General features: G+C 42.7%; 3 protein-coding genes across 4 annotated transcripts; all 3 read right to left on the bottom strand.

Annotated features, from left to right (window-relative positions):
* Positions 1–16,269: 16,269 nt before the first annotated feature.
* On the bottom strand, positions 16,270–24,260 carry LOC147303060 (uncharacterized). The gene is made up of 8 exons (XM_086283282.1): positions 24,205–24,260; positions 23,554–23,689; positions 23,371–23,461; positions 22,839–23,259; positions 22,438–22,606; positions 22,125–22,342; positions 18,945–19,016; positions 16,270–17,605 (listed from the first exon to the last, which is right to left on the bottom strand). Exons 1-8 carry the CDS (start codon positions 24,233–24,235, stop codon positions 16,911–16,913), a joined length of 1,833 nt encoding a protein of 610 aa, XP_086139408.1. The 5' UTR covers positions 24,236–24,260; the 3' UTR covers positions 16,270–16,910.
* A 48,984-nt stretch (positions 24,261–73,244) lies between these two features.
* Positions 73,245–91,598, bottom strand: donson (DNA replication fork stabilization factor DONSON). The gene is made up of 12 exons (XM_086282617.1): positions 90,752–91,598; positions 90,563–90,637; positions 90,241–90,435; positions 80,602–80,780; positions 79,506–79,581; positions 79,333–79,435; positions 78,866–78,968; positions 75,099–75,236; positions 74,815–75,013; positions 74,644–74,713; positions 74,417–74,547; positions 73,245–73,953 (listed from the first exon to the last, which is right to left on the bottom strand). The coding sequence occupies exons 1-12, from the start codon at positions 91,172–91,174 to the stop codon at positions 73,813–73,815; spliced, it is 1,833 nt and encodes a 610-aa protein (XP_086138743.1). The 5' UTR covers positions 91,175–91,598; the 3' UTR covers positions 73,245–73,812.
* A 9,301-nt stretch (positions 91,599–100,899) lies between these two features.
* On the bottom strand, positions 100,900–132,296 carry runx1 (RUNX family transcription factor 1). Of its 2 annotated transcripts, none has more exons than XM_086282984.1 (8): positions 132,140–132,296; positions 127,078–127,229; positions 126,898–127,008; positions 124,694–124,850; positions 117,528–117,632; positions 111,581–111,781; positions 102,558–102,704; positions 100,900–102,479 (listed from the first exon to the last, which is right to left on the bottom strand). In XM_086282984.1, the coding sequence occupies exons 1-8, from the start codon at positions 132,225–132,227 to the stop codon at positions 101,938–101,940; spliced, it is 1,503 nt and encodes a 500-aa protein (XP_086139110.1). In that variant the 5' UTR covers positions 132,228–132,296; the 3' UTR covers positions 100,900–101,937. The 2 variants fall into 2 exon arrangements, with proteins under 2 accessions (XP_086139110.1, XP_086139112.1); XM_086282986.1 differs by lacking the exon at positions 132,140–132,296 and adding an exon at positions 128,577–128,939 and having other exon boundaries at positions 100,901–102,479.
* Positions 132,297–144,179: the final 11,883 nt, after the last annotated feature.

The following is a 144,179-nucleotide window of genomic DNA, read 5'->3' as shown; positions in this document are numbered from 1 at the left end:
ATCCCTCGGACTGCACATTCTCCACAACATTCGCCTTCACCCCCTTCACTGCTCACCTGCTCTGCTTGGTGGAGGATGTGCAGCCCGGCCCGGCCTGAAGCTCTGTTAGCTGCCTGGCCAGCAGTTTGGTCATCAACTCTGCCACCAGCTCCATTTTCACCTCAACAATTACTTCAGTCATTAGCTCAGTCTCCTGTTCAGTCACCCTCAGTTCAGTCACGCTCAGCTCAGTCGCCCTTAGTTCAGTCTCCTGTATTGCCGCTATCCAAATTTCCTGTATTGCCACTATCCAAGTCTCCTGTGTTGCCGCTAGCTCAGCCATTAGCAGGGCCTGCACCTCAGCCATTAGTTCAACTTCCTGTTCAGTCCATCGCTCAGTCGCCCCTAGCTCAGTTATGTGCTCAGTCGCCTTTAGCTCAGCCATCAGTCCACTCATTGGTTCAGCCATCATCTTCAACTACTCATCTTAAGCAGGGAACACACTTCATAGAAACATTTAATGGTTCTCAAAAGCTGGCCATGTGAGAGACAGTAACTCCCTCCAGGGCCTCCCAGAGGCTGAGTGCCAGCCACCAGCCGACTCAAGACCCCTGGAGGTTAAGACACCAGCGCCAACTACTTCACCTTCCGCCTCCGTCCTCTGCTGGGTTTGTTGGTGAACATTTTCAGCTTCCTGAGGACTGCATCCCGCTGTCGCTACCTGAGCCAAACCAATTTGCTGCTCAACTCCAGCCAGTGTAAGGAATACCAGAGGTCTCTGAGCCTACTGGTTCTGTTTTGTGCTTGCCAGAGGTCCCTGCACCAGCTGGTTCTGCTCTGTATCTGCCAGAGGTCCCTGCATCAGCTGGTTTTGCTCTGTATCTGTCAGAGGTCCCTGCAACTGCTGGTTCCTCTCTTTGTCTGCCTGAGGTCCCTGTACTTACTGGGTCTGTGTCTGTCTCCGCTGGAGGGTCGGAGGGTCCCATCCAGTCATCTGCCTCCACTGGAGAGTCCGAGGGATCACCTCAGCTGTCTTCTGCATCCGCTGGAAGGTCCCAGGAACCTTCTGTACAGCCGGCCTCCGGACCAGCTTTTCACACAGTGGGCCTCCTGAGCTGAACCTTTTTGGACTATTGTGCTCATGGCCTACGGGTCAACCCTTGAACCATCAGTGAACTGTTCTGTGAGCTCCTGCGTTTCTCGTGGACTTTCTGTTTTCACCTTTTGGGTCCTCAGTTATTCCTCTACACAGCTCACTCCGCTAGCCGTGAGAAGTTGTTGAAATACAGCAGGAGCAAAATAATCACATAGAGTGCAATGATCACAAAAAACAGCAATGAGGATTATCTACATGAACAATTTGTCCAAACATCCACGTCTGCACCTGAAAGTTATCAGTTTCTACGAATAAAATGTAAACATGATTGGATTTATTATAATGTATAAAATATCAGTGTATTATGAAGAGAAACTGCTCTTACCTACAATGTTCTTATACAGGATGTTCAGCTTGTTGGCTCTGGAGTTGACCAAAGGGTGCTTCATTGTGAGCTTTCTAGGGAGCTTGGAAGGAAAAATGCCTGGATTTCCTTATGTTGCTTGCCGATGTTTCACCTCTCTACCAAGAAGCTTCTTCAGTTCTAAGGTCAAACGTATTGCTTATTGCACTGTAGAGGCTGGTGAGAGACAGTATTTCGTTTCAGGCTGGGTAACTATGGAGTGCCAGGACTGCCATAATGAATTAATTAAATACACCATTAAATAATTAATTAAATGTGTCAATAATTAATTAGAATTGGAATTAATTAATTAAATAAATAGTTATGACACATGTAATTAATTAATTATTGACACATTTAATTAATTCTTTATTTATTTCACATTTTAATTAATTATTGACACATTTAATTAATTGTTGACACATTTAATTAATTATTTAATGTGTTGAAATCTCCCAATTCTTTGAATCTTTGGGCTGAAGGAAGGACAATACTCGGTGTATCAATGCTCAATCAACAATCATTTATTTCCATACAATTCAACAGTCAGAGCATTACAACGTCCGGACGGGAGAGATGCTACCAGAGGGTCAGGCACATGTCTCAAAATGGTGACGGGTTGCTCAGCTTTTTATAGTCTCTAGTGGCCCCCAGCTAGTCGTAAAAGCCAAAACATCACATTTTTTCTCTGTTACAGCGCCTAAGTTATGACCTCGGCAGTTGTTTCTCTGCTTGCTGTAAGGTGGGGGTGTGGAATGTGGTCTGTCTATCTCCCCTGTCTTTAGACACAGAGTCTCCTGCTTACAACCTTCTCTTCATGATTCAACAATTAAGCATGTCAAGAAAACAGTGTAACACATTCCCAGCAGATCAAGGATACAGAGTGATGCACATTTATCTAATGAACTAATATGTGAATATGTTCTGTTAACTCAAAAGTATAATGAGAACTACACTACATACAGCTCACACACTCTATATTAAAGGGTATAATGTGATCTACAGCAGTATTCTAATTCAACTACTTTGATTACATATATAAGGTAACATATAATAACAGAATAATTTAATAATTCCCCCTTTTGATCTCTGAAAGAGATCACTTACAACATGCACTCCAGGGTTGCAAGGTCCAAGTTTTCTTGATCCTGAGGCCCTCTGTCCCCCTTTAACGGGTGGACCATATGTGGGATGACCTCTGTGTTCACGCAGTTCAGATGCAAGCAAAGTTAGATTTACAACCACAACAGCAGTTACAGATGACTCTCCCATCACTCCCCAATTCTCCCACAGCTTTATTTTGGTGCTCCAGTTTTCCACTCCCATTTTAATGCCCCCTTATACCTTTCAAATGTACTTAGACTAGAACCTCTGTCTAAGGAGCTTTTAACCTTTATTTTTATTGCTGCAGCTACCAGTGTCTTCCAGTTGGGTGATTCTCAGCTTCTTTCTTCGACCTCCGGGGTTAGACCACCCTTTAGTCATTGCACAGTTCTGGGGATTATTCTGCCCCGATTTCAAACAAAGATCTGTGTATTTTGGGGTCACCGGCGTGTCCCCCTTTTTGCCAAGAGCCTCTTGAACCTCGTTGGTCTGGTGTTCCTGGTTTTCGCCAACCCCTTCATGGTTATTGCTGTGTTTGTGGGATCCATCTTCTCCAGGAGCCCAAACGTCATGACACTTGACCCCAGTTGCTGTCTCGGCAGTCCCTACATCTGTCCCTGCTGTGAAGGGTCCTCACATCTCCGGGTCCCCGTCTGGTGTCTGTTCCTTTCTCTGCAAGAGACAGAAAACCAAAACACCTCTCTCCCTAGCCTTGATAATCTAATATTGTTATCCATTGTTCTTCTAATGATTCAAATTTGGTTTAAAATATTATGTTCAGAACCTATTCTAATCATAATCTATGTGTGTGTAAAAGAAATCAAAAATTAATGAACCATTTCTAAGTCTACCACATTATAAGCTTAAGTTTTACCATAGCTAAATTATTAAACACACAAATAAAGTCATAAAATTTTCATAACACCATTGTTTGATGTTCGGACTCAACTCCCCCTTTTTGACACACTCCCATGTGTCAATTCATTGGAGCTAGACACTTAAAAGAGAAGGTTAGTGACATCATATCTGGTAACTGGTCCATCCAGAGCTGTAACATTTTGAAATGTACATACAACAAGCCAAACCACACCTTGGTCACACCAACCCTTTTCTGCCCCGAAGATGTCCAATGCCATCCTAGTCTGGACTGTCAAAAGTGGCTTTAACGCTGACTATCCTGACAATCCATTTTATAACGTTTCCTGGTCAGATTTGCCAATCTCTGCACCAGGGTTTTAAACTTTTCGCCATTTCCATTAGTTGTTATTTTTATTTAGTTTCGACTCCAGATTTTCAATTTTTACCAGTTGTAATTAGTTTTTACCAATTCTTTGCTAGTTTAGTGTAGTTTTTATTTTCTGAAAATCCTTAGTTTCAATTTAGTTTTATTTGTGTTTTGCAAAAATTAAGTGTAACAAAATCCCAGTTCCATCATATCAGTCATGCTCTTCTGGTTATCCTTGGGTGTTGAGACTAATAACTATTAACTCTTGCCGCACCGTGTGGTCCTAATTTTGGTTGGAGTGAATCGATAACCTTTTGAAGGCGATTGTTTCACACCTTTATTTAGATGTCCCAGTCCTGTTGTCTCGGGATACATCACGCTGCCTTATCTGGGGTTAGCTGTTTTCTGGGGATGCGGGTTGAGTGGGTGAGCTCTTCAAGGAGGGGGAGTGTGCTCCCCCTGATGACCCAGTATTTCATTTTTGCACACTGTAGTACACATTTTAGTTTTTGCTTGTAGCTCGCATACTCTACTTGCCACTCCTCTAATTCCTGATGTTTCTTAGAGAGGGCAACAGTACCTTTAAAATTATATCACATGTGTGGGGGTGTGGCCTTGCCAATTGTTTTGCCCACCTTTTCAAAATGGCTGGCGTGCCCACAAGCACATTTCATGGAAAAAGAAAGGTAAGCTTGATATTTACATTTAAAATGTTTTGTTAAACTCAGATTTTTATTTTATTCTTTTTGCAAGTACCCCTCCTCGGTGGCGAGAAACTGTTGGTGTGGTCAAGTGGGTACTCTAGAAACAAACGCTCAGGACAGAACAGTTATCAGTCATGTACTTCCTACAAATTTTGCATATGTTTTATTTCATATTGATCCTCTGAGTGTAATAGTACATTTTAATTTGAGTTTATCCAAACTAAACACAATATTTTCTTTATTTACTTTGCTCTTGTTCTTTTTCAGTACCACATCCTATCAAATGTCCCTGTCGATTATATTCTACATTTAATAACTTACTATTTCAAGTGAGAACCTAAATCACGTGGACCAATGTTTATTATTGCATATATCTCTATTCTGAATGTGGCAAGTCATTCATAGGTATTGTTCAATTTTGGCGATTTTCCTCTATAAAATTTAATTGACTTTTTTACAGTGGCCTGCTGTGGTTAATAGTAACATATTCCAGTCATGAGTGATATCAATAGTTATCTCCACTGTAGCATTTGGCATTCCCAATAATATAACATGATACCTTAATCAAAACACAGCTAATATAGCACAGTTTTCTTAATGCAAACATCAGTAACTCAAAATCAGCAACCACAGTGTTAAGTCTGCAGTTCATACTTCTGTGAAGCTAGAGTCTCCTCCTCCAGTCTCTCTTATCCTCCTGCTCCTGAAAAAACAAAACAAAACAAAGCGAAGCATCCACCCTTCTCTTGTCGGCTGGGTGAATTGTTTATTGGCATTTACTAATCCTAAAGTGGGTGCAGTCATTGTCTCAGTATCAAGTCAGTCAAAACTTTTAGTCGTCAGTCCATCACAGTCCATTCACATGCATACCTCCATACACATTCATACCAGATGTTGCTGATAATGGAGTCTCACGCGCAACCTATTCGAGCCTCCATCACCAGCAAGATGACGTCATCATTTTAAAGGAAAACAATTCCTTGTTGTTTTTTTGGGCCGGATTGACTCGGTGCAATCCTTTTAGACTCAGAACTTCTCAGTGTTCCCTATAAGTGAATTTCTCTCAAGCCAATTACAATCATGGAGAAGCACACTTTGCAACTGTTTTTGTAAGAATATTTCATAGCGCTTTAAATTTCAATCTTTCAGGCCTTGTTTAAAGAGCTGATTGTTAAATCATGAACTCACAAAATATCAACATATCACCACCGGTGGATCACACCTCTCAGATGTTTTTTCTCCAGTGCACTGTAACAAAAACGAAAACAGACATAACCAACAAAATACTACTAAAATAACACAAACTAGGGCCCGTTGCAGACAAGCATAAAACTATCCCTCTCTCGCTTACGAGAAAGAACACAAGCCAAAGCTCACTGATAAAATCAAGCTAGCGCTAAACAAAACCAAACAATCAACCAGAAATTCACAGGAACATTTTGCTTCCTGCCGGGACAATATTGTGTGGGAATGAGAACCTCAGGTGCCGTAACACCTTTTGTTCCTCCTTGAATTAAAACTCAATCACAGAAAATGCCGTACTCCAACCTAACCTTACACTATTAATTCATCAATTTCACTCTGTGCCACTGTTCCTCATCAGGGCTGTGTGAAGCACAGCAAAGAATTCAGTCAAGGCCTTGAGCCATAAACAGACATCACGCACAGACATTGTTTTCATAACCAAACTTTTTTAGACCTTATTCCTAAAATCTACATAAATGCCCTCTGGGTGACATATAACACATTCTAAGTAATCAATGGAAATCAATGGCTCCTCATAAAAATTATGCATTGGGATGTTTGTGTGCAGCATTTTGCATATCAGCATAAGCAAAGCATTCTTCATTGCATCAGCGTGTATGTGTGTGTGCGTGTGGATCACTCTTCATTGCACAAGCGTGTGCATGTGTATGTGTGCATCACTTCTCAGTGAATCAGCATTCCAATGTGTGTGTGTGTGTGTGTATGTGTGTGTGTCATTTCTCACTCAACGAGTGCACGTGTTTATGTGTGTATTTCACTTCATTCTAAATCTGTGTGTTTGGAGACGTGTGTGTGTGTGTGTGTGTGTGTGTGTGTGTGTTTGTTCATCACTTTCCTGTTCTGGTGTTCTGGGTAAACCACTGCCTGAAGCATGCCCTGGGGTCCTGCCCCCCCTCCTTTTCAGTTTGTTTGCGACCATTGCTGCTGCTGCTCAAAATTCAGTCCGTCCTGGTTCTGACCCCAATTGGGGCAGTCCTTTCTCCAGTGTCGATGTTCACCGCAGGTGAAACCTGCATCTTCTTCTGTGTTTTTGTCCATTCTGAGGTGCCTTCTGTCCTCAGTTACTCCTCTTGTCTCGGTCACGCCCTTTTTCGCCACCCGATCATCCGTGTTGGTCCATCACTGTCCTGCACAGTGTGAATGCAAAGTTATCAAGGTCAGCATTCTTTTGCTCGGCCTTACTTTTCATTCGGGCTTGGCGGGCGTCTCGTCACAGCTCTGTCAGCTGACGCAGTCTGGGAATTTTCCCCCGTGTAGTGAAACGGGCCTTAGGTTTAGTGCTCTCCGTCTCGGCTGCATGAGATCACATTCCTGCAGGTCTGTTGACATTCTCAGGTCGTTGTTGTGGGTCCAGCTGTTGCAGCATTTGGTCAGTGTCACGTATGGGGGAGAGCAGGAGTCCAGTCAGCCTCGGCTTTCAGGGCCGGCAAAGCAGCCTGTAATTAAATATGTATAGAAAAAACAAAAACAAAACAAAACAAAAACAAACAAAAAACAAAAAACAAAAACAAACGAACAGGAAAATGTTGTTGTGTTGGCTGTGTTATTCAGAGGGGAGACAATGGGGCCAGGCCCTGTGTCAGCCTTCTCTCCCCTTTTTTTTGTTTTTTGTCTCCCGATATAATCAACTCCTAACCCACCAAGTTGACAGGACAACACCGGTATATGTTAAAATTCTTAAGATCATATTTAAAAGCCCAAAAAAGGAACTTTCTTTCATTCAGTAATCACTTTTATTAATCAATCAACAGAAAACATGTCACAATTTGAATCTTTTAACCACTAAATTTGTTGTGTCTTGCCTGGTTGGTTAGACCAGTGTTCCTTTTTTTTTTTTTTTAGTTAAATTGTTGTCCTGCAACCCAGAGGGTTTCTTTGTCAGTAATGTATAGACTTCATCATTTAAGTATGTTAATTTTTCTTTAACCTTGCTGGAAAATCTTCACGTGTTCATGAATGTAAGCTGTTTCTTCATTGCGTGTATGTGCATTTGTATAAAAGCAGGTTAATTTTATCTTTTCTCAAACTAGGCGTTACCTTAAAAGGAGCCTTTCTCTGAGATTTCTCTGCTTGTGTGTGTTTTTGTTTCACCTTTTTGTTGTGATGCTCCGGACGCCTTCCCAACCTCCACAAGTCGGTTGGCCCCAATTTTATGTGTTAAAACTTCTCTTAATTTCTCCTCTAATTCTCTCCTCGCTGCTGCCTTTTTCACAGCTGCTGATTCGTGCTGGGTGTGGTTCCCATTACCTATAATTTTGCTTCGGCCGCTGTGCTTGTGGGGGCAGTTGGTCCAGGTCCGCAGCTTCCTGTATTAACACACTAAGAGATTTATTTTAATTTCATTTTCATCACTTTTAAACCGATAAGCAGGCAACACGCCTACCTTGACAGCGTAAACTGTACGCCAGTCTCCCAACACATTCCTCTCTCTACTCCTCCATAATTCTCCACTGCACACCTCTTACTATCTCTCCTTTTTATTTTTATTACACCACAGAGTAATACACCCAATTATGCCCGTCTATCTCTATGTGGCTCCAAATTCCCTCTTTATTTTAATTTCACACTCGTCAGGGGACAGGCACACAACAATTTCAACCACTGAAACGAGGAATTCAACCTTTTTATATTTCTTTACTAATCTAGACTCAACGTTTGTTCGCAAAATGTGTCTTGTTCTAGTCCGGAATAAATGTGAACCCGTGATTACACGGCCGTTCCAGTGTTATTTCCGTAGCTATGCGGGGGCCCTCACCTCCCCAAGTCACCACCTCGGCACCCGGACGACGCCGGTCCTGGCCACGCGTCCACGGACAGGAGGGTCGCCACTCCTAGGGCAAATGTTCCACAGGTACACTAGGCATCAACCTTTGATCCTAAAATGTGTATTTGCTCTAATGTCCTCCTAATCAAACACATCAACCGTCACTGTCACTGTGTTCACGCTTCACACTCCACACAAAAAACACACTCAGAGCGCGCCTCACTCACACTCTCACTCAGTGCGCGCTTTACCCACAAGACAGCACCCAGAGCGCGCCTCGCAGCTCCACACACACTCTCTCACCCAGAGCGCGCTTTCACACTCACACACCACACTTTTCCTCAGCGGGAATTTTACACAGAAACCTCTGAGCTCAACTATTAGATCAGAATAAATTCTAATGTATTATTGCTACAGAAGCCAGTATTAGACAAAATTAAATGTGGAAGGTAAAGTGGCTGCAACTAGTCCAACGTAGTATGTTATTAGTATCTCGGTAGAAGCAGATTACTGCAACTAGTCCAACGTAGTATGTTATTAGTATCTCGGTAGAAGCAGTTTACTGCAACTAGACCAACGTAGTATGTTATTAGTATCTCGGTAGAAGCAGTTTACTGCAACTAGACCAACGTAGTATGTTATTAGTATCTCGGTAGAAGCAGTTTATTTAACACACTGGAATTCAGCCTCAACTTATGTTGTTAGTATCTTGCGCCAAAAACCAGACACCGACAAATTTACTGTGAAAATACATGTGACTCAGCGAACAGATTAATTTGGAAAGCCCAATATGCACATTTGGTATTTATAATACAACAGGCTGTGCTTACCTTTTTATTTTGGACCGGTCCTCTGTTCACTTTGCCCCACGATCTCACCAAAGGCCAAATCTACACCTCCTCAGCACACCAAAGATCCGGGTCACACGGCACCAAGTTGTTGAAATCTCCCAATTCTTTGAATCTTTGGGCTGAAGGAAGGACAATACTCGGTGTATCAATGCTCAATCAACAATCATTTATTTCCATACAATTCAACAGTCAGAGCATTACAACGTCCGGACGGGAGAGATGCTACCAGAGGGTCAGGCACATGTCTCAAAATGGTGACGGGTTGCTCAGCTTTTTATAGTCTCTAGTGGCCCCCAGCTAGTCGTAAAAGCCAAAACATCACATTTTTTCTCTGTTACAGCGCCTAAGTTATGACCTCGGCAGTTGTTTCTCTGCTTGCTGTAAGGTGGGGGTGTGGAATGTGGTCTGTCTATCTCCCCTGTCTTTAGACACAGAGTCTCCTGCTTACAACCTTCTCTTCATGATTCAACAATTAAGCATGTCAAGAAAACAGTGTAACACATTCCCAGCAGATCAAGGATACAGAGTGATGCACATTTATCTAATGAACTAATATGTGAATATGTTCTGTTAACTCAAAAGTATAATGAGAACTACACTACATACAGCTCACACACTCTATATTAAAGGGTATAATGTGATCTACAGCAGTATTCTAATTCAACTACTTTGATTACATATATAAGGTAACATATAATAACAGAATAATTTAATAAATGATACATTTATTTATTTCATTTTGGCAGTCCTGGCGCCTGGCTCTCATCATGAAATAATTTTATCTGTCAGCCTCACCCATCAAACTCAGGGGGCGGGGTTAACGCTGATCGAGTCAAAACCATTGCTTTGGCCTGGTGGCCATTGTTTCTAGCACACAACAACCGGCATGTGGAAGCTAACAGAACTGAACTTTGAAAAACCCTGTTCGTGTGTCACCAAATACCGTTTTAATATTTTTTTAGCCGAGAATGTAGTGGTTTAATCTTCATGTGTCTGGTCGGTTTGTCATGATACAGCCTCTTTGCAAAAGTGCTTCGATGATTTCGGAGATGTCTGCCCAGTCTCACGGCAAAGCATGGGATAGACCCGCTCGCCTCGCAAGCAATCCCACCGACAAAGCGCAGGCCCCGGTACACAGCTGTAATAACCCCCGCTGACTTCTTTTACTGAGGTTATATTTATCGGTGTTTTATTTCCTGATGTTCTTATGTGTCCTACGTGTTTCAGTCGCCAATTCTGAATTATAACTAACATTAAAAACATGTTTAAGGAGGAGAGAGAGCAAATAAATCTGTTTAACATCTGATCTTTGGGTTTTTGTTCAGCAATCAGCGTGACCTGTGTATAAACGCATAAAAGAGATAACGTTGGTGTTTCCGTCATGTAGTAACTGCTGGCTTTAACTGTACAAAGGTTGTTCGATACTATGAAACACATACAGACTTCATGATGTTCGGCTAATATTTTTATTGTGAATATTAATCATGAGGGTAAACGGCCCTGTACACCACGGAGCGAGGTCAGCATATCCACGATATCCTCAGCTCCATGAGTTAACACAAAGTTTCTCAGCTGACTATCTAACTTCCAACTATTCCAGAGACGTGAAAATATACAACATAAAGAAAAGTGTAAGAGACTCAGCAGCAGATTAGAATAACAGTTATACATTTAATAAATCACCAAATGAATCCAAGAAACGAGCAAACCTGTTCGGACAGTTTGAGTTTGTGTTCCCTCAGCTGCAGACTCGCTGCTGTTTAAATGTTTGAAAAGGAAGATTAGATATAAAGCAAACGTCAAACATAGACTCAGTCTGCCTTCACATTTGATATGAGGCCAGCACGTATAGTGGCTGTGTCCTGTTTTAAGATCATACATGTAAAATTGTTGTCTGACCTGCGTCGATCCAGCCGCTCAGAGTCCGTGGTTACCATGGTTACTGCATAAGCAGCTATAATGTTAACAGCTGGCACTGAGGAAACCTACCGGCAGCATGGGTGTTTATGTTTTTCATTGCAAAAGAACTGTCTGAATGGTTAACTGAAGTTAACTTGGATAAATTATAGTTAAGGAGTATCACAGATAACCCCTACGTGAGCTGTGTGACTGTTCACCACTACACTGAAATCAGTAGGCTATTACTGAAATACACGTGCTATATCATAAACTATAATATAAATAGGGAGGTCCTATTAACATGTTTAGTTTTAAAGGACACCTTCCTGCCTTTAGTCTCATTCATGAGCAGTATTAGTTTTCTTCTAACATCCAGAAGTCTGCACGATGTGTTTCATAGTTTGTAATAAGCCTTTGACAGGTAAACATAACATGACCGAAAAAGCAAAAAAAAAAAAGAGAGAGAGAGAGTGTTGACATAAGAAGAGAAAATGCTCTCAATTATGGAGACAGGCAAATGGTTCATTTATGTTTGATGTGTGTTTATTCCTCCCTAAATATCGTCGGTGAAGTTTGCCATGCACGTCAGATTTTCCTGCGCATTTTTATACCTCTGCCAACAGAGAGAGAAAAAAATCACATTCTAACAGACAGCTGGTGCTTAGAATACAGTTGAATAACTATTAAAAAACAGATGATATAATATTTCTGTCCAGGTTGCAGACTTCATGATGAACATGCTGTTGCAAACCCTGCTCCTCTCGGTGGAAATGCGCCTTCTCTTTCCTCTTTGTATAAAAACATTTTAAAAGTCAGTTTAATCTCAAAATTCACTGTTAAATCCAAAACACACCAGATAAAGAAAAGCGAATAGTTCAGTCTAACACATCTGCCAGTGAACCATTAAACGTCTTTGAAACTATGCAGTTATGAAACGTAACTTTAACCTCAGCCAAACCGATTTGCTCAGTTGTAAATAAAACAGCGAAGTAAACGTGACCCGACAGACAGAACCTGAGTGAATGAAGTCCAGCATTTAACCACTGAGAGCTAAAACTCAGCTGAGGTTCAAAGCTGTGTGCCGGTGATTGGACATCAGCCGCTGATGAAGTGCTCTGTAAGGAAACAAGCTCCAGCAGCTCTGCGCTCGGGGAAAACACTATATTTCCTTATCTTGTGCAGAAAAATGCGCTGACATTGCGTTATATCGAGCACCGGCTGCCCAGTTAAACTGTGACTATCACCAGGTAACGTAGGCATGTTTCTTGAATTAGCAGCAGGTGTTAAACAGCTGACAGATGAGGAGGAGAATGCATGCAGGTAAACTGAGGGTCTGTTGAGCTGATCGCTGGTTTCGTGAGAAAAATGTCAGCTCGTTCGTTCTTTATGTTACATAAGCACAGAGACACAAGACCAGGCGGAAAGAGACGATCGTTCGGTGAAAATGAGAATCTGCGAATGCAACATGTGGAACACGGAGAGTGGAATATGTAAACAAACCGGTTAACGTAACCCCCTGGATGCACTCTGCATGCTGACTGTTAGCAGAGCTAGTGAAATCTCTGAAAACATCTGAGCACTTTTGCAAACATGTTCTATGTTGACAACCTGACCAGACGTACATCGCGACATTCGCGGCTTAAACACTGTTAAAAGTGTAGCTGGTGACAGAAAAACGGGGTATTTTAAAACTACACCACCACCATTGCTGCCTGTGATTTGATCTGCATTCTGGGATACCTGGCTGCCCCAAGTCTACACAAGCAATCGATTATCTAGGATCGACCTGTTTTGACTTACTTTGCACAGCAACCAATCAAATGTTAGAGAAGCTGCATGGGCAGCGTTAACCCCGCCCCCTGAGTTTGATGGGTGAGGCTGACAGATAAAATTATTTCATGATGAGAGCCAGGCACCAGGACTGCCAAAATGAAATAAAAAAATATATAATTAAATAATTAATTAAATGTGTCAATAATTAATTAAAATGTGAAATACATAAATAATTAATTAAACGTGTCAATAAGTAATTAATTAAATGTGTCATAATTAATTAATTAAATGTGTCACAACTATTTATTTATTTAATTAATTCCAATTTTAATTAATTATCCATCCATCCATCCATCCATCGTCATCCGCTTTGTCCGGGGCCGGGTCGCGGGGGCAGCAGCCTAAGCAAAGAGGCCCAGACCTCCCTCTCCCCAGCCACCTCCTCCAGCTTGTCCGGGGGAATACCAAGGCGTTCCCAGGCCAGCCGAGAGATATAATCTCTCCAGCGTGTCCTGGGTCTGCCCCGGGGCCTCCTCCCGGTGGGACATGCCTGGAACACCTCACCCAGGAGGCGCCCAGGGGGCATCCTTGTCAGATGCCCGAACCACCTCAGCTGGCTCCTTTCGATGTGGAGCAGCAGCTGCTCTACTCTGAGCCCCTCCCGGATGGCCGAACTTCTCACCCTATCTCTAAGGGAGAGGCCAGCCACCCTTCGGAGGAAGCTCATTTCTGCCGCTTGTATCCGCGATCTCGTTCTTTCGGTCACTACCCACAGCTCGTGGCCATAGGTGAGGGTAGGGACGTAGATCGACCGGTAAATTGAGAGCTTCGCTTTTACACTCAGCTCCCTCTTCACCACGACGGACCGGTGCAACGTCCGCATTACTGCAGCTGCAGCCCCAATCCGTCTGTCGATCTCCGGTTCCCTTCTCCCATCACTCGCGAACAAGACCCCGAGATACTTGAACTCCTCCACTTGGGGCAGGAACTCATCCCCGACCCGGAGTGGGCACTCCACCCTTTTCCGGCTGAGAACCATGGCCTCGGATTTGGAGGTGCTGATCCTCATTCCCGCTGCTTCACACTCGGCTGCGAACCGTTCCAGTGCGAGCTGGAGGCCTTCACCCGATGAAGCCAACAGAACCACATCATCTGCAAAAATCAGAGATGAGATTCTGAGGCCACCAAAGCGAAAGCCCTCCGCCACTTGGCTGCGCCTAGAAATCCTGTCCATAAAAATTATGAACAGAACCGGAGACAAAGGGCAGCCCTGGCGAAGCCCATCACCCACCGGGAACGAGTCCGACTTATTGCCGGCAATGCGAACCAAGCTCTTGCAACGGTTGTATAGGGATCGAATGGCCCGTAGCAATGGGCCAGACACCCCATATTCCCGCAACACCTCCCACAGGACACCCCGAGGGACACGGTCGAATGCCTTCTCCAAGTCCACAAAACACATGTAGACTGGTTGGGCAAACTCCCATGCACCCTCAAGTATCCTCGAGAGGATAAAGAGCTGGTCCAGTGTTCCGCGACCAGGACGAAAACCGCATTGTTCCTCCTGTATCCGAGGTTCGACTAACGGACGAACTCTCCTTTCCAGCACCCTGGCATAGACTTTCCCAGGGAGGCTGAGGAGTGTGATCCCCCTGTAGTTGGAACACACCCTCCGGTCCCCTTTCTTAAAGATGGGGACCACCACCCCGGTCTGCCAGTCCACAGGTACTGCCCCTGATCTCCACGCAACATTGCAGAGGCGTGTCAACCAGGACAGCCCTACAACGTCCAGAGCCTTCAGGAACTCGGGGCGGACCTCATCAACACCAGGGGCTCTGCCACCAAGGAGTTGTTTAACTGCCTCAGTGACCTCGCCCCCGGAAATTGGCGGGTCATTCCCCTCATCCCCAGACTCTGCTTCCTCCTCGGAAGACGTGTCAGTGGGATTAAGGAGGTCCTCGAAGTATTCCTTCCACCGCCTGACAATTTTCTCAGTCGACGTCAGCAGCGCTCCGCCAGCACTATACACAGTGCAGGTAGAGCACCGCTTTCCCCTCCTGAGACGTCTGACGGTTTGCCAGAATCTCTTCGAGGCAGTCCGAAAGTCTTTTTCCATGGCCTCTCCGAACTCCTCCCACACCCGAGTTTTTGCTTCAGCCACTGCCCGAGCCGCATTCCGCTTGGCCTGTCGATACCTGTCGGCTGCCTCCGGAGTCCCACAGGCTAACCAAGCCCGATAGGACTCCTTCTTCAGCCTGGTGGATCCCTTCACCTCTGGTGTCCACCATTTGGTTCGGGGATTACCACCACGGCAGGCACCCACCACCTTGCGGCCACAGCTCAATGCAGCAGCTTCGGCAATGGAGACGCTGAACATGGTCCATTCAGACTCAATGTCCCCAGTCTCCCTCGGAATGCTGTTGAAGCTCTGCCGGAGGTGTGCGTTGAAGATCTCGCGGACTGGGGCCTCTGCTAGACGTTCCCAGCACACCCTCACTACGCGTTTAGGTGCACCAGGTCTGTCCAGCGTCCTCCCCCGCCACCTGATCCAACTCACCACTAGGTGGTGATCAGTTGACAGCTCAGCCCCTCTCTTTACCCGAGTGTCCAGAACATATGGTCGCAGGTCTGCTGATACGATTACAAAATCGATCATCGACCTACGGCCTAGAGCGTCCTGGTGCCACGTGCACTTATGGACACTCTTATGTTCGAACAGGGTGTTCGTTATGGCCAAACTGTGGTTAGCACAGAAGTCCAATAACAGAGCACCGCTCGGGTTCAGATCAGGGAGGCCGTTCCTCCCAATCACGCCCCTCCAGGTCTCGCTGTCGTTACTCGCTGTCTACGATGACCTAAACTAGGATGACCTGAATTACTGAGAACCTTCACAGATTTATTTTGAACAACACTTCACATTTGCATTTCCACTAATTGGAGCACAAATAATTTTTAATATCTACAGCATCAGTTAAAACCAATAAATCTGAGAAGTCAAACGCATAAAGAATAAACAGTAAAACACACCTGCTATGATTGATGTTCTTATTCTGTTTTTTTTTTTTTTTTTGTTTGTTTTTTTTTTGGGGGGGGGGGGATCGATTTCCAAAGACACACTGCATACAGAGAAAAGTAAAAAAAAATCCCTTAATGTCTTTGAATAATTGATTAAGATTTATTTTCTATGGGTTGCATTAGGAAATGGGATGGGAAAAAAAATGAAACATTAGACATTTCTTTGCCAAAATTGGATTGAAAAAAACTGAATAATTAGTTATTTAGATAGAAGAAATTGTAATTGGGCTTACCATTAAACACATCACAATGTTGTTATTTGGAATCAGGTATAATTTGTGAGGACTTTTATTTGTGTTAATTCAGCTAATGTTATTAATAACATCTGCATAGCATGCCTGTATAAAATATGAGTTATTTGGAATTACAGCTTGGAAATGAAATCCATGACTAATGATTGTAGAACAAAGACACGTCATTTTCAAATTGAACAGAAAATTTTTTATTGATTTTATTTTTCTCCATTTGGCATTTGTTATAAACAACATATGCATATCAATATTTGTCTTTTTTTAAACAACTATTATTTTAGAAGTAAAAAAATAAAAACAATACTTAAACTTAACTAAAAAACTTGCATGATCAAAGTGAGTAAAATGTAAAGAAAAAAAAAACCCAGAGCAACTGTGTAAAATCAGTAACAAAAAAACTCACATGATCACAAAGGTCTTGAAAATTTAGTATAATTAAAAATTGCAACCAAAGAACTCTGAGATCAACAGGATCTAACATTCACATTCTCTCTCTGGACATGACCTTGTCCTTGTGTTGTCATTGTGTTTTCATTCCTTCCTCTGTTGTATCTCCTGATCTCAAATCGTTTTTTTCTTTAACTGTGGTCTCCATCTGTGGTCCCTGTTCCTTTATCTCTGTGTCCTCTGTGCTGGGTGCTTTGTCTTTATCTGTAGTCTCTGTATGTTGCCCATTTTTATCTTCAGCTATGTCAATTGTGCTCAATCCTTTGTTCTTTTCCTTATTTTTTCTTGTAATATCTCTGACTCTTTGTATGACTTTTTGTCTTTTGCTGGTATCTTTAGGTGCCTCTTTAGTCTTGTGACTTCTGAGCATCTTTGGACTTAACAGCTGTTTTGCAGTCAGGCTCTTTGGTCTTTTTCTTTCTTGCTTGTTGCCCTTTTGCCTTGTTTCTCTGCTTTCATCACACTTCGCCAAAGAGCTTTTCTTCATTAGAGACCTTTTCCTCTTTTTTGGGTGTGCCACTGGAGACTCATAGCTAGTCCCAGGGCCATCTTCTTTTACTCTAACTGTGTCTTTGTTTTCAGTTGTTCCTTCTTCCCTCAAATCGTTTTTTTCTTTAACCCTGGTCTCCATCTGTGGTCCCTGTTCCTTTATGTCTTTGTCCTCTGTGCTGAGTGCTTTGTCTTTATCTGTAGTTACTGTGTGTTGCCCATTGTCATTTGTCCTCAATCCTTTCTCTTTTTCTGTAGTCTCTCTCTGTGTTGTCATTCCTATTGAGTAACATAGAGGTTGCACAGTAAGACACAAGGGATAGGGAAGCATATCCATTATATTCAGTGTTGGGGAGTAACGGAATACATGTACCGCCGTTACGTATTTAGAATACAAAATATGAGTAACTGTATTCCGTTACAGTTACCGTTTAAAAAGGTGGTATTCAGAATACAGTTACTTTGTTGAAATAAATGGATTACACTGCGGTACTTTCCTGTTTCATTTTGTCGCGGGTCAGGACTGTTTGGGTTTTGTTTGACAGCTACGTTCTGTTGTTCCAGGCGGCAGCGTTACGGTTGCCATGGTTACAGGGCGACGCTCTCTCTCTCTCTGCGCGACTGTGTGTTTCCTGGGTGAGAGAGCGCCTTTTCGTTGTTGTTGTTGTGCTAAGCTAACAGGCAGAATGCTACAAGCATAGCTCTAAAGAATGTAGCATCATGGGCAGTGTAGTCAGTGTTGCAGGGAGAATGGACTGCCATACACGTTATGGGTCTGTGAGCGCGAGGAGGGAGAAAAAGGGGAGTGGAAAGGTACGAGTTGTCGTCGAGGAAAACGGGAGCTGGAAGCATGTAAATATAATAATAACCACTTCAGCCAAGAAGAGTGCCTGACGAGCCCAGTTGTAAGTAAGCTATTAAGACTCGACTGTACACCGTGTTTGTGTTTTCCTCCGAAAACAATAAGTTCCGTTGGAGCAGCCTTTCAACGCCTCTCTCTGTCTCTCGCAAAAAAAGTGACCCACACAACAAAGTAAAGCTATTTTTCGGCTACGAGCCGACAGGGACCCCGCCGTATTAGTCAGAGGTCCCTTTACTACGGTTCGGAGCCGCGGACCTTCAGTAATAGTAATAAATCACACAGCAATAGTACATTCACGTTGTTGTAAAAAGCATGATAATATATTAAGTAATCCAAAGTATTCAGAATACGTTACTGTCATTGAGTAACGTAACGGAATACGTTACAGAATACATTTTGGGGCATGTATTCTGTATTCTGTAACAGAATACATTTTAAAAGTAACCTTCCCAACACTGATTATATTGCTATATACTCCCCCTAATATAATCCTATATAAACATCACAAATGCTACTGTTTGTATATGTATTATATATTTGAAGAAAAATCAAAAGTCCAACAAGTGATTATAAATGAGCAGTCTGTTATAATTGAAAGCAAAAAGTTCTGTCATATATTTCTGTAAATCTGAGATTCTGAACTATATATACATACAGATTACAGCTGGTAAGTAAATATTATATAATTTCTCATTAACAGAGATATTATTGGGGTTATTAGAGTTGTCCTTATGGAGAAATGAACTACACACTTACCAAGTGCTTCAGGGATGTGTGTGGTGGCCATCTGGAGAAAATCAGTGATGTGGACAGGATCTACAAGCATTTCTAAAAGACACAGAATGTTTTTATGTTCCTGCAGCTCCAGTCATGCTCATTCATGCTGCACGCAATGATGTAAATATAAAACAGGTTGTATTTCAGACCTAATACAGATTTTTATGATATATTGAATTGAAATTGCTAATTCAAGCAACCAATGATTTATGAAGAAACATCCTGAAAAACAACAGGGGTGCACAAAAACAACAGGTTGTAGTTTAGACCTAATTTTTTTCAAAAAATTATTTTGTAAGGAAGAAGAACTGGCGACCAGAGCTCACAGTATATGAAAATGAATTGGATTGCCATTTTGAACTTAAATCTTACTTTCCAATCCAGAATACTAACCCTTTCAATTTATTTATCCTACTTCCTAAACTTTCCAAGTTTACCAAGCTTAGTACTGAATATAACACATTCATGTGAAAAATTAATTCTTCGATCTTAAATATGATCAACCTATCTCTAATAATCGGCTATGTACCACAGGCCTTCAAGCTGGCTGTAGTTAAACCTTTACTCAAAAAGCCATCTCTAGACCCAGCAGTCTTATCTAATTATAGGCCAATCTCCAACCTTCCTTTCATATCAAAAATCCTTGAAAGAGTAGTTGTCAAACAGCTAACAGATCATCTGCAGAGGACTGGTTTATTTGAAGAGTTTCAGTCAGGCTTCAGAGCTCATCACAGCACAGAAACAGCTTTAGTGAAGGTTACAAATGATCTTCTTATGGCCTCTGACAGTGGACTCATCTCTGTGCTTGTCCTGCTAGACCTTAGTGCAGCATTCGATACTGTTGACCATAATATCCTATTAGAGCAATTAGAACATGCTGTAGGTATTACAGGTACTGTGCTGCAGTGGTTTGTATTATATCTATCTAATAGACTCCAATTTGTGCATGTAAATGGAGAGTCCTCTTCACACACTGAGGTTAATTATGGAGTTCCACAGGGTTCAGTGCTAGGACCAATTCTGTTTACATTATACATGCTTCCCTTAGGCAGTATCATTAGAAGACATAGCATACATTTTCACTGCTATGCTGATGGCACCCAGCTCTATCTGTCCATGAAGCCAGATGACACACACCAATTAGTTAAACTGCAGGAATGTCTTAAAGACATAAAGACCTGGATGGCCGCTAACTTTCTGCTTCTTAATTCAGATCAAACTGAGGTTATTGTACTCGGCCCTGAAAATCTTAGAAATATGGTATCTAACCAGATTCTTACTCTGGATGGCATTACCTTGGCCTCCAGTAACGCTGTGAGGAACCTTGGAGTCATTTTTGACCAGGACATGTCCTTCAACGCACATATTAAACAAATATGTAAGACTGCTTTCTTCCATTTGCGCAACATCTCTAAAATTAGAAATATCCTGTCTCAGAGTGACGCTGAAAAACTAGTTCATGCATTTATTACTTCCAGGCTGGACTACTGTAATTCATTATTATCAGGATGTCCAAAAAACTCGCTGAAAAGCCTTCAGCTAATCCAAAATGCTGCAGCAAGAGTCCTGACAGGGACTAGAATGAGAGAGCATATTTCTCCTGTTTTGGCTTCCCTTCATTGGCTTCCTGTTAAATCCAGAATTGAATTCAAAATCCTGCTCCTCACATACAAGGTCTTAAATAATCAGGCCCCATCTTATCTTAATGACCTTGTAGTACCATATCACCCTATTAGAGCGCTTCGCTCTCGCTCTGCAGGCCTACTTGTTGTTCCTAGAGTATTTAAAAGTAGAATGGGAGGCAGAGCCTTCAGTTTTCAGGCCCCTCTTCTGTGGAACCAGCTTCCAGTTTGGATTCGGGAGACAGACACTATCTCTACTTTTAAGATTAGGCTTAAAACTTTCCTTTTTGCTAAAGCATATAGTTAGGGCTGGACCAGGTGACCCTGAATCCTCCCTTAGTTATGCTGCAATAGATGTAGGGTGCCGGGGGATTCCCATGATGCATTGAGTTTTTCCTTTCCAGTCACCTTTCTCACTCACTATGTGTTAACAGACCTCTCTGCATTGAATCAGATCTGTTATTAACCTCTGTCTCTCTTCCACAGCATGTCTTTATCCTGTCTTCCTTCTCTCACCCCATCCGGTCGCAGCAGATGGCCGCCCCTCCCTGAGCCTGGTTCTGCCGGAGGTTTCTTCCTGTTAAAAGGGAGTTTTTCCTTCCCACTGTCGCCAAAGTGCTTGATCATTGGGGGTCATATGATTGTTGGGTTTTTCTCTGTATCTATGAAGCGCCTTGAGGCGACTTTTGTTGTGATTTGGCGCTATATAAATAAAATTGAATTGAATTGAATTGAAAAAAGGAAATATCAATATCCTAAATTTTGATAGTCTCATTTCCTTGACCATTTTTGTCTTTGTGTTTTTTGACAGTATAGTTCATTTTATCAGTCGGTATCTTTAATTTGATTACTATTTTGCTTATTGTTTAGATATTTTATGTTGTTTCTTTCTGCATTTGTATGTTTAGTTATGTGTTGCCACTGGTTAGTTACTGGTCACGTTTCCTGTTTTTGGTGCCAATGTTATGTTGTTTAGTTTAACATTTACCCCCTGATTAATTTTGTTTTCTACATCTGTGGTAGATTCTCTCTGCTTTATTTTTGTCCTCCTGAACTTTGTATACGAATTAGTATCCATGGTGTGCCTCTGTTTCCTTGTGGTGACATACTGTTTTCCCATGTAGAAAGTAGATAAAAAGAAAGTAAACAGAAACTAGAAAATGAAGCCTAACAGCTCTGCATTTCCTAGTTTCTGTTTACTTTCTGTTTTGTACATTGTATACAGTGGTACTTCTGAAATATCATTGTGTTTGTCCGCTATATGATATGTTGAACTGAAATTGCTAATCCAAGCAACCAATGATTAATAAAGAAAAACCATGAACGTTATCAGGGTTCCACAAACTTTTGCATGCCACTGTGTAAATACAGCACAGAAAATATATACTTGTATACAATTTATACTTTAGATTATAACATTTTGAGTCCTCCTTCCTCACTACATCACAGTAATGACATTGTGACATTTATAAATAATGTATTTGTTACACATGCTAGGTAACGACAGTGATGAATAAGTAGTAAAGTTGGATCTTACGTGATTTTTTGATCCGGATGGCTTGCCTGTGGGTGTGTAACTCCCTTCTGCTCTTCTTCATTTCCAACTGAAGTGCAAATAAAGTCCCCTTTAAAGCCTTACGGGAGGCTCTGACCTCTGGCAGTTGTGCATCAATTAGAAATTTCAAGAACGCCCTCACATTTCCAATCCGAATCCTTTTGGTTGTCACGGCATGTTTATTCAGATAAGTTGTCCATCTAAAAAAGCCCCACAAACAAACACAAATCAGTAATCACTTTAGTATTATTGAGATCACTGGACTAATATATCACAGATATTTGTAAAAATGTACTCAGTCAGTCTTTCTCTGTTGTCCATAAATGCAAACATCATTGCAGGGACTTGATTGTGAGACATGAAATATGCCCAGGCACGGACATATTGGACCCGTTGTTTGGCGTTTTCGACGTCCTTTTTACTTGTTCCACAAATGTGTTGAAACCAAGCATTCAGGACTTTCTCTGTTTAAAATAAAGTGTAGTAACAACATAGCAATTAGAAGTGTCATGACAAACTGATGAAGTACAGAAAACATACTTCTTATTCAAGTGGTTGACAATGATATTTGGAAGATATTGCTAATTAGTAGTATCTGTTTAATTAGCGGGATGTGAGTTCCAAAATAGAACAACCAGTTCTAAAAATTCACATTACACTACACAAGAAACAATATTATTGCCAAAGAATTCATACCAAATTTAGGAAGCCGGGCTGTTGGGTCACGTTTACTTCTTTCAAATTTCTGGCGCTTTGGGGGGCTGAGAGGTTTGAAGCCAAGTTTATCCTTAGTGGATTTCAGACTTTTCAGATTCCTTTTCAGGAGTTGAAGTAACAAATCCAGTTCTTTGCACTTTTTGCAATTCTGATGTTGGACTTGAGCATCATCTGACTGATTGACAGGGGAATGGACTGAGCTGTCTTCTCTAATCTCTGCAGATTCTTCACGGGTATCACTGCTATCACTTTGCTCCTCTTGATCACTGCTTTCAGTAAGCTGCTCTATGTCCAGTGAGGTCACCATTGGAGGCTGTGGATTTGAACGTCTGAGAGCTTTGAGGGCTTTCAGATTAGCCAATCGTTTCGCTGTCCTTATTACTTTCTTCTGATCTGATTTCTGAAAGGGTATAAACAATAGAACAGCAATGTTTGAGAAAGTTAGTGAAACATGTCACATAAGAATGCATTCTAATTTAACAACAAAATGTAAGCTATACAAAACACTAACCTCAATCTCACAGTGGACATTTTCCAAGTGCTTGTCCAGTCTTATACGGTTTTTAGCTTTACATACTGGACAGTCCAGCCTGCCCCTGTAACTGCATATCACATCCAGTTTGACAAATGTAACTACAACTACCACTTTAAATTGTTGCAATGTTTTTTCATATACTGTATGACAGTGACTTACACTGTAGAGCAGTAATTTAGCAGTAAATGTAATTCTTCTTTGTTTACAACATGGTGGTATTTTTTTAAATGCTGCCCAACTGCAACATATGGAATCAAGCATATTGGGCATTCTGTCATCTGACGTGGCATTTTTCCTGTAGAGAAGAATACACATCAGAACAGGTGAATAATTTTTTGCCAACAAGTCTTCAAATTGAAGAGCATATGTCCCAATACTTGAAAAATAAGAAGAGAAATATAAGAAAACCTTGATATATATATAAAAAGCCTACCACTTTGAATTGGAATCAGGACTTTGGTGGCATTTTAATGGCAGTTTGAAGGAAGAACTCCTTTTTAACATGGACGGTTATTTAAGATTTGGAAGCATCGCAAATTTGTGTTGTTAAAGAATTTCAAGGGTCAATGTCTCTATGTGCTGATTTCTGTATGTGTACTTATTTACTGTAGGGCTATGTTCCTTTTTGATTTGACACATAATCTGTCTAGCAGGCAGATGAAGCCTAAAAACATTTTTCACTCAAAATGATACGCAGATAGTACGATTAAAATAAATTCAATGGGCGCTCACAGACAATTACATAGGTCTTAATGTGTGGTGCTACAAGGTATAAAAGTATGAACAAAATAAAAACATTTTGTTACTCACTTGTTTCTTGACTGTGACAATATGTCACCATTCACGTAGGAATTAAGAAAGGAAACCTAAAAAAAATGAAAAAACGAAATAAGAATAATGGGAAACAGGGAAATTAAAATCTTTTAAACATTAGTGATTTATATTTAATAGTTGGAATTTTACTATTTAAATGTTACAAAAGAGATTAGGGATTGGGATCTTACAGTTGGAAGGATTTTGTCATGGTCCTGGGTCATTTTGGCCCAGCGTTTTGTGTTTCCTTGAAGTTCATTTTTGTGCTTTGTGTTTATTCTGATTTTGTATTGGTTTAGGGTTGAACCTGTAGTTTGGTGTGTGTATTCAGCCCTACCTGTGTCTGTCCTTGGTGCTCTGTTCATGTCCCCGTGTTGTGTTGTAAATCAGTCTGTGTGTTCCTGCTTTACTTTGAAGGCTCATGTTCTGGATTTCCTATTCTATTTTGAAGGTCTGTGTCTGTTGTCATTGTGTTCAGCTTGTGTCCTCCGGTCCTCATGTGTATTAGGTTCAGCTGTTCTTCCCTCCTGTGTGTGATTACCTGATTACCTTGTGTGTGTATATTTAGTGGGTGTCGGTCTGTGTTCATTGTCGGCTCGTCTGCGTTCTATGGTGTTCCTGTCTCTGCGTCTCTCTGCCCCGCACCCCTTTTGTATGGTCTCAGGTTTGTCATTTAGTTCTCCCAGTTTAGGTTTCTTCAGTTGTTTTGTCATGCCTCACTGCCTGTTTCTGCCATTGTCACTTTGTAAATAAACATCACTCGTATCATCAGTCACTGCTGCATTTTGGGTCCTCCCTTTCCTCCACACCACACGGCTCATTCCGCCAGCCGTGACAGATTTAGTGAATTTTATCCCAACTTACCTCTATGTAATTCCACAATCTTCAACTGAAACACTAACAGCTCTGCATATAACCTACGGGGATCTTAGCATTCAGATCTTCCAACCCATCATGCCCTCTGCTTTTATCATGTGATCTCTTACCAATAGTGTATATCTGAACTTGGAATGGAGGATTACTCGTTTGGAACTTTAAATGTAACTTAACTAACATAATTTGCATATCTTCCTTTGGAGATGTTGTTAGTGCGAACTATCACAAGAGATACTCTTGGTGGCGCTGTCACTTGGTGTTCGCTCGCTCTGTGGTAGAGTATCACTTCCTGTTCCTGCTCAAACACAGTGGTGTTTCTGAGTAGCTTATTTGCTTAGCGATTTAATTAACAACTTTTAAATACATTCTTCTTTCATAGTATAATCTTCACGTGCTTCCTCCGAAGCACACTTTCTGTGTACTCACTACCTAATTTATAGCCAAAGTATTCACTCACTGTCTCTGTACTGTCTCGCTAGCCTAGCTTAGCTCGTAGCCGACTCATTAGCACCATGGCTACTTCACCTGTCCCTCCTGCACTTTCTTGCTCATTGTGTCAGATGTTTAGTTACTCCTCGGCCTCCTTTAGCAGTAATGATATCTGTAACAAATGTAGCATATTTGCAGCTCTGGAGGCCAGGATTACTGAATTGGAGACTCGGCTTCGCACCCTTCATTCACCCGCAGCTAGCCAGGCCCCTGTAGCTGGTGCAGCCGAAAATAGCGTAGGCCCCGCTAGCTGTTCCCCGGCAGGTCCCAAGCAGCTGGGGAATCAGGGCGGCTGGGTCACGGTGAGGAGGAAGCATAGTCCTAAACAGAAGCCCCAGGTACACCACCAACCCGTTCATGTGTCTAACCGCTTTTCCCCACTCGGCGACACACCCGCCGGGGGTCAAACTCTGGTAATTGGCGATTCTGTTCTCAGACATGTGAAGCTAGAGACACCGGCAACCATAGTCAATCGTCTTCCAGGGGCCAGAGCAGGCGACATTGAAGGAAATTTAAAACTGCTGGCTAAGGGTAAACGTAAATTCAGTAAAATCATAATTCACGTCGGCAGTAATGACACCCGGTTACGCCAATCGGAGGTCACTAAAATCAATATTGAATCGGTGTGCAACTTTGCCAAAACAATGTCGGACTCTGTAGTTTTCTCTGGTCCCCTCCCCAATCAGACCAGGAGTGACATGTTTAGCCGCATGTTCTCCTTAAATTGCTGGCTGTCTGAGTGGTGTCCCAGAAACGATGTGGGCTTCATAGATAATTGGCAAACCTTCTGGAGGAAACCTGGTCTTGTTAGGAGAGACGGCATCCATCCCACTTTGGATGGAGCAGCTCTCATTTCTAGAAATATGGACAAATTTATTAAACCCCCCAAAATATGACTATCCAGAGTTGGGACCAGGAAGCAGAGTTGCAGTCTTACACGCTTCTCTGCAGCTTCTCTCCTCCTGCTACCCCCCCAAAAACCCATCTCCATAGAGACTGTGTCAGCTTCCAAAAAGACAAAAAACAAACTAAAAACCAGCAACAAACAACTTAAACATAAACAATCACAAAGAAAGAACAATACAGTATCCACATCTGAACCAAAGAGTAAAACAGTGAAATGTGGATTATTAAATATTAGGTCTCTCTCCTCCAAGTCCCTGTTAGTACATGACTTAATAATTGATCAACAAATTGATTTACTCTGCCTTACAGAAACCTGGTTGCAGCAGGATGATTATGTTAGTTTAAATGAATCAACACCCCCGAGCCATTCTAACTACCAGAAATCTCGAAGCACAGGCCGAGGGGGCGGTGTGGCAGCAATTTTTCACATCAGCCTATTAATTAATGAAAGACCAAGACAGACTTTTAATTCATTTGAAAGCCTGATGCTTAACATTGTCCACCCCAGCTGTGAAACTCAGAAACCAGTCTTACTTGTTATCATCTATCGTCCACCTGGGCCTTACACAGAGTTTCTGTCTGATTTCTCAGACTTTATATCTAATTTAGTTCTGAGCTCAGATAAAATAATTATTGTGGGTGATTTTAACATCCATGTAGATGCTAAAAATGACAGCCTCAACATGGCATTTAATCTGTTATTAGACTCAATTGGTTTCTCTCAAAATGTAAAAGAACCCACCCACCACTTTAATCACACTCTAGATCTTGTTTTAACATATGGCATCGAACCTGAACATTTAACAGTGTTTCCTGAAAACCCTCTCCTGTCTGATCATTTCCTGATAACATTTACTTTTACAATAATTGATTACACAGCGGTGAAGAGTAGACTTTATCAAAGTAGATGTCTTTCTGAAAGCACTGTAACTAAGTTTAAGAATATAATCCACCCACTGTTATCATCTCCAATGCCCTGTACCAACACAGAGCAAAGCAGCTATCTGAACGCTACCCCAACAGAGGTCGATTATCTTGTTAATAATTTCACCTCCTCACTACGTACGACTCTGGATACTGTAGCTCCTGTGAAAACTAAGGCCTCAAATCAGAAGTACCTGACTCCGTGGTATAATTCTGAAACACGTACCCTAAAGCAGATGACTCGTAATCTGGAGAGGAAATGGCGTGTCACAAATCTAGAGGATCATCATTTAGCCTGGAGAAATAGTTTGCTGCTTTATAAGAAAGCCCTCCGCAAAGCCAGAACATCTTACTATTCATCACTGATTGAAGAAAATAAGAACAACCCTAGGTTTCTCTTCAGCACTGTAGCCAGGCTGACAAAAAGTCAGAGCTCTTTTGAGCCAACCATCCCTTTAACGTTAACTAGTAATGACTTCATGAACTTCTTCACAAATAAAATTTTTATCATTAGAGAAAAAATTACCAATAATCATCCCACAGATGTAATATTATCTACAGCTACTCTTAGTACCATTGATATTAAGTTAGACTCTTTTTCTCCAATTGATCTTTCTGAGTTAACTTCAATAATTACTTCCTCCAAACCATCAACGTGTCTTTTAGACCCCATTCCTACAAAACTGCTCAAAGAAGTCCTGCCATTAATTAATTCTTCGATCTTAAATATGATCAACCTATCTCTAATAATCGGCTATGTACCACAGGCCTTCAAGCTGGCTGTAGTTAAACCTTTACTCAAAAAGCCATCTCTAGACCCAGCAGTCTTAGCTAATTATAGGCCAATCTCCAACCTTCCTTTCATATCAAAAATCCTTGAAAGAGTAGTTGTCAAACAGCTAACAGATCATCTGCAGAGGAATGGTTTATTTGAAGAGTTTCAGTCAGGTTTCAGAGCTCAGCACAGCACAGAAACAGCTTTAGTGAAGGTTACAAATGATCTTCTTATGGCCTCTGACAGTGGACTCATCTCTGTGCTTGTCCTGCTAGACCTCAGTGCAGCGTTCGATACTGTTGATCATAATATCCTATTAGAGCGATTAGAACATGCTGTAGGTATTACAAGTACTGCGCTGCAGTGGTTTGTATCATATCTATCTAATAGACTCCAATTCGTGCATGTAAATGGAGAGTCCACTTCACACACTGAGGTTAATTATGGAGTTCCACAGGGTTCAGTGCTAGGACCAATTCTGTTTACATTATACATGCTTCCCTTAGGCAGTATCATTAGAAGACATAGCATACATTTTCACTGCTATGCAGATGACACCCAGCTCTATCTGTCCATGAAGCCAGATAACACACACCAATTAGTTAAACTGCAGGAATGTCTTAAAGACATAAAGACCTGGATGGCCGCTAACTTTCTGCTTCTTAATTCAGATAAAACTGAGGTTATTGTACTCGGCCCTGAAAATCTTAGAAATATGGTATCTAATCAGATTCTTACTCTGGATGGCATTACCTTGGCCTCCAGTAACGCGGTGAGGAACCTTGGAGTCATTTTTGACCAGGACATGTCCTTCAACGCACATATTAAACAAATATGTAAGACTGCTTTCTTCCATTTGCGCAACATCTCTAAAATTAGAAATATCCTGTCTCAGAGTGACGCTGAAAAACTAGTTCATGCATTTATTACTTCCAGGCTGGACTACTGTAATTCATTATTATCAGGATGTCCAAAAAACTCACTGAAAAGCCTTCAGCTAATCCAAAATGCTGCAGCAAGAGTCCTGACAGGGACTAGAAAGAGAGAGCATATTTCTCCTGTTTTGGCTTCCCTTCATTGGCTTCCTGTTAAATCCAGAATTGAATTCAAAATCCTGCTCCTCACATACAAGGTCTTAAATAATCAGGCCCCATCTTATCTTAATGACCTTGTAGTACCATATCACCCTATTAGAGCGCTCCGCTCTCGCTCTGCAGGCCTACTTGTTGTTCCTAGAGTATTTAAAAGTAGAATGGGAGGGAGAGCCTTCAGTTTTCAGGCCCCTCTTCTGTGGAACCAGCTTCCAGTTTGGATTCGGGAGACAGACCCTATCTCTACTTTTAAGATTAGGCTTAAAACTTTCCTTTTTTCTAAAGCATATAGTTAGGGCTGGACCAGGTGACCCTGAATCCTCCCTTTGTTATGCTGCAATAGATGTAGGGTGCCGGGGGATTCCCATGATGCATTGAGTTTTTCCTTTCCAGTCACCTTTCTCACTCACTATGTATTAATAGACCTCTCTGCATTGAATCATATCTGTTATTAACCTCTGTCTCTCTTCCACAGCATGTCTTTATCCTGTGTTCCTTCTCTCACCCCAACCGGTCGCAGCAGATGGCCGCCCCTCCCTGAGCCTGGTTCTGCCGGAGGTTTCTTCCTGTTAAAAGGGAGTTTTTCCTTCCCACTGTCGCCAAAGTGCTTGCTCATAGGGGGTCATATGATTGTTGGGTTTTTCTCTGTATCTATGAAGCGCCTTGAGGCGACTTTTGTTGTGATTTGGCGCTATATAAATAAAATTGAATTGAATTGAATTGAATTTGAATTTATTACTTATGTTATAAAACAAGTTTAAATTTTGAACCTAGAATGTCTTTTTAGCATAAATCACATTTGAAATTGGCAAAAAAACAAAAACAAAACACAATTCCCCTCTCGCCCATAAGGGCGTTTGGTCTTACTTATAATATAAGTATTTCTTATATTATAAAATGAGGTTTAAATTTGAACCTAGAATTCCTTTTTAGCATATATTGCATTTGTAATTTGGCAAAAAAAAACCACCCAAAAAACAATAATTCCCCTCTCACTCAGGGCGCTCTGTCCGTCAAGCTCAGGTCTGCTACAAGAAGCCTGGGAGCTTGAGGGCCCTGTGCAGTATTCAATTCATTTTAGGTCAATTTTATTTATATCGTGCCAAATCACGACAACGGTCACCTCAAGGTGCTTTATATTGTAAGATAGACCCTACAATAATACATACAAAAGATGATTGAGATACAAAAGTATCTTAGTGTCACAGGCTGGGTCTCTGACCCAGCGCTCTGAGTTCATGTTTGTATTTGTCTCATTTTGTTATGTGATTCGTTTTGTGTCATTTCGTCTCTGTCTTTAGTTTGGGCAGCTTTTGTTTATTGTTCCTCTGGTTTTCTATGTTTTGGGTTCTTGTATTTATTCATTATGTATTAGGTCTGTTAGTTTGTGCTGTCATGTCTAGTTTTAGTGTTTCCTGTTTTATTCTGACAGTGTCATGTGTTCTTTGTTTATTGTATTTAGCTTTCCTCTCCTGGTCCTGTCATTAGGTTTATGTTAGTCAGCTGTTCCCCTCATGTGTCTCTACTTCCCCTGATCACCTCTTGTATGTATTTAAGCCCTTTGTTTTCTTCATGCCATTGTCGGTTCGTCTGTTTACCTCAGCCATAGTTCTAGTTTTCGTCTGTTAATTCCACGTTAGTCTTAGTCTGTTTATCTCACCAGAGTTACAGTTATAGTCTTAGTCTTTGCCTGTTATTTTCCACCTCAGTTATAGTTATAGTTTTTGGTCTTAGTACCTTTAGTGTTTTGTTTCTTAGTGTTTTGCCAGTTTGTTTTGGTTTCCTGGTTTAACCCTGCCGTCATTTAAATAAAGCCTCACCTTTCTGTTAAACCTTACTACTCCTCATCGTCATCTGCTTTTGGGTCCTGTTTCCACACACACCGGCGCACCCCACCGTGACAGAACGAACCGACCAGTATGGACCCAGCGGATGTCTGCGAGGATTTTTTTGAGTTCAGCGCTCGTGTGACCATCCTCCAGGGACAATGGAACATCTATTCTGTATGCAGACAGGAGAGTGAGGCGGAGTCAGTTAAAGTTCGGCTTCGCCAGATCCTGTCTGCTTACCCTGTCTACACGGGAGAATTGTCGGAGGATGTGCAGGATTTCGTTCGCACTATTTTTTCACTTCAACAACATCAGGACTGCGAACAGGAATCACTGCCGCTGCCTTGCGAGCCTGAGACAGTTCGTGTCGGCTCGCTGAGACTCGCTGCAGCGTCCCCACCTCACAGCTCACCAGTTTCCACGCCTTCGTCACAGTCTCGCCATGCTCTTGCCACGGTCCAGTGCGGGGAAGCACTGGACACCATAGAGTTAGACCACGACGAGTGCCAGTCGATATTCTGCGCTCTGTTGGAGGAGGAGCTCCGGTGGAAGCCATGGCTCATTCCGGAGCACGAGCCCTCTTTCCGGGGAACTCGACTGGCTCTCGGGGGACCTCAGAGTTACCAGGGACTTCCACCCATCGCTCCGACGTCTTCCACTCACAAGAAAAAGCGGCGTGCGCGTCACGCTCCGCACCACGAACGCAAGTGAGTGATTATATTTTGGCTCCTCATGTTTTTTCTCCGGAGGTTATGGAAACTGACACTGTTTTTCCGGTTCATGAGCCTGGCTGTGAAGAGACTGTTTGCACAGGAAATGCTAGCCAACAGGCTCAGCTAAGCTGTTGTGGGACTGCTATCCAGGCCGGTTTGGAGCCGGAGACGGAGGTGCAGCTTGTGCAGCCTATTTCAGTGCCAGCTGGAGGGCCCGGGGAGCCCGTCCGGCCTCACGTCTCGTCTGCTGGAGGTTCAGGAGAACCCAGCCAGCTTCATGTCTCGTCTGCTGGAGGTTCAGGAGAACCCAGCCAGCTTCATGTGTCATCTGCTGGAGGTTCGGAAGAACCCAGCCAGCTTCATGTTTCGTCTGCTGGAGGTTCGGGAGAACCCAGCCAGCTTCATGTCTCGTCTGCTGGAGGGCCCGAGGAGCCCGTCCAATTTCACACCTCGTCAGCTGGAGGGCCCGAGGAGCCCATCCGGCCACCATCCTCGTCAGCTGGGGGTTTAGGAGAACCACACCAGCCTCATGCCTCGTCAGCTGGGGGGCCCGAGGAGCCCTTCCAGCCTCGTGCCACGTCAGCTGGGGGTTCAGAAGAACCGCACCAGCCTCACGCCGCGTCAGCTGGAGGGCCCGAGGAGCCCGTTCAGCCTCACGCCACGTCAGCTGGAGGGCCTGAGGAGCCCGTTCAGCCACCTTCTGCTTCACCACCTGTGGCTGCAGCGCCACCTCCTGCAGGACCACCACCTGCTGCACTACTGCTTGCTGCTTCTACGCCTCAGCCTGAGGACGACGCCTCGCCTGGTTCTGCCACACCTCAGTCTGAGAACACATATAAACTCATTTCACCCAATATAGACTGTGTTGCTGCAACTTCCGCAGCCTCCTGCCATGTCGGCTGGGGGGCCTGAGGAGCCCGTCCGGCCACCACCTGTGGCTGCCTCACTGTCACCTGGTTCTGCCTCTGCTACGCCAGGACCAGCTCCGGTCTGTGCTTCGCCCGGTCCAGCTTCAGCCTCTGCTTCTGCTTCGCCTGGACCAGCCTCTGCCTCGGCTTCTGCTTCGCCTGGTCCTGCTTCAGCCTCTGCTTCGTCTGCTGCAGCTCCAGCCTGTGCTTCGTCTGCTGCAGCTCCAGCCTGTGCTTCGTCTGCTGCAGCTCCAGCCTGTGCTTCGTCTGCTGCAGCTCCAGCCTGTGCTTCGTCTGCTGCAGCTCCAGCCTGTGCTTCGCCTGGTCCAGCCTCAGCCTCGGCTTCTGCTTCGCCTGGTCCAGCCTCAGCCTCGGCTTCTGCTTCGCCTGGTCCAGCCTAAGCCTCGGCTTCTGCTTCGCCTGGTCCGGCTTTAGCCTTTGTTTCTGCTTCGCCTGGTCCGGCCTCGGCCTCTGCTTCTGTGTCGGCCTCACCTGGTCCTGCGGCTGTGTTCCTGCCGCCCAAGCCACGTTTTGCCCCTCGGAATCGCCGGCCGCTTTCCGGGCCGTCAGCTGGACTTCGTTGCCATCAGGGTCAGCCGCCTGAACTGATGAACTATGACCTGCTGTGCTCTCGACCTCCGGGTCGGCCCCCTGAACTTTTGGTCTCTGGCCTGCTGTGCTCTCGACCTCCGGGTCGGCCCCCTGAACTTTTGGTCACTGGCCTGCTGGACCGTGGGCCTCCTGGTCGGCCTCCTGAACTTTTGATCTCTGGCCTGCTGTGCTTTCGACCTCCGGGTCGGCCCCCGGAACTCTTGGATTTTGGGCTGCTGGACCGTTGGCCTCCTGGTCGGCCTCCCGACCTTTTGGACTCTATTTTGTTTTGCTGTCGACTCCCAGAATGTCCTCCTGAAGCTGGGTCTCGGACTCTTGTGCCCTTGTTGTTTTTGGCCTGTGTGCTTCTGGTGCTTTGTTTTTGGTTTTGTTTCTGGGGTTAGGGTAAATTCAATGGGCGCTCACAGACAATTACATAGGTCTTAATGTGTGGTGCTACAAGGTATAAAAGTATGAACAAAATAAAAACATTTTGTTACTCACTTGTTTCTTGACTGTGACAATATGTCACCATTCACGTAGGAATTAAGAAAGGAAACCTAAAAAAAAATGAGAAAACGAAATAAGAATAATGGGAAACAGGGAAATTAAAATCTTTTAAACATTAGTGATTTATATTTAATAGTTGGAATTTTACTATTTAAATGTTACAAAAGAGATTAGGGATTGGGATCTTACAGTTGGAAGGATTTTGTCATGGTCCTGGGTCATTTTGGCCCAGCGTTTTGTGTTTCCTTGAAGTTCATTTTTGTGCTTTGTGTTTATTCTGATTTTGTATTGGTTTAGGGTTGAACCTGTAGTTTGGTGTGTGTATTCAGCCCTACCTGTGTCTGTCCTTGGTGCTCTGTTCATGTCCCCGTGTTGTGTTGTAAATCAGTCTGTGTGTTCCTGCTTTACTTTGAAGGCTCATGTTCTGGATTTCCTATTCTATTTTGAAGGTCTGTGTCTGTTGTCATTGTGTTCAGCTTGTGTCCTCCGGTCCTCATGTGTATTAGGTTCAGCTGTTCTTCCCTCCTGTGTGTGATTACCTGATTACCTTGTGTGTGTATATTTAGTGGGTGTCGGTCTGTGTTCATTGTCGGCTCGTCTGCGTTCTATGGTGTTCCTGTCTCTGCGTCTCTCTGCCCCGCACCCCTTTTGTATGGTCTCAGGTTTGTCATTTAGTTCTCCCAGTTTAGGTTTCTTCAGTTGTTTTGTCATGCCTCACTGCCTGTTTCTGCCATTGTCACTTTGTAAATAAACATCACTCGTATCATCAGTCACTGCTGCATTTTGGGTCCTCCCTTTCCTCCACACCACACGGCTCATTCCGCCAGCCGTGACAGATTTAGTGAATTTTATCCCAACTTACCTCTATGTAATTCCACAATCTTCAACTGAAACACTAACAGCTCTGCATATAACCTACGGGGATCTTAGCATTCAGATCTTCCAACCCATCATGCCCTCTGCTTTTATCATGTGATCTCTTACCAATAGTGTATATCTGAACTTGGAATGGAGGATTACTCGTTTGGAACTTTAAATGTAACTTAACTAACATAATTTGCATATCTTCCTTTGGAGATGTTGTTAGTGCGAACTATCACTCATTTGAATTTATTACTTATGTTATAAAACAAGTTTAAATTTTGAACCTAGAATGTCTTTTTAGCATAAATCACATTTGAAATTGGCAAAAAAACAAAAACAAAACACAATTCCCCTCTCGCCCATAAGGGCGTTTGGTCTTACTTATAATATAAGTATTTCTTATATTATAAAATGAGGTTTAAATTTGAACCTAGAATTCCTTTTTAGCATATATTGCATTTGTAATTTGGCAAAAAAAAACCACCCAAAAAACAATAATTCCCCTCTCACTCAGGGCGCTCTGTCCGTCAAGCTCAGGTCTGCTACAAGAAGCCTGGGAGCTTGAGGGCCCTGTGCAGTATTCAATTCATTTTAGGTCAATTTTATTTATATCGTGCCAAATCACGACAACGGTCACCTCAAGGTGCTTTATATTGTAAGATAGACCCTACAATAATACATACAAAAGATGATTGAGATACAAAAGTATCTTAGTGTCACAGGCTGGGTCTCTGACCCAGCGCTCTGAGTTCATGTTTGTATTTGTCTCATTTTGTTATGTGATTCGTTTTGTGTCATTTCGTCTCTGTCTTTAGTTTGGGCAGCTTTTGTTTATTGTTCCTCTGGTTTTCTATGTTTTGGGTTCTTGTATTTATTCATTATGTATTAGGTCTGTTAGTTTGTGCTGTCATGTCTAGTTTTAGTGTTTCCTGTTTTATTCTGACAGTGTCATGTGTTCTTTGTTTATTGTATTTAGCTTTCCTCTCCTGGTCCTGTCATTAGGTTTATGTTAGTCAGCTGTTCCCCTCATGTGTCTCTACTTCCCCTGATCACCTCTTGTATGTATTTAAGCCCTTTGTTTTCTTCATGCCATTGTCGGTTCGTCTGTTTACCTCAGCCATAGTTCTAGTTTTCGTCTGTTAATTCCACGTTAGTCTTAGTCTGTTTATCTCACCAGAGTTACAGTTATAGTCTTAGTCTTTGCCTGTTATTTTCCACCTCAGTTATAGTTATAGTTTTTGGTCTTAGTACCTTTAGTGTTTTGTTTCTTAGTGTTTTGCCAGTTTGTTTTGGTTTCCTGGTTTAACCCTGCCGTCATTTAAATAAAGCCTCACCTTTCTGTTAAACCTTACTACTCCTCATCGTCATCTGTTTTTGGGTCCTGTTTCCACACACACCGGCGCACCCCGCCGTGACACTTAGTTCTTCCTAGGACTGTGCCCTCTGTATTTCTCAAGCTTCTTGTGTTCCTTCTTCCTGATGTTGCTGTCATTCGGAAATGCTACGTCTAACACTACAGCCATCTTCTTCTGTGATTTCCACAGAAGAAAGAAAACAGTAGAAGTCCAGTTGGTTATCCATCAACATTTTTTCTGTCTGCATCTAGAAGTCCCACAAGATTTTAGTTCGGTCATTCTCGATGACCCTAGTGGGCGTCTCCCATTTTAACTTCCAGGCCATATTGGCACAGATGTTCCTGTGTACTATTCCAGCCACTTGGTTATGATGTTTCATGTATGCTCTACTTGCTAGCATCTTGCACCCTGCTGTTATGTGCTGGATTGTCTCAGGGGCATCTTTACACAGACTTCACATGGGGTTTTGCCTGGTGTGATAGACACCCAGCCTCTATGGACCCTGTTCTCAGAGCTTGTGCCTGTGCTGCCATGATTAGGGTTTTGTTAGCAGCTGGATAGCGTATGTATGTATATGATTAATTTGTAGTTGACAATACTTTGGGTGTCAGTAGGACTACCAAGACTCTGTATAAGTAAGCATATCATTTTATCTACTTTATTTAGACTTACCCACAACACTGGTCGTAATTGTTGTATTGTTCATAATGTTTGCACTCCGTGCTGATTGTCCCTTGGTTGAGAGCATGCCTGGATCTAAACCTAGTCAAGCTGGTCATGTCAGTACAGACCACAAGTGTCATGGAGGAGTTTGCTGATATGTTCAAGGGCATATTCCCAGGAGAATGCGACTTACACATTGACCCAGACGCCATGCCCGTCGTGTGTCTCAATCCAGAGAAATGTGTCATAGGTGCCACAGAAGTGAGTTACTTTGGACACAAACTCACCCAGGAGGGCATCCAGCCAGACCCAAAGAAACTACAGGCCATCAAAGACATGCCGCCTCCTGAGAATAAGAATGAGCTAGAGACAATGCTTGGAATACTCTCTTTGCAAGCTCCTTTGACTTGGAATGGCGAACTACCTGTCCAGATTCGCACTGCGACTATCAGAAGTGAACGCACCGCTGCGTCAGCTGCTCAAGCAAGACTTGGAGTTTGTCTGGGATCAGAATCACGACAGAGTCTTCCAGCAAATGAAGCATCTCATAACCAGAGAACCAGGCCCCATACTGGCATACTACGACACGACCAAGGAGCTACACCTACAGGTAGATGCATCCAAGTATGGTTTGGGAGCTGTGTTGATGCAGGACGGACACCCAACCGCATATGCTTCAAAGACACTGACCCCAACAGTGGTTAACTATGCACAGATCGAAAAAGAAGCGTTTTCACACCTACATATATGGCAGAAGAGTCATCGTCGAGTCGGACCACAAGCCGTTGGAGCACATACTGAAGAAGCCAATCTCTGTAGCCCCTGCTCGTCTGCAGCGCATGCTATTACAGCTGCAGAGATATGACATATAGATTGTGCACCGGCCCGGAAAAGATATACCCGTGGCCGACACACTATCCAGGAAACCATTGCTCGACCAAGACAGCACGCTAAGCGAAGGCATGGAGGACCAGGTCCACTCAGTGATAAACAGCCTCCCAGTAAGTGACAAAAAGCTTTCAGAACTACAGGCTGCAACAGGACGCGACCCGCAGCTCACCCTGCTGAAGCAAACCGTGCATGATGACTGGCCTGAGGACAGGAAAAAATGCCCTAAAACCCTTTTGGACTTCTGGAATTTCAGAGATTAAATCTCGCACTTCCATGGCATCATCTTCAAAGGTGACAAAATCATAATGCTAACAGCCCTAAGAAACAATATGCTGGAGAGAATCCACACTGGGCACATGGGGATTGAGAGGAGTAAGCAGAGAGCAAGGGATGCCCTCTTCTGGCCAGGCATGGGCAAGGACATAGCTGCCACGGTGGAAAACTGTTCCATATGTCAGGAGAGGTGCACAGCGAACCCCAAAGAACCCCTCATTCCACACCAGATTCCTGAGAGACGATGGCAGGCCGTGGCCTCGGATCTCTTCACATGGCGTGGACTACTTAGTAGTTGTGGACTATTACAGCCACTACTTTGAGGTTGAAAGGCTATTCTCTACCACTGCAGGGTCCGTCATCAAAAAACTCAAGGCCATATTCGCCAGACACGGTATACCAGAGAAGCTTATCTCAGATAACGGCCCACAGTACAGTTCTCGAGAGTTCAAGGATTTTGCAGTTACATGGGACTTTGTCCACACGACCTCAAGCCCCTTGTACCCACAAAGCAACGGCCTTGCCGAAAGAACAGTCAAGTCGGCCAAATCAGTTCGGGATAAAGCTCATACTCAGGGAGTAGATCCCTACTTGACTCTATTGGAGCAAAGAAACACGCCAGTTGACAGCTTAAGATCACCTGCGCAGCTCCTCACGAGTCGACGTCTACGCTCAGTGCTTCCCATCACCGGATACCAGCTGGTACCTCGCATCATAAGCCAGACGGTTGTGCAAAAAACACAGATGGAAAGACAAGAGCATCAGAGGCATTACTACAATCGCTGCGCCACACCACTACCGAGGCTGCAGCAGGGGGACCACATCCGCTTTCAGCTTGAGTCCGGACGCTAGAAACCGGCTGTCATCATCCGACCTGCAGAAACTGCCCGCTCTTTTGTGATCCACACTGGCGAGGGACAGACTATACAGCATAACCAACGGCACCTGAGAGGTGCTAAGGTGTCACTGGCACCTTCAGCACCAGGACCCGATCTGGTAACCCAGCCTGATAGTGCAGCTCAACAACAAGCAGAGCCCCTGTCACCATCTAGAGACACTGAAACACCAACCATGGACACTAGCTCTGTACTGACCACCAGATCAGGACGAGTGGTCAAACCAAGGGTCATCTTTGACTTGTGATTGTAAAGGGTGTAGGCGGATCGCTGTCCTAAGAAAAACAAAAGGGATAAACATGTCGAATGTCGATGTACTAATGAGTGCATATCCTGTGTTGCATTGTTGTTGTTGTTCTCATGACGCAGTAATTTTACACATGACAGTGTTGAAAAACTGTTGCTTATCGTCATGTTCAGGATGCTCTATTTTGAAATGCACACCAGCTGCATAACTGGCGGACATTTAAAAAAAAGGGAGATGTTGTATTGTTCATAATGTTTGCACTCTGTGCTGATTGCCCCTTGTGGTTCGCCGTAGTGGCAGCGGGGCGCGTCGGATTATGTAAGTGGGGGTGTGTTATGTTGGACTGAACGAGCGGCAATAAAGAAAATGGTGGCTCACAAAGCAGATTAGGAATGCGTTATTCGTAAGTTTGAGAACGGAATATTACAATAATCTTCATAAATCGGCTACGGCCTTGTAAGGCCACCCTTGGTCCTGGATTGTTGATTACCTGATAGGACGACCACAACAAAGCCATCTTCCACACAAGGTGTCTGACAAAATGATGGGCAACACAGGGGCATCACAAGGGACCATCTGCTCCCCTTTCCTCTTCACTCTCTACACCTCAAACTTCAGCCACTGCACAGAGACCTGCCATCTTCAGAAGTTTTCTCATGATTCTGCAGTTTTTGAATGCATCATTGAGGGTGATGAGATGGAGTGCTGGGTGCCGGTGCACTCTTTTGTCACATTGAACTGCAGATGATTCTGCTGTTCAGTGTAAGAAAGACCAAATAATTGACTGAAGACCAGGAAACTTGTGATTCCTGTTTCTATCCAAGGGGTTGAGCACTGTAAATATAAATACACATTGAAAAAAAAATGGATTGGGTAGAAAACACTACTGCACTCTAGAGGGCCCAAGTAACTTTTTTGAGGTGGCTGAGGATTTTCTATGAGTTTGTTGTGGCCAGTGCCATCCTCTTTGCTGTTGCATGCTGGGGCAACAGGTTGAGGGTTGCAAATGTCAACTGGCTCAATAAACTGGTCCACAAGGCCAGTAATGTTGTGAGGATGGAGTCGGAGTCCCTCAGGCTGGTCTGGGTGAGGCACATGGTGTCCGAAACAAGGACAATGCTGGACAATGCCAGCCACTCCATGACGTGCTGGTCACAGGAGTACGCTCAGTGAAAGGCTGACAAATGCACCACTGAACGACACAAGAAATAATTCCTGCCTTTCGATATCTCTGTGCAACTTCCCCAACTAAAGCACAGTACACACTGCCATAGTTATACAGCCTTATTATCTGCACATGCTCTACACAGAAAGGGAAATTTTACACCTTTACATTACCTCAATGTCAACTATATATATTTAATTTGTGCAGTGTATTGAGGTTTTTATTATTAGAACTATTTGTACCTATTAGAGCTATTCTGTTATATTTAGTAACCATATAGTATATTGTATTTATTTAATTTAGTTTGGTCAGTAACTGTTCCTACTGTCTTGGAGCAATTGTGAAAAGTGAGAAAGGAAAATCTTCTTTTAAAAGGACAAAACATGAGACCACTAGGGGGACGTAAGGAAGATGGCAGCATAAACCTGCAGCTCCCGGTCAAAACTCGAAAGAGAACCAGAATTCGAATATTTCCACCGCTAAACCGTGTAATAAATGCCATGGAAGGTGGAAGAAGGTCAAAAAGACAAGGAAACATTAAGGATTTTGTGAAACAAGTGGAGCTGGTAAGAGGGGGCAACGCAGACATGTCCGAGAACAGCGTGCAAGGCGAGCAGATGGAAGGAGATGTAGCTAGCCACCCTCACGCAGACTTCCAGGACATCATTAAGGAAATTCACTCACTTAAAGCAGAGTTTAAAACTGAGTTTGCCACGTTTAAGAAAGACATCACACAAGAAATGAAGGACGAATTCGACAGCTTCAAGAAAGACATTAATACAAAGCTGGCAGAAACTGCGAACGAGCTAGCTAGCCATGAGACCAGACTCGAAGAAGCTGAGAAAAGACTGGAAGAGATGGAAAGGTGGAATTTGGCCGCAAAAGACGCTCTAATCCAGTCGCTTCAGCAACAACGGAATATTCAGACGAAACTGGCTGACTTGGAAGGCCGTAGCCGACGGAACAACATTCGCATTTTTGGCCTAAAAGAGGGCTCTGAAGGAAACTCTGTGCTGCAGTGTGTGGAGGACTTGTTGAGAGCTGAGCTTTCGCTCCCGCCGGATTCTGCTCTAAATATTCAGCGGGCGCACAGAGCTCTGGTGCCAAAACCCGGACCAGAAAAACCTCCGCGATCGGTGGTGGTTAATTTTCTTCAGTTCTCAACCAAGGAGATGGTGCTGAAGGCAGCGTGGAAGAAAAAGGTTGTACATCAGGATAAGCAGCTTTTCTTTGATCATGACTACGCTGCCGACGTGGTTCAAAAGAGGAAGGAATACGCTGGAATTAAGAAAGCCTTAAAAGAGAGAGGAATTCGCTTCCAGACGCCTCTGACCAGAATCAGGATTCACTGGGAGAGCGGCGCCAGGACATATGACAGTGGCCGGGCGGCGGCGGAGGAGCTAAGGAGGAGAGGAATACAGGTGGAGGTGCCGCAGCGGAGCGGGGAAAGCACGATGCTGGAGGAGCGACTGCAAAATGCATTGGGATGGCAGCGATCTAACACCGAGAACTTATAAGTGAGGATACAAACATTTGAATCCGGTGGAAATGACTGAACAGTAGAACTCTGAAACTAAAGGTTCATTACTCTGTTACTTTTCAAGGCAAGGTAGACCGGAAAGTGGTAGGTTTTCTTTTCTTTTTTTTTCTTTTTTCTTAAGGAACCTATGTTGGATCTCACGGGGGCCCCTAATCTGAAAGGGATATACCCCACGAACCACAGGGACGCTGTGGGTAAGAAATACGTATTTTCAGTTTCTCTTAAGTTTCTTGTTATCTTGTTCCAAGTTCTTAGAGTTAGTGTGGGATGCTATGATAGTGATAAGCCAAAAATAAAGCAAAACTTAACAGTGAAAAGATGAGGAATATAACGCTGGTGTCAATGAATGTCAATGGGATGAATAACCCAATTAAAAGAAGCAAAGTGATACTCAAAATGAGAAAGCTTAATGCCAATGTAATATATCTACAGGAAACACATTTGTCGCAGGAAGAGCATGATAAATTGAAGAAATTTGGGTACAGAAATTCTTACTATAGTACTTGCAAGAAAAGTCGTAAAAGGGGGGTAGCAATACTTATTAAAAATTCAGTTAATTTTGAATGTTCTAAAGAAATTCGGGACAGTGAGGGGAGATACATTATTGTAAGAGGTAAACTAGAAGGGGAGGCGGTGACACTAATCAATCTCTATATTCCCCCTGAGAGCAACCAACAAAATGTGAAGACTCTACTTACTACAGTCATGTCAGAATCTGAAGGGACTGTGCTGTGTGCAGGAGACTTTAATTTGGTATTCGACCATAGAGTTGATACAACAAGCACAAATAGAAGCAAAAACAGCCTGGCGAGAATGGTTAATACATTTATGAAGGAGCATGGAATGGTAGATGTATGGAGGGAACACCACCCACTGGATAAGGAGTATACACACTACTCAAAGACTCACAACACTTACTCAAGAATTGACTATGTCTTAATGAACAGATGGGATCTACACAGAGTAACTGAATGCACAATTGGAGTGGCAGATATTGCTGATCACTGTGCCATTCATTTAAAGCTAAATCTAAATAGTAGGCATAGAAATACCTGTTGGAGGTTAAATCTGAGCTGTCTGAATAAAAAAGAAACGAAAGACCAAATCAAGAAAGATATAAAGCAATACATAGAGGAAAACTCCACTGAAGAAATTAGCCCAACGGTGTTTTGGGATGCATTCAAAGCTGTGCTCAGAGGGAAGCTTATTGCTATAACTTCAAAACAACACCAAATGAGGAAGGCCCTGTACCTAAGCCAGGTGGAGGAATTGAAAAACACAGAAATATTATACCGAACAACTCGGAATGTTCAGCTCCAAGACAGAATTAAAACACTAAAAAAGGAAATTGACAATATATTGACTGAAGAAGTGGAAAAAAAACTTAGATTTTTGAAACAGGATTATTATGAGAATGGCCCAAAGGAAGCTAGACTGATAGCACGGCGTCTTAGACAGCAGCAAGCTGTTAATACGATTCACAAGATTAGAGACCCATCTACAAATAACTTGCAGTATACCCAGGAAGCAATAGAAGAAACATTTAAGACATATTACGAAAACTTGTATAAACAACCATGTTCCTCAAATAAAGATAAGAAAACTGCTTTTCTTAACTTCCTAGACTTACCACGTATTGGTACGCAGCAAAACAGCAAACTGACTGCCCCCATCAGTCATGAAGAAATATCTAGAGCAATTTCCAGTCTGAAAGCTAATAAATCACCGGGGGCCGATGGGTTCCCCTCAGAGTGGTACAAGAACTTTAAGGAGGAGTTGATACCAATGCTTCAATCATCATTCAATCATACCCTTGCGGAGGGTGTAACACCTCCCTCATGGAGAGAGGCGATTATCTCAGTAATCCCTAAAGAGGGAAAAGACACCGAATATTGTAACAACTACAGACCCATATCGGTTCTTAATGTGGACTACAAAATATACACATCTATAATCGCTAAGTGATATGGAGCAATTATGACAGACTTAATTAATGAAGACCAAACTGGCTTTATCTCAGGACGTAGAACTCAAGATAGTATAAGAAGGACCCTCCAAGTAGTTAACTCGATACAAACAAAAAAGGGCAGTGCGGCCCTAGTAAGCCTGGATGCAGAGAAGGCTTTCGACAGTGTAGATTGGAACTTCCTATATGCCGTGCTTGAAAGGTTTGGTTTTAATGACGGTGCTGTGATGTGTATCAAATCTATTTACCAATCTCCTACAGCTCGAATTAGAATCAATGGCAGCCTAACGGAGCAAATCTCTCTCGAGAGGGGTACCCGTCAGGGTTGTTGCCTCTCACCTCTTCTCTTCACTCTATATATTGAACCCCTGGCACAGGCCATCCGACAAAGTGAGGAGGTGAGAGGAATAAGTATTAAAGGGGAAGACCACATCATCAGCTTATTTGCAGATGATATCATACTCTACCTAGAAAATCCAAACCAAACTTTAATTCCAATGTTTAATGTAATTAATATCTTTGCTGAACATTCAGGGTACAAAATTAATGTGACCAAAACTCAGATACTGGCTTTCAACTATTTGCCATCTGAAGAGGTTAAAAATAAGTTTAGACTGAACTGGACTGCAAAACAAATGAAATACTTGGGTGTAACCGTGACTAAACAATTGAGTGACCTTTTTAAAACAAATTATGATAGGCTGACCACTCAGATTAAACACGATCTAAACCGATGGTCAACTCTTACACTAGACTTTAGTGCAAGAATCACAACAATAAAAATGAGTGTCCTCCCACGGTTATTGTACCTTTTCCAATCTCTGCCAGTTAAGATCCCAGTGGAAAAATTCAAGGACTGGGATAGGCTCATCTCTAGATTTGTATGGAATGGTAAAAGGCCTAGAATAAAATACACAACATTACAACTATCTAGGAAGCAAGGTGGTGTGGGACTCCCTAATCTAAAAGATTACTATCATGCGGCCCAAACCAGACCGGCGATAAAGTGGTGTGATCAGAACTTTAATGCTAAATGGAAAGATATTGAAATAAAAGTACGGGATGTCCCAGTCCAGACTTTTCTTGGAAATGAGCAACTTAAGAAAACCTTACAGCATTTCCTTGATCCTATAACATTCCACACTCTAGAGATATGGTTTGGCCTAGTTAAACAAAGTAAGTTGGAAAGGGAGGTTAAGATGTTAAACTGGGCTGCCTATGTTGTTGGTGATATACTAAGTGCTCACGACCCAGGATTCAGGAAGTGGGAACAAAAAGGAATAACAGCGATTTGTACAGTAATGAAAGATGGCCATTTGATGAGTTTCCAAGATTTAAAAGATCGGTATAGTCTAGAGAAAACCGATTTTTACCGGTACCTGCAACTCAGAGACTACTTTTCAAAGGAAATACGAAGTTCGCGTACGTCTTATGGCATCCTGAATTGTATAATTAAATCATACAGGGGCCTCCAATTCAAGGAGATTTCTGTACTATATAAAAATCTAAGAGAGAACACGGCAACATCAACTGAATACATAAAAAAGAAATGGGAGCAGGAAATAAAAACTGATGTCTCAACTGAGGAATGGTTAGATATGTGTGAAACCCAGAACACAACGACTAACTCAAGATGCTGGAGAGAATTTGGGTGGAAACACCTTACTCGATTCTTTATTACACCAAAAATCAAAAGTAAACAGACTCAAGACAGTTTGCCATGTTGGAGAAGATGTGGTAACATGGAAGCACATCATACGCACGTGTTTTGGGAGTGCCTGAAACTGCATAATTTTTGGAAGAACGTGAGTCTTGTAATAGGCAATATCTTGGGCTACCAATTACCACACAATTTTAAAACTGTATATCTTGGGAATATTAGAGAGTATGTTCTGTACGACGACTTGTATTTGACAAAAATCCTATTGATAGCTGCAAAGAAAGCTATAACAAGAAACTGGTACAAACTGGATCCGCCTTCATCAAAAGACTGGTTAAATATTGTTGGAGAAATCTATGCAATGGAAAAAATGACTTACATTCTCAGATTAAAGGAAGATATTTTCGTTGCTAAGTGGGAGAAGTGGACATTGTATGGCACCAAGGAAAATTAATGAACGAACAAAACATTTAAGGTCTATGACTCTGTATATCTATTGATGCATGCCTGTATAAAAGTACATATATAAGCTGGAGTATGTATGCTGCTGAGCAAAGGCAGGCATGCATACGGTAGTTGATTAGAATTGGCACCCACACCTTTTGTTCGCTTTAGTTCTGTTTTGTTTTGACTGTGTGCTTGCATGGTTATTTCTCCTGTAATGCAAAACATGTCTATGTTTATACTGTGACAAAACTATTAATAAAAATTACAGTGTCAAAAAAAAAAAAAAAAAAAGGACAAAACATCTGGCAGGACGGGGGAGAGACGGCAATTTGCCACGAATGGTTGGGGTGAGATTCATTTATTTATTTAGGTGTGTTTCTGTCAGGAATGCGTATTCTAAAGAAAATTCCCTTGCTGGTAGTGTAGCAAATTTTGATGGTCTGTGGTGGGTGGCTGGAATTTTCATAAGGCTCCTGAACCTACATGGGATCCGCCCCTGGACAGGGCCACCTCCTCCAGTTCCCACACACCTGGAGCCAATTGCAGGCAATCAAGCCAGAGGGATTTAAGCCGCACATTGATGTTCATTCACTGCCAGTTCGTCATCAACCCATGTTGGTAACAGGCCCTTATGCTTCAAGTTCTCGCTGTGATTATCTTGTTAACAAGACTTTCTTGTGCTGCAGTTGCTGGATTCACCTTGGCTCACGCTCTACCTCCGGACTCATGATACCAAGCAATCACTTGGAAAATCACTCTGTGCCTCACCTGCCTGCCATCACACTCCATCTGAAGACCCCAGATCTCAGGTCAGCCTTGCCACGCCATTCAGCTCCCCTGGATTCTCGTCACTCCCCTCTCAACACTCTGTGTCCCCTACTGCAAGTAAGAATTGCTATACTTACAACTTACCACTTCAGAGCTACCTCCACTACCTCCCTAACTCCACTGTCTTCTCTCTTCAGTGTGACTGTTCCCTGCTCAGCTCCACTCTGCATCTCAGGCCCCGTTCCCTCACCCTAGCCACGTTTCCCAGGCCACGCCACATCAAACTCCACATCTTATTGTTTTTGTCCTTTCTACGTTTCTAGCACTTAAGCCTAATAAAATATTGTTACACCATCTGCTGTCTCTGCTCTGGGTTTCTGCGCCTGAGTCCAGTTCAGTACAGACCACTCGGTCCCGTGACACAAATACTGGTAGCTCCTCATACATAGTTTTAGTTTTAATTCAGTATCCTCTCTTTTATGAAATAGATTTTTAAAACGTTTTTTAAATGTTATAAACAATTATTTTAAAATCCATGTAAACATAAATCCTCTGAAGGTGCAGGCAATGCTGAACGATTTAAAACTTCAGTGTATCTATATTAAACGTAAATAAGGTGATTAAAATTTTTAAGGCAGTATATTTGCTGACAGTTGTTAACTATTTGAAAAAAGCTCAGCAGGGCTCTAGACTAACTTTTTGACATGGGCGCCCAACTTTAAAAATTTAGGTGTACCGGCACAAAAGTTAGGCGCACTCAAATTTTTCAACCGCATCGCTTAACACCGCAGTTTTACATGTGCACTTTCTTTGGGGGGGGGGGGGGGGGGAGTCCATACAGATAATATTAATTTCTAAATTATTAACTAACAAACTTGTGCTTAAAGTGCTTTGTCAATATTGTAGAAAATGTTAAACTTAATCATCATCTTGGCCTCCTCTGACGACCTGTTTGCTGCTGTCTGCTGCTGAAAGGCCGTGGGGAGAGGGGACACTTGGGCAGTGCATTTATTGCAGCATATAATGTGTTTTCTGGATACACTGTGCTTTTTCAGCATTCAAATATTGATGGCACCGTGTCAGAGCACTGGCTATGAATTTCAGACAGATCAGGCCTTAACTTAACAAAAAAGTTATCAATAGTTCTTTTCATCTTTTCTTATTACCCACAGCTACATCCACTTCTCTCAGGCCTAGGCTGCTCACTAGGGCTGAGTATCATCACTGATTTCTATAATCCATTCAATTCCGGTTCTCAAAGTCCTGATTTGATTCAATTTAGCCTCAGACAGTCAGAAATATTATAATTCTGATCATTTATCAGTACTGACTTCATCATAATTGTGAACATCACAGCAGAGGCCTTTGTGTGAAAGTAACTGAGAATAAAACACAGGAAAACATGAAGGAGATTTTCCTGGTCTGGCTTTTTATAGCAGATAACCTTAAAAATATTCTGCAATATTCTGCAATTTTGCATAATTTTAAGAAATTAAAATTTCTTCAGTATTGAACAGCAGAAATTAGGCTTTCTTGTCCAAGGTCATTTAAGTGAAAAAAGAAAAAGCGCTGTAAACAACGCTAGACTGGTGGGTAATAAGCGAATGAATAATGCAGAAAACAGATTTGAGACGGGAAACTGTTCCTGAAGTACAGAGAGAGAGAGAGAGCTGTGCAGGAAGTGTGATTTTTATCGTGGTGGAAGCAAAACAGCAAAAGTCAGAGGGAATTCATGACGACATTGATCAAATGTGAAGCGCAGTTTGCTGCTTCTTTTGCTGCTTCTTTTGCTGCTGGCTCGGTGAATTTTGGTTGGAGAGAGGCAAAACCTGCAGCTCAGAATCAGCGCAAAAAGACGTAAACACAGCGCGGACCCGAAGAATCGCTAATCTCCGACAGCGTGTCCGTGTTCGGGCCGTCGGGTGAGAAAGCCGAGAAAGACGAAGCTGATTCTGATGTGTTGGGTCCGCTCCGTGTTTAGGTCTTTGTGTGGAATCCGTTAATGAATTGATATCGCTTTATTCAAGCTACTCACCTCTCTCTTCCACCTGCACTTTCAACTGGACCACGGCCAATCAGAGAGGTCCCGCCCCTGACTATCTCTGATTGGTTTAGTCCACGATAGGGGCATAATGTGTGTCTGTTGTTGACCACACAGAGAGTTACAGAGATTTTTTTTTTGTTACCGGAACAAAATATTTATTTTTAGTCGCACCACTGAAAAATTTGGTCGCATTTGCGACCAAATTGGTCGCAAATGCGACCAAATTGGTCGCACTCTAGAGCCCTGAGCTGTCTCTTTAAAAAAAATAAGTATACGTTTTGATAAAGAAATATATGCGTAAATAAGTAGTCACACTAATGTGTTCATGAATGTACTCACTGTTGAGCTTAACTCCCCTTCATGTCCAAAAGACAAATCTATCTGTCTACAAAATAATGTTTGACTTGTAAAACAATTTGCATACAGTATGTTCAAAACACATTCATGGTCTAATCTTAAATTCTTAAAGGTTAAGATGTATACTTCTAAATTTATGATATAATTACAAAATAATTAAAGAATTACTTTGAATGGGGAAATGTGGTGTTTAAACTTTTAGTGATATGTTTTTAATTCTTAGAATAGTTATTACTTGGGATACAAGATTTAGAAGAATTAGGGAATGATATTTAAAAAAACTTTCCTTTTTGCTAAAGCATATAGTTAGGGCTGGACCCGGTGACCCTGAATCCTCCCTTAGTTATGCTGCAATAGACGTAGGCTGCCGGGGGATTCCCATGATGCATTGAGTTTTTCCTTTCCAGTCACCTTTCTCACTCACTATGTGTTAACAGACCTCTCTGCATTGAATCATATCTGTTATTAACCTCTGTCTCTCTTCCACAGCATGTCTTTTATCCTGTCTTCCTTCTCTCACCCCAACTGGTCGCAGCAGATGGCCGCCCCTCCCTGAGCCTGGTTCTGCCGGAGGTTTCTTCCTGTTAAAAGGGAGTTTTTCCTTCCCACTGTCGCCAAAGTGCTTGATCATAGGGGGTCATATGATTGTTGGGTTTTTCTCTGTATCTATGAAGCGCCTTGAGGTGACTTTTGTTGTGATTTGGCGCTATATAAATAAAATTGAATTGAATTGAAGTGAATTGGAAGAATTAGAGATCTGGATGGATGAATAATTGATTTATATTTCACTTATTTTTAAACAAATTTCTAAAAATGGATTGAGCCCTTCAGCAAAGAAGAACTGTTGAAAAAGATGTTAGTGTTAAAGAATTTCAAGGGTCAATGTCTCTATGTGCTGATTTCTGTATGTGTACTTATTTACTGTAGGGCTATGTTCCTTTTTGATTTGACACATAATCTGTCTAGCAGGCAGATGAAGCCTAAAAACATTTTTCACTCAAAATGATACGCAGATAGTACGATTAAAATAAATTCAATGGGCGCTCACAGACAATTACATAGGTCTTAATGTGTGGTGCTACAAGGTATAAAAGTATGAACAAAATAAAAACATTTTGTTACTCACTTGTTTCTTGACTGTGACAATATGTCACCATTCACGTAGGAATTAAGAAAGGAAACCTAAAAAAATGAAAAAACGAAATAAGAATAATGGGAAACAGGGAAATTAAAATCTTTTAAACATTAGTGATTTATATTTAATAGTTGGAATTTTACTATTTAAATGTTACAAAAGAGATTAGGGATTGGGATCTTACAGTTGGAAGGACTTAGTGAATGTTATCCCAACTTACCTCTATGTAATTCCACAATCTTCAACTGAAACACTAACAGCTCTGCATATAACCTACGGGGATCCTAGCATTCAGATCTTCCAACCCATCATGCCCTCTGCTTCTATCATGTGATTTCTTACCAATAGTGTATATCTGAACTTGGAATGGAGGATTACTCGTTTGGAATTTTAAATGTAAACAATGTAATTGACTTAACAAACATAATTTGCATATCTTCCTTTGGGAATGTTGTTAGTGCGAAGTATCACTCAATTGAATTTATTACTCATGTTATAAAACAAGTTTAAATTTTGAACCTAGAATGTCTTTTTAGCATAAATCACATTTGAAAATGGCAAAAAAAACAAAAAACAAAAACAAAACACAATTCCCCTCTCGCCCATAAGGGCGGTCTATCCTACAAGCTCAAATCTGCTACCAGAGTCCTGGGAGCTTGAGGGCCATGCGCAGTATCTTGGCTGTTCCTAGGATTGTGCACTTCTGGACAGAGATCTCAGATGATGTTCCTGGGATCTGCTGGAGCCACTCGCCTAGCTTGAGAGTCAGCACACCTAGTGCTCCGATTACCACTAGGACCACTGTTACCTTCACCCACCATTCTTCTCGATCTCTTCTCTGAGACTTCTGTATTTCTCAAGTTTCTTTCTTCCTGATGTTGCTGTCATTCGGAAATGCTACGTCTATCACAGCTGTCTTCTTCTTTTATTCCATCACCACTATGTCTGGTTAGTAAGCCATCACCATTTTGTCCATCTACATCTGGAAGTCCCACAAGATTTTAGTTCGGTCATTCTCCACGACCCCAGTGGGAGTCTCCCAATTTGACCTTGGGACTTCCAGGCCGTATTCAGCACAGATGTTTCTGTATAGTTTTCCAGCCAATTGGTTCAAGGTTCAAGGTTCTTTATTTGTCACATGCATAGTTATACAAGTATAACACACAGTGAAATGTAGCCTGACACGCTCCTCGACATGTGCAAAAATTTGGGGGGTGTAGAGGAAGAACATTATATATATATATATATATAGTATATACACTGGGTGAATGTGCAGTAGTAGCACATAGTAGTAGTAGTAGGTTATGGCGTTCCAAGTATGCCCCATGTCATGAATCGCTGTGTGGCAGGCAAGCAGGAGTGGTGGACCCAAAATGCAGAACTCAGACACGGAAGTGAAACTTAAGGCGCAGCTTTATTGCTGGGAAAAACCTCGTACAAACTAAACTCACCAAAAGAAAACCAAAAGTCAGAACAGAGGAACCAAGGACTGAAACACTGGAAAGAAACACTAAACTGGAGCAGGAGACCAAACACTAGGAACATAGAAGCAGAACACACAGCTAGTTGAGGGTACGACGCGACACTGACACAGAGAAACACAGGGCTTAAATACACAGATGGCAGTAATCAAGGGATGAGAGACAGGAGGGGAACACACCTGGGAGAAATCACAGCTGATGAGACAGGGGAAACGTAACCTGAGCACACTCACATACGACACAAACCTTCACAATAAAACAGGAAACTCAGACACATGGAACCAGACAAGACATTGAACTAAACAGACAGATTCACAAACAGATGGGGTGACACCATAGACAGAGACAGACTCAAAGGCAGACCAAATATAACACACAGAACTCAAACAATAATCATCATCATCATCATAAACTAGAAAATGATAACTAAAAGCGCTGGGTCACCGACCCAGGACCATGACACCCTGCCTGCTAGTAGGGGTGGGTTTTGATTATTGATTTATTGATTAAAATCAATTAAAATTTAAATGTTTGTATGTGTATGTGTGTGTGTGTGTATATATATGTGTATGTGTGTGTGTGTGTGTGAACCGTTCGATACAGTGCTTTCGGTTCAGTACGCATATGTATCAAACAATACAACATTTTTTATTTATTTTATCAACCTTTCTTCTGACGATGCTGTCTGTGTTGAGCGCTCAGTGGATCTGCGTTCGACTACTCCGCCTAGGCTGCACTGTTGAGTGCAGATCCACTGAGCGCAGCGCAAGCTAGCAAGACAGAAGCTAAACTCATTGCAACATGGCAACTGCCTCAACGCAACCCGAAACCTCCCCCACCCTCATTCAGATCTGGTGTTTGGAACTATCTTGGTTTTCATGTGAAGTATGACCCTGATGGTAAGCGCATCATGGAAAAAAGTAAAACAGTATGTCGGATGTGCCACGCAATGCTCAATTTGTGGGAACTAGTGCGCAAGACCCTCAAGCTCCCAGGCCTCTGGTAGAGGACCCAAGCTTGAAGGATAAACCGCCCGCAGGGGCGTGCTGGGTGTTTTTTTTTTTTATATAGATATATATATATATCTATATAAAAAACACCAAGCACGCCCCTGCGGGCGGTTTATCCTTCAAGCTATAAAAAAAAACAAAAACACCCAGCACGCCCCTGCGGGCGGTTTATCCTTCAAGCTTGGGTCCTCTACCAGAGGCCTGGGAGCTTGAGGGTCCTGCGCAGTATCTTAGCTGTTCCCAGGACTGCGCTCTTCTGGACAGAGATTCCCGGGATCTGCTGGAGCCACTCGCCTAGCTTGGGAGTCACCGCACCTAGTGCTCCGATTACCACGGGGACCACCGTTACCTTCACCCTCCACATCCTCTCGAGCTCTTCTCTGAGCCCTTGGTATTTCTCCAGCTTCTCGTGTTCCTTCTTCCTGATATTGCTGTCATTCGGAACCGCTACATCGATCACTACGGCCGTCTTCTTCTGTTTGTCTACCACCACTATGTCCGGTTGGTTAGCCACCACCATTTTGCCCGTCTGTATCTGGAAGTCCCACAGGATCTTAGCTCGGTCATTCTCCACCACCCTTGGGGGCATCTCCCATTTTGACCTCGGGACTTCCAGGTTATACTCGGCACAGATGTTCCTGTACACTATGCCGGCCACTTGGTTATGGCCTTCCATGTATGCCTTGCCTGCTAGCATCTTGCACCCTGCTGTTATGTGCTGGATTGTCTCTGGGGCATCTTTACACAGCCTGCACCTGTCATGGTCCTGGGCCATGTGGGCCCAGTATTCTTAGTTTTCATGTATTTTTGTATTTTGTTCTGTATTTAGGCCATGCTTCCTGGGTTGATCTGTTACGTTGTTCCTTATGTGTTTTCCCGTTGTGACTCTCACCCCCTGTGTGCCCCTCTGTGTATCTGAGCCCTCGTCTCTCCTTATGTTTTATTCCATGTTTCCCCAGCCCGTTATGTCTGTGTTTTCCCCGTGCTCTCTCTCCTCCTGTCTGAACCTCTGTGCACTTCCTGTTTACTTTGTGACTCTCACGCCTGTACATGTCATGTTCAGTTCACCCCGCCCTGTCTCGTTATGATTATCAGTATCACCTGTGTTCCCCGTGTGTGCCCACTTTCCTCGTTTACCCTCTGTGTATTTCTGTCTGAGTCTCCCTCTGTTCGGCGTCGCGTTCTCCCTCATGCTGTGTGTGATTCCCCTGTGTTCCTTGGTGAGCTTTATGTTAGTTTTTCCCAGTTTAGTTTTGTATTGTTTCTCGTGGCCAGCAATAAAGCTGTGTTTTTGAGTTCATCCCCGTGTGTGTGAGTTTTGCGACTGGGTCCTCATCCTGCCTGCCACACAGCCGAAACATGACAGAAGAACGCGACCACAACATGGACCCAGCAGTTCACAACCCCTCCGCGGACCTCCAGGACGGCACGACCATGTCGGACTCAGCGGACATTTCAGAGGAGGTAGGGGAGGAGCTGAACCGGCTCTGCCGCATTATGGATCGCATCATCGGATGCGCGGATCCAAGTGTGGTTTCCACAGGATTGGCGGCCGTGGACGCCGTTTTGTTGCGGGAGCCACGGTTGCGACAGCTCCCCCACCTCGTCGAGGCGTTTGACTCCCTGGGCCCCCTTAAGGAGGAGCTTCGTGCCCGTGCGCTGGCCCAGAGGGTCCTGAATGCCGCCTCAGCACCCACACCTCCGTCCCGTGAACGGGTGTCATCGCCGCTGTCTCAGGAGCCAGTAGCGGTCAGAGTTGGAACGGTGAGGCTCGCCACAGACACACCTTCCGCCCGCACCCCGCCGGCTTCCGCGTCTTCACCGCGGTCTGGCCGCACGGCGTGGCGCACGGAGACAACGGAAGCCATAGACTTTGGCGAGGAAGAGCGGCAGCAGGTGTTACGGGCTTATCGGGAGGACGAGCTCCGGCGGAAACCCTGGCTCATCCCGGAGGAGGACCTCTCACCTGCTGCACAGCCTACCAGCCGCTCGCCGTCTCCGATCCGCTTAGGCTATTTTTCGCCTGTCTCATTTCTGGCAAGGATGGGGGCGGACGACGGGGAACTCACCACTACGTCACCCTCTGTGTTGGCGCCATCAGCGCCCATCGCGCCAGCTTCCTCTGCTCGAAGGAGGCGGCGCGCCCGCCGCCATAAACCGGACAATGCTAAAACTACAAAACATGAAGTGGACGGCGGGTTCATTTTTGATAGAGCTATTTTTGTCGACCCTGAGCCTGCCATTTCTCGGACAGTTTTTTCTGAGCCTGCTCCTTTTCCTGCTCGTGTTTCTCCTCCCAGGCCAGTTCAGTTAGCTCCCTCGCAGCCACCCTCAGTTCAGTTAGCTCCCTCGCAGCCACCCTCAGTTCAGTTAGCTCCCTCGCAGCCACCCTCAGTTCAGTCTCCAGTGTCCCCCTCAGTTCAGTCTCCAGTGTCCCCCTCAGTTCAGTCTCCAGTGTCCCCCTCAGTTCAGTCTCCAGTAGCTCCAGTGCCGCCTGTAGCGCAGGCCCCAGTAGCTCCAGTGCCGCCTGTAGCGCAGGCCCCAGTAGCTCCAGTGCCGCCTGTAGCGCAGGCCCCAGTAGCTCCAGTGCCGCCTGTAGCGCAGGCCCCAGTAGCTCAGCTCCCCGCGTCTCCAGTAGCCCAGTCCCCGATAGCAGTACGGTCCGCTGGTCAGCTTAACATTCAGCCAGGGGTCTCAAATCTCTCTGGCTCTGCATCAGCTCCTGCTGGGAGCTCGGATGAGCTCATCCAGGACTCCGCGGCTCCCACGCCGCCATCTACCTCGTCAGCTGGAGGGTCCGAGGGGCCCGTTCAGCCTCCTGTCTCCGCTGGAGGGTCCGAGGGGCCCGTTCAGCCTCCTGTCTCCGCTGGAGGGTCCGAGGGCCCCGTTCAGCAACCTTCCTCGTCAGCTGGGGGTTCAGGAGAACCGCACCAGCCTCATGCCACGTCAGCTGGAGGATCCGAGGGGCCCGTTCAGCCTCCTGTCTCAGCTGGAGGGCCCGAGGAGCCCGTCCAGCACCATGCCACATCAGCTGGAGGGCCCGAGGAGCCCATCCAGCCACCTTCTGCTACGCCTGGTCCAGCCTCTGCTTCTGCTACGCCTGGTCCAGCTTTGGCTTCTGCTCCTCCCGGTCCAGCTCCGGCCTGTGCTTCGTCTGCTGCAGCTCCGGCCTGTGCTTCGTCAGCTGCAGCCTCAGAGTCTTCATCCTCGCCCGGTCCGGCCTCTGCATCAGCTGCTCCTGCTCCGCCTGGTCCAGCTCCGGCTTCAGCCTCAGAGTCTTCGTCCTCGTCTGGCCCAGCCTCAGAGTCTTCGTCCTCGTCTGGCCCAGCCTCAGAGTCTTCAGCCTGTGCTTCGTCTGGCCCAGCCTCAGAGTCTTCAGCCTGTGCTTCGTCTGGTCCGGCCTCAGAGTCTTCAGCCTGTGCTTCGTCTGGTCCGGCCTCAGAGTCTTCAGCTTGTGCTTCGTCTGGTCCGGCCTCAGAGTCTTCAGCCTGTGCTTCGTCTGGTCCTGTGCCCACCGGGCCATGGCCAGCACGCCTGACACTGGAGAGCCGCCGCTGCCTTCCGCGCGGCCGGCCTCCTGAACTGCTCCGTCGTCTCCCTCGCCGCCGCCGCTGCCTTCCGCGCGGCCGGCCTCCTGAACTGCTCCGTCGTCTCCCTCGCCGCCGCCGCTGCCTTCCGCGCGGCCGGCCTCCTGAACTGCTCCGTCGTCTCCCTCGCCGCCGCCGCTGCCTTCCGCGCGGCCGGCCTCCTGAACTGCTCCGTCGTCTCCCTCGCCGCCGCCGCTGCCTTCCGCGCGGCCGGCCTCCTGAACTGCTCCGTCGTCTCCTTCGGCCCCCCGACCGTGTGACCCGTGAACTCTTGTGCCTGTGGGCTCTGGGTCGGCCCCCTGAACCTTATTTGGACTACGGTCATGTGCTCCTGTGTTTTCTGTTGTTTGTTTTGTTTACCGTTCTGGTCCCTCCGTCCTGGTCCCCCGCCTCCCGCCCTGGGTGGGTTGTTTTCTGTTTTAGTTTTGTTTCTCGGGTTTGGGCTGTCGGGAGCCAGCCCTTTAGGGGGGGGTGATGTCATGGTCCTGGGCCATGTGGGCCCAGTATTCTTAGTTTTCATGTATTTTTGTATTTTGTTCTTTATTTAGGCCATGCTTCCTGGGTTGATCTGTTACGTTGTTCCTTATGTGTTTTCCCGTTGTGACTCTCACCCCCTGTGTGCCCCTCTGTGTATCTGAGCCCTCGTCTCTCCTTATGTTTTATTCCATGTTTCCCCAGCCCGTTATGTCTGTGTTTTCCCCGTGCTCTCTCTCCTCCTGTCTGAACCTCTGTGCACTTCCTGTTTACTTTGTGACTCTCACGCCTGTACATGTCATGTTCAGTTCACCCCGCCCTGTCTCGTTATGATTATCAGTATCACCTGTGTTCCCCGTGTGTGCCCACTTTCCTCGTTTACCCTCTGTGTATTTCTGTCTGAGTCTCCCTCTGTTCGGCGTCGCGTTCTCCCTCATGCTGTGTGTGATTCCCCTGTGTTCCTTGGTGAGCTTTATGTTAGTTTTTCCCAGTTTAGTTTTGTATTGTTTCTCGTGGCCAGCAATAAAGCTGTGTTTTTGAGTTCATCCCCGTGTGTGTGAGTTTTGCGATTGGGTCCTCATCCTGCCTGCCACACAGCCGAAACATGACAGCACCTGGGGTCTTGCCTGGTGTGATAGACCCCAGCCTCTATGGATCTTGTACTCAGAGCTTGTTCTTGTGCTGCCATGATTAGTGCCTCTGTGCTGTCTTTCAGTCCAGCTTTGTCCAGCCACTGGTAGGATTTCTGGATATCAGCCACCTCCTCTATCTGCCGGTGGTACATACCATGCAGGGGCCTGTCCTTCCATGATGGTTCCTCGTCTCCCTCCTCTTTCTTGGGTTTCTGCTGCCTGAGGTATTCACTGAGCACTCGGTCAGTTGGGGCCATCTTCCCAATGTATTCTTGGATGTTCGTTGTCTCATCCTGGACTGTGGTGCTGACACTCATCAGTCCCCGGCCCCCTTCCTTCCGCTTAGCGTACAGCCTCAGGGTGCTGGACTTGGGGTGAAACCCTCCATGCATGGTAAGGAGTATTAGATTATTCTGTTATTATATGTTACCTTATATATGTAATCAAAATAGTTGAATTAGAATACTGCTGTAGATCATATTATACCCTTTAATATAGAGTGTGTGAGCTGTATGTAGTTTAGTTCTCATTATACTTTTGAGTTAAAAGAACATATTCACTTATTAGTTTATTAGACAAGTGTGCATCACTCTGTATCCTTGATCTGCTGTGAATGTGTTACATGCTTAATTGTTGAATCATGAAGAGAAGATTGTAAGCAGGAGACTCTGTGTCTAAAGACAGGGGAGATAGATAGACCACATTCCACACCCCCACCGTACAGAAAGCAGAGAAACAACTGCCGAGGTCATAACTTAGGCGCTGTAACAGAGAAAAAATGTGATGTTTTGGCTTTTACGACTAGCTGGGGGCCACTAGAGACTATAAAAAGCTGAGCAACCCGTCACCATTTTGAGACATGTGCCTGACCCTCTGGTAGCATCTCTCCCGTCCGGACGTTGTAATGCTCTGACTGTTGAATTGTATGGAAATAAATGATTGTTGATTGAGCATTTATACACCGAGTATTGTCCCTCCTTCAGCCCAAAGATTCTTGTCTTTATGTCAGTGGCTTCTATCTCCTCCTTTGGCCAGCCTATTACCCCAGCAGGGTACCTGATCACGGGCAGGGCGTACGTGTTGATGGCCTGGATCTTGTTCTTACCATTCAGCTGACTCCTCAGGACTTGCCTGACCCTCTGCAGGTACTTGGTGGTTGCAGCTTTTCTAGCGGCCTCGTCATGGTTCCCATTCGCCTGCAGGATCCCCAGGTACTTGTAACTGTCCTCTATGTCTGCAATGTTGCCTTCTGGTAGTTCAATCCCCTCAGTTCTGACTACCTTCCCTCTCTTTGTTACCATCTGACTACACTTCTCCAGTCCGAACGACATTCCAATGTCATTGCTGTATAGCCTGGTAGTGTGGATCAGTGAATCGATGTCTCGTTCACTCTTGGCATACAGCTTGCTGTCATCCATGTACAGGAGGTGGCTGACAACTGCTCCGTTCCGTAGTCGGTATCCGTAGCCAGTCTTGTTAATGATCTCACTGAGGGGGTTCAGGCCTATGTAGAACAGCAGTGGGGACAGAGCATCTCCTTGGTAGATCCCGCACTTGATGGTGACTTGTGCTATGGGCTTGGAGTTGGCCTCTAGTGTTGTACGCCACATCCCCATTGAGTTCCTGATGAAGGCTCTTAGGGTCCCATTGATCTTGTACAATTCTAGGCATTCCAGTATCCAGCTGTGGGGCATTGAGTCATAGGCCTTCTTGTAATCAATCCAGGCAGTGCACAGGTTGGTCAGTCTGGTCTTGCAGTCTCGGCTGACTGTTCTGTCTACCAGTAGCTGGTGTTTTGCGCCTCTGGTATTCTTGCCAATCCCTTTCTGTGCCCCACTCATGTATTGACCCATGTGCCTGTTCATCTTAGCCGATATGATGCCTGACAGGAGCTTCCATGTAGTACTGAGGCAGGTTATTGGTCGCTGTCCAACTCTTCATACTGGAGACCCTTTCTTGGATATCTGCCACTGTGATGGTTACTGGACCCTGTTAAGGGAGGTTGCTGTGGTCTGCCCTCAGATCCACTAGCCACTGAGCATTGCCGTTATGGGTTGCGTCCTTCTCCCATATGCTCTTCCAGTATTGCTCCGTCTCCAGCCTTGGTGGTGCTGTTCTCTTATTATTATTGTTCCCTTGCCACTGAGAGTACACCTTTGCTGGTTCTGTGGAGAACAGCTGGGTTATTCTCCTGCCTTCTATCTCTCTGGAGTACCTCCTCAAGCGGCTGGCCAAGGCTGTGAGTCTTTGCTTGGCAGTTTCCAAGGCCTCAGGTATGGACAGCTTGCTGTATTTCTTATGCACCTTCTTTGTCGCACCTTTCTGCAACTCCGTTAGTTGGCTAACCTCCCTCCGTGCTACTTTGATCTTGCCCTCTAGCCTCCTTCTCCATGGAGGGTACTGCCCCTTGTGGCTGTTCAACTTGTAGCCAAGCATCTCACTGATCACTGCTGCCGTATTGTAGATCAGCTTGTTAGTGTGGGTAATCGTGGTGGGGGATGATCAGGGGAAGTGGCCACACATGGGAGCACAGCTGACACACATGAACCTAACGACAGGACCGGAGAAGTGAAACTGAAGACACTAACATTGAATACAGACTTTCAAAGTAAAACAGGAAACATGGAGATTAGACATGACCTGAACTAAACATAACCACGCAGACATGACGCACGAACCAGGGAGACTTAGTACAGGGGGAGATGACATAAACAACTAAGAAACAAAGGACTAAACAGCAACCTTGAAATTAACTAGATGAACTAAACTAGGGCACAAATGAATACCAAAATATATATAAGAACTCAAACACTGGGTCACAGACCCAGCCCATGACACTGTTTCACCCTTTTATTATTTCTTATCTTATGTGCAGCACTTTGTGATTCTGTCTAGAAAGGTGCTACATAAATACAATTATTTATTTGTTTGTTGTTTTTTGTTGCACACATTAAAACATGTCTTTGCACATAGTAGTAAATGATGCCCAAGGAGTCTTCTAATATTCAATTCAATTCAATTTTATTTATATAGCGCCAAATCACAACAAAAGTTGCCTCAAGGCTCTTAATAGGTATAGAGAAAAACCCAACAATCATATGACCCCCTTTGAGCAAGCACTTTGGCGACAATGGGAAGAAAAAACTCCCTTTTAACAGGAAGAAACCTCCAGCAGAACCAGGCTCAGGGAGGGGCGGCCATCTGCTGCGACCGGTTGGGGTGAGATAACAGAGACTTTCAGGAGAGAAACCTAATATTTAATAATCCACATTTCACTGTTTTACTCTTTAGTTCAGATGTGGATTATATATTGTTCTTTCTTTGTGATTGTTTATGTTTAAGTTGTTTATTGCTGGCTTTTAGTTTGTTTTTGTCTGTTTGGGAGCTGACACAGTCTCTATGGAGATGGCTTTTTGACGGGGTAGCATCAGGAGAGAAGCTCCAGAAAGTCGTGTTCCATGTTAAAAGCTAAAATATAACAAAAGAAGTTAAGCTCAACAAAACAAAACCTTTCAATTGCCCAACCCTATCTGTCCTCTCAACGGGTTGTATGTTTTCAATGTTTCCTTATTATTTTTGTCATAAAAATAAATCAAACAAATAAATCAAGCTGTGTGACAGCACCTTGCGTTTACGCCAGGCTGTGAACTGTCCTAAATCTACTTCCTTCATCCCCTTTTCAACTAGGATCCCAGTTTAATTTTCTTTCAATCCCAGTTTAAAACTATTCCTGACTTCCCTCAGTGTACACTGTAAACTCCAAAAGATACAATTAGCTTTTCCTGGTAAAAGGTCCTAGATTATTTTGTCAACCTTTGGAAACATCCTCTATAGAGTTCACCCGTTTCATCTTTAAAACTTAGAACTGGTTTCTTCTCCCCCTTTAACGGGTAGCACATATCCTGCCTGAACACTGTGTTTGGGCAATTTACATAACATAAAAATCCTGCAGCTATTCCTAGAGTCCCTCTCATTACTTTTATGCTCCCATTATAACCTGTGTCTAACAAGCTTTTGATCTTCTTTGCAATGTCAACAACTAGGTGTCTTTGTGCTCTGTTCTTCTCCTTTCTCTGGTTGGTTCCATTCGGTCTCGGGCTTCCAGGATTCTTGCCACCCCTGTGGCCGCTGTGGTCCTGAAATCTTAAAAGACCCTGGCCAACCCTTGTGATGGGGTGGCACCGCCCACCAGGCATGTGAAAGAAAGCCTGGCCTCTTTCTTTGACCGCAGGGATTAGACTACCCTTTAGCCGGTGCACAGATCAGGGGATTATTCTGCCCCTATTTTAAAAATCTGTGTGTTCTGGGGTCACAGCTGTGTCCCCTTTTTTACCAAGAGCCTTTCTATCCTCGTTGGTCTGGTGTTCCTAGATTTCCGGCAATCCTTTCGTGTTTATTGCTGTGCTTATATAATCCATCCTCTTGAAGTGCCTAGCCGAAGCCCAAACGCCATGACACTTGATCCCAGTTGCTGTCTTGGCACTCTCTGTGTATGTCTCCCCACGCTCCGAAACCCTGGCCAACCCTCGTGATGGGGTGGCACCGCCCACCAGGCATGTGAAAGAAAGCCTGGCCTCTTTCTTCGACCTCAGGGGTTAGACTACCCTTTAGCCGGTGCACAGATCAGGGGATTATTCTGCCCCATTTTAAAAATCTGTGTGTTCTGGGGTCACAGCTGTGTCCCCTTTTTTTACCAAGAGCCTTTCTAGAGAACTATGAATAAGTTGCCCCTCTACTCCAAATTACTGTTTAATAGGCAATTTGTTCTTTACTAGTTTGTTCCGTGATTGTAAAATCTGGTATTTTTGCAAATTTGTCCACAAACAATCTAATGGAGGAAAAAAAAATTCCCAAAAAGACTAATTAAGATTTCTATCAGAGCAAAATTGAGCAGATTGAGAAGAAATCTCTTCTCAATCTGCTGTCCTCTTTTGCTTGCATCTTTTTTTCCATCTGAGACTGACATTATTCCATGTTAATTATTTTTTCTCCATGAAAAACACAGCAACTCATCTGATCCCAGGCCGCCAGGCCCACGAGCTCCGGATCTCAGCAGAAAAGTGCCAATAAAAGTTGCAGACTGATCCAGGTATCAGTCTGACACAGGTTCTAGTATGTGACGTCACTGTTGGAACACTGTTACGCCTCTGCGTAACCATGGTTACAGGGGGACGCTTTGGAGCTCTGCTGCTCAGCAGCCAAAGATTTCAGGTTAAACTCTAAAACCAAATAAAATCAATATACTGTATATGTGTACTGTGTACCGCGTAAGCGTTCATTTTCTGCAAGAGGCTGGAAAACGGACGGTTAAAAGGTGACCGATGGCAGCCATACTGAGGTGAGTTGTTGAGGATATGTCGAGCTGTCGATAAGCACGGCTGTTTTTGTGCTCTTATTTACTGTTAGCCTGTTTTGCTGGCGTTAGTGAAGCTGTTTTCAACTGGATGTAACATTGTTGAACTCTGATGATTAATGAATAAACTCTTGATGTGACGATGGTAGAATGTAATTGTAACCCTGTGTTAATTTAGTCGTTTGATGCCGTTTAATATCCAGTACATCTGTTTGGTGTTTTGTTTTTAACACGCCCTGGAATAATTTAAAGTTTTACAATGCCGGTGATTTACGACTCTTTCGCGACAGTCAGCTGGGGAGTAAACTGTGGGGTTCTCAGAGGTAGCTCAGGGTTAGTATTTGGACTGAAGGACTCACAGACACGTTTCATATTTAGCTCTATACATTTTAAAAATTAAAAAAAAAATTCCTGGCCAGCCATTTTCTTATTCACAAAGGCTGTATGGTTATTGCCACAGACGCTTTCTCTTACTACAGATGCAGGGTTTTGTGGTTTTACAACCCATGGACTGAGAAAGGACTCAATAAGTAATCTGTTCATATATTCCAGGGTTAAACACAAGTGAGTCTCAATTTGATATTAAGTGAAGTGTTGGGACTGATGCCAACATTTTCTTCTTTCTCCCTGTTTAAATCCCATCATATAAGGGACCCTCATTTTATCCTGCTACAAACATATTCAGCCAGTGTTATTTAAGTTTCCTGTAAACTACACATGTGAAGTGGATGTGAGAGAGGCTGTGATGAAGTCCTGGAGTTTTTAAGGATGTACGTGCTCCAGTCCAGAAATGTGTACGATATGTTGGACACAGGTGGTAAAGTGCTGTCACACCCTGAATAAACTGTCCTCTGTTCTTTGGTAAGCTGACATATTTGTTACATAATCATGTGGTTTCTCAGAGGGGAAGTGGGGATTTCAGAATACTGGAGCCCAAGGTTAGGTGCAATAATATTCAGCCGTAATATTAGCTTATAACTAGGTCTTGTCAGTTAGCCAGTGTTGTGTCAAAAAGTCATATCTGCCATAAGCTAATTCCCGGTATTTGTCAAAAACCAGTTGATCATATTTAAACTGCTATAGATAACTTTTTGGTCTATAATATGTGAAACATGTCAAATGTATCCCTCATGAGTGATATCGAGTCATCTTGTGCCACAAACAACATTCCTGTCACAAGGTAGAAGCTGCAATCACTTTTTGGCTTTTTTTACTTCTTATTCATTCATTTGACATTAAAATGACTTTTTTAAAGAGTAATCTGGCCAAGAGGACAGCAGAAATTGCAACAAATATAATAATAGTTCTCTAAATATATTTTAAGTGTCCCAAAAGGACTGGGTTGGTTTTGATATAGTTACAATAACACAGAGTTATAAATATACTTGGAAAAATGGGTCATTATTAAATTTGATATATACCCTTTTTAAATCATGTTCACTAAAGTCTATTTACCAATATAAGTAAAGACATTGGAAATCAGTTTTTGTCAGACGATGACTTTTTGGCACAACACTGGAGGTAAAACAGGTTTGATCCTTCATATCTGGAGTCTGAAGGTGCAGACATATATTCAGACATCTCTGGGATGTTTAGGAGTTTAGAATTTCTCTGGTTCATTGGCTTTATTCAGATAATTCAGTAATCACTCAAGATTAGTTCCCAAGTCCTCCTGAATTCAAAGAAATATTCAGGGTATCCGGCGCTGTGCTTTCCCACAGGTGAACTCAGGTGAAATGAAAGAAGTAGTGGATGCCCTCCTCCTCTGGCACAATGATAACTCAGAAAAGCTCCTTGGAGTAAGGAGATCAGGCTCAGAAGTGGTTCTTTCTAAGAACGTATATCTGTATTTATAAATGACATACTAAGGATGAGTAATGCTTAAATAATGAGGAAAGTAAGCAGTGACCAATGACACGTTTAACAATGTGTCATTGTTATCCACTATTCTGTTTGTTTATGAGTACAAGATGCTTTTTTCTATCAAATAACCTAAAAAATGACTGACTGCACCTTTAAAAATACTAACTTAAATAAACCAAGATAACCCAGCAGTCCATAGGAAATAATGTGTGCACTATGTCACTAAAGTTATTTTAACTGCAAATGTAAAAGTAAACATAAATGAACCAAAGAGGAAGTGACATGACTTTGAGGACAGATGTGATCAGGTGGAAAGTGCAGAAAGCTGACTGATGTCCATCTGTGGCTGCATTCAATGTTGGCCTGTCCTGTATCAGGCATTCAGGATTTTCTTTGATGGCCATTTAGCTCTTATGGCATGAACTTGCTCAGTGCATTATTATTGGCTTTTCTACAGTCTGATATTTGTTTACTAATTGATTGATACAGTGCTTTCAAATAAGTTGATAAATAAGATGTTAAAAACTTCATCATCATATCAAACATGATCGATTTGGAGCAAGTTTGTTTGGCACATGCTGATTGCATTCTAATTATAACCAGAACAGGAGGCGAGAGCAGAGAACAAGAGTGCAGCAGTTTGGTGAAAGGAACAGGAAAGGTGAAGAAGAGGTGAGCATCCAAAAGACGAGCAAGAGGACAGTTTCAAAGGAGACATCACGGCACAATAAAAGCTGTAAGAGCAGAGATTCATTCATGTTTTTACTATTTTTTCTTTAGGTTTTACTCCCGCTGCTTACAGTAAATCAAATATAAAGAACAAACAAGAAGAACTCAAATTGCATTGTTGTTCAGTATAGTTCTGTGACTTCAACCTTTAGCTAACGTATAATGTTTGACATTTTATTATTATTATATATATTAAAAAGGTGCTGTTACTGAGTGAAACAAAGATTTCAGGTCTGGATTTAGCCCCAGTGTTTTAAGATCCCAGCAGCGCTCGTATTTATGGCCACATTTTTAAAAGAGACGAGCTTTCTGGGTGCTGACTCACATGGGACCCCTTTAGTTCATTGAAACTTTAATGCCAGTTTAGTTTAAGACATTAAACTGGACACGTTTTGAATCAAATTGATAATAACAGAGCGATGCTGGACATAAGCAACTGCGTTAGTGTGACGCCCTGCATATTTGAAGGATTGCAATAAACTTCTGTTCTTACTGAATCTGTAACATTGCCTTGATCTGCCTACATCATTTTTTAAATAGTTTGCGTTGCTGAATGAGTTTTGTGTCACTGTGCACAGAGAAAAACTCACCTGATGTAGTGGTAAGGCCATGTTCACCACTAGATGGAGACAACCTGGCACAGGTATTTTCTCTACACACTAAATTTCACAATGAAAAGCCTTGGTGGGAATTTTTGTTTACATAGAAAGCAAAAGAAAAAATGTCTTGAGGTCTTTCCAGTGTTTCCAAAATTGTGCTTTGAGATACTATTAAATTCCATTCTTTTGAATTTTTTTGGCGACAGACAAAGACTGGACTCAGAGTGGTCAAGCTCCAAAAATGATCTTTATGTTTGCATTTCCGAAAATGGAGACCCGCCACACGAACACACAAGCTCAGGTCTGAATTCTTTGCCAGCTAAATCCGTATATATATTTCTGCACTGCGTCACACCGACACACAGTTTACTTAGTTCTGCTTTTTGTCTGGTTTCCTGTATTTTATTAATACGCCTGTGCAGCTCTGCACTAAAACTTCCTGTTCTCTGCAAAAGCATGCAGTTTCCTGTCAGTACTCTGTGACATTGTGCTCAAACTGGCGTTCTCCTAGTCTGGCCTCTATAAAACAAAAATTAAGAATATATATTTATTTCATAACAATACACATCAAAACTTCACACAGACAAACACACACACAAAACAACAAAATATGTCAAATTACATGCATGTCTCATTCGTTTTTTGAGAATTTCACCATTTTTACTTTTCATGGAAAATAACTTGTGTTATTCATGACCAGTGTTGGTCAAGTTACTTGAAAAAAGTAATCAGTAACTTATTACTGATTACTTCCCCAAAAAAGTAATCCCGTTACTTTACTGATTACTTATTTTCAAAAGTAATTAATTACTTAGTTACTTAGTTACTTTTTAAAAACACGATTTACAACCTGAAGAGGTGATAAAGCGATAGATCTTTCAGCCCAGTTCTACTTTTTCTACATAACCCATCATACAAAATGTAATCAAATGGAAAAGTCTCTTTTTTTAACTTGTTTTATCAGTTTTAATCTTTTAAGTTTATGCATCAAGCAAAAATTTAATTATATGCAACATTCTCTGACTTGAATAAATTAGTTTAACATTTAAACCTATTTTCTACATATTCCAGCACATAAAATAAAATATTTTTTGTGTTTACACTCACTCTTTCAAATAGATGCAAGTAAAAAACAGCAGAAAATAAATAAAGTCAAAGACTCAGCGGTCCTGTTGCTCTATTTTCACCTGTAAAGCAGGAGTGGGGCAGGCGGAGGTTTACCCTGGTGCAGGTGTGCCACGGTCAGTTGAAGAATCCGCGAGTGTCTCTGTGAATTTCCCATTACGTGGTAGCGCACTCGGTGCTTGCTTGGAAGTTTAGGGGGTTTTTTTCGCTATAAAAAGAAGTTTTCTTCCCACGCAGGATGGACACTAATGTTTTTGTCACTTTTTATGGAATCAAACTCAAAGTAAGGTCAGTACTTCCACGCTTTAAACGCTGCACGCTCATACTCTCTCCCACAATCGATATGTGATCCATTGTTGATCTGCACACAGCTGTTGTCACTAACGGCGCACTCGCTTACGTCACTATCGTGAGACATTCTCGCAAAAAATCACGGTTTTAGTAACGCAGTAACGCAGCGTTCCTATGGGAAAGTAACGGTAATCTAATTACCGTTTTTGCAATAGTAATCCCTTACTTTACTCGTTACTTGAAAAAAGTAATCAGATTACAGTAACGCGTTACAAGTAACGCGTTACTGCCCATCTCTGTTCATGACATGATATCATTTAAAATAACTTTGTCAGGCCAGTGAATAGCTGCCACATAAGTATAAATCTAAATCATACATGTGGGTAGGGGTGCATAGTCAGTAAAAGTCGCCAAGTCTCTGCCGAGCTCCAAACCTGCTCTGCCACAGACAGAAGCATCAAAAAAGTGTGCTGGGAGCTTCATGGAAGGATTTCTTCAGCCAAGTATATCTATATGTATGTGGCCAAGAACCTTGTAGGGCATCTTAGCACAGTTTACTTGTGTCAGTTAGGTCAGCTAGTGGGATAGCAGAAAGGGCAGCCTTTTCATTATTTTATTGTAGAGTGACAGTAACTGCCTATGAGCTTCTAATCAGGCAGAAGTATTGACAGAAAAATACATTGATGAAAATCAAAGAAGAGAAAATTTATGTGATGTTCCATTTTCCTGAGAACTGATTGGCTGTGATGACTCCTTCAAGTACTACATGCTACTTTGTCCTGCTAGTTACGCCTGCTGTCTGTTCTCAGGCCTCCTCCTGTTTTACTGGCATATATCCGTCACCAGAGGGCTCCACTGACCTGCCTGCTGACATCAGAGCACACTCCTGTGTCATGTGACCTGGCAAAGCTGGACTCAGACCTGGCCCAGGCAAGTTAACCCTAACCCACAAACAATACACATATGCTTTCAATTGTGTAATTTCAGTGATCTAGGTAGCTCTGTTTTGGGAGTTCAGTTAACTCTAGAAATGTGTTTTGGAGTTTGTACGTGCTTTGTCTCTAGGGGCTACCACACATATTTATATATAAACATATATAAATAAAACCACTTTTTTTTACATCAGTAATTCCTTTTGTGCATAATTTTATATTATTGTTAATAATAAATTAATTCAAGCAACAAAACAACCTGAAGAGCCGGTTCGGAGCCGAAAGAGTCGACTCTTTTTAGTGACTCGAGCCGAAAGAGCCAGCTCTCTAAAAAGAGCCGGAAATCCCATCACTAGAACAGACACATGCAAGTTTGTCCGTGACCGCAGCCGCGTCGTCAGTGTTTTCTCCAGTCATTGGTCAGCATTATAATGTATGCAAATACCCCCCCCCCCCCCCCCCCCCCCAGCGCGACCCCCGACGCCAAAACAGTGCCAGCAGAGTGAAACTGAAAAATGGTTTGAAACCGAAAAATGGATTGAAACTGAAAAAAAAAATTGTAAGCGGAAACAAAGAAATTAGTTTCAATTAATTGTTTTTCACTATCAATTTTTTTTCAGTTTCAATACAAGATTTTTCAGTACATTTATTTCAGTTACAATATTTTTTTTCGGTTTCAATATTTTTTTTTCGAAGCAGGAGGTGTGTGCTCAACAGAAAGTCCATGCAGTGTTGTGTGAATCAGACCACATTTCCCATAATGCTTAGAGTTCCCAGCTAAAATAACCAATAACAAAGAGTCTCATGCTTAGGGTCAAAGGTCCTTATAAAACACCGTTCTGATTGGTCGCACACAGGCATGTTGCTTTCAGGAACCGTTGGAAAACAAATTATCAATCTCCACATTATAAGACCGTACCAATGAACAGTAGTAAGGCAAAATGGCCGTTCAAAGTCTGTAAAACATATAAACATACTTATCATGTCATGAGTATAACCCATAGAACAGTTTGCCATGACATGGGCTTCCTCAAAAAAGTTTCTTTTATGTTGAGCCCATCATGCTTGTCCATAAAAAGTCCTCATAATAACATAAATTGTCCCAATAAGTGGGTTAGAGCTTTCAGCTGCTCTGCTCCCAGGCTGTGGAGCTCTCTGCCCCCAGAAATAAGAAACATTGGTTCTCCCCCAGTTTAAATCCCAACTCAAAACTCATCTGTTCAAATCTGCATGTTCACTGTGAATCCACTGCTAATTTTACCTTGTGCTTTTGTTTTATTGTTCTTATTCTGCCATTGTTTTACTAAGTGTTTTATCCTATTGTAAAGTGTCCTTGGGTGACTTGAAAGGCGCTCATAAATAAAATTTATTATTATTATTATTAAAAAACATCAAATCAGAATTGGGCTTCAGATTGTAAACAATAATGGATGTACAGAGCTTATAATGATCCTCTGAGCTATGTACACAATCAAAATACACAAAAGGCACATCTTTTTATTGTCCAGTTCAGCTGATGCCCCTAGTTGGGGACCCCTTTTCCTCTCAGTTGTTGCAATGTGAGGACATAGGGTGACCCGAGTGGGGGGCCAGGCGGCACGGGCGGGTTAGGGGGAGCTCAAGTTGGGAGGTTGGCCACCAAAGGTGGCCAAACTCCATGCACAGTCCATACCTGTTCCCATCCCGGGCCCCCACGTCACTCACGGATTGCTCTCCAGGAGGGAAGTGTCCTCTCTTGTCCCGAATAAGGGGGCTGAAGCTGGGCTTAGGGAACCCAGAGGTTAGGTTTAGGACTGGAAGAAGATGGGGATTGAAATTAGGGCCCAATGTCCGGTTGGGGCTCCAGGCGGTTAGGTTTAGGGCCAGAATGAAGTCCCTGCATGGGGTTAAAGGGGGTTAAGGTTAGGGAAGGCCTCAGGGCCAGGAGTTTATAATGGGATGGCCATAAAAGGGCCTATACAAGTAAAAAGTGAAGGAAAAAAGAAAAAAGTAAAGAGAAGGGGAAAATTCACTTAATTGGAGTTACAGCACCCTCTAGTGGGTTGTATTGGGGTTAAACTCTCACATAATGGCATCTGAAGCCTCCCTCAAGCACAGAAATACATAAAATCAGTCACTCAAATTGGTTTCATGGAGATGCCCCATTAACATGATCATTCCAATGATCCAACATGTGCTCTGCAGTCTTGTCAGTCCAGCGGAGATTGTCTGATTCCATGCTGAATTTATCCGCAGGTAGTGCAGGTATGTGCTCCTTTAGACCTGTAATGAAATTGTTTATGTGCAATAATGTGTCTTGTTCTGTTTTGGGAAGAGCAGAAGAGAAGTTAATCACTGGGATATAAATGTCAGCTTGGGGGAACTTTTCTTGTGCCGACCTCAGCGTTCTTCTCAGCTCCGTTATTGGTGCATTTTTATCCCTCTGACGCCTGTTATTCAGGCCGAAGGAGAGAACCAGCTTCTCCACCGATGTGTCATAGTCTGCTTCATCTAGATGGATCTCTGCATGGCCCCATCTGGCTCCTGGGAAGCTGTCAATTTGTACTCCCTCCGCTACATATGGAGGGATCATGCCCACATTGGAGTCTCCGATGATCACCGATGCTTCCTTTGTGTGCAGTCTCCACTCTCTGAGCTTTTTCTTTGTGCTTGGGTGTCTCTTCCGGTGTTTGAAGACTTTAAGAGGTAACCCTAGGTAATGAATGATTGTGTTAGTGTACATATATTCAGGGGTGCACAAGTGGTCCGCAGGTGCGCATGCGCTGTTAAAATAAAGGATGCGCGCCAGATAAGAAGTTGCAACGCACGTTTGCTTACATAAGATTTTATCTTATGTACGCAAGATAAGGTGAGCTGGCTTCAAATGATTTTCACAGCATATTCTGCACCACATCTCTGTGCGTTCTTCATTGCTTTGAACCCAGCTCACCTCCTGCAACCACTTTTCTGAGAATACGCACTTCTTTTGCTGTTCGTACTCCTGCTGACATTTCTTTGGAAGTGGAGGAACACCAAAGTAATTTCTTCGGTGGCTGTAGCTCAGCAGATAGAGCAGGTCACCTACTGATCGGAAGGTTGGAGGTTCGATCCCAGGCTCCCCCAGTCTGGATGTCAAAAGCCTGCTCCTCACATACAAGGTCTTAAATAATCAGGCCCCATCTTATCTTAATGACCTTGTAGTACCATATCACCCTATTAGAGCACTTCGCTCTCGCTCTGCAGGCCTACTTGTTGTTCCTAGAGTATTTAAAAGTAGAATGGGAGGCAGAGCCTTCAGTTTTCAGGCCCCTCTTCTGTGGAACCAGCTTCCAGTTTGGATTCAGGAGACAGACACTATCTCTACTTTCAAGATTAGGCTTCAAACTTTCCTTTTTGCTAAAGCATATAGTTAGGGCTGGACCAGGTGACCCTGAATCCTCCCTTAGTTATGCTGCAATAGATGTAGGCTGCGGGGATTCCCATGATGCATTGAGTTTTTCCTTTCCAGTCACCTTTCTCACTCACTATGTGTTAACAGACCTCTCTGCATTGAATCATATCTGTTATTAACCTCTGTCTCTCTTCCACAGCATGTCTTTTATCCTGTCTTCCTTCTCTCACCCCAACCGGTCGCAGCAGATGGCCCCGCCCCTCCCTGAGCCTGGTTCTCCCGGAGGTTTCTTCCTGTTAAAAGGGAGTTTTTCCTTCCCACTGTTGCCAAAGTGCTTGCTCATCATATGATTGTTGGGTTTTTCTCTGTATCTATGAAGCGCCTTGAGGCGACTTATGTTGTGATTTGGCGCTATATAAATAAAATTGAATTGAATTGAAGTATACTTGGGCAAGATTCTCTTTTGTTCTCTCTGTTGAGGTCAGGAAAGCGATTCCGCTCCCTGAAGACCAACACAGAGACTAAGGAGGAGCTTCTTCCCACAGGCGATACGGTCTCTCAATCACACCACCACACAGTACTGACCCACACATATAGTTCTTACACACACACTGGACATTCTGGACATTGTTTTCACTTCATCACTTAAATCACTTTAAGCATATTTGCACTGCACAAGACATAATGTGGATTGCACAACACTGGTCACTATATTCTTCATTTCCAGTTAATACTTGTACAGCTGCTGTTATTGTGTATATATATATTTATTTATTTATATTTCTTCATACATTCTTATATAGTTCTATACTGTGTATTGTGTATTTTGTTGTACAGTTATTTTATTTTCAATTTTAATTTATATATTTTATCTTATTCTTTCCCAGTTAAATTTACCCTTCATTCTAATTTGTGTTGTACAGTTATTTCATTTTTAACCTTAATTTATATTTTATTCCTTCCTAGTTAAATTTACCCTTTTTAATTTTTCATATTTATTGCCTATCTTATTCATAGCCTTTTCATTTTTTTTTTTCTTTAGGTCACAAGCAGTTGTCTAGGCATTTCACTGCATATCGTACTGTGTATGACTGTGTACGTGACAAATAAAATTTGAATTTGAGATACTAACCCCAAGTTGCTCTCCGATGCATCCATCGGAGTGTGAATGTAGTTAGAAAGCACTCAGTATAGATGAAGTGCTTGTGAGAATGGGTGTGATTGGGTGAATGTGGCATGTTGTATAGAGCGCTTTAAGTACTCCGAGAGAGTAGAAAAGCGCTCTATAAGAATCAGTCCATTTAAAGGAGCTTGCTTCTTCGACATTTTTAAGAGTTCTAAACAAATGTCTGTCCTCCTCCAGAAAATCTTATGTACGCAAACGCGCGTTGCAACTTCTTATCTGGTGCGCATCTTTTAGTTTGACAGCACATGTGCACCTGTAGGACCACTTATGTGCTCTCCTGCATGTATTTAAGGAAAGAACTGTGTTTAATGGAGACTGTCAGTGACAGTCAATGCCCAAAAGGTTTTTGTTCAAGCAGTCCTGGCAGACGGCCTCGCTCTTACTTTCCTCATGTTCTCCTTTTATTTAACTGGAGTTGATAAATGACTTCATCCACCCATCTAATATGTTGAAAAAATCAAAGCAAGAAACTTGCTCACCATGTTTTCTTGATACTGCAGTTAATAAATCTTTCGAGCTCAGTAACTTTAACAATTTATTTCATCAGCATTCCAGTACCTGAAAACATTCCAGCATTTATCGTTGATAAATCTTGTATGAGAAGAAAGATTAAAAGTAATTGAGCAATATAGAGTTTAATAAATAATCACATCCGGTGCAGTGCAATAAAGTTTGCTTAAAAGAAACCTCAACATAAACAGACACTTAAGCTGTGTACATGCCGGAAGTGATTCGCTCATCACACATTGCTTTGAAGCTGGTGGTTGGTCGCTTGCTGACGCCCCAGTTGCCCAGATACCACTACCCTGTAAATCAACAATATTCTTCATTCCCACAGGTAGCACTTCAGGCTTTCACCTGACGCCTGAAAATGAATAAACTTTTATTCTGAATCCCGTCTACTTCACATCACCAGTGGTTATTTTGCCCGCTGTAGTCGTGGAACACCCTTCACTTTCTGGTCAGCGTGTAGCTGTGAATCTCTTCCAGTATGCACACAGCGTCACAGTGGAATCTGAGTTTCAGGATTGCAGCTGTTAACTCAAATTAATGCAAACTTCTTTGTGTTGTGTAAACTCTCAGCACTTTCTTAGTTCTTCCATGTGTAGCTGTAGTTGTTCATGGTGATGTGTGTCAGGGCTGTCTTTCCCAGGGTGGAAGGCTGCTGCAGCTGCTGGATGGAAGCAGGATGGAGACCACAAGAGGACAGTTCTACCGAGGCCTCGCCAACCTGCAAAGTGTTCACAGAATAAATACCCCTACACTAATTCACACTTTCTCTCCAACTCCTATTTTAGAATAAATCTGAGGTTGCTAGCTGGCACTAAGTGCTGTGGACAGCACGTTGACACAGGTTAACAGACAAACAGCAAAACCAGCCATGCAAACTAGCTCGTTCAACATCTGCATTATTTAAATTACCAATGCACGTGCCAGAAACCTGAGCGCCTCAGTGGGTACATTTAGTAAATTATCGTGAATTAAGTGGCTGGCCCGACTGTGTGAAGAAGACAGAGGCTTCACACATGTTACATGCAGATAACCCTGGTTATGGTTTAGGCATCATCTGCAGGTTGCTTGCTAAGAAGTAAAGTTGACATTAAAGTTGATTTGATCACATTCAGGCTACAGCTCATACATGCATGACATTCATGAATCAAACAAAAAGCAGCTTCATGTTTTCTGTGTGTTACCTGCTGCTTGGTGCTGTGTACGTTCATAACCGCGGTAGGAGTATGTGTGTAAAGCGCAGCTGAGAAGTTTCCTTTCTGCGCAGGCCGAAGTAACGTTAGGATAGCATGGAGAGACGAGGGGAGGACAGGTCCTGCAGTGTGGCAAGTACAAGTATACTGAACACTAACACACACAGTGGGAGCTGAGAACTGATACGAGACAAAAGTCTGCTTGTCCAGCTGCGTACCTGTGATCTCCAGACTGCTGATGTTCTGGTAGGAAGAACCAACTTGACTTCTCACGTTCACACAACGGCTCTATCAAAGCATAAATCACACACAGTGTCAAATTCAACTCAGAAGTATAAGTGATACGTGAGATGGTTACAGACAGAGCTTCGTGTGTGTGCTCCAAACACCTTCAGAGTGTGCATTGTAGCTCCTCTAAAAGCACTGGGGGCCAACAGTGTGGGCGGTAACCCTGCCTGGGAGCCGGATGAAGCAACCACACCCTTCCAATTGATGAAGAAGTTGATGAGAGTGAAAGTGTGAAGTCCTTTCACACATATCACAGACTCAGGCTTATGGTCCACAGACATGACGTGGCCCTCCTTATGACTAGAGAAGAGGTCAAGGAGTTGTCACAGAAAAACACACAGAGTACACGTAAAACAGACTAACGTGACAGTGCTAATGAGGATACAGCTGTAGGGTGTGGAGGTCTGGCTTCTTGATTTTGTCCTGGACTCCCATCTCCTTCAGCCAAGACAAAGTGCTGTCTTCATCTCTGTAGTCTCCATCATGGTCTCCTCCATCAACTGTATCGCTCAGCTTGGAGCACCTATACATTGAGACCACATTTACACACGATGGCACAAAAACACCACAACAAAAGGTTCTTCTTACGTCTGACTGATTACACTTGTACAATTTCCAGGTTAATAGTGCCTCATTTTTCCTTATGGTATATTTAAAGCATGACGACTGGTTATATCTAGTTCCTTCTACAGGCCTTTATGGCTTAACTTACCATCGTTAAAGTAGACTTTCATATGTGGTGCTCCCTGCTTCTCCTTGCTAACAGTTTTATGGTCCTTGGGTCTTTATCATAAAAATAACTAAACTTTTTACTTTTCTTATCTTTTGTAGAGTGCTTGTGTTAAGTCTGTAGGGTGCAGGTTTCTTTTTATTGCCCAAAAAGTTATTCCAGTCATTCCCCGTTTAATTAACATTTAATTTAACCTAATTAACAAGAATAATCCAGGCATCTGAGTCTCTTAAAAGTATTAGATCAGTTGTATCTGACGCATGAATATCCTAATCTCCACTGTGTATTCGGACTACTGAAGCCTCTGCTGCAATCTAATTAAATCCTTTCTTTATTCCTCTTGATTGGGTTGTGCAAACCATTTACATGAAGGGTAATCATACTACGTACTTGATTTTGCATTTGGTTGGTTTTTGTTCTAACAGTTGAGTTACGTGAGCTGTAGCAGAACTATGAAGCACACTGATGGATATTTTCAAACAGAAAGAATGACAGAGAGAAAACAGAACTGGAAGAACTTCATTTTAGCGTTAGCTATTTTGGTGTGCGAGGGATAATGTAGCTAACCCAGCAGAGCCCCCTTAATGCAACAGGAAAAAAAACAACAACTTCTAAAGTGTGTTCTGTGCATTTTGTCCATTTAGATTCGATCTTTCACCAAATGTTTCATTATTCAGTGGATAGTCTGAATTATGCTTATGTTAGGCATAGGGGTACCTGGTCATCATGCACATACAAACAGTCATAACCCACCAAGTCATTGAAAGTTGGGTTCAATGATATAGTAAGGCCAGACACTCCCTGGTGCACTCGCCTTGCTGTCAGCGGTCCAAGCATCCAGTGCAAAGGCCAGGAAACTATGAATGTTAGAAGAAACATCTGTAGTACTAAGAGTTGCCAGTACTTGGCTGCTCCATCCAGTATTTGAATCCATAGTGTGGTACTGCACTTGTATGAACGTCCACACGAACCAGCTTCAGTGAATAATTCTGTGAGAAGGCGACTCCGCTGAGAACCGGAGTTCTGTCCACGCAGGAACCAAGAAAATGTGGTTCCATAAAAGTGAAATGTGAACCACGATCAGTTATTAAACATTCCAGCGATGGCATTACTCCACATGCTTGGTGTCGACTTCTCTACCTGCACATTCTCTTACCCAAATTCTTCATTATTGCCATGCAGTTCTTTCAAACTGTTGCCTTCAGTTGCAAAGTTGTAATTTAGCACAGCCATTGGAAGCTTTGCAGGGTTGCTCTGTTAGCTCTCATATGTCCTCACTAGAGATGGACCGATCCGATATTACGTATCAGACCTAACTTACTGGATCGGATATCAAAAAGAAATAAAAAATGTAATCCGATCCATTAAATATCAAAAAAGCAGCTCACAGAACTTGCGACAACTCCTAACTCAGCTCATAACCGTAGCACGTGGGAGCAGTATGCATCACGTGATAGAGCGGCTGTGGTGCGCCAGACCTGTCGGCGGTCTGGTTGAGCATTTGTAGCCTTGCTACCAAACCGGCATTTCATCTCCGAGGAAGTTATCCCAGAGAGAAGTAAAGCAAGTGTGTAAGTTCATCTCTGAATGTTTGTAAAGCATTCCAGCGTTAGCGACTGCCTCTCTCTCTCTCTCTCTCTCCTGCTGCTACTTCAATCATGAAACTGATCAATGATCAGCTGATCGGCTTTTCTGTCGCGAGTCCGTCTCTCCTGTTTGTTTATCGCCCACTTTGCACCAGAAAGAGGAAACCACCGGCTGAACAACAGCAGCTTGATAAGCTTAAACGTGTATTTAATATTACTTTCTACACCAGGACCTTTATCTACGCAGCTGACGGCTGGTAACTGTGCAGGGGCGGATCTAGCAAAGTTTAGCCAGGGGGGCCAGTAGGGCATGAACAGGGAAAAGGGGGCACAGAGACATACTTTTCTTTCTTATTCTCATTTAAAATGTCTAGTTTTTAATAAATAATTATCTGACTCTTACACCCAAAGTTTTAATCTGATGTAAAATGTATAGAAGTCCATTACTGTATATAGTAACTGTTAAGTCTAATATACCCTAGTAAGCTATACTACTTTTTCCATCTGTGCAGTTCTGTTGAAGAAAGATGTTGAATCTATTTAATTATTCTTGAAAAATAATTTATTTCTGTGCATTTTTTTTTCACACTGCATCAAATTAAAGTTGATTACGTCGATTAAGCATCATGAGGTGGAGGGTGGGGGGGGGGGGGGGGTGGTTCACTATTTTCTTTTTTTTGCTGGGAGTTTGCAGCCCTATTAGTTAAGTTGTTTAATATTTCTGCTAAGTACTATTTAAAATACCAGAATAGGGAGGATGGAGCAGGTTTAAGTTTATTAGATTGATCAGTGTTGCTGAACTATGAAATATTTTGGGTGCAGTGTGTTTTTTACATACAGGTATAACAGAATAGCTTTAGTGTTTGTTTGTTTATTTAAACTTTAGTATGAACTTATACAAAATGCAGCAATACATTAAAAAAAAAAGTTTCATTGATTAAAAAACACTATATCGGATTCATATCGGTATTGGCCAATATCCAAATTTATGATATCGGTATCGGACATAAAAAAGTGGTATCGTGCCATCTCTAGTCCTGACTTGGGCGCTTCTCAGTTTCCGCCTCGAGGTGTCCTGTGAAGCAGATCCCCTTGGTCTCCTTAAATCCTTCACTGCCTTGTTTGCCCTGCTGTACACTACCAGCCTGTACACTTTTATTGTGGCAGCAGGGCTGGTGTCTGGGATCAAATGTCTTGCTTCGAGTTTTGCTGCTGTATTCTGAGTTTGACTCCACTCAGGGCTCTTGAGCTGTTTTAATAAAATCATTTATAGAATCAGATGTTGTATCCTTCCAAGGCCTCCACATGGTGGGAGCCTCCAGGTCTGCTCATGAATGCAGATTCGAGTTCCACTCTTCCATATCAGCTGCTGCTTCTTCCGCTTCTTCTTCGGGGTTTAACAGCAGCTGGCACCCTTTTACATGCATTGCTGCCATCTTCTGTTTCAGGCGTTATTACACTCTTAAGTCCTGCTACTTATTCCTGCGTTTTTCGGGATCCTACAAAGCATCAAATGACGCATCTACTATTAAATTGGCTCATGGCCGCTCAGACATCGTGTTTGTCTCTTCAATCGTCTTTTTAAAAATCTTTCCCATCTGGCAGCTCCGCCAGATGTGAACTACCCAATGATTTTTCATTTTAAAAAAGGAAGTATTATTATTTATTATTAGCTGTATGAGAAGTCAGCTATTCTAGAATGATATGAAGCTGTGTGGAAACTGCTGAGTGAGTCCAAACTGATATTTTACACATATTTTCAAAACAGTGATCAGAATCAGAACCCCGACAGCTCCCAGCCCTACTGAGCACAGACAATGAAAGAGCAGCACTTACGTGACCTCTTGTTCCTCCTGCTCCTCCTCTTGGTGAATGGTCTGCTTCTGTGCCTCCCTGCACCTCCTCTGTTCCTCCAGCAGAGGGAGGGTGAACTCTATACCTATATGGGTAAACTGATCAGTGAGGAGCAGCGAATGATGAAGCTGTCATGTCCTCTGTTCAGTCCTAACCTCAGGCTAGAGGTCTGACATTGTTTGACTCCTACAGCTAATTTTTCTTGTACTTTTTTATTTGAGTCATGTCTTAAAGAATAAACTACAGGCAAAGCTTTTTCATACAGCGGTCAGGTTTGTGGACTATTTTACTGCCACTACATGTCACATTTCAGACGAGTGGAAAGAAAATGTTGGTTGTCCACGCTGCCTGCCCGGGCGGCTGACAACAATACCTTATCAGCCTTTTACGGCTGTAAATGTATCAAATGAAAATTAATTTTGAGACCAAAGCTACAGTTCAGCTCTCACCTTCAGCCTTCATTGCCTCTCTGAGGCCCCTCGTTGTGGGGGAAATGAAAGCAGTGATGCTGCTGGATCCTCCAAGACCTGCTGCCCGGAACAACACTGTGAACTGACAATGAAACAGATGAGCTGAAGGACGGTGTTGCTGAGCACAGTTCAGATTGCATATTAACACCTACCTGATAGGAACAGAGGTAGAAGTACGGACACAGTCTGGCCTTTAACAGACTGTAGAGAGATGACAGACTGACGGACCTGAGCAACAAACATGGACAAAGGAAGGAGTGTGGGAATAATGCCACTGAATACATGTACAGTACACAGAACACAGCAGCCAGTGTTCAGCAGTTTCACAGTACACACAGCATTCATTTGACTCTGGCTGCATCGAGTATTTTGAATTACAAAAAAGACCTCAACAAGGCAGCACCTGTTCCTGGAAGCTCCACTAAAACCTTTACTGGATACAGGCTGGCGTTAAAACACCTGTTTCACTTTATAACTACACCTGACCTGTTTGTCACAGCTACAGTAAAGTTACATTCAAACTCACAGCTGAACACACGCATACGTCACCTGGTCCAGGAGATACAACAATGTCAGAAGTCTTTTTGCAGAGCATCACCATGGAGCTCCACCTAAAAATGCTACTTCATTGTGTGGCTGCTCTTACTTGGCCATGAAACACTTCACTGTACAAAGGTTCATTTAATGTGCAACCCTGCTGTGTGAGATTTAACCCCACCTGTGAAGCTGGATTCAGGAAAGAAGTGTTTAAACATGTTTAGCGCTAGTACAGAGCGTGATGTCACTGGGTCCGATGGTTAGCTGGCTGCTGCTAACAGACTGGGTTTGTGTTAGCTAACTGTGACAGAGCTGATAACTCGGTGGAAAAAAAGGTCCCTGATACTAAAACACAGTCTAAGGAGGTCATAACTTCCTTCTCTCTCTGACAGATTTATTGGGGCTACTCAGCCTAACAATGACCTCTTTCATCTACATCTCTTCGGACCTCCAGTGTAAAGATCTCAAATCTTAGAATCAAGTTCAGTTTTTTTTAATGATTCATTTATCAATAGGACATATCAGTGAAACCACCTATCAGTCAGTTATACATAAAAATGGCTGCAATTCCTAAACAAACAATATTTTTATTAAAATCCGTCGAGTTAAAGCTGAAAGTCTGTGATTCAATCGCATCTTGATTCATTTAAAATCAGGACAGAGAGAAAAATGAATCATTGCAGTAAAACCTTGTCACCCTGTCAGCCTCACCATTCTGTCATGAGACTCTGCTGTATTGTTGCATCATGAGCCCAGGGGGCGCTCTTGCCAAAGAAGCTCCTTTCAGCGTTGATCCTAGGGAACAGAGACAGCCAGGGTATGGAGGGATGCTGCCAGTAGACCAGGCTTTGCTGGAAGGCACAACGTAGCTCTGAGCAGGACCTGGGATCCTATAGCAGGCACAGAGACAGGTCGGGCTGAGGAACAAGCTACTGAAGAACCCAAGATAAACTAAGAGCTGTCGGGTATCCATATCAGCATACTTTATTAATACCTAAGGAAATTATGTGGGTTACAGTTGCTCCAGTAAAGTAACAGTAACAGACGAGTAGGGCTGCCACGATTAGTCACTAGTCACGAGTATTAAAATCGTCGACGACAAATTTGATAGTCGACGCATCGTTTGAAGCTTTGTAAGATCCCAAAAGACGCAGGAATAAGTAGTAGAATTTAAGAGTGTAATAACAGACTGAAACAGAAGATGGCAGCACTGCATGTACAAGGATGCCAGCTGCCGTTAAACCCTGAAGAAGAAGCAGCTGTGTCCCACAATTCATAGCGCAGCCCAGCTTAGTTTCCAACAATGGCGGCAGCTAGTTAGTTTGAATATTACTCTTATTATTCTTTCTGGGTCACAAAATAAACGTTTAACATATTTTCAGGCGAGAATGTAGCTGTGTAAACCTCAAATATCTGCTCAGTTTATCAGGACACCACATATTTTCAAAAGCGCTCCGACGTTTTCGGAGACGTCTGTTACCCACTAGCTCGATAGCTAACCGGGGGCTAGGCTCACTAGAGCCGTGAGAACACCGGACTCCCGGCAAATCGTTTTCAAACCCACTGCTGTCTTTTGCTACTCAGGTTAAACAGGATATATAAGTCATTCAGATAACTTACAAATGTTATTGTTTGGCTTTTTTTCAGTATTTTATTTGTTCCTGAGTAAATCGGTTTGGCTGAGATTAAAGTTTTTACACAGCTGAATAAATGTCAAGCAGACAGCTGATTATCAGAAGTGTGAGATGCTGGAGAATTTACTCCGGTGTCCTGTTATATTTTAGATAGTAAGGAGCAGACGGCTGAGTTTATTAAACTCCACTGAAACAACCTGCAGATTTCATTAAAATTTAATTCATCTTGTCTTTACTTTTAGTTAGCACATACGTAAACACTTAAAGCTGTAAGCTAATGATAGTTATATAAGAGCAGATGCTGCTGGTGCAATAAGCTGTACGTTTTACGTCCAATGGATGATGATCTGATTGGTCAACTAATCGCAAAAATAATCGGTGACTTGTCGACTATCAAAATAATCGTTTGTGGCAGACCTACAGACGAGATTATTTAACGATACAGTATGTTACACATGTGTATTTAGTTCTATACTTCTGGAGATAATTTGTTCACTCTGGTGCTCTTAAACTGGTGCAGATTAATTGTCATCTGGTATTGACTAATAACAAATACACACATGCATTTTGTGTGATAAGCACAAGTATTAAAACCTAATGGTGAAATAACTAGTAGCTCAGTGTTCCAACATGCAGAAGAAGCAACTGCTATTGCAACTAGAGATTTGAAAGAGCCGCTGACCTGAGAGGAAAATCTGGACCCTCAATGATTACGAAGACTATGTGAAGTAGGGCTGGGCGATATGACCCAAAATTCATTTCTCGATATTCTTTAGCTGGATGACGATATATATCTCGATATTTTTTTAAAGCCATAAAGTAAGAACAAAAAGAGAGTTCTTAGTCAAAGCTGTGTCCCAGATGTCACACAGGCACTTTCATTATCATACAGCACAGATGTACATGAAAAAATTACTCAGAAATAAATTATGAGCATTTATTAAATAATAATGCTCCATAAATAAAAGAAAACAATGTTGTTTTTGTGCATAACAAAAAGCTCACAATTGTGCAGTCAAAACGTGAACTAACAGACGCTGAGCATAATAACAAAGACCATAGACTTCCGCTATGGTTCGCTGCTGAGCAGTCGCGTGGCAGAGCCGCTCCTAACTTTCAAGAAGTTCACTACTAATTTAATCGAATTTACATCAAATTCTAGCTTTACTGGAAGTGCCAAATTCAAAAAAAATATATACGATGCCTCCCAAAACTACAAAGCAACACTCAAAACAGCAAAAGCCTAACCTGGTTCAAGATCCGGAACAACAAGCTAGCGAGATCACGGAAGATGAGCTAACTACGGATGCTAATGCTAGCGAAGTTGTCCCGACATCCGTACTTCAGTTAATGCAAGTAGACTTTGGGAAAAGATTTGATATTGTGCTTGCCGAAATCAATGCCGCAAGATGTGATATACAACTTCTGGCAAACCGTGTCGCGCTGGCAGAGGACAGAATTGGAACAAACGAGGACGACATTGCTGCTGTTAAAGCTACGAATACTTTGGAAACGAAGTTGGAGATACTAACACGCAAGGTAGAAGAGCTGGAGAATGACAGTCGAAGAAATAATATTCGCTTGGTGGGTCTCCGTGAAGGAGAAGAGGGCACAGATATGTGTGAATTCCTAACTAAGTGGGTCCCAGAGGTGCTTGGGATTCAATCTTTCCCAGTACCCATAGTGATTGAGCGAGCCCACAGAATCGGGAGACCCCGGGATGTTTCAAAGTCAACAGTAAATCCAACACGGCCCCGCGAGGTGTTAATGAAGTTTTTAAACTCTGCTGATAAGGTTCGGGTTCTAAGAATCGCCAGGCAAAAGGGCAGCGTACTTTATGAGGGCAAGAGAGTCATGTTTTTTTCCAGATTTCTCAGTGGAGCTCTGTAAACAACGAAGGTTGTTTGACCCGGTAAAAAAAACCCAGCTGTTAACACTTCGCATCCCGGACCTCCGTTTTGGCTTCATCTACCCAGCAAGGATGTTGATAACCTTTCAAGGGGACCGACATATTTTTGTTAATCCATCTGAGGCAAGTTCATATGTACAACAGCTCAAGCCAAATGGACAAGAGAACGTTACGACCTGAAAGGCAAATGTTCACTTACCGGTAAAGCTTCTGTTGTCATGATTGTAATGTTGGATTTAAGGATAATTTCATTCCAGGCCATATAGTTAGTGAATAACAAATATACTTTGAGTATAGAAGTGTCATGGCCTGATTTAATTCTTTTTCGTTGTGGTGGCAATTTACTGTTATTATTTTATAATATCTGACCATCCACTCTTAGTTAACTTTTCTATTTTATTAGTTTTATTATTAGAGAGCGGCTCTGTTTTCTTTTGTTTGTTTGCTTTTTGTTTTTTTTCCAGAATTGACTATTTCTTACTTTCTGCATCTTTGGTACCCATGGTAACTAAATCCTGGTATGATAGTATTGTTATATCAGATCACTCCACCGTTTCCTTTCAACTAAATTTACCTAACTTACCATTATTTACCACTAGATGGCGACTGCAATCTTTCTGGTTAAAGGATCCAGAATTTTTAGAATATATTGGAAAGCAAATAGATTATTATTTTGCTTATAACACTACTCAAACTACGGCGACTATAAAATGGGAGGCCTTTAAAGCTTTCCTGAGAGGGCAAATGATCAGTTTTACAAGCTTTTTAAAGCATCCGGGATGGAACTGGTTCATTTGGAGAAAAAGATAAAAGATATTGAGGAAGAGATATTTATATCCAAATCTAATGCTCAAATTCTAGAGTTAAATAAACTCAGAGCTAAATTTAATATTTTGTCATTAAATAAAGCTACTAAAAGTTTACTAAGACTGAAACAGTCACAGTATGAACAGGGTGAAAAAGCAAGTAAAATACTGGCTTGGCGTATTAAACAAACTCAGGCTGAAAGAACAATAAACTCTATAACTACAGATGAAGGACAGATCACAGCTGATCCTAAACATATAATGACTCTTTTTGTACTTTTTATAAACAGCTATACAAAACTGAGCATTTAAAGTCATTTTCATCAAAACAAAAAATCTTTTTGGATCAACTGCATTTTCCTAGACTACCAGAAAACGATATGGATGAACTAGAGCTTAATATAACAGTATAAGAAATTACTAATGCTATAAGGAACATGAAAGGGGGCAAAACTCCTGCACCTGACACAATACCAATAGAAATATTTAAAATATTTAAAGATAAATTAATCCAGCCTTTATTGGATATGCAACACATTGTAGTTCTTATAGACCAATCTCACTGTTGAATTATGATTACAAGATACTTTGCAAACTATTAGCTATAAGACTAGAGACACTCTTGCCTAAGATGATTCATTCAGACCAGAACGGCTTTATCCAGGGGAGGCAGGGGTTTCACAATATACGGAGGGTCATGAATATCATTTATGAGAAAAAAGAGACAATGCGTTAATCTCAATGGATGCGGAAAAACACTTCGACAGGATCGAATGGCCGTTCTTATTTGAAGTTTTGAAAAAGTTTGGTATTGGAAACAGATTTTTTAAATGGATTCAATTGATATACTCCAACCCTCAAGCAGAGATTTTAATTAATGGTCTTTTTTCCGCATCATTCAGATTATATCGTGGAACTAGACAAGGGTGCCCCTTGTCACCTCTCTTGTTCACCTTGGCAATTGAGCCTCTTGCGATGGCAATTCAGAATCATAAAAACATATCAGGAATTAAAGTAGGCAATGTTGACCACCGTATTGCCCTATATCAGGGCTCTAGACTAACTTTTTGCCATGGGCGTACCGGTACGCCTAACTTTAAAAAGTTAGGTGCACACAAATTTTATAATAATTGATATAATATAATGTGTTTTTCTGGATACACTGTGCTTTTTCAGCATTCAAAGATTGATGACACCGTGTCAGAGCACTGGCTATGAATTTCAGAAGGATCAGGCCTTAACAGAAAAGTTAGCAATAGTTCTTTTCCTATTACAGCTACATCCACTTCTGTCGTGCCTAGGCTGCTCACTAGGGCTGGGTATCATCACTGACTTCTAGAATCCATTCGATTCCGGTTTTCAAAGTCCCGATTCGATTCAACTTAGCCTCAGACAGTGAGAAATATTATAATTCTGATCATTTATCAGTACTGACTTCATCAGAATTGTGAACATCACAGCAGATGCCTTTGTGTGAAAGTAACTGAGAATAAAACACAGAAAAACATGAAGGAGATTTTCCTGGTCTGGCTTTTTATAGCAGATAACCTTAAAAATATTCTACAATGTTCTGCATATAAAATATAAATTTCTTCAGCATTGAACAACAGAAAAAACAGGCTTTCTTGTCCGAGGTCATTTAAGTGAAAAAAAGAAAAAGAAAAAAAAAAGACAGCAGCCACAGCGCTGTAAATAACGGTAGACTGGTGGGTAATAAGCGAATGAATAATACAGAAAACAGAGATTGGAGACGGGAAACTGTTCTTGAAGTACAGAGAGAGAGAGAGAGCTAGCTGTGCATGGAGTGTGATTTTAATAGTCGTGGAAGCAAAACAGCAAAATTCATGACGACATTGATCAAATGTGAAGCGCAGTTTGCTGCTTCTTTTGCTGCTGGCTCGGTGAATTTTGGTTGGAGAGAGACAAAACCTGCAGCTCAGAATCAGCGCAAAAAGACGTAATCACAGCGCGGACCGGACGCATCAGGATCGCTAAGCTCCGACAGCGGGTGAGAAAGCCGAGAAAGACAAAGCTGATTCTGATGCGTCGGGTCTGTGTTTACGTCTTTGTGTGGAGTCCGTGTACCTGCTCTCGTTTGCTGTTTGGTTGTTGTTGAAATGGTTTTGTGAGCTTTAATCTGAGAATCTGGCGTTTCTGGCAAAACACAGTTATATTTAAAAGTCGATTCAGGATTTAATGAATTGATATGGCTTTATTCAAGCTACTCACCTCCCACTTCCACCTGCACTTTCAACTGGACCACGGCCAATCAGAGAGGTCCCGCCCCTTACTATCTCTGATTGGTTTAGTCCACGATAGGGGCAAAATGTGTGTCTGTTGTTGACCACAGGGAAGGTTGCAGATTTTTTTTTTTTTTTTTTTTTGCTACCCGAACAGTTGGTCGCACAGGTGCAACCAAATATTTTTTTTTTAGTCGCACCACTGAAAAATTTGGTCGCACTCTAGAGCCCTGTATATGCAGATGATGTGATCCTGTTCTGCACTAATTTAAACAAATCAATACCATCCATATTAAGTCTCATTAATACATTTAGTACATTTTCGGGTTATAAAATAAATTTTGATAAATCCGAAATATTATTTTTGAATAAAAATGAACGACAAAATCCTCCAATCAACACTCCCTTTCTGCTATCTCAAATTCAAATTTTATTTGTCACGTACACAGTCATACGCAGTACGATATGCAGTGAAATGTTTAGACAACTGCTCGTGACCTAAAGAAAAAAAAAGAAAAGGCTATGAATAAGATAGGAAATAAATATGAAAATTAAAAAGGGTAAATTTAACTGGGAAAGAATAAGATAAAATATATAAGTTAAAGTTGAAAATAAAATAACTGTACAACAAAATACACAATATACAGTATAGAAATATATAAGAATGTATGAAGAATTATAAATATATATATACACAATAACAGCAGCTGTACAAGTGAACATGGGTTTACTTATCTGGGTGTGAAATTAACTCACTCAATTGAAAATATTCTGGCATCCAATTATAATTCCTTAACGACGTCAGTTACTACACTTCTAAACAGATGGATGAAACTACCTATATCTTTAATTGGTTGTATTAATATACTAAAAATGTCAATTTTGCCAAAATATCTTTACCTTTTTCAATCAGTATCTCTCTCTCCACCAAACTCTTTCTTCTTAGATTTGCAAAAACTATTCCGAAACTTTATTTGTAACAACAGAAGACCAAGACTCAGAGTCTCATTACTATACCTTCCTTATGAAAGAGGGGGTTTACAACTTCCAAATTTAAAGTGGTACTTCTGGGCTGCTCAAATCAGAGCGGCAATGTTTTATTTTGTTAATGAGCAGACTTCAGTGTGGGTTTCTATGGAATCCACAGAAATCAAAATTCCCCCGAACTTATATCTTTACTCAGCCGACAGGAAGACAGTAAATAAGCAAACTAAGAACCCCTTTTTAAAAAAAACACTATAATGATCTGGTTAGAAACACATAACTACTTGGGAGAAATGATACAGCTGTCTAGGTTTACTCCGATATTTGGAAATAACAACTTTCTTCCTGGTAGGGCGGATGCAGGTTTTAAATTTTGGTTTGATCAAGGTATAAGAAAAGTGTCTGATATATTTAGGAATAATACTCTTATGTCTTTTGAACAACTTAGAAGTACTTTTTCTATTCCTGTCAAACATTTTTTTAAATTTCTTCAATTAAGAAATTTTATCTTAACCACAGAAGGTAACAGCTTAGAAATCCCCACCTACTCCTCTCTAGAGAGCACAGTTATAAAGCATCTAAATGGGAGAGGCCGAGTTTCTGCATTGTACAAATTATTTATGGGCAATTCCAAAGAATCAACACAGTCTATATTAGAGGCTTGGAGGAATGATTTGCAAATGAACATATCTGATGATGAGTGGTATAAATCATGCTCCTTGGCCCAGAGTCAGACAATTAATGTGCAATCTCGACTACTTCAATATAAATGGTTAACAAGACAATATCTTACTCCGTCAAAAATGCATCATTTTAACTCAAACATCCCAGACTCCTGTATTAAGTGTGGAGTGGACAGGGGCACTTTATTTCACTGTATATGGGAGTGTCCACATGTGAAAATCTTTTGGGAAAAGGTAATAAATCTGTTGAGTCAAATTATTGGTGACATGATTCCACTTCATCCTAAAATATGTATTTTAAATATATACCCGAATAATTTTGTACCTGCTGCAAACAACAGAGCTCTGTTAACGACTGGACTTGTGGAAGCCAAGCGCTGTATTCCTGAGTTGGAAAAATCTAAAAATATGTGGACTATCTCAGTGGCTTAATGGACTGACATCTATACTAACTATGGAGAAAATAACTTATGCATTAAGAAATAAACTGGACAAGTTTGGGGCTCTATGGTCAAAATTCTACAACTTTCTGGAGAACTGCAGCGTGCACACTGTGGACTTAACGTCCTGAAACTCTAACTTGATTTGTATATCTGTCCTTCCCTTTTGTTATGGTTTGCTTTGTTTTTGTTTCTATTACTATGTTGTTTCTGTTTCTGTTGTTGTTGTGGTTTTGTTTTTATTTATGTATTTATTTATTTATTTTTAATGCTCGCGGTGCACCATGTAAAACCGGTTAAAACCAATAAATAAATGTTAAAAAAAAAAAATAACAAAGACAGATTTCACAGCTGCTCTGTTCCCAAGTTGACTGCGCGACTGACAGCCTGGAGTTTGAAATCCGCTTCATAACCACGTCTCTTAACAGCTGCCCTTTGTGGTGCTTATACGCACACAGTCCGGTAGTATTGCGTTGAAGCACAGTACGTATCACTCCGTAATGCTCCGACAATCCATCAAGCGGTGCAGCTTCGTAGCTACCAAAGTCGTACTACAACATTTTTGACAGATTGCTGAGCGCCGTGTAGCACATAAAATCGGTTCACGGTCAGTAAGCACAACCAGAATTCATACATAAGGTGCACTGTCGATTTTTGAGAAAAAGAAAGGACTCTAGGCCGTGCAGCCCCCGTGCGATGTGAATGCAACATTACAGACAATCCCCACTGTGGTCATCAATGTAACCAACCAACTGATCTACCCCACAACAGCAGTGATCAGTGAGTTTTTTGGCAACAAAATGAGCACCCACAAGGAGCAGTACCCTCCATGGAGAAGGAAACTAGAGGCCAAGGTCAAGGCAGCATAGAGGGAAGTATCGGAGCTGCAGAAAGGTGTGATAAAGGAAGGGATGTCTAAGAAGTACAGCAAGCTGGTCATACCTGATCATCAAAGACTCACAGCCTTGGCTAGCAGCTTGAAGAGGTACACCAGAGAGATCGAAGCCATGAAAATCAAATCATCTGAGGTGTGAGGTGCTGGAGATGGAGCAATATCGGAAGAGTATACAGCAGAAGGACACAACCCGTGACAGCAATGCTCAGTGTTCAGTGGATCTAAGAGCGGACCACAGCAGCCTCTCTGAACGGGATCCATTAAGCATCACAGCGGCAGACATCCATGAAAGAGTCTCAAGCATGAAGCGTTGGGCAGCACCAGGCCCTGACATCATCCACGCCTACTGGCTAAAGAGCTCATTTATACAAAACCCCTACTAATGACAGCAGGGACCTGCAATTTTCATTATTATTATAAATAATAATTATTAAGACACACATCTTTGTTTTAGACTGAGACTCAGAATCATCAAACTGATCCAGGTTTACATGGAAACGGTGACACGGATCATCTCTGTTATTCTGTGATATCATTTTTTAATTTGGTTACAGAAAAAAAATCTGGCTGAATAAAAAACAAGATTTTAGGTTTAAACATCTGAAGTAGGTCTAAAATCGAAAAGTCGTGAGATGGTGAGGGCTCAACAAGTGCTGAAAAAAATATTTATTTGGAGGGCTGTAACTGGTGTCACTGGTGTCTCAACATATGTGACTATTGTGTGCCTGTCCATCTTCCACATGTATGCAATGAGCCTACCTGTGGACTGTGTGGCAGGGAACTGAACTGTGCCCTGCAGTGCTGGCTGAGCCCCTGAGCTTCTTCCTGAGCTTTGAGCTGCTCTGCCCATGAAAGGGAGACCAGAGAGGTCAGGAGGAGACGAGTCTTCAGGCTCCAGTCTGCTGGATACTGGGTGCACACAGGAGCTGCAGTGGGAGCACTGGCTTGGGGGCTCTAGAAGGACAGAGGGGAATCCTTTGAATACACGGTTATACACTGCACAACAGAAAACCTGGGAAAAAGTGACAATTCTCACAGATATGTCAGTCAGCATTTAAAAAAATACAGAAAAAATCCCCACCTTTAGCAGGGGGCTTTTAATATGCTCCGGTTCTTCTTCCAACAACACATCACTGTCAGACAGAGATCCAGATTTCTGCAGCAGGACACAGACAGGAAAGGTAAGAGGGGGTCCGTCATGTTTACATCTCTACCACATAAACACAGGAGCTTTCTGATGATACGGGCAATGCAAAGGACCGAGACCAACCTGGCTGGAAGTTTGTCGGTACTCCTGTTTTTGTGCCTCATCGAGCCTGAAACTGAGAGCCAGATCTAGCGCGCCTTCTCTCTTCGATGATTCTTCATCTCTCTCATTGTTTGTGATCCCGGAGCTATCAGAGTTTTCGGGGTTACAGCTGGCGTCGCTGAAAGTCAGACGTTTCTTCTTGGGACTGTAAGTGTTTTCTATTTTTGCGAACGGGTTCCTGCGTTTTATTCCAACCCCGGAATGGTTCTGGGCGCCGGAGAGCGGTTCCGGGGAGAAAGTCCGCACGCACGTCGGAGATGAGCCGCTTTGTTCGGGGCGGTCTGTGGACCCGGCACCGGTGTCGCTTCGGGCTCTTTTGCACCTCATTCGCAAAATTTCCGCTGGTCGCTTGAAGCTGGGTGAGTATCCAAAGTGTTCCGACATCCTGTGGAGATGCAGTTTGCCCCAAACAATCCGCTTTTAGCGCTGTTTCCTTTAGAAAGCGCAGGACCCGCGGCTGTTTTTGTTTTGCGCTTTCTGCGCTGTAAAAATTTGGCGCGCAGCGTGCTGACGTAGAGTCCCCGCGTGATAATGGCTGTGAAAAGGAGCTAAACGGACGTCATTTCCTTACGTTTGTTTTTGTGACGCACGTTAAAAATAAATACACAATAATCTACAGTGTTAAATGCAATTATTGTATCTGTTGGAGCCTTTACTCATCGGGAACTTTGGACGTTATGTCAGGATGTGACGTCGTGTCGGGTTTTACTACATTTGAATTGTATGATTTAAATTAATAATTTAATAATAATCAGAGACGTATACACAAGGAGATGTTGGAACAGTTTGAAAACTTGAGGGTTTGTGGAAAGACCTTTTCAGAAAAACACAAGGCAGAGCCTTGACTTCCGGCTTTGACTTCTTCTCTTCCTATATCAGCGCTTATGTGGCAATATTGTCTGAGTGGCGACGCCTATCATCCAGGAGAATACTGCAGCGGCTTCCTGTGCCTTACCGGCGGATATACAGTGACGAGTACCTGGAACTTAGAGGGGATTTGAGACAAATTTAACGTCGCCAGCTTCGCACAGATCTACAAATGTAAGCTGCTTTCAAGTTCCAGTGTAAAACTGGGACATTTGGGCTTCCATTGTATACCTGCATTTTGTTTTCAGATGAAGTAGTCTTTTCTTTCTAAAAAACAAACAAACTTGAAAGCGTTATTTATCATTGCAGACACTATACAGTAGCCTGTAAAGGTTAGTATATGGTTTAAATAATCTGTTGTTACATGCTGAACGCTCTTCTGTGGGGAAAAGCCAACCAGTGCTCAGCTGCAGATAGAGGGAACAACATCATCCTCTCGAGTGAGTACAGTTTTCCTTTTCAAGATCAGCTCTATAAATTCGCTATAGGCTCCTCTTGTTCATGTGTATCTTTTATCAGTTTATTTATTCGTTTCTTTTTGTGTCATTTCAGTTATTACATTATGTGTGGTATAGTATGACAATGTCTAAGGCAGTACAGGCAAGAGGAGAAATAAAAGGGGGAAGGAGGGAAGAAATAAGGGAAAATATAATAAAAGGATAGTGGCACGAGCCGAGAACAGGGTCCCAGGGTTCCAGGCGCCCAAGAATTGGCCAGCACCTGAGCCAGAGCCCCCTAACAAGGAAGAGGTCCAAGCCATCCCATACCAGCAAGGGAGCGGCTCAACAACCACACCAGAACATCCAGCCACGTGCCGTTGATCCCTCCCTGGGATGCTGCCCCTCCCTACATCCCAGGGAGGGGCAGCATCGTCCAGCGGAAAGTGGTAGGAAGAGGGAACCACTCCCTCCATGACCATTTCCCAAAGGGGCCAAGGTTCTGCAAGCCCCAGGTCCGGTCATGAGCTTACACTGGATTTTTGAGCCAGTATTTTGTACTGGTCTTACTGAAGTGCTCTTACTGCACCATTGCTTATAAATTGCTCCACACTGCAGTTTTGATATCACAATAATTTGCCTCGCTTAGTAAATCTGTCCCATGGCATATAAAATTTAATACATCTTATTTTCTTATATTTTATGGTTGTGGTCCAGTTTAACCCGTTTTCTCCTTCCTGGTTAGAATTTCAAAATAGGCCAGGGGTCAAAAAGAGGAACACCAATGCCCTGTTCCACACTAATATAATCAGTGTTCTCACAATCGAGGTAAACAAGGCAAACAAGCTAGAAAACGTGGTCCCAATATGATAGAGAAGCTTAAACATGACTAGAGTTTGCTTATGAAGAAATCAATGGCATTAACAAAAGAAAAAAACAAGCTCTTGAGAAAATATTCAAAAACAGCAAAGTGATATCAGTAACAGATTATCTGAAGCGGAGTGCTACAAAAAAGGATGGCGTCTGCATCTGTACGCTGAGAATGAACAAGAGAACAGGACATGAGACAGAAAGTATCCTGATTCTGTCAGAAAGCTGCTACCGAGCTCAGACAGAAGGCAATGATTGATGTGACGCACACGCTGGGCAGACGAGCCATGTGCAATCATCGTCCTCTGCTCTGTGAGAAACATCTGAAAGAGAGCAAACAACAGTTCCTTCCTGAAAGAGAAGAAGCTTCATTTTGGTGAGAACGAGATTCGTCAGAGCAGCGCTGTGGAAACGGCTTACATCCAAAGATTCTACTCTGTCTATAATCACTGAATATAAATGAGGCAGACATTTTTCCTGCTATTTTGAAAGACCACAACATTTTGACACTGACACCAAATATCAGTAAGTGGAACAATAGAAGGGGTTAGGCTCAGACTAGCTCACTTCTGAAGAGTGAACAGCCCATATCAGATATCAAGGATGTTATAGGAAAGTCCTGGAATTTGGCCTCAAAAAGTAATGTATGTGGAAAATACTGGGAATTTCTAAGGTTTTAAATGAGAAAGATAGCCACTGCATATGGCAAAAAAACAAGCACATAAAAATAGCTCAAAAATAGAAAAAATAATGATGTTTCTGCTGTCAATTTACCAATTAAATGATTAGCTGCTCTCTTTAATGAAGCGATCTGTAAAAGAAGAACTGTCCCCTTCATTGAAGAAAGGACATCTCCCTTTAATTCCCCAAACCAACAAAGATCCTTTATTTATTGATAACTGGAGACCAATTACACTCAACAATGATTATAAAATGACAATTTTCATAGTAGCAAAGCTTTGAAACACTGATCCAAATAAAAGAATTCAGGAATCCCACTGTGGATTCGTGAGTGGCATTCATATCTCAATAATATTCACCTGTTTTTGGAGCTAACTACAAATAATGGCTTGTTGGCAGTCACCTGATTTTATTCTTGATTCTCTACAGTTCTCCACAATTTTATCTTTAACCCTAAATTTTTAAAAATTTGATAACTTTTTTTATCAAAGCAATCAAGACATCATCGGTGAAACTGCCATCACTCAGATTAAGAGGGGAATTTCGTTATGGCCGTCCCATCTCTTCTTAGCGGTAAGCCAAATTCTGAACCTTTCAATAATCTACCATAAGTTTAGTTGCATTATCTTTAAATATACACAAGTCACTGTCTCTGGGGTGACTGTAGCACAGGAGGTAGAGTGGGTCACTTTAGTGGTTTGATCCCCGTCTGCATAAATAACCCCAAGCTGCTCTCTGATGCATCCATTTGAGTACGAATGTGTGTGACTGTTAGATAAAAAGCACATAAGTATAAGAAAAAAGTGATTGTATTAATGGCAAATGGACTGATATGAATGGTGCTTTTCCACTCTCTCAAACACAATAATAATAATGTGTACGTTGCTCAGGGGTACCTCAGGGGAGCCGTTCAGTGGAGTCAAACCCCCGACCTTCCGATCATGGGGCAACCACTCTACCTACTGAGCTATCCCTGCCCCTCAATGTGTCACAATGACACAAATGAAATCTCAAAGTCTGATCTGTTATTAACATCAGGCTTAAACCTTAATTTAAATAATTTTGACATTCTTGCTTTAAAAGACATTGCTGATACAGAAATATCCCAGTTAAAAATATTGTTAAATATTTGGTAGTTTTGATCCCAGTGGAGGACAAAAGCTTGATGGATGATAACATAGACCTGGTGATTTGATATGTTCAAATGAAATGTAGCTCCTAGCTGGCTAAAGACTTCCTCTTTATGTGTAAGTGCTGTTAAGCGAAGAAATAAGCTGCACAACATTTTTCCCTGCAGATTATCACAATTATTGGTCCAGTTGCTGCATCCACACAGAGGATGGCTACACGGATTTCTTCACCATTGAGACCGGTGTGAGGCAAGGGGGTATCCTCTCTCCCTTCCTCATCCTTCTTGCCATTGACTTTGTTATGCAGAGGGCCATGGACCAAGATGGCTTTGGGATACCTTGGCATCCACCAACATGCCTCAAGGACCTCGACTTTGCAGACGACATCGCTTTGTTGGCTGACGTCCGGAAAATCATGACTACTATGACATCATGCTTGGAGCAAGAGGCAGCCAAAGTGAGCTTATGGATCAGTGGAAACAAAACCAAGGTCATGAGGACAGGTTACGTGACGAAACAGGACCCCATTACGGTAGGACTGCAACCACTGGAGGAGGTGAATCAATTCACCTACCTGGGCAGCATCCTGGCAAGTGATGGAGATGCTGAGCATGACGTTGTGTGTCGAATTGTTAAAGCAGGTGCGGTCTTTCAGCAGCTCCGGCCAATCTGGTCGACCCCAAAGATCGTGGTCAACTCCATCGTTATACCTACTGCAATCTACACTTGTGAGACGTGGAAAACATCAGCCAGAATTGCAAAAAGACTCCATGTGGCCCAGCAGCAATGGCTAAGACATATTCTGGGGGTCTCCTACCGGGACCATGTCACCAACGAATAAGTACACCATCGAACTGCCACACGTCCCCTCCAGGACATTGTGACTGAGTGGCGTGTGCGGTTTGGAGGTCATGTTCTACGTCAACCCCCACATCAACTGCCCAAGATTGCCATCACATGGAACCCACCCCATGGAAGACGCAAACCAGGCCGCCCCCATACAACATGGCGGAGGACCTTCATCGATGACTTATGCACCATAGACATTGCATGGGATGAGGCCGAAGCAGCCGATCGAGTATGTTGGTGGACACTTGCCGCCCAATGCGCTGAACAGCACAGGAGGACCTAAGTCCAAGTAAGTAAAGGTCTCCAAAGAGGAGATCCCATACTAAATATATTAATATATAGAAAAAGATCTATTTAAAAATATTTTTTAAAGCTTAAAAGAGTATGAATATGTAAGATTTCCATGGGAGTGCAGAGGATCCTCTTTCACAGCATATTTTATATCTAAAGAGACTTTTAATAGAACATATTTTAAATGTCCAGTACATGAAAATAAGATGCCAATCCAGCAGTATTAGTTTGTCCCACTGTTGGCAGTAAAACAGAACTGTTAGTTCACCCCTGACAAAAAACTACAGGACTATCACACTTTCACTCAGGCATCACCAGAGTACACAGACCAGAGTTTTCCTCAGTACTTTCATTTTGATTCGCCCATGGTTATTATTCCAAAAGGAAACTATACCAAGTTCATACTCACACTTGTATAATAAATCCCTGAACTCAACAGGCTTTAAGAGCAACAGATGTTAACTAGTTACTTAAAAAAAGTCAACTTCTAATGTAAAGTTTGACTAAAACTAAGGGTTTACTGTTTTTGTTCAATGTGTTATTCATTATATTGTATTAAAAGTAGACAAATGCGTGTCTAAGAGTGATTCTTTTTTTGTTCAGTCACAAGGCATTAATGCAGAAACCAGCGCAGTGCTTCAGATGGATGTCAGAGCCTGAAGATTTGATATATGCTGTTAAGGAATATTGAACACATTTAAGGTATTTCTGAAAATCGTGATATAAATAAATGTTTAAGTGGATCTGTAGTTATTTAGATTCAGGAGTCTCCTGTATTTGTAGTTGGTATCTGTGGCAGTTCCCTCTGAACTCAGATGTTTAATTTGAGATGGAGGGTTAGTTAGAATCTCTAAAACACTAATGCGCTTATATTATCATTGTATTTGACAACACGTGGACCCAAATAAATCAAAGGGATATATTTACATTGATGTATATATTAAAACTGGCCTCTGGAGATGAAAGAAGGGCAGCAGGACAGTGCAGGCTGAACAGGTGAAATGCAGGGAGTTAAGTAGGTAGGTGCTTGGTCATGAAGCATGATGAAAGTGTCAGTGGCGTTTAGGTTGGGTCATGAGCATGGTGGGTGACACTGGAGATTCAGGGGAACAGCGAGAACCATGGTTAGTACAGTGAAGATCAGACAGGACCAATCAGACAATATCACGTATGTTATGCAGTCAATACAAGGAAAAAAGTAAAAGTAAATCTATAAATTTCACTTCAACAGGTCCTGCGATGGTGGAAGATGGTTTGACTTCAAGTGACATGTTTCTTTCTTGGTCTTTTTATATCCTGTCTTTTTCAAATAAAGTTTTTCTATTAAATGTGCTTTAAGTTGTGGAAAATCTTTCCACTGTGAATGGCAAGTAGAAGTAAAGATGAGGGCAGCTGCGAATGAGACCTCTCAGTCTTTTGCTTTCTGATTGGCTGACTTCCACCCCCACACCCCCAACCGCCACTTCCCCCCTTCAGCTACAAGTGCAACAAGTGTTGCAAAAGTCAAAGCATAGAATATGTAAATATGTGCAGTTGAGCACTTGTATTCACTGATTTAAGAGCTCACAGAGCTGTGTTTGTAAATATTAAAATAATAAATAAACATGAATAAAATGTGAATACAGGTTTGGAGATTTAAACTGTAACTGTAATTTCAAATTTGTGTGAGAAATTTTACAAATGAAAATTTCAAAATACAAGTTTAAATTTTTAACGAGTTTGTTCAGACTATTGAAGGAAAATCATAAACAGCGAAACAAATAGTCTCAGGTTTTTTTTCTCACTGTAGCTCCTGTTTCCCTGTCATGATGATCACTGAGACTTTATGAGAATCCAGCTCCTTGTTAATCTGTCATCAGTCATACAGAGCTCAAAAAATGGAGCACCTGGATCAGAGTACAGTATTACATTTCTGGGATACTCATCTGGTCAGTTGTGTGGGGGGTGTTAATAAGGGGGAAACAATTGGCTGACTCTATCCTCATCTTTTCAGAGTTTTTTCCACTAGTTTTGATTTGGCGAGGCTCAGTGTCACTATGGGTAGCATGAGGCGATACCTGGACTCTACCATTGCCTGAGGGTTTGCTGTGTCTCCCAGCACAGTCTCAGGAGCATGGAGGAGATTCTAGGAGACACACAGCTACTCTGGATAGTTGAACAAAAACTTTTTAAACAGTCAGCAGCAACAGTATCCGGATGAACACTGCCAATCCCTTACAAAATGACCTTCAGCGGGCCAGTGGTGTGAAGGTCCAATTGTCATTTATGTTGTTTGTATCATCGTTCTACATAACCATTTGGGTACTGTGCCAGTAATGATCTGGGAAGACAAATCAATGAATGGATTGCATAGACCTCTACAGGCTAGGCAATGGCACCCTGACCACCATTAGATACTGGGATTAAATTGTCTTAACACATTATTAGACACTACACTGGTGCAGTGGGCTCTGACTTCCTCTGACAATGCATGACAATGGCCTCCCTCATGTATTAACTAGAGATGGCACGATACCACTTTTTTATGTCCGATACCGATACCGATATCATAAATTTGGATATCTGCCGATACCGATATGAATCCGATATAATGTTTTTTAATCAACAAAACTGTTTTTTTTTTAAATATCTTGCTGCATTTTGTATAAGTTCATACTCAAGTTTAAAACAACAACTACACTAAAGCTATTCTGTTATACCTATATGCAAAAAAAAAAATATTTCATAGTTCAGCAATACTGATCAATCTAATAAACTTAAACCTACACCATCCTCCCTATTCTGGTATTTTAAAGAGTACTTAGCGTAAATATTAAGCAACCTAACTAATAGGGTTCCAACTCCCAGCAACAACAAAAATAAAAAAATAAAAAATAGGGAACCACCCCTCACACTCCACCTCATGATGCTTAATCAACGTAATCAACCTTAATTTAATGCAGTGTCAAAAAAAAATGCACAGAAATCAATTATTTTTCAAGAAATATTAAATAGATTCAACATCTTTCTTCAACAAAATTGCAGACTGCACAGATGGTACCTTCCCAAAGGAAAAAGTACTATAGCTTACTAGGGTATATATATTAGACTTAATAGTTACTATATACAGTAATTGACTTCTATTCATTTTGCATCAAATTAAAACTTTGGGTGTCAGATAATTATTTATTAAAAGCTCGACATTTTAAATGAGAATAAGAAAGAAAAGTATGTCTTTGTGCCCCCTTTTCCCTGTTCATGCCCTATCGGCCCCCCTGGCTAAACTTTGCTAGATGCGCCCCTGCACAGTTACCAGCGTCAGCTACGTAGAAAAAGATCCTGGAGTAGAAAGTAATATTAAATAAATTCTAACAACAGCTGATCAAGCTTAAACGTGCTGCTGTTGTTCAGCCGCTGGTTTCCTCTTTCTGGTGCAAAGTGGGCCAAAAGCAAACTAGAGACACGGACTCGCGACAGAAAAGCCGATCAGCTGATCGTTAAGCAGTTTCATGATTGAAGTAGCAGCAAGAAGAGGCAGTCGCTCCATATATCGTTTGTTAAGCTTAATGCAGGAATGCTTTACAAACATTCAGAGATGGACTTACACACTTGCTTTACTTCTCTCGGGATAACTTTGTCGGAGATGAAATGCCGGGTTGCTAGCGAAGCTCCAAATGCTATCCAGACCACCGACAGGTCCCGCATGCCACAGCCGCTCTATCACGTGATGCATACTGCTCCGACGTGCTAACGTTCTGAGGTGAGTTACGGCGTGTTGCAAGTTTTGTGAGGTGCTTTCATGATATTTAATGGATCGGATTACATTTTTTATTTTTCTCCGATATCCGATCCAGTAATTTAGGTCAGTATCGGACCGATACCGATACGTAATATCGGATCGGTCCATCTCTAGTATTAACAGTAGTTCATCCTTTTGGATGGAGGAAATAATATAATGCACTGGGCTCCACGCTTGCCTGATCTAAGTCCAATAGATCATCTGCTCAGTACTCAATTTTCTGAAGGGTCAATTACTACAGACCTCCAAGCTTCATGTGGCCTTCAGATTAGCTCAAGAACAAAGAGCTTAATCGGAAGGGTTTCCATGAATGAGGACCTACATCTAAGCTTTACATAACCAAGCACAACACAAAGTGTTGGATAAAAATAAAGCATGCTGCCACTAAACTCTAAAGCAGTGAAGATGTGGTATCTGGAGTGAAGAGTCATGCCTCTCCATTTGGCAGTCTAATGGGCAAGTCTCGGTTTGTTGCCAGGAGTTAGTTGTCTGACTGCACCGTGCCAGGTGTAATGGTTGGTGGAGGGGGGATTATGGTGTTGGATAGCTATTCAGGACTTGGGCTGGGACCCTTAATTCCAGTTAAAGGAACTCTTAATAATTTAGGATACCAAAGTATTCCAATTTCAAGCACCAAACTTTGTTCCAACAGGAGTGCACACCAGTGCACAAAGCGGTTTGGAGTGGAAGAACTGGACTGGCCTGCATATAGACCTGGGAATGAGTTAGAGTGGAGATTGCAAGCCAAGCATTCTCGTCCTTCATCAGTGACTCACATCATAAATGCACTCCTGGAAGAATGCTAAAACATTCCTATAAGCACACTCCTAAACCTTGTGGAAAACCTAATCAATTAAGAATGGGATATCATATGTATGTGAAGTCCGACAAGCAAATGCTTTTGACAATATAGTGTATACTGTGTCATATATCAAAACTCAAAAGAAAGCACCAATACCTGTCGTCATAAGATGGAAACATCATGTTACACACCTTAGAGAGTACCAACTCTTGTTCTTACATTTGGGAACGATATTACTCATTTGGTATTAAATTCCAGGCTGCAGGTGTCAGGTATCTCACTCGACTTTTAAGTGTGTTGGTGTTGCACTTCAGGTTCAGGGTCAGAAACAGCAAAAGATCGTGTGTGTGTTGTGTGTGTGTGTTTTGTCTTAGGACAGATTATTCATGAAGAGACAAATAACAATGAAAACATATTAAAGGACCAGGAAACAGTTGTGTTTTCTTTATATTTACATCAGTCTAATTGAAATATACACAACAGTGTTATAGCAAACTGTGACGTAAGTGTGTGTGTGTGTGTGTGTCTTTGTATGTCTCTCTGAGTCTGTGTGTCTATTTGAGAGAGACAGTGAGAGAGAGGAAGGGGTGATGAAAACAATCTTAGGGTGTCATATACAGTCATTGCTATATATGGTACAAATCAGTAGTGGATCACTGGAAAATTTGACACACAGACACACAATTACATGGACTCTCACCCAAACACACATATGCACACAGACAGGAACAAATATGAAATAAACTCTAAAAAGGTGTCATGAGAACAAATTCAATGCTTTTACAATGGTGCAGTCTTTGGTGCAATGGTTTGTTGGTTCAAAATTAAATGGTGGTGGATTTGGAGGACAGAGAAGACCATCTTGGATGAACACAGCTAATGGAATACAGTGAACTTTGGAAATGGAAACAATGGAAAACTTTGAACTATTTCATGTCTAAAATTATATTTCTTGAACTTTAGTTGAGAAAGAAAAAAGGGAGAAAGAATGCTGATACAGTAAACACAAACAGTTCATCACAACATTTGTCAGGAGCAAATAATATATTCACATCATCAACCACATTATGACGAATAAGTCCTGGTACTGAACAAAGGATGCTTGGCTGAGATCAGTCCAGTCCTGCTCGAGCACAGTGTCTTCAGTTTGTTGTTTCTCCTCTACAGAGAGCAATCCTATCTTGATAGACCCTGATGTGACAGTATTTCCTACTGGCTGTACTCTTCTGGCTCCTAGTTGTATGATGTTTGGTACCGACATTAGCCAGTTCTAACATAAACTGGTCTTAACATGCAGCTTAACTTGAAACTCAATATTGCTTGCTAATTAGTAGGCAGACCCACCGGATGTTACCGTTTCATTTTATTTGTTCCACCCTTGCCAGTGTGTGCATCACATGACAAAGTGGGTGGGTGCACCCTTCACTTCTGCCATTGCTCGTTTAGTAGGGTCTCCAGACAGCTTCAGCAGGAGCCATGTTTGTTGGTGAGCTACTGTGACTGGACTCCACCTCCGCACCCACCCCTTCGTTCTGACTGGGTAAAGAGGGGTGCAGGAGGGAAGAACCTGTGGAGGCATTGGTGCATGGTGGCAAGATCCTTGGTGGTGAGCGTGAATCACTGCTGCCTGCTCCGCTTGTCATCATGGAGAACTGGTAGGAGCCAGCGGCAGTGGAGTAGTAGAGATATGGTGAGGAGGTGGACTGGAAAGGCCCGTTCTGAGCTTGGGGTGCATTTGCAGGATAGGGTGGAGGCAGGTAGGTGTGGTACCTCCCTGCAGGGGTGGTGGCCATGGCTGTTGCCATTGTGATACCGAGTGCACCATTGGAGACTGGATTGTGGGATGGGGTGTAGGTAAAGGCAGCTGCAGTGGGAGGATAGTGCACCCGGGGATCAGAAAAACGTGAGTCAGGCAAGGAGGGCAGGGAACTGAAAGGCCGTTCTAAGGTCATCCTTGGGTCACCAAAGGCAGTGAGCTCAGAGCCTGAAAGAAGACAAAGGTTGATTGTTACAACTTAATCACAGTGTTCCCTACGTGTGTCACCACGCATAGGTTTGTTACCTGTTAGTCGAGAGGACAGGTCACTGAGAGAAGAACGACCAGGTGATAGAGAATTAGCCGTGGGAACAGTGGGTGTAGTTATCTGGCCAAGATAAGGATACGATTGATCGTAAGACCATGATGGTGATGACTGCATCTGTCTGGAATCTGAAAGAGATACAAGCAGACAGGAGAAAGGGACTGTGAGCGAAAATACATGTAATATATAATCACTGATACCTTTGGAGCAGTAAAATGTTTCAAAGGTTTATTCCTTCAACAGTGCTAGTTTCAGTTACTGTGCAAATGTACTGTATATAAGGTTGGAATCCCGCAGTCAGCTGAGACTGAAGAAGTCATCTGGATGAAACGTTTCTCCCACTGAATACGCTACGTCCAGATGAACAGGAGGTTCAAGAAAAGTTTTTTTCACATGACTTTTTCCTGTGCTACTGACACTCCCAGTTTATGTTATGTTGCATGTGGGTGGGGTGATTAGCACTGTTTCTATTTAGTGAGAAGGTCCTGAGTTTGATTCCACCCCCAGGTTTTTCTGTTTGGAGTTTGCATGTTCTCCCGTGTTCGCGTGGGTTCTCTCCAGGTACTCCGGCTTCCCCCCACAGTCCAAAGATTAGCAGTTGGGGTTAGGTTAGCTGGTAATTCTAAACTGTCCATAGGTGTGAATGTGACTATGAATGGTTGTCTGTGTTAGCTCTGCGGCAGGCTGGCGACCTGTCCAGCCCTATGACAGCTGGGATAGGCTCCAGCCCGACCCTGACAAGGATAAGTGGATGAGACTGGATGAATGTTGAATGTGACTATTAAAAACTTCAAAGCCACACTTTAAAGAAATGTTCATGTTCAAAGTAGCCATTCATTTTACCCCAATCTCTCCCTTCCTAATTATGTCCCTCCATCTATTTTCTTACAACGTTAATTATGTCTTCCTTACTCTGTTGTTGGGGCTGCAATTAAGTCAAAACTCTTACCTCAGGATTGAGGACTGGTATGATATGTTCGTGCTGAAATACTGTGTTTTTTTCCTTTCACCAAACAAGCCAATTTGGCCAAACATATCCACATTAGACTTGTATATCCAACATCGTCCCAGAAGTCTTGTGGCTTGCTCAGATGCCATTTTGCAAAGCTAAGGTTTTAGGGATACAAGGCTTTTGGCTGACAATGCTACCAAACAAGCCATACCTCTTCAGTTTTTTCTAATCAAAAGAAAAACATTGAAAGAAACCTGGAACTGATGAGCCTCTAACATTGATCTCTTTCTACCTTGGTGTTGCATTAAAACACAAGGGAATACCCCACCGAGCAAACGACCAAAAATGTCTGCCTTTATAGAGGTGGGCACACTCGCTGATGATCATTTAATCATGACCATTTGATTAACATCTTCATGGAAGTAGTAATGGTGTGCTTGGTTTTTTATACACTGCTTCTGCATTTTGGCTTATTTTCTTTAGTAAATAAATAATAACACAGTGTAATATGTCACATTTTATAGTTTATCTGAGTTTGTATTAAACTAATGTTAAGACCTACTACAGACCACATTATTTTTTTTACATGTTCTGAGATATAAAACTTTAGAATTTAATTTTAATTTGTTAACTATTACACTCAGAATTTGGAGTTACATTCATCGTAATAAGCAACTGTTCTATGATAATAAAAACTGTGTGGTACGACTGATTCAAGAAAAATAACTGTCCTGCTATACTGAGATTAAATTAAGGGAAGAGGTTCATGTCAGTAACTCTTTAAGCATAAACTAAACATCAAATGAAAAAATAAAATTACATGACACTTCAAGAAATAATCATGTACGAGCTTAATAAATTAAATGATGCATTGCATCAGCTTGCATGAAACAATACAGAAGTCTTTCTAGATAATTGATTTTGGCTCCTGATTGTTTCTTTTTTTGAAGGAATTATGGACTGATGCCGCATACAAACAAAAATCGCCCTTCTTACAGCTTTATTAGAAAGGTGGAGTGAAGACTGACAGGAAAGCAGAGGGGGGAGACATGGCAACGGGCCACGGGTCGGACTCAAACCTGGGCTGGCCACTCTCAGCCATGCAGCATTTGATCACCTGCTTATCCAACTGAGCTCAACCAGCACCCTGTTTTGACATTTACTTGCTTTGTTTATTTCAAGGCTTTTACCAAGGCTACTGGCTCATGGGTGGCTCCTGGTTAGTATTTAATGAAGTGGCAGGACAGTGTATTTCCACCTCCAACTTGTGGTGGTATTCTGTACCCAGAGCTTAAGTATGGAGGCTTGTTCTCTGGATTTTCTCCCAGTCACTCACAAATGGAATTGGTTGGGTTGGCATGGGTTTTCACACTGGTATTGATGGTAGTCCCATGAGTTAAAGGGCTATCTGCCTGTATCAGTATTAGTAGATCCTAACCTTTCACACAGTGAGGATACATCTGAGCATTCCTGGTGCTATAAGAGGCAAACTGGGTCTTAATCAGCCCAACAGGTAATATTTGTGGGCAGTGGAAGACTTGAAAATTGCAGCTATGCAGACAAAGTATGTAAAGATATATAAAGCTTTTTTACACAACACGTGTTAATTCTAACTCTGTATTTCTTGGACTCACTTTGTCAGGTCTTAACAAAATGATCAAGTCTTGAGCTGTTTGAGGTCCAAAAGACTGGCAGGAACAGGAACTTTGAAATGCCTGTAGAAAAGCCAGTTCAGCATCAGAGTCCTTTGTTTTTAATGGTCCTATATGATCTCTTCAAAGGTTTTGTAACGATAAAGGCACTGATCCTATTAGAAGTCCATCTGTAAGGAAGACCATTGATCATTGATCAAAGACCACTGATCAATATCCATGAGTCCCATTCACAGAGAGTTGGGGAATGGCTGCAATCACAGCATGTAAGATGGTGTACGACGCTTACAAATGTGGATTGCACAACACTGGACATTATATTTCTTCATTTCCATTTAATACTTGTACAACTGCTGTTACTGTATATATATATTTATATTTCTTCATACATTCTTATATATTTCTAAACTTTATATTGTGTATTTTGTTGTACAGTTATTTTATTTTCAACTTTAACTCATATATTTTATCTTATTCTTTCCCAGTTAAATTTACCCTTCATTCTAATTTGTGTTGTACAGTTATTTCATTTTTAACTTTAATTTTTATATTTTATTTTATTTTATTGCTTCCTAGTTAAATTTACCCTTTTAAATTTTCATATTTATTTCCTATCTTATTCATAGCCTTTTCATTTTTCTTTAGGTCACAAGCAGTTGTCTAAGCATTTCACTGCATATCGTACTGTGTATGACTGTGTATGTGACAAATAAAATTTGAATTTGAATTTGATTTGATGACAGATGTACCCTTAGGCCCCTCCTCGATTCAGAGATGGTCTTTCCCTTTTCACGTAAATGGCCTCCTTGACTCCGCCCTCAAACCAGCGTTCCTCCCTGTCCAGGATGTTACATCCTCATCCTTGAAAGAGTGTCCACTGGCCTGTAGGTGTAGGATAGACTGCAGAGTCCTGGCCTGACAAGGCGGTAAATGGTAAATGGACTGATTCTTATACAGTGCTTTTCTACTCTCTACTCTCCCGGAGTACTCAAAACGCTGTATACAACATGCCTCATTCACCCATTCACACCCACTCATACAGGCACTTCTAAACTCAAGTGCAACTAATTAACATTCACACACATTCACACTCCGATGAACGCATCGAGGAGGGTGGGCCAATTGGGGTTAGTATCTTGCCCAAGGATATTTGGCATGCAGACTGGGGAGCCAGGAATCGAACCACCAACCACCCAATCAGCAGCTGATCTGCTCTACCACCTGAGCCATAGCCACCCCACAGCTGTTCTGTTTTGTGCCATCCGCTTCACCAGAGGTTGTTTGGTTTCCCCCATGTATAAATCCTGGCAATCCTCCTGGCACTTAACAGTGTACACTATGTTAAGGATTTCCCAGGTTGCGGAGTCGCGTTTCCAATTCACTAAGCCTGGCCTCCAGAGCTGCAAATAGGCTACATTTCTCACAAATATTTGTAAAGGATGCTGAAGAGTAGCTATATGTCTGACATGCTGAGCAGGAAAATGTGGGAGGGACAAGTAAAGAAGCCACGCTGCCAGTGACTTGGCTATGAGCTAAGGTAGCGAATACCTAAAGACAAAATGAATGAATACTAGAAACTTATCAGCTGGTTCAGTGGCGTGTGCTTTGGATAAGGCACGTAAAGATGAAACTATGTGATAAGTCATTATCTGAAGGTTTCAATTAAATTGGCTACACAAAATACCACTGTGCATTTAACAGGAACTGGAAGTGATACAATAGCGCAGAGAGAGCCAACAACACAAATGTGTAATAAGCTGCCATTTCAAATGTAACGGAGATACAGCTACGTGCATGTTTGTTTATTCACAGCATGGAGAAATTATAGATGTGAAAGAAAGGAAGACAAATTAGAAATGAACGCTTGGTGGGGTTAGTGAGAGCGACAGGTTGTTCAGAGAAGAAAGGGCGAGGAAAAAGTAAGTTAACTGCTGAACGTTGATTTTTTTCTTCATTTTAACAGGGTCCATGACAGTAGGAAGCACTTAGAGATCACCTCTGTTTCTTTTTCACTCAGTGTACACACACCTCTTCTGCTACTTTACATCTCCGCTCATCGTCACAGCTTGAAAATACATGAAAGAAATATCAAACTGTTCATAGAAAGCAATCATCCACCACAGTCACATTACCTCCATGCCTCCATGCCATGCTACAGTACAGTCGTTTTAAAGGTAGTAAGAATGTTATAACAGGAATCCAACAAATGTATATATATTTCTTTGCGTATTTGAACTTAAGGTTCCTTAAAACAGGTTCGTTTGAGCAATGTTATGATGTTTGGCTGCTTAGTTATCTGGAATTTTACTTTGAGTTTTATTCCTTTTAACATATTTTTAAACAGCACAAAAACAGTTCAGTTGATTCACTTCTGAACTGTTTCAGCTGGAAGGGGCATTTATGCTACATATGGCAGCTGTAGTATGCGAGCTTTTTCTTTTTAGTTTGTGACAGTTACATACAAAATTTTTTTTCTCACAGTAGCACTTCCTGCTAGCTGACTCTCATTTCCTCCTTAAGTTGCCAGTTGTGTCCTCACACACACACACACACACACACACACACACACACACACACACAGATATATGTAAATGCACACATTAGTAGGAACTGACATTCTGTGTCACCTCCACTGAAGATGAGGAGAAACAAATACTTTCTTTCGGTACAACATAGAGCATCCATGGAGAAGATAACAGATCTCATTAACTAAAGCCACAAGAAGATAAATGACACACAAATGCCTGTTATCACTAGAAGCGGAGTTAAATGGACTAGCTTTTCTTTTCCTTCTTTTCCTGGGTTGCTGATCGAGGATTTTGAGCTTTGGCATTTTTGGTGGTTGTCTTGTTTTTATGATTATTCTTGGTTCTTATTTCTGTCTATGGGTTTTGGATTATTCCTGTCATCTGTGCCTTTAGTTGGTTAGCAGTTATAGTTTCTCTTCGTGTTCCCATTCTCTTCCCTTGGTCTTGTCTCCATGATTTGTCTTCTGTCCCTGTGTCAAGCTTGTTTCTTAGTCTTGGTCTCAGTGCTACTTCCAGTTTTATTCACTTGTCCTGTGTGTGGCATATTCAGTTTTGCTTCCCCTGTCTTGTTACTCCTGATTTGTCCCTGATGTGTTCCCAGCTGTCCCCACTTCCCTAACAACCATCCAATATTGTGTCCGAGTCTCCCTTTGATCTTTGTTCGTGTTCTCCCTGGATAGTATGATTTCCTGTAGACAAATTTGGACTCATCAGCCCAAATCCCCGTTAGTTAACGCAGATCGCCTCGTGCGAGGGCTGTATGGCGTGAACGTGTTGGCGCGGCTAGCTCGTTAATGCGTTGATGCATTAACGAGCGTCATCTGGACCAAGTATCCGTCGCCTTCGCCAATGCTGGTCCCCTACCAAGCCTCCAGAGGTGTTCCATTGACTCCACCTTCACCGATCCCCGGTGTGTCCGGTACAGCCATCTGATGGGGTCTGTCAACTCCACTGCCTATGTGGACCTCCAACCCAGCTTAAGGGAGTCTGTCACTCTAATCACCTTACAGCCATCTGAGAGCTTCCTTCGATGCTGTCCTCCATCCAAACCACCGGAGAGGCTCTGCTGCAGTCGCTGGAATCCAGTCTTTGCCACCATTGTCAGCCTCCAGTCCTGTCGCTCAAAGGTTTCTGACACCACAGTTGGCGTCCAATAAATCATCGCCGGAGTAAAAAATAGCCTCCTGCCATATAACTGGATTGGCCACATCTCCTCAAACACTGTCACCCATGATGCCCCCTCAATTCCTTTCTAAATTGTTGGCCTCCAAGGCAGACCTCCTCAATGCCTGCCTGTAGACCTTGCCTTATGGCCAAACCAGCCACTCAAGCTGCTGCAGCCTTTAAGACTAACCTCTTGGCCAGGCCAACTCCCTCATTATCTGCTTTTTTTAGATCTGCTTTTGGTTCTGTTACTGTTCGCATTGTCCCTCATGGCTGTGTCGTCCCTTGCACGTCACTTTGCAGTATGAATGTAACAGCAAGATAATCAACTTCTGCCGCAGTAGACTTTAGATAGCTGCTTTGTACTGTTTTGGCACATGGTATTGAAAAGTGTAAAAGTAGAGGAATTATGTCCTTAAATTTAGTTACAGCACTTTCCAAAAGACACTCTGCTGTAATGAAATGTATTCCCACTACTGTGTAATCCATTACTGTAAATTTAAATATTAGGAACTGATCGAATGAGCAAGATCTTGCATGGAGCTTCAGAAAGAGACACCACTGACTTTCCCCAATGCTCCCCTGACCTAAATCTAATGTTTAATCCTCTGGGACATTATGGTTTGCTCCATCCAACACCACCAGGTTGGACGTCAGGTCGTCCAGACTGTTATGCCCTTGTCCAGATGTGGGATGAGATCCCCTAGGAGATGATCTGTAGTCTCAACAGGAACATGCCCGTGACACATGGCAACCTATTGACTACCATTTTCAACTGCTGCAATGAAATTTCGGCAAAAATTTTGTCTTTGACTTTTGGAGTGTCTTTGAATTCAGCCCTCTGTAGGTTGATCATCTTCATTTCCATCAAACATACCCAGTCCATATCAGTATAGCCATCCAGTATGATGTTTTTTTTTCCTTTACAATCCGAAGTGTTCATTCATATGTGTACTTAAGTCACTCAGTGACATGCGAATCAATTTATAACGTTTATGAAATGTGGTTTTTCTGAATTTTGGGTTGATATGCTATCTGTCTTGATTAAAATTAGATATTGGTCATTTCTTTGTGAGCAAACTTATAAATTCAGCAGGGAATCAAATAATTATTTATGTGGCTGTATTTTAATCATATTCTTAACCAGTGTTGGTCAAGTTACTTGAAAAAAGTAACTAGTAATTAATTACTGATTACTTCCCCCCAAAAGTAATCCTGTTACTTTACCTATTACTTATTTTCAGAAGTGATTAGTTACTTAGTTACTTTTTAAAACATGATTTACAACCTGAATAGGTGATAAATCGATAGATCTTTCAGCCCAATTCTACTTTTTCTGCATAATCCATCATACAAAATGTAATCAAATGGAAAAGTTAGTTAGTTTTAATCTTTTAACTTTATGCATCAAGCAAACATTAAATTATCTGCAACATTCTCTGACTGGGAGAAATTTGTTTAACATTTAAACCTGTTTTCTGTCATTCCAGCACATAAAATAAAATATTTTTTGTGTTAACACTCAGTCTTTTAAATAGAATGAAGTAAAACACAGCAGAAAATAAATAAAATCAAAGACTCAGTGGTCCTGTTGCTCTATTTACACCTGTTTAGCAGGAGTGGGGCAGGCGGAGGTTTACCCTGGTGCAAGTGTGCCGCAGCAATCAGTGGAAGGATACGGCAGTTTCTCTGTGAATGGCACATTCCAGCGGCAGCGTATTTGGCGTTTGCTCGGGAGTTCTGGGGGGTTTTTGCTGTAAAAAGAAGTTTTCTTCCCACACAGTGAACAGAGGACGCTAATGTTTTTGTCACTTTTTATGGAATCAAACTCTAAGTAAGGTCAGCACTTCCACGCTTTAAACGCTGCACGCTCATACTCTCTGCCGCACTTGTTATATGATCCATTGTTGATCACAGCTGTTGTCACGAACGTCGCACACGCTTGCGTCACTGTCATGAGACACTCTCACAAAAAAATCACGGTTTTAGTAACACAGTAACGCAACATGCTTAATGACCTTTTTTGCAACAGTAATCCCTTACCTTAGTCGTTACTTGACAAAAATTTATCGGATTACCGTAACGCGTTGCCCATGTCTGTTCTCAACACAAATGATTAAGAGATTAGAGTTTGGATTTTTTTCCCCCTTAATCATAAACACCTTCATTTAGAAAATGCATTTTGTGTTTCCTTTTTTTTGTCTACTATTTAAATTTGTTTAATGATCTGAAACATTAAATGTGACAAACATATATAAAAAAGTAAATCGGGAAAAGGACAATCCCTATTTTCAAACCAGTATATACAGTGTGAAGACCTGGATGTAGTGACCCACTTGGATCCAACTTAGTTTTCTTTTGAAGAGTTGAGAAGTTCATGTGTGTCTTTCCTTTGATCTAACGTGAAATAAACCCAGACCCACTTCACAATCGTTGATGGTCATTTCTCTGCCCATGGTGATAACAACTTCATCTCACCTTCGAACTTGCTATTTAACACTGACACATAGTACAATGAACCTGGGTCTGGTTGAAAAACAGCTACTATATCCTTTACACCTACATCAGGAAAGCTGGATGACTGTCATGGATATGGATCCACATTAAAGGGGCATCAGTTAATGAAAATGGTGATATATATAACAGTTGTACAGTTGTGGACAGGTAGGAACATGAGTGACTGATTTGAAGGACATAAACATACTTACCAGGAGTTATCTGAGTGTGCGTGGGGCTGGAGAAAGCGGCAGAGTTGAGAGTTGGAGGTTGGCGACTGTTGGCTGACGATTGATGATGGTGATGAGGAGGTGTCACCCTCATGGAGCTCCTTCTCAGCTGTTCCAGTTCTGTTAGCCTCTCAGAGAAAGCCAGGGAGCCTGGTTTGACTTCGTCCATCTTCTGACGATGACCTGAGGCAGAAAGTTAAGAGGAAATCGTTAGAATTTCAAGTATCACTCCTGAGCTCAAAATTCCTGAAATTTATTGAGTTGTCAGCAAAGCACTCCATGCTTGTGATGTGATTACACTGTGTGTGTGTGTGGCTGCACTTTAAAGCTCTGATACTGAGCTCCAGTTACAGGCACTTCCTCACAACAAGGGAAGTGTGCATTTGTGTATTTATACTGTGTGTGCATGGGTGAGTTATAGACGAGTGATGGGTATTCACAGCTAAGCAGATTTGACAAGTGCTCCTGTTGTTTTGTTACTTCTCCTCTTGTTCTGACCAGTTTCACTTTGTTCATGTCATATGGAAGTGAAGTGGACTAATGTTATTTTAATGACACTTATTAGCATTTATTAGAAGAAACACGTCTATCTTCTTTCTTCTCCCATTCGTAAGCCTAAAGAAATCCCCATGTTTCATCATACTCAGTGGGAGAGGAAGTAAGTGTTGCATCAGGTTCCCCTTATGAAAACACTCAATTGAAAGTTTGTCTGCAGGGGTGCGTCTTCATTGAGTATGCAGTTCACAAAATAAAATAAAATAGATGAAATAATGACATTAAATAAAACACAGTATCCTAAGAATTTGTTAATGATATTAGTATAATTCAAAGTGTTTATTGTCATGTGTACAGAAGAAATAGCATTTCTCTGTGCAATGAAATTCTTCCTTTGCTGTCCATACACAAATGCCAAGTAGGTAGGGTTGGAGGAACAAGATAAACAAGGATAACAATAAGACAAGATATTAGATATATAAAGATAAAAATAAGGATAAAAATAGTGAAAGTTAAATAAATAACTACAAAAATAAGTAAGTGAAGACAAGTGAGGTATGCAGATGTAAATGGATGTACAAAGGAGCTCAATGTGCAAAATAAAGTTAGTGTGCAAAGTGTACTAATGTGCAAATTGCAGTTGAGGTAGGTCAGCTGTTGTTGAGTCGGGACAATTAAAATGGCATGATATAAATGCAGCCTAGCACCAAATACAGTAAAAAGGTCTTACATTTGGTAGGTCGACCTTTTGTAATAAACTAAATAAAAAAAAGTTGTTTATTATTGGTGAGTCTAATGTGTTGTTAAAAGGAAACCCTTTAAACAATGGCACATCAGAAGTTTGTTTTTTAGTTTTCAGGTTCATTTATTATTACCATGCCTTGTTCTGCGAGCCCAATAAACAATGCCAAAATACAAACCGGATTCCAAAAAAGTTGGGACACTAAACAAATTGTGAATAAAAACTGAATGCAACGATGTGGAGATGGCAAATGTCAATATTTTCTTCAGAACATAAATCACGGAACAAAAGTTGAAACTGAGAAAATTTATCATTTTAAGGGAACAATATGGTGATACAAAATGTCATGGTGTCAACAAATCCCCAAAAAGTTGGGACAAGGCCATTTTCACCACTGTGTGGCATCTCCCCTTCTTCTTACAACACTCTACAGACGTCTGGGGACCGTGGAGACCAGTTTCTCAAGTTTAGAAACAGGAATGCTCTCCCATTCTTGTCTAATACAGGCCTCTAACTGTTCAATCGTCTTGGGCCTTCTTTGTCGCACCTTCCTCTTTATGATGCGCCAAATGTTCTCTATAGGTGAAAGATCTGGACTGCAGACTGGCCATTTCAGGATCCTTCTCCTACGCAGCCATGATGTTGTGATTGATGCAGAATGTGGTCTGGCATTATCTTGTTGAAAAACGCAGGGTCTTCCTTGAAAGAGATGACGTCTGGATGGGAGCACGTTGTTCTAGAACCTGAATGTATTTTTTTTGCATTGATGGTGCCTTTCTAGACATGCAAGCTGTCCATGCCACACGCACTCATGCATACCATCAGAGATGCGGGCTTCTGAACTGAGCGTTGATAACAACTTGGGTTGTCCTTGTCCTCTTTGGTCCGAATGACATGGCGTCCCACATTTCCAAAAAGAACTTCGAATCGTGACTCGTCTGACCACAGAACAGTCTTCCATTTTGCCACACTCCAGTTTAAATGATCCCAGTGAAAACGCCTGAGCTTGTGGATCTTGCTTAGAAATGGCTTCTTCTTTGCACTGTAGAGTTTCAGCTGGCAGCGCGGATGGCACGGTGGATTGTGTTCACTGATGATGGTTTCTGGAAGTATTCCTGAGCCCATTCGGTGATTTCCTTTACAGTAGCATTCCTGTTTGTGGTGCAGTGTCGTTTAAGGGCCCGGAGATCGCGGGCATCCAGTATGGGTTTACGCCCTTGACCCTCACGCACAGAGATTGTTCCAGATTCTCTGAATCTTCGGATGATGTTATGCACAGTTGATGATGATAACTGCAAAGTCTTTGCAATTTTTCGCTGGGTAACACCTTTCTGATATTGCTCCACTATCTTTCTGCGCAACATTGTGGGAATTGGTGATCCTCTACCCATCTTGGCTTCTGAGAGACACTGCCACTTTGAGAAGCTCTTTTTATACCCAATCATGTTGCCAATTAACCTAATTAGTGTTAATTGGTCTTCCAGCTCTTCGTTATGGTCAAATTTACTTTTTCCAGCCTCTTATTGCTACTTGTCCCAACTTTTTTGGGATTTGTTGACACCGTGTAATTTTGAATCAACATATTTTTCCTTTCAAATGAAACATTTTCTTGGATTAAACTTTTGATCTGTCATCTACGTTCTACTCTGAATAAAATATTGACATTTGCCATCTCCACATCATTGCATTCAGGTTTTATTCACAATTTGTTTAGTGTCTCAATTTTTTTTGCAGTCCGTTTGTACTTCACTTGGACATGAATGTCATGGTAATTCTTTGCTTTTAATAATTCTTTTAATTGTTTTTTTTTCAAAAGTGGAATGATTGCACTGCATACATTTTTAGTGATTTAAAAAAATGAGAGGTGGGTTATCAAGTTTGACTTTATTTGGGATTTTCTCTGCTCACAGGTTCAAAGATGATTCTGACAGTTCACAGGGCTCTAGACTAACTTTTCGCCACGGTTGCACTGGTACGCCTAACTTTTTTTCTTAGGCGCATCAGCACAAAAGTTAGGTGCACTCAAATTTTTCAACTGCATCGCTTAACACCACAGTTTTACATGTGCACTTTTTGGGGGGGGGAAATTGCAGTCCATATAGACAGTATTCATTTGTAAATGATTAACTAACAATTTTGTGCTTAAAGTGCTTTGGCACTCTTTGGCAATATTGTAGAAAATGTTCAACTTAATCATCATCTCGACCTCCTCTGACGACCTGTTTGCTGCTGCCTGCCGCTGAAAGGCAGTGGTAGAGGGAACACTTGGGCAGTGCATTTATGACGACATATAATGTGTTTTCTGGATACACTGTGCTTTTTCAGCATTCAAAGATTGATGGCACTGTGTCAGAGCACTGGCTATGAATTTCAGAAGGATCAGGCCTTAACAGAAAAGTTATCAATAGTTATTTTCATCTTTTCTTATTCCCCACAGCTACATCCACTTCTGTCAGGCCTAGGCTGCTCACTAGGGCTGGGTATCATCACTGATTTCTATAATCCATTCAATTCCGATTCACAAATCCTGATTCGATTCAATTTTGCCTCAGACAGTCAGAAATATTATAATTCTGATCATTTATCAGTACTGACTTTATCAGAGGTGTGAACATCACAGCAGATGCCTTTGTGTGAAAGTAACTGAGAGTAAAACACAGAAGAACATGAAGGAGATTTTCCTGGCCTGGACTTTTATAGCAGATAACCTTAAAAATATTCTGCAATATTCTGCAATTTTGCATAGATTTAAAAAAGTTAAAATTTCTTCAGTATAGAACTGCAGAAACTAGGCTTTCTTATCCAAGGTCGTTAAGTAAAAAAGAAAAAAGAAAAAGTGGCCGACAGCGCTGTAAACAACGGTAGACTGGTGGGTAATAAGCGAAAGAATAATGCAGAAAACAGAGATTTGAGATGGGAAACTGTTCTTGAAGTACACTGAGAGAGAGAGTTGTGCATGAAGTGATTTTTATCGTGGTGGAAGCAAAACAGCAATAGTAAGAGGGAATTCATGACGACATTGATCAAATGTGAAGCGTAGTTTGGATCTTCTTTTGCTGCTGGCTCGGTGAATTTTGGTTGGAGAGACAAAACCTGCAGCTCAGAATCAGCGCAAAAAGACATAAACACAGCGCGGACCTGACGCATCAGAGTCAGCGAGCTGTCGGCTTTCAGCCCCGATGGCGTGTCCGTGTCCATTTACTGTTTGGTGGTTGTTGAAATTGTTTTGTGAACTTTAATCTGGGAATCTGGCGTTTCTGGCAAAACACGGTTATATTTAAAAGTGGATTTAATGAATCGATATCGCTTCATTCAAGCTACTCATGTCTCTCTATCCACCTGCACTTTCAACTAGACCACGGCCAATCAGAGTGGTCCCGCCCCTGACTATCTCTAATTGGTTTAGTCCACGATAGGGGCATAATATGTGTCTGTTGTTGACCACACGGAGACTTTCAGAGTTGCAGAGATTTTTTCTTGTTACCCGAACATTTGGTCGCACCGGTGCGACCTACGATTTTTTTTAGTCGCACCATCGAAAAATTTGGTCGCATTTGTGACCAAATTGGTCGCACTCTAGAGCCCTGGTTCATGTTTTAAAGGCCAAGCTCTATTAACTTCATGTTAGCAATTAGAACTTGTGTGGCATAAAAAGAGTTTGCTCGACAGCGCTTGTTGGATTGACCAATACTCAGAACCATGGAACTGGGGAACGACAAACTCAGTGAAGATCTAAGGAGAACTATAGATTAACACAAATTGCGAAGGTCTTTTGGAACCATTTATAAACAAAAATGCAGTATTGATCAAGGATCAATCCTGGCATGGACTATGAACACTAGTGTCACCATCGACTGTCAACCCCTATTCCAAAATCAAGGCCTTCAAGCGTGGCTAAAACTAAATATTTACAAGAGAAGAAGAAAAGAAGAAGAAAGAGATATACAAGAGAAAAGCTGAGCTATTTGGCCAAGGTGTCCAGAGGTAATTTTTCTAGGTGTAAGTCTGAAACATTCAGGCCTAATAACACTGTACCAACTGTCAAGCATGGAGATGGTAGTGTTAAGCTCTGGGGCTGTTATTCTCCTAGTGATGAAGGAGGAGGATGACCTCCAAATTCTTTAACTTCAGTCAACAGCGAGATGGTTAAAACTTTTAAACAACAATATATTTAACAGGATAATAATCTCAAAGATAACAAAGATACATTAAACTGGTTTTGTAATGGATAAAGCAGGCTAACATAAAGATTCTGCAATGCCCTTCCCAAAGCTTCCCAAAGGACAACATTTAACCGGATCCATGCCAGGAAAGGAAACAATTTAACCAGCCTGTGTAGATCCTAGAAAATCCAAAATGAAGTCAAACTTGTTCACCCAATTCCTCATTTTTAGTCACCTTGAGGCAGCTGTGGTGATCTGATGCTTTATAAATAAAATGAAAAATGAAAATGAAATGAAAATAAATATATACATATACAATCATTCCACTTTGAAAAAAGAGCAATTTAAACCTCACTAAAACCCCCAAATTACCATGACATTCATGCCCATCATGACTGTACGTAAACTTCTGACCACAAGCATATGTATTTTTGTAATTTGATTTGATCTACAAGCGAACTGTATTTAACACCAGGTTAGCGTTTGCCTAGGAGGAAAATGTGAACATTTGTATGTCAGTAGTACTCACGCCGCGGCTCTCTGGGACCATCCACTGTGATTTTAATGGCTCTTTGGTATGTGGCCACCTGTGGAGGGTTGGTGAATACTGTGATGGTCAGTGTGAAACTTTTCCCTATGAAAACACAAGAAAGGGAGAAAAAGGAGGGTGAAAAGAGAGAGATGACGAGAGAAAGGGAATGGACAAAAATCACAGGGCAAAACCTTTATACAACATATGTATATATATATATATATATATATACAGGGCTCTAGACTAACTTTTTGCCATGGGCATACCGGTACGCCTAACTTTAAAAAGTTAGGCGTACTGCACCTAACTTTTGTGCCAGTACGCCTAACTTTTTAAAGTTAGGCGTACTGGCACAAAAGTTAGGTGCACACAAATTTTATAATAATTTATATAATATAATGTGTTTTTCTGGATACACTGTGCTTTTTCAGCATTCAAAGATTGATGACACCGTGTCAGAGCACTGGCTATGAATTTCAGAAGGATCAGGCCTTAACAGAAAAGTTAGCAATAGTTCTTTTCCTATTCCTATAATCCATTCGATTCCGGTTTTCAAAGTCCCGATTCGATTCAACTTAGCCTCAGACAGTGAGAAATATTATAATTCTGATCATTTATCAGTACTGACTTCATCAGAATTGTGAACATCACAGCAGATGCCTTTGTGTGAAAGTAACTGAGAATAAAACACAGAAAAACATGAAGGAGATTTTCCTGGTCTGGCTTTTTATAGCAGATAACCTTAAAAATATTCTACAATGTTCTGCATATAAAGTTTAAATTTCTTCAGTATTGAATAACAGAAAAAATAGGCTTTCTTGTCCGAGGTCATTTAAGTGAAAAAAAGAAAAAGAAAAAAAAAAGACAGCAGCCACAGCGCTGTAAACAACGGTAGACTGGTGGGTAATAAGCGAAAGAATAATACAGAAAACAGAGATTGGAGACAGGAAACTGTTCTTGAAGTACAGAGAGCGATAGAGAGAGCTAGCTGTGCATGAAGTGTGATTTTAATAGTCGTGGAAGCAAAACAGCAAAATTCATGACGACATTGATCAAATGTGAAATGCAGTTTGCTGCTTCTTTTGGTGCTGGCTCGGTGAATTTTGGTTGGAGAGAGACAAAACCTGCAGCTCAGAATCAGCGCAAAAAGACGTAAACACAGCGCGGACCGGACGCATCAGAATCGCTGAGCTCCGACAGCGTGTCCGTCTACGGGCCGTCGGGTGAGAAAGCCGAGAAAGACTAAGTTGATTCTGATGCGTCGGTCCGCTCTGTGTTTACGTCTTTGTGTGGAATCCGTGTACCTGCTCTCATTTGCTGTTTGGTTGTTGTTGAAATGGTTTTGTGAGCTTTAATCTGAGAATCTGGCGTTTCTGGCAAAACACAGTTATATTTAAAAGTCGATTCAGGATTTAATGAATTGATATCGCTTTATTCAAGCTATTCACCTCCCACTTCCACCTGCACTTTCAACTGGACCACGGCCAATCAGAGAGGTCCCGCCCCTTACTATCTCTGATTGGTTTAGTCCACGATAGGGGCATAATGTGTGTCTGTTGTTGACCACAGGGAAGGTTGCAGATTTTTTTTTTTTTGCTACCCGAACAGTTGGTCGCACGGGTGCAACCAAATATTTTTTTTTAGTCGCACCACTGAAAAATTTGGTTGCATTTGCAACCAAATTGGTCGCAGTCTAGAGCCCTGAATATATATATATATATATATATATATATATATATATATATATATATATATAGACTGACCAACCTGTGCACGGCCTGGATTGATTACAAGAAGGCCTATGACTCAATGCCCCACAGCTGGATACTGGAATGCTTAGAATTGTACAAGATCAATGGGACCCTAAGAGCCTTCATCAGGAACTCAATGGGGATGTGGCGTACAACACTAGAGGCCAACTCCAAGCCCATAGCACAAGTCACCATCAAGTGCGGGATCTACCAAGGAGATGCTCTGTCCCCACTGCTGTTCTGCATAGGCCTGAACCCCCTCAGTGAGATCATTAACAAGACTGGCTACGGATACCGACTACGGAACGGAGCAGTTGTCAGCCACGTCCTGTACATGGATGACATCAAGCTGTATGCCAAGAGTGAACGAGACATCGATTCACTGATCCACACCACCAGGATATACAGCAATGACATTGGAATGTCGTTTGGACTGGAGAACTGTAGTCGGATGGTAACAAAGAGAGGGAAGGTAGTCAGAACTGAGGGGATTGAACTACCAGAAGGCAACATTGCAGACATAGAGTTACAAGTACCTGGGGATCCTGCAGGCAAATGGGAACCATAAAGAGGCCGCTAGAAAAGCTGCAACCACCAAGTACCTGCAGAGGGTCAGGCAAGTCCTGAGGAGTCAGCTGAATGGTAAGAACAAGATCCGGGCTATCAACACGTACGCCCTGCCCGTGATCAGGTACCCTGCTGGGGTAATAGGCTGGCCAAAGGAGGAGATAGAAGCCACTGACATAAAGACAAGAAAGCTCCTTACCATGCATGGAGGGTTTCACCCCAAGTCCAGCACCCTGAGGCTGTACGCTAAGCAGAAGGAAGGGGGCCGGGGACTGGTGAGTGTCAGCACCACAGTCCAGGATGAGACAACGAACATCCAAGAATACATTGGGAAGATGGCCGCAACTGACCGAGTGCTCAGTGAATACCTCAGGCAGCAGAAACCCAAGAAAGAGGAGGGAGACGAGGAACCATCATGGGAGGACAGGCCCCTGCACGGTATATACCACCGGCAGATAGAGGAGGTGGCTGATATCCAGAAGTCCTACCAGTGGCTGGACAAAGCTGGACTGAAAGACAGCACAGAGGCACTAATCATGGCAGCACAAGAACAAGCTCTGAGCACAAGATCCATAGAGGCTGGGGTCTATCACACCAGGCAAGACCCCAGGTGCAGGCTGTGTAAAGATGCCCCAGAGACAATCCAGCACATAACAGCAGGGTGCAAGATGCTAGCAGGCAAGGCATACATGGAACGCCATAACCAAGTGGCCGGCATAGTGTACAGGAACATCTGTGCCGAGTATAACCTAGAAGTCCCGAGGTCAAAATGGGAGATGCCCCCAAGGGTGGTGGAGAATGACCGAGCTAAGATCCTGTGGGACTTCCAGATACAGACGGACAAAATGGTGGTGGCTAACCAACCGGACATAGTGGTGGTAGACAAACAGAAGAAGACGGCCGTAGTGATCGATGTAGTGGTTCCGAATGACAGCAATATCAGGAAGAAGGAACACGAGAAGCTGGAGAAATACCAAGGGCTCAGAGAAGAGCTCGAGAGGATGTGGAGGGTGAAGGTAACGGTGGTCCCCGTGGTAATCGGAGCACTAGGTGCGGTGACTCCCAAGCTAGGCGAGTGGCTCCAGCAGATCCCGGGAACAACATCGGAGATCTCTGTCCAGAAGAGCGCAGTCCTGGGAACAGCTAAGATACTGCGCAGGACCCTCAAGCTCCCAGGCCTCTGGTAGAGGACCCGAGCTTGAAGGATAAACCGCCCGCAGGGGCGTGCTGGGTGTTTTTTATATGTATATATGTATATATATGTATATATCTCACACATATATATACATATATATATATATGTGTGAGAAGGCTAGGTCTCGGGGGGGAAAGGATTCAGGCTCGGGTCCTCTAACGGGCCTGGTTGGGTCCTGCGCCATTCCCATTCAATTACCGGCCAATATATATGTATATGTATAAGGAACCAAGGAAGATGTTTGTGGGGGTGCTTGTGGGGGAGCTTGTCCTACAGCATGATTGTATTCAAAGCAGAATTACAGTCCACAAAACCATTATACTAAGTTCCTGCAGAGTTCAGATGCTGGATGATGAAGTCTAGTGCCATGCTAACTACATCACCTACTGATCTGTTGGCTCTGTACGCAAAACACAGGGAGTTCAAGAGAGAGGGGGTCAATCATTGACTGTAGATGGGACAGGCAAAGGTGAGAGCGACAGGTCTGTAGTCATTAAGGCTTGTGATCATTGTTTTTCAGAACAGGAATGATATTGGCAGCCTTGAAGCAGGCTGGCACATGACATATCTGCATTGAGGTGTTGAAAATGTTAGTGAACACTGTCAACAGTGTTTCAGGGTGGATAAAGACATTGAGTGCTGAGGTGCTTTGTGGGGGTTCTGGCTCTTTCTATATAGTAATCCTGGAAATTACATTGCATTTGGTTTTTATTGGTAATGGTCGATATGTAAACTTTATTCCAGCTTCTGAGTGTGATATACAAAAAGTACTGAAAGTAAAAAAGTTTTTGAAAAGCAAACAATATGTATGAGAATAAAAAACTATTACTTTGTCCTTTGCTGGATGTGACTTGATTCCTGAGATTGTGGAGCAAAGAAAAAAGGATGGTGTACATGAAAATGTTTTTTCATGCAAACTTGTGGTCATAGACAAAGTTAACAATTCAAATGTAGAATATTACATATTCTACAATAATACAGAATGTTACCTGTAATCATGAATATTACAAGGTATTATGAAGCTATTCGCACATATCTGCAGTCAATCTTTTCAAGTAGATATTTTTAAAAAATGAGAGAAAAACTAAAAAACTGTCTTTCATTTATAAACGAAATTCTCTGCTTTACCTTAAATGTTATAAAAACAAGTTTTTGTAAAGGTTTGATCATTTAAATGACAAATACTTTTTTGAGTGACTTAAAGTTTGGCTTTGGATGTAGCCTAATTACTTATTTAGAAAACTACTGTGTCCCATTTCTAATAGACACCTGCCAGCCAATCACAAACCAGTGTTTAACTGCGGTCATATCTAAGAGATATGAGTGTATGTACCACACATTAATAGGACTATCTCTGTGTCTGTGTGAAGTAGCAGTCACTTAACACTGTGCTAGATGTAAACACTGCACATGGCAGAGCCCCACTGCTGTTGTGTGTCGGGTGTTACTCTCATTTCCCTCTCCCTTTCTGTCTCCTCTCATTGTCTTAAATTATGATACATGAAACGTAGTCATATATTATATAACATATATAGTGCTATACAAAGCTCAGAACTGAATAACAGTTTAAGTTGTCTAGAACCCTTCTATAGGAAACACTAACGATTAACACATGCCATTCTCAGCTGTATTAATGGCCACTAGATGGCAGCTGACATCAGTGTGTCTCTGCTGTCTTTGTGCAACCAACAGAAAGAGATCGTGATCCTGGTCTACACACAGTGTTTTCTCTGCTCTATATAAGCAAAGGAAAAGCACATCATGAATGAAAAATGTATAACAGAATTTCTGTTCCCTTGTTTACAAAAAGAGTTACATGCATGCACACACACACACACTACATTAACAGATAACAAAGAGCCTGTGTGCGTCTTAACAAATGTTTTCTCTGCAGTCACTCAGTTAAATATACACAGAGTGTGTGTGTGTGTGTGTGTGTGTGTGTGTGTGTGTGTGTGTGTGTGTGTGCACATGTATGTAACCAATTTTCAGTCTTTTTCTCAGTTCCTCTTTCAAGACCATGATTTCTGTATTTCACGATATATGGCCACACACACACACACACACACACACACACACACACACACACACACACACACGTCTGGTTTGCTATTCTCATTGGGACATCTCATTGGCATAATGCTTTCCTGAGCCGGTTACCCTAACCATCAAAAATGCCTAGCCCTAAACATAACCATAACCTAATTGTAACCATGACACTAAAACCACATTTTGAGTGTGAAAAACGCCTGAACCTCGTGGGGACGTGGATTTTGGTCCCTACGAGGGGACTGAAAAGTCATCAGAAAGCATAAACAAAGAAGAAATACAGGTTAGCGAGGCAAACGTTCTAAAGTCAGAACAGCTCTGTGCAAAGCAAAGGCAGCACTCGTGAATAAACGAAATCAGGCTTTGATTGAGTGAGCATGAGATGATGACATCTGCACAAAAAATGATCTTGACTTGAATCCATAAGTGTAAAGGTTTATCAAAAGCAAACAGAAACACGGTGAGATGTGATTTTACACATATAGAAAACGGTAAGAAATAAAATATGTATTTACTGCACGAGGCATATTGTATGCACCTGTCTCCTCTACATTTATTCAAAAATGAAGAAGCAAGGTCCAGATTTTTCACCAGATTATTTCCATATTGACTGCTTTATTTTTCCAGACAGAGTCCAATAATTGCATTCTGAGAACTGATCCACGAACCACCAGTTTTGTTACCAAGTCTGTAACTAATTTTTCACCAATTTCCAATTTAACTTTTGGCCATTTAGTGGAAATGAAAGTGACATTTGTGCAGGTTTGTATCGTCTCCGTCACATCTGTACGTCTTACACATGTGTGTGTAAATGATTTGCGTCCTTCCTGCGTGTTGTTCCTGTCACCTTATCATGAAACGCATTAATAAGAAATAGACGCACAGAGAACAAAGCACTGTGTGTCACAGCAGTTTGGGTCAGACACTGTTTTACAGACAGATGCAACTACAGTCTTCCAGCTGTAAGTCAACATTACAAAAACACTATCTTAAAATACTGCTGGGAGAGAAAATGGTCCCATTGTATTCTGTGCTGTTAAATTTGCATGAAACAAATTTAGACTCCTCACTCTTCTTCATTTGAATTCTGCTGCACTTGAAATATTAATATGCTCATTTTTTCAACTTAAGGTCTGCACAGCTGATAAAATATTGACAGTTATACCAATTTCTTTTGGCTGGGGGAGGATTTATCAATATTGTGTGTGTCTGTATGTTAGCAGGGTTTGTGTACACAAGACTGGTGTTTTAAATAGATAAGTAGGGACATTTGCCTGTGCCTGATTTAGAGTAACTGTGCTTGTGTGTCCGTTAAAAAGAGAGGGAGAAAGAAAGAGGCAGACACTGGATGGGATATTAGGAGGAAGTTGTGTGAATGCTGTTTTTATTCACATGTACTTCCCCTAATTTAATGCTGTATGCTTGTACAAAACATGTCTATTAATTTTCAACCTGTGGAAGATTTAAAGGTGAAACTCTTCTGACTAATGTCACTCATACTAATAAACTGGTGCCTGCTAATTTCACACTGTACAACTTTTACACTGTACAGTAAATCTGCATTCACATTTCCATGTATGTATTTGCGTGTCTGTGCGTACCTCTACCGCTGCGGCCCACAAAGCGGAGGTCGTTGAATCTGGCCACTTGGTTCTTGATTGCAGCTGTCGCATTGCGAAGCTCTGCTGAGTAATTCTCATCATTTCCTGCCATCACTGTAACCAAGGTGCCATCTGGAATGTCGCCCAGGGCAACCACCTAGTGACATGTTGGCACAAACAAGAGAAAAGCACGAGTGTGCGCTGTGTCTGCGTGAGGGTTTAATCCAAGTTTGAGGTTTTCAGAACATCTTTGTATCCAACCTGTTCGGTGCCATTTTTCAGTGCACACGTCCCACAGAGGTTTTTACACACCTGATGCTACTTTGCACCAAATGTCAGTCCATGCAAAGCAGGAGTGCAAAACTCCTGATTATGCAGATGGGACAGGGGTGTCAAACTCAAATACACAGTGGGCCAAAATTCAAAACTGGAACAAAGTTGTGGGCTAACATTAACATTTATTGAAAAAAAAATCTTCCTCCAGATATAAGAATGAATCTTTTCTTATGGACTCAAATAAGTTTTGCTGAAAAACTGAATATGGAACAAGCAAAGCTTAATACTAAACAATATATATATTAGCTGTATAATACCAGTAGGCCAGCTCTAATAGTAATTTGGTATGGCTTCGCGGGCCAAATGTAATTAGGTTGCGGGCCAAATTTGGCCCGCGGGCCAGAGTTTGACACCTATGAGATGGGATGATTGTGGGATGATCCAAAGTAGAGTACAACAAAAAAGTCATCTATTAGTGACTGAGCAGCTAATGTTCATATATAAAGACTGAATTGCTGAGAGGCTAGCACAATTTCAAACTGACCATACGCTTGGTTTGACTGAGAGGCAAAGAGGCAGTTTTACACTGAACTTCATGGACAGTAAAAGATGCAAATGATTAACTAAAAGTTGTTGAATAAAGCTTTTGTGCATACTGTTAGGCTTTACCCTCCACGAGAGCTCAGCGCACTAGAAAGCACACTCTCCTTTTCCACACCTACACAAATATAGAGCCAGGCAGGCTGATTTCCATATTGTGGCTAATCACACCAAAGCATCATTGTGCAAATAAGCAGGGCAGATATAGTACTATGGAGCATCTCTGTCTGTGACCCAGAGTGCTCCAACCAGCGCTGACTGCCACACTAGTATTAAAACGACAATTATACCTTCCACCTATTGGTAATCACTTAAAGTGGTGTGAGACTGGGTACCAGTGCCGGTCACAGTAATGAGATAAGTTGATGGAATCACACTGGCTGCAATAAGCATTTCACTGGGTTTGGAAATTATTCAAGAACAAACAGTAAATTCACTGTCGGGCAGACTGTGGAGCAGCAGCAAAAAAGCAGCCCAGCAAATATGTGTGTCTGTATACAGAACAATACCTGCAGAGTGTGTGTTATCAGCTACATACAATATGGATGTGCGTCTTTCGCTGTGTGCATAAAATGTGCGTGTTCATCTCAACAGTCATCCATTATCAGTAAGAGGCAGTGACATCCGCTCATGACACTCCATAATGATGCATAATGCACCAAACTCTCTCTTACACACACATGTATGCGCAAACACTAATGCATAAAACTCAGTAAATCAATCCACTGTGTTTTCTGCAGCTAAAAGCCGCTTTTCCACAAATGCATTTTGTCTCAAAGTGCAGGAAAACCATCCACATGAGGGAAACGCAGCAAAAACAAACAAACTTGTGTTAAATCACTGAGGGTGGATGGATCATATGACCCACTGGTAAGACAGTATAAAGGTCTGTAAAAACGGACCTTTGTGAGTGATGCTGGAAAATGTACAAAATGTTAGATTTGGTACATTAAACACTAAAGTCGTAAATCATCCGGACCACTTACATCAATTAACTTTTAAAGGCAAAATGTCAAAGATTTGTTCCCAGATGTGAGGAAATGCTGCTTTTCTCTGTTTGTCAGTGAATATACTGAACAGCACGTTGGACAAGAACAGTAAAGGCAATCAAAGTAATAGAGAGATGAACTCATGATGATGTAATAATATATAAATGCTACATGTTATTATCAGGAAACTTTCAGTAGGTGAAAGGTTCGTGATCACTTGGTTAGAGGTGGAGCTGACTGCATACGTAACAGTAAAACCTGGTATGTATGTGAACTCTAAGTACGCACAGTCCATTACGATGTACAGCACGGCCCGTGCTAAAATGACAACATACACACCTTAAAAGCAATGGGAAGAGTCTTATTACACCTCCAGTGAGTAGGCAACACAGAGCACAGGAAATTGGGACTGTCTGTCTTCACCAGCTCTCCTGGATGATCTGGCATCACCTGAAAAAACAGCAGCACAGTTATTTTAGTCTAAGACAGAAATAAGCAACCAGTCCCGTGCTGCCCTACCTCCACCATGCCGTGGTCTGCAATTCGCAATTTTCCCACCATAGCAGCTCCACCACCGGCCTCCTGGGCTCCGAGAGGCAGGGCCTCGGCCATCTTCCCCCCCGAGGCAAGGGTGGTAGAGGGGGGAGTATAGCGGCGACCGGGGGCAGGGTCTGTGACAGAACCCAGGAAAAAATAGTCTTTGAATCACGTAATCATCAGAACAGTATGAGAATATATTTTCACTCTTCATTCATTGTTTAAGAAATAATTTCAGCAGAGAAAGAAAACGTAGCGATTCTGTTTGCTCACAGATATTTTCTTTCCCCCCAGTCTGCACTAACAAGGACTTTTTTCACTATTCTGTCACAACTTATGATCAATCAGTAAGTAGATTAGTAGGTAATGACTAGAAAGATTTCTATAGATAGTGTTTGACAAATTATGACTACGCTTGCTTTTTATTCAGGTTAAAGACACACACACACACCTGTTTCACTGTACAGGTGTGTGTGAACTGGGATCTATAAAACACACACACAGAGTGAGACTGAGAGATGTTTAAGTTGTACACTTGTCGGGGCACCACAACCACAGGAGAAGGTAACCAGGTGAACAGGTGTGACCGTTTATTTTGCTAATAGTTACATTTGTATCTAAATGTTAAATTGACTGATTCTTATATCTGATTTTTTAAATTTCTAATCTGGAGCCTTCAAAGTATTTTATACAACACACCTCATTCACGTCCTTTCATACAAGCGCTTTTGGTCTAACATTCACACACATTCACACTGAGAGCACAGAGAGCACCCTGGGGTTCGTATGTTGCCCAAGGATGGCATGCAGACTGGACCAACCTGATGACCTTCTCAGTCAAATCCAAAGTTTTGGATCCTAGTGAGCTCAGGTAACACTCATTCGTATTATAGCACACATTTGTTAGTTCAGAATGAACACTTCAACACATGGTTAACATTTTGCATCAATCTCTGAAGAATTCTGGCAGCAGTGCAAAACTCAGACTCCACTTTTTCCCCTTTTACAAACACTACAAACCACATTCACCAGTTCACACAATAACTCTGTTTCCATTCACGAACGCAGTCACTGAGAAAAGGTGGGGTTGTATATTTAAATCTAAGAAACTTTGACTCGTGGACTGGATCAAACCAATAACCTGACAATGATCGTTTGAGCTGATTTGGATGTCACAGAGTAAACCGGTACACGAACGCTGGATTGTGCTATATTATGTATAAAGCTACAGTTTTCTACAGGCCTGTAAATGACAACGTTGTTGTACAATGACACACATTCCAGTATATGGATATCACCATCACTGCTCACACACAAACACACACGGACCGACAAACCACGGACTAACACCGCGCCGTCAGAGACCATTTCTCCAAAAGCTCAGTCAGTCAAACTAATGTGACAGCTGAAGAGAACAAATATGTTCTCTGCGCATGTCTTCATACTTTATCGTGAACAACAACCAGAATAATACGTCGTACCGTATTTGGCGTCCCACGGAAACACCATCTGTGCGTCCACAGTCTCCTCTCGCTGACTTTCACTATAAGCCTCCTGCTTTCCTCCTGTTTGCGGCCAAGAAGCGGATTCCTGTGTGCGCGTCGTCCAGTACTTATCTGTCAAACTACCCCGACCAAACGCGACACATTTAAATCCGTGCAAACATGTCCCCGACGCTTTCAGATGTGTTTGATGCGTCCTCCATACAGAGTAGAAGTCAAAGGCAGACTTGAGATGGGTTCTGTAGTCTTCAAAGCTCAGCAGAACAAACTTCCGCTCATACTGAAAGTGGAAGGAAATGGGCAGACGTTGGAGGGGAAAAAAGAGAGAGTATCTGACTGTATTTCAAAGTAAGTAAGCGCTTTCATCATAACTACTTCTATGTCCTTTCCGCTGCAGATGAATGGCCATCTCCGATCTTGGCGTCAGCCTTTTACCGGCACCGCTCTGGATTTGCATCTCGTCTGCGCAAAGACCTGCTCTCAGCCAATCAGGACACGTTCTAGAGGCTGTCGCCGAAAACACAAGACCAATCAGCATCCTGTGCGTCCGAAAGGAGGCGGCTTTAGCTGAGAAACAAGGAGGCAGAGCTGCGCTTCTTCCTGCGTGACACTGTGTGGTTATGTGCGTTATCCACACATAACAAACTAACGACATATGAATGCATCACTGCGGATCAAAGTCAGAGTCACATGCCTCCAAATCTTTGTTTTCTTATTCTTTTCACCACAGCAGACCGAGGCGTGAGAATCTGTGTGCTTTATATATGCAAGCTGTCAGTAGCACATACAGACGATAGAGGGCAGCAGGTGATCTAAAGCACGTTACTGATCCTAAATGAAGACGGCACAGGCCGAACGAGCCGACTCACATGGATGACACTTTCATGTGATTTCATCTGTTTCTAATAGTAAGAGTTCGAATACACATTCAAACATCTGCATTAGTACTTTGATATAAATGATACCTCTGAACTCCTGACCGTTTTATAATGCTCTCAGCCTCTAACTAAATTGCATTATTGTGATGTTATCATCATAACTGTGAACACTGTGTTATTGCTGCCTATACTGACCAGGGATAGTTTGAATCCCGCTCAAGTTTTTACTGGAAAGTATTTCACAAAACAAATTAAGCACCAAAAATAACTTTAAATGAAGGAAAAGCTCTTTTTATTATATTGCTATTATATTAATTTCACATTTGAACAACATTTGCACATGCACATTGTCTTCATGCACACACAAAAACTTTAATGCACAAAAAAATGGTTTAGATACTGAGTTCATTTCAGCACTCTGTCTTCTGCATGTACTGTATGTAAAGTCTATATAAATGAAGATGACCAGGAAGGTTATTATTATGGAGCTATTAACCATTTCTGGAAGAAAGCAGCAACAGGGAAAGAGCTGACAGATGAAAAAAGTAACTATGACTTATCTGCTCAACTAAAAAAAGTCTCAATGATGAAGAACTAAACTGTGTTTAAGCTGCTGCTGAAACTCCAACAGCACTTACAGAGTCACACAGTAACCACGTGGGAGTTCATGTGTTTCAGTTTTACATTATGTTCTAATCTTAAAGACTAAAACGAGTGTAGGAAATCATGTTTTTCTTTCTTTTTTTTATCCAAAAATGAGAAAATGATCCACTCATTTGTGTGTGCGTGACGTTAATGTTCCTCTGTGTCTGTGTATATCTGTATGTCAAACCGCAGCACACCAACTTATAAGTGAACGTATCTCTGAAATCATTTTGCAGTTGTTTGCTTTGAAGCCAAATTCAAATATCTGTTTTCCTCTTCCATTAATATTCCTTTGGAGGAAATAAAAACTAAAAAATGAAATAAAAATTTCTGCTCATTCTGTTGGTTTATGTCTTTTGCCCTTCTCCCCCGTCCCTCTTCTCAGCTGTTTCTCTTTCCCTCTTTCTTTCTCCCCTTCTTTCCCCCAGTCAAGTCTGTCCCGTATTCAGTAAGTGAAAATAAAATAAACAATAAAAGGTGAATCAAATGGACCATTACGGCAAGGCTGGGATGGTCAATTTGGTAAAGTAAATCCGTTGGGCATCTTTCTTTGCCTTTAGACAACAATTCTGATGGCAAAAGAGCCAAACGGGACAGGCAAAAAATAAATAAAATTTAAAAAAAAAAACAAAAAAAACCCAGGAATCAGCAGCTTGGAGTTTTTCCAGAAACAGGAGTAAACCTATGCTGTACACACAGTAGCGATGATTCCTTTCACTATAAAACTATATTAAATACAGCTTTGTGTTGCCTGAGAAACACATGCTGTCCATGCAGACACCCGTCTGTCTTTGTAGCCAACGGGGGATAATAAAAAATGTAAATGCCCCAGCCCCAGATGGACACGGTGTGTTTTGCTCTTGGAAATATCCATTTTTCACATCATGCCTGTTTGTCCACACTGTGCAGGTCATCAGGAGTTAACAGAAATCAAAACGTTAAACCTATTAAAGGCTGACTTCACAGCTTTTTACCATTATTTTCCTTCAAGTACAAGTACAAGTTGTTTTAAAATATAGATTTTTTAAACGTGACATTTCCTTTTCTTATGAGTAAACTGCTAAATATTCCAAATACTGAAGGATTGTTTGAAACAGTATATCTCTGAAGACAGAAATAGAGTTCTGGTGCTCATCACAATAAAAGAAAAAACAAAGAGCAGCCTGCTAAACACTATTTCAATGAAAGTCCTCTGTAGACATCTGAGAAGTCAAATAAAACAACAGATGAAGAAAGAAAGAAAGAAAGAAAGAGTGATGACAGTGGCAGTGGAGTTGGATTTCACGAAGCCAGCATTTACCGCTGACTATCTTGTAATGTGAGCTGCTTACTGCCCTCTGATCTATAATCAATACTCAGCCACAGTGTCCTATCAACGTTATTGATACTAACATTGCTTGATATCTTTCATAGAAATACAGTGTGGATCAGTAGTGTGCATGCAACTGTTTTCCTTTTCTAATTATTTATTAGACATAAAAATTTCATTGTGAAAACCAGAAGCTGCTTCTTTAAAATAGCAGGAGGACAAGTTTACTAAAGAGATATGTCCTGTCCAGGGTAGTGATTGACACTGATCGATATCTGCAGTCAGAGTCAGCTGTGCTTCTCACACGTTTGATGGTTTTTTTGTTTATTTCTCTTTTAAAGTTAGATGATTTATATCAATAAACAGGCACGGCTGCAGATCTGAGACAATGCAAACTTTGGTAGCCTTTAGCCAGAACCAACTGAAGCACCCAGCAGAATTTCAAAAAGCCTTGAAACTCCATCTACAAATGCTTGTAGAAATCCAAGAAACAGAATTAGACAAGAAAATGGAACAGGTAAGAGCCATCTGATGATGGGCAGCACAGTTCAGTTTAACTGTTTGTACTGTGAGGATTTAGGTCATGCAAAACCTCCCAATAAGGAGCCCCAACAGAACAAATAGTTAAGAACAAAAACAACATAATCACGAACAGAGCAGATATGATAGTGATCGAGGTGACGTCAAACATGAAGAAGAATCAGCTTTACCAAAGAGTCCGCTGCCTGTCCGGCCTTTCCTCATCAGATACATAGCCCAAGACAGAGGCCCAGAGCTGGAGAAAGCCCCGGGGTTCATGCTCCGGTCCTGTGTGTAGAAGCACCAACAACTGGGGCCCAATTTCAGATACTCAGAACGTATGAGGGAAAAACTGTACGGAGAAGGATAAGAGGGAGGAAAAAGAGAACTTAAATAGGAAGGGAACAAATCAAGTATTTGTGAAACTTAAGAACAACATGTGTAAGAGAGTCCAAAAAGCTGTTCAGCAATGAAGTGCTCCAGCCTGCCCTTACCTTCATCATTTGCTTTTATACCCCTCGTTCATCTCCTCAACCCCCTCCCTCTCCCTCCATGTCACCCTACATATTAGTGCAAACCAGAAGAAAAGTGAGGGAGTTAAAAGTGAGAGCAAAGAAGAGGAGGAGGAGGGAGAGGAGCAAGTCAAGCTTAATTCATTCTCCCCTTCTTCAAAGCATAGCCACGAGGGACACAACTCCATTTTGCCCTCAGGCTCTTTAAAGCTGCTAATTTTATTTAAGCGCTCAAATAATTTTCTCTTTTTTTCTCCATCTCTCGATCTGCTCTTTGCTCTTTCTATTTGGTTCTGCTAAGATCTGCTTGAACACTGAGGTCAAACAATCAGTATGATGAGCTTTATTTAGGTGTTGAACTTGCAGATAGCTATTGTGTTCAATTTGAAACCATGCTAACTAAATATTACATCACTGATATTTGACATATGGACCATCCCAGTCCACCAAAAGCAGCATTATTCATTTCAAAGACCTGCACACAAAGCAAATTGGTAATAGAGCTGTTTTGTAATAAAATACAGCCCTCCCTTTTTATGCAGTCTCAGCACAGAGCACTGTGTACCCCAATTTCATGAGTGGAGAGTAGACTTGTAGTCCGTCACATCAGTGTAGCAGCCATCCTGTGAAATGTTACCATTCATATCAATATTTCCTGTTTAGAATGTGCACTGGCATTTTTTAAGTGTGCTACTAGAAAGCACAGATCCTTGAAATACACGAACAATTACTTTATAAACAATAACGTTTGTTTTTCAGCTAACTTCACTGTTTGCTCCGTCGTCCTTCCTGTACCCGTACCACCTCTCTGTGCTCTTTCTTAAATATTATAAGAGCCCAAATAACTGATGAGAGTACAGTACACTGCTTAGTTATGTGAAATCATCATCAATAAATGTGGGCAAAACAGAAGCTACAGCTTTGTAATAATGACATGTTCTCTGTCGTTTCTTAGTGTTTGTGCCGTTACCCAAAAGTGAGATTTTACACTGAAAGACATAAAAATATTCAAAGTGATACAGGCTGCTGCTGGACACTGTCACCATAGCGACCAGTGACAGCTCTGTGGGTTGTTTAAAAAGATGAGCTCAGGCTAGCTCAGGAACCTGAAACCCAACAAACTCATCCTGGGCAGGTTTGGCATCCCTGATGTGCTGGTACATGTCCCAGTTGTTATAGACCAGGGGTAGGCAACCTTTCTGATGACGAGTGCATCTAAAATTTCCTCAGAGGTCAGTGTGCCATATGACTGCATTAGCAATAAATTTAATAACGCTCTATATGAACAGTTACACACTATATAGAACCACTTTATAGAATTATATGTGTTCGCAGATGTTGGCAGCTATCAGTGAATAGTTATCAGCTATTTGGAAACAAAAAAAAAGACTTTTTATCCATAACAGCAAATGAACTGTACAACTGAAAATACAAATGCTCTCTATGGTCTCCTCACAACAATGATAAGAAAAATAAACTGGGCCAATATGGCATGTTTGTTAATACAGAGACACATGTTAATGTGATCTCTGGTCTCCCACTCAGAGACACAGGTCTCCCAGTGTCCAGCATTCAGAGGCTACCTGAGGACTCATGTGAGAGAAAATCTGCTCACACAGACATGTAGAGCCAAATACTGTCAGTAAGGCCTCTGCAATGTTCTGAAGACAGTTAAACTTGTCAGGTAGTGATGTCCAGCAGGTGAACATGCAGCTCCATGAACACGCACAGCTGTGGATTCCAGCTGCGTGTTGCATTAACTGGCATTAACTCAGCCAGTTAATGTGAGACAAATCCAGCTGCTCATTAAAGATTTCTGGTTTGATCAGAAAAGAAAACATTGGTCCAAACACCTGAAAGTCCCCAAAACACATTGTGAATTCTGTCTCGAGTCTACGGATGTATCCGTGTATCTCCGTGGTGCTGATGCTGCGCTGAGCAGACAGCTGCTGAAACTTTTGAAGTGTCAGAATATGGAAATTTCAACATCGCTTGAAAAAACTGCCAGCTAGCAATGTCCCTCTCACCGGTAGCTAAGTTATTTTTAGCCAATTACAAGGTGAATCTGGTAGTTGGGGTTGTTAGCTAAGATACTGTCATTAAGAAGCAGCACAACTAATGTGTCTATGTGAGCTAGTTTGCTATGTGCATCGCTGGCGCGGCCATTTATTTTTTAATGCACCTTCTCAGATTAACTCACTGTGTGTCGTGCCCAGGGCTGGACTGGGACAAAAATCAGCATTTTGACTAGAGACCGGCATACCCAGGTATTAAAGCCATAAAGCCTTTGAATGAAAATGCTGTTGTGACAGTGATGTACAGTCTTGTTGGTATATGTATGATTTCTATACATTTTACATCAGATGAAAACTTTGGTTGTAAGATTCAGATAATTATTTATTAAAGCACAACACTGGTCACTATATTCTTCATTTCCAGTTAATACTTGTACAGCTGCTGTTATTGTGTATATATTTATTTAGATTTAGATTTCTTCATACATTCTTATATAGTTCTATATTGTGTATTGTGTATTTTGTTGTACAGTTATTTTATTTTCAACTTTAATTTATATATTTTATCTTATTCTTCCCAGTTAAATTTACCCTTCATTCTAATTTGTGTTGTACAGTTATTTCATTTTTAACCTTAATTTATATTTTATTCCTTCCTAGTTAAATTTACCCTTTTTAATTTTTCATATTTATTTCCTATCTTATTCATAGCCTTTCCTTTTTTGTTTTCTTTAGGTCACGAGCAGTTGTCCAAGCATTTCACTACATATCGTACTGTGTATGACTGTGTACGTGACAAATAAAATTTGAATTTGAATTTAAAGCGAGACATTTTAAATGAGAATAAGAAAGTATTTCTTTGTGTCTCTCAGAAACAGTTCATAACTTCAACTCATCCATGTCACCTAAAAGGTAAACCTGTTTCTCCATCACCTGTTCAGCTCTGATGATCCAGTAAGGACATCTCCTGGTTTCATCTTCATGTTTCCCTCTCACCACATATCCAAACCGACATCATGACCAGCAGCTTTACAGCTGTGGCTCCAGCAAACATCAGCTGATACTAGAAATTAATATTAAATAAATTCTAACAACAGCTGATCGAGCTTAAACGTGCTGCTGTTGTTTAGCGCGACATCCGCTGGTTTTGTGTTTCTGGCGCAAAGTGAGCGATAAACAAACAAGAGAGAAAAGACAATCAGCTGATCATTGATCAGTTTCATGATTGAAGTAGCAACAGGAGAGGGAGGGGGGAGAAGAAGAGGCAGCTGCAGCATAAAGACAGAATAACTCCAGCTTTGTGTCTTTTTCCATTGTAGCTGAAGTCCGGGACAAACTGTTCCTTTTCAGCTCAACACGAAACTCGTAATATTTTCTCTGAATGCGAGATGATTCAGTTTTTTACGGGACAGTTGGCAACTCTACTAACTAACCTTATGAATAAAATAAAGTTCACTATCAGTAACATCATAGCACCACCCAGCTGTATAGAAACTCCGTCATGCTAGCTAGTAGCAGTATGAGGTATTGTAACTGACTGTAAAAAGTCAGCACAGCTAAAAAAAACTCCACCTAAACTTGGTTCATATCTGACCCAGAGAGACTGCAGGTCATAACTTCTTACCTGAAGTTCACTTCACCTGATACTCGGACCGGCGGCCGCCTCGGGTGTCTCTCCTCCTCCTGCCTCCCCTTTCCCTCATCCACCTGCTGGCCTCCACCACTTGCTAATGTTACTGAATCTGTGGAAGCTCCGCCATAGCCACCACCAAACAACTGAGTTATTTTTACACACTGGCCAGCATCTGGCCAATCCACCACCTCTCATTGTTTATACCGTTACAAAAAATAATCATCGGCCCACCAGCCAGTCCAGCTATGGTCGTGCCATCAGTTAACCCGTCGCATGCCAGCTGTGGCATGCGTGCCTAGGGTTGCCGACCCCTGTTATAGACACATAAATGTGATTTTGATGTGAGTTTGAGTTTAATGGCCAATGGGCAAATGAGTTTAATGCACCTCAAGGGGATTAACAAAAGTATTACATGAATATTTAGGAGAATGGACATTTTTATACATGGCCCAAAGGTAAATGTTGCTGGTACTCTGTGTGTTTAGTGACACTAGAAAACTCCTATATAAATTCTAGTCCACCAACATGCTTACATGGTATGTGCAGATTTACATTTCAACATAGATGTAAAAGAGTATTACACGTGGCAGAGATGGTGCATGCTGCCAGACCTCACACCAACATCGGTGCTCACTTAGCCTCCCACAGAGGATTTTTAGCTGGTGACGTCTATCTGTCTCCCCTTAGTGGCTCTGGCAAACTTATAGCGTGTATGTGACTGCTGGACCAAAAACTCTCTGTGATTTTGGTGAGCCGCTGTGGTCGTGGTCGAGGCCTGCTTCAGATCTGCTTGCTTTGATGCTTCGACATAATGCAGAAGTGAAAACCAACACAGACAGTTACCTTGATCCCTATGATGGTTTTCCTTGGATGCAAATACATCACTGCTTATCATCGCGTTGATGTATTTAGTGGATAATAATAATAATAATAATAATAATAATAATAATAATAATAATAATAATAATAATAATGGATTGGATTTATATAGCGCTTTTCGGGACCCCTCAAAGCGCTTTACAATTCCACTGTTCATTCACTCTCACATTCATACACTGGTAATGAATACTGACAGGAAGAATGGTGCATAGATATTATCTGACCAAATAATGGTTTGAGTAAATGTAGTAAATGTTTTAAATCAATATCCCATAGAATAAGTTGACATAACAGAGTCACATGTTTGAGTTTAGAAAACGGTTCATTTCTGTGATCCTTTTGAATTAAACAGAAGTCAGTCAGCTGAAATTCAGAAATCTCCAAAACATGTAACACAAAACTCAAATACACTGAAAATACAAAGCAAGATAGCGTGCTCTGAAACAGACTCCAGCTGTACTCTGAATGAATGCAGTGTAGTACTGTAGGTATGGTGCATGCATCAATTCCTCAGCAGTTGGTTGCAGTTTCAGACTTCCACACCATCGCTTTGAATGATGCTGGACTCGACAGGCACCTTCTCAGATTCGGCTCATCAGATGATGATTTTACAAATCTCCAGTTTATTATTTAATGCTCGAAAGCTACGTATTATATTAGTTACTTTGTATTTTTATAATTGTTTTGAGAACAAACGGAGAGATCAAAACAGATCGCCTGTGTATGGTCACCAAACCCAGATGACAAACAGAGGAAAGGCTGAGATGGTTTAGACTCCAGCAGGAGGAGGGACAGTGGGCACAGTGTGCAAGGATCTACAAAAGCACTAAAAAGAGGAAGAAGAGAAAGAGGAAAACAAAGTAAACTACTGGTCAAAAATCACATTTTGAGGTTCACATTAAACGATCTCTTTGCACTGTGAAACTTTAATGTTTCACCCAGAACCTTTGCTGATTTGACTTTTTTGGTTGGCAGGCTGGGAAGTTTGGTGTAGAAAGTGTCCTGCATCCTCTGAATCCTCCTTTAAATGTTGAAACTCTGAGTAAACCTACACTGAAAAAAACAACAAAGATGCAGCGTGACTACTGCTGCGGTATTTGTTTCAAACACAAGTGTGAGGGATGTTCTGACCGGCCGTCATCCTGGCTGTAGATTTCTGCATTGCTTTAACTGAGCAGATGTGCAGCAACATATTCCACCCAAAATGTTCAGCCATTTCTTTACGTATCATACATACTTATTATATCATCCATCCATCCATCCATTTTCATCCGCTTTGTCCGGGGCCGGGTCGCGGGGGCAGCAGCCTAAGCAAAGAGGCCCAGACCTCCCTCTCCCCAGCCACCTCCTCCAGCTTATCCGGGGGAATACCAAGGCGTTCCCAGGCCAGCCGAGAGATATAATCTCTCCAGCGTGTCCTGGGTCTGCCCCGGGGCCTCCTCCCGGTGGGACATGCCTGGAACACCTCACCCAGGAGGCGCCCAGGGGGCATCCTTATCAGATGCCCGAACCACCTCAGCTGGCTCCTTTCGATGTGGAGCAGCAGCTGCTCTACTCTGAGCCCCTCCCGGATGGCCGAACTTCTCACCCTATCTCTAAGGGAGAGGCCAGCCACCCTTCGGAGGAAGCTCATTTCTGCCGCTTGTATCCGCGATCTCGTTCTTTCGGTCACTACCCACAGCTCGTGGCCATAGGTGAGGGTAGGGACGTAGATCGACCGGTAAATTGAGAGCTTCGCTTTTACACTCAGCTCCCTCTTCACCACGACGGACCGGTGCAGCGTCCGCATTACTGCAGCTGCAGCCCCAATCCGTCTGTCGATCTCCGGCTCCCTTCTCCCATCACTTGCGAACAAGACCCCGAGATACTTGAACTCCTCCACTTGGGGCAGGAACTCATCCCCGACCCGGAGTGGGCACTCCACCCTTTTCCGGCTGAGAACCATGGCCTCAGATTTGGAGGTGCTGATCCTCATTCCCGCTGCTTCACACTCGGCTGCGAACCGCTCCAGTGCGAGCTGGAGGCCCTCACCCGATGAAGCCAACAGAACCACATCATCTGCAAAAATCAGAGATGAGATTCTGAGGCCACCAAAGCGAAAGCCCTCCGCCACTTGGCTGCGCCTAGAAATCCTGTCCATAAAAATTATGAACAGAACCGGAGACAAAGGGCAGCCCTGGCGGAGCCCATCACCCACCGGGAACGAGTCCGACTTATTGCCGGCAATGCGAACCAAGCTCTTGCAACGGTTGTATAGGGATCGAATGGCCCGTAGCAATGGGCCAGACACCCCATACTCCCGCAACACCTCCCACAGGACACCCCGAGGGACACGGTCGAATGCCTTCTCCAAGTCCACAAAACACATGTAGACTGGTTGGGCAAACTCCCGTGTGCCCTCAAGTATCCTCGAGAGGATAAAGAGCTGGTCCAGTGTTCTGCGACCAGGACGAAAACCGCATTGTTCCTCCTGTATCCGAGGATAAAAATTCATTTCTCTTTACCTGGGAATAACTGCAGGTGTTTTTCATCAGCTCTCTTTCATCCACTGATTCCCCTTCACTTTGAAAGGTTAGACTTTGTTATAATGTGCGTCTGTCACGGAGCGCTGTGCGGCAGGCAGGAGTAGGACCCAAAATGCAGGACTCACAGGCACGAGGGAATGAACTCAAAACTCAGCTTTATTCGCTGGCAGAACAGACATATAAACTAAACCAAACTGGGAAACCATAAACTAAGAACTCACAGAGAGACACACAGGGAGATCCACACAGCAAGAGGGACGACGTCACACTGAACAGAGGGAGACGCAGACAGAAATACACAGAGGGTTAACGAGGGAAGTGGGAGCACACGGGGAACACAGCTGACACAGATAATCATAACGAGACAGGGCAGGAGTGAACACAACATGACGCATACTGACGAGAGACTGTCAAAGTAAAACAGGAAGTACAGAGGTTCAGACAAGAGGAGAGAGCACGGGGAGAACACAGACATAACAGGCTGGGGAAAACATGGAATAAAACACGAAAGGGGACAAGGGCTCATGAATACATAGAGGGGCACACGGGGGGGTGAGAGTCACAAAGGGAAAGCACACAGGGAACCACATAATAGGGCAACTCAGGAAACAGAACCTAAACAGGGAACTGAATACAAAAATACAAGAAAACTAAGAACACTGGGCCAACATGGCCCAGGACCATGACAGTACCCCCCCCTCAAGGGCTGGCTCCAGACAGCCCAAACACAGAGAAACAAAACCAAACAGAAAACAACCCAGGGCGGGCGGCGGGGGCCCAGGACGGAGGGCCCGGAACAGAAAACAAAAGAGCACAGCAAACACCGGAGCCCAAGAAAATAACCCAAACACAGAGCAGTTCAGGGGGCCGACCGTGCGCAAGGCAACGGCGGCGACGCGGAAATAGTTCAGGAGGCCGGCCGTGCGCAAGGCAACGGCGGCGACGCGGAAACAGTTCAGGAGGCCGGCCGTGCGCAAGGCAACGGCGGCGGCGAAGGAGACGACGGAGCAGTTCAGGAGGCCGACCGCGCGGAAGGCAGCGGCGGCGGCGAAGGAGACGACGGAGCAGTTCAGGAGGCCGACCGCGCGGAAGGCAGCGGCGGCCCTCCAGTCTCAGGCGTGCTGGCCATGGCCTGGTGGGCGCAGGGCCAGACGAGGCAGAAGCGGAGGCTGGACCAGACGAGGCAGAAGCGGAGGCTGGACCAGACGAGGCAGAAGCGGAGGCTGGACCAGACGAGGCAGCTGATGAGGAGGCTGGACCAGACGAGGCAGCTGATGAGGAGGCTGGACCAGACGAGGCAGCTGATGAGGAGGCTGGACCAGACGAGGCAGCTGATGAGGAGGCTGGACCAGACGAAGCAGCTGATGAGGAGGCTGGACCAGACGAAGCAGCTGATGAGGAGGCTGGACCAGACGAAGCAGCTGATGAGGAGGCTGGACCAGACGAAGCAGCTGATGAGGAGGCTGGACCAGACGAAGCAGCTGATGAGGATGCTGGACCAGACGAAGCAGCTGATGAGGATGCTGGACCAGACGAAGCAGCTGATGAGGATGCTGGACCAGACGAAGCAGCTGATGAGGATGCTGGACCAGACGAAGCAGCTGATGAGGAGGCTGCGGCAGACGAAGGCTCTGAAGAGGAGGCTGCGGCAGACGAAGGCTCTGAAGAGGAGGCTGCGGCAGACGAAGGCTCTGAAGAGGAGGCTGCGGCAGACGAAGGCTCTGAAGAGGAGGCTGCGGCAGACGAAGGCTCTGAAGAGGAGGCTGCGGCAGACGAAGGCTCTGAAGAGGCTGCAGCAGACGAAGGCTCGGAGGCCGGGCCAGGCGAGGTTGCAGAGGCTGAGGCCGGGCCAGGCGAGGTTGCAGAGGCTGAGGCCGGGCCAGGCGAGGTTGCAGAGGCTGAGGCCGGGCTAGGCGAGGTTGCAGAGGCTGAGGCCGGGCCAGGCGAGGTTGCAGAGGCTGAGGCCGGGCCAGGCGAGGTTGCAAAGGCTGAGGCCGGGCCAGGCGAGGTTGCAGAGGCTGAGGCCGGGCCAGGCGAGGTTGCAGAGGCTGAGGCCGGGCCAGGCGTAGCAGAAGCACAGGCGGATGTAGCCGGGCCAGGTGATGACGAGGCGGTCGCAGATGGCGGCTGGACAGGCTCCTCGGGCCCTCCAGCTGATGCGGCGTGAGGCTGAACGGGCCCCTCGGACCCTCCAGCGAAGACAGGAGGCTGAACGGGCCCCTCGGACCCTCCAGCGAAGACAGGAGGCTGAACGGGCCTCTCGGACCCTCCAGCGGAGACAGGAGGCTGAACGGGCCTCTCGGACCCTCCAGCGGAGACAGGGAGGTGCTGGCCGGGCTCACTGGAACCCCCAGCGGACGAGGTAGATGGCGGCGTGGGAGCCGCGGAGTCCTGGATGAGCTCATCCGAGCTTCCAGCAGGAGCTGAAGTAGAGCCAGAGAGGATTGGGACCCCGGGCTCAATGTTAAGCTGGCTAGAAAACCGCACTGCTACGGGGAACTGGGCCAAAGGTTCAGGTGCGAGCTGAGCTGCTGGACACACGGGGACCTGAGCTGCTAACGGTGGAGAAGTAAATGACTGCACAGGGGACTGAACTGATGTCTGTAGTAACGGTGGTGGTGAGGGTGGAGTAGGTGGTGGAGTTAATGACTTCACAGGGGAATGAACTAGAGGTAGTGACGGTTGTGGTGCTGGTGGTTGAGTGGGTGACTGTGCTAAAGGAGGCTGCACTGGGGACACCGGAGACTGCACTGGGGACACCGGAGACTGCACTGGGGACACTGGAGACTGCACTGGGGACACTGGAGACTGCACTGGGGACACTGGAGACTGCACTGATGGTTGTAGTGGAGGTGTAACGGGTGAAGGAGTGGCTGAAGTGGCTGTGGGTCGGACGGCTAGTGGCTCAGCTACAGGGTATGGCAACGGCAGGGCTATGGGTTGAATGACTGGCTGAGTAGCAGCCTGAGTGGCTGGGTGTAGTGACGGTTGTGGTGGAAGAGAAACAGGTGGCAGTGTGGATGATGGAGCTAAGGGCGACTGAGTGGCAGACCGAACTGATGACTGAAGCGATGGTAGAGGTGAAAATGGAGCTTGTGGTGGAGTTAATGGCTGAGCTAACGGGGACACAGGAGACTGAACTGAGGGTGGCTGCGAGGGAGCTAACGGAGCTGTGAAGGACTGCGAGGGAGCTAACGGAGCTGTGAAGGACTGCGAGGGAGCTAACGGAGCTGTGAAGGGCTGCGAGGGAGCTAACGGAGCTGTGAAGGGCTGCGAGAGAGCTAACGGAGCTGTGAAGGGCTGCGAGGGAGCTAACGGAGCTGTGAAGGGCTGCGAGGGAGCTAACGGAGCTTCTGGTAGCACAACAGGTGAATTAGAAGGCTGAATGTCCGGCTGTGGGGTGGCGCGTCGGCGGCGTGAATGCCGTTTCTTTTTCCCCGCAGATGGCTCCAAAGGGCCGGGAAAAACCACATCCGGCCGGTGAAACTGACGCGGCTGCTCCAGGGTGGCTGTTGTCTGTTGCTGCTGGGCCAAGTCTGATATTTCCCGAGTTCGCGCCGCCTCCCGGGCGTTATTCAAATTGGCCAATAGGTCCAAACATCCACTGACCTGGCGGAGATGAGAATTTCCTTTGAGGATTGCTTCGATAGCATTTATCCCCACAATCTTGGCCCTTGTATTGGAAGTGTGAGTTATCCACTCGACTAGGCGTTGGACACGTATCAGATCGCTCTCCCCGGGTAAGTCTGCTGGGTCCATATCTGGTGACGTCGTACTGTCACGGAGCGCTGTGCGGCAGGCAGGAGTAGGACCCAAAATGCAGGACTCACAGGCACGAGGGAATGAACTCAAAACTCAGCTTTATTCGCTGGCAGAACAGACATATAAACTAAACCAAACTGGGAAACCATAAACTAAGAACTCACAGAGAGACACACAGGGAGATCCACACAGCAAGAGGGACGACGTCACACTGAACAGAGGGAGACGCAGACAGAAATACACAGAGGGTTAACGAGGGAAGTGGGAGCACACGGGGAACACAGCTGACACAGATAATCATAACGAGACAGGGCAGGAGTGAACACAACATGACGCATACTGACGAGAGACTGTCAAAGTAAAACAGGAAGTACAGAGGTTCAGACAAGAGGAGAGAGCACGGGGAGAACACAGACATAACAGGCTGGGGAAAACATGGAATAAAACACGAAAGGGGACAAGGGCTCATGAATACATAGAGGGGCACACGGGGGGGTGAGAGTCACAAAGGGAAAGCACACAGGGAACCACATAATAGGGCAACTCAGGAAACAGAACCTAAACAGGGAACTGAATACAAAAATACAAGAAAACTAAGAACACTGGGCCAACATGGCCCAGGACCATGACAGCGTCTGTCCATTGCACCAAATAAGAATAGCACATTGTCTATCATTTAAAAACTTAGAGGTCTGTCTCAGCTCCCAGATGTCCTGCAGTGATAGCACAGCTCCATGGTATACATGGTATGTATAAAACTCTACTGCTAACTTCCAAATCCATGAAACTTTGTAAATCCTTTTTTTACAGGAAGGAACAGCTGGAAGGGTTTGGGTCACTGAGTTTTGGTTAATTATATTAGACTTGGGAGACAAACTGAAGACACTGTTGGACAGTAGATTACC

Source organism: Aulonocara sp. 'chitande type north' Nkhata Bay, linkage group LG23, assembly GCF_057382095.1.
Source record: "Aulonocara sp. 'chitande type north' Nkhata Bay isolate Kocher_YH1m ecotype deep benthic linkage group LG23, A_spYH_male_GT1.1, whole genome shotgun sequence".
Lineage (NCBI taxonomy): Eukaryota > Metazoa > Chordata > Actinopteri > Cichliformes > Cichlidae > Aulonocara > Aulonocara sp. 'chitande type north' Nkhata Bay.
This window is presented reverse-complemented; position numbering and strand designations above follow the sequence as displayed.

Excerpts from the sequence above, each read along its gene's own strand:
- LOC147303060 (XM_086283282.1), bottom strand. The coding sequence starts at position 24,235 with ATGGTGACATATTGTCACAGTCAAGAAACAA. Across the intron at positions 23,462-23,553 it reads CTAAATTACTGCTCTACAGT|TTACAGGGGCAGGCTGGACT; the intron begins GTAAGTCACTGT and ends TGTGATATGCAG. Across the intron at positions 19,017-22,124 it reads CATCCGGATCAAAAAATCAC|AAATGCTTGTAGATCCTGTC; the intron begins GTAAGATCCAAC and ends TGTGTCTTTTAG.
- runx1 (XM_086282984.1), bottom strand. The coding sequence starts at position 132,227 with ATGAACCCCGGGGCTTTCTCCAGCTCTGGGCCTCTGTCTTGGGCTATG. Across the intron at positions 111,782-117,527 it reads TGGTCCCAGAGAGCCGCGGC|GTCATCGTCAGAAGATGGAC; the intron begins GTGAGTACTACT and ends TTTCTGCCTCAG. Across the intron at positions 102,480-102,557 it reads CCTGTCCTCTCGACTAACAG|GCTCTGAGCTCACTGCCTTT; the intron begins GTAACAAACCTA and ends GTCTTCTTTCAG.
- donson (XM_086282617.1), bottom strand. The coding sequence starts at position 91,174 with ATGTCGGAACACTTTGGATACTCACCCAGCTTCAAGCGACCAGCGGAA. Across the intron at positions 80,781-90,240 it reads CCCTGCCACACAGTCCACAG|GATCCCAGGTCCTGCTCAGA; the intron begins GTAGGCTCATTG and ends TGCCTGCTATAG. Across the intron at positions 74,714-74,814 it reads CTACAATGCACACTCTGAAG|AGCCGTTGTGTGAACGTGAG; the intron begins GTGTTTGGAGCA and ends ATGCTTTGATAG.